The sequence below is a fragment of the Rhipicephalus microplus genome, chromosome 8 (genome assembly GCF_043290135.1).
Source record: "Rhipicephalus microplus isolate Deutch F79 chromosome 8, USDA_Rmic, whole genome shotgun sequence".
In the NCBI taxonomy this organism is placed as follows: Eukaryota; Metazoa; Arthropoda; class Arachnida; order Ixodida; family Ixodidae; genus Rhipicephalus; species Rhipicephalus microplus.
This window is the reverse complement of record NC_134707.1, coordinates 64,457,279-64,578,074: the sequence shown is the minus strand read 5'-3', so window position 1 is coordinate 64,578,074 and position 120,796 is coordinate 64,457,279. Positions and strand designations below refer to the sequence as shown.

At 46.1% G+C, this 120,796-nt stretch overlaps 2 protein-coding genes across 2 annotated transcripts; one reads left to right on the top strand and one right to left on the bottom strand.

Annotated features, from left to right (window-relative positions):
* Nucleotides 1-291: 291 nt before the first annotated feature.
* LOC142768271 (prominin-1-like) lies at nt 292-35,279 on the bottom strand. The gene is made up of 10 exons (XM_075870227.1): nt 35,165-35,279; nt 24,288-24,363; nt 15,812-15,901; nt 13,341-13,412; nt 12,271-12,337; nt 10,875-10,954; nt 10,147-10,229; nt 2,670-2,822; nt 1,218-1,359; nt 292-393 (listed from the first exon to the last, which is right to left on the bottom strand). Exons 5-10 carry the CDS (start codon nt 12,308-12,310, stop codon nt 292-294), a joined length of 600 nt encoding a protein of 199 aa, XP_075726342.1. The 5' UTR covers nt 12,311-12,337; nt 13,341-13,412; nt 15,812-15,901; nt 24,288-24,363; nt 35,165-35,279.
* Nucleotides 35,280-50,253: 14,974 nt separating this feature from the next.
* On the top strand, nt 50,254-66,109 carry LOC119185161 (arylsulfatase B). The gene is made up of 10 exons (XM_075872036.1): nt 50,254-50,578; nt 52,140-52,299; nt 55,346-55,458; nt 56,705-56,815; nt 56,973-57,125; nt 58,189-58,315; nt 58,408-58,698; nt 62,455-62,833; nt 64,438-64,642; nt 65,902-66,109. Exons 1-10 carry the CDS (start codon nt 50,468-50,470, stop codon nt 66,034-66,036), a joined length of 1,785 nt encoding a protein of 594 aa, XP_075728151.1. The 5' UTR covers nt 50,254-50,467; the 3' UTR covers nt 66,037-66,109.
* Nucleotides 66,110-120,796: the final 54,687 nt, after the last annotated feature.

Below are 120,796 nucleotides of genomic sequence, written 5' to 3'. Positions count from 1 at the left end.
ACGGCCCCGAATCGCAAGTTTCATTGACGGTCAGAAAGGGGTACTTGACCGCGAAATCTTTGGTTCGGAAATTTAATTGCCGTGCCCTGAAAAAAGAAAAAAAAAGTTCGGCTTTGAGCCAACTCTGTGCAGCCCTTTCTTGACAGTCAGCCGTATCTGTTTTCCGTGTTCTGTGCATCATTCGTAGTGGATTCCCCTACGACTGCGACCGCTAGTTAGCCCGGAGTTTCGGCGCGCTTCTACAAATGCAAGTACGTGCTGAACGGAGAAAGGAAAGAAGTGTTTTTTTTTTTACACGATCACTTGTCCCGGCTTGTAAGTTGTGTTGTACAGTTCGTAGTCGCTGTTCTCGGTTGGATCCCATTTGCCCTTGACGTACAACGATGCTGTCACCTGCAAGTATGTAAGTAGTATGATCCAGATCGGGCTTTTAATTCAAGACAAACAAGCACAAAGCTAACAAATGTAACCACTATGCGGATGTGCTGCTTAGTTGTGTCATTATTTTGTTTGCATTATGCAATAGGGCAGAAATAGAGCTGTGTGCACACGTGTGTATTCCAAGTAATTTTCTTTGATTCAAAAATAATAGTTATGCATTGATATTTAAATTAGGCAGAAATACCAAGTGTTGCAAAGTGTGCACTGAATGTTCATCGTCTAAACCGCCAATTATGTGAAGCATGATGGGGTTTTCAAGCTGCCAATGAGTGGCATGCATTACCATACATGATTAATTTATTAATATGTTTGCTTTAACATCCCGAAACCACGCCATTATTATGAGAGAGGCCGTAGTGGACGGCTCTGGCAATTTCAAACATCAGGGGATATTTACCATGCACGTAAATCTGAGTACACTGGCCTAAACATTTCCGCATCTACCAAAAATGCAGCTGCCACAGTCGAGATCCGATTCCACGACCTTCGGGTTAGTAGTTGCGCCCCTACATAAGCCATATTGGTTGGTTGTATTATGCGGTTCAACCATAAAGGGGAAAATAGAAAAAACGCGACAATCCGCTGCGCAGTGGATTCTGCCCCTTCAAAAGAGTACATACAATTTATGACCGACTAACGACAGTATATAAAGCAAACTTAACAATAACGAGGTTACGTGATTCACGAGCTGCTAACGACATCGTAATAAAACGGAAGGGACAATCGAGAGGCGTCCATTTCGGAGAGATTTGAGTGCGCTGGCAACATGCACTCACGTTGTCCAGAATCTCGAAGCCCTGGGTGTCGCCGTTCTGGTACGGGTCGCAGAAGTACTTCGACGCGATGACTCCGCTCATCATGTACAAGATGGACGAGGGAACCATGATGGTCGTGAAGAGCCACATGAAGAATGACGCACTGCACGCGTATAGACCATCATTGGCAGGTGAAACTGTGTAGACCTACCAGGGGTGAAGGCAGAAAATTTTTTCGGGTACAAGTTAAGGGGGGAGGGGGTGTCCTTTAAATGGCAATTTATCGCTGTGTATGCCATGACAAAAAAAAAAACGTTGGGGGGGGGGGGGCATGGGCCTGGTTTACCACTCCCTGGCTATGACACTGAGGCCTACACTGCGCTACCGCTCTTTGCAATGGCATACAGCGATCACACGTCAAGACGAACGTTGTTGTGAACTTTAGCAGAGGCTTTTCTGGTTAAGGTCTTGGTAAAAGTAGAGAAAAAAAACTAAGGAAAATTTTATCAAGTCATCAACCACATTCACATTGTACAAACGTTTCGTGAAATTCTGTAAAGCCTACGTGCTATCACTTTAGTGCATACACAGGTGAAAATCAGCTGTTTTCAGTGGTACTCAAGTAACTTCATCATGTTTTTATGGTGCCAGTAGAGGATAGTGTGCCAATATATGCAATATTATTATTGATGCGGTAACTCATCAAACAGCTGAACCATTGAGTATTTATGTTCCATTTTGGTTTCTAGAATACCAATTGTTGAATATATGGCATAATGGGTGAGATTTGAAGGTACAAATCTTCTAACTAGGGGCCACATATATCGATTGAACACTGTAGGTATACAAATGTTTTTGAAATTTCGATGCCAGGGTAATTTTGGTGACGTGACGGGATGACGCCAGTCATTTTAGTTAATTAATAATCCGCAAAAAAAAATGTCCGGAGAAGGCGATTGCTAAGGCGGGTCACAAGTTACATCCCATACCGCCGGAGAGCCATTGTGTTTAGATAGACAAAGGAGTATACATCGGTGCCTGTACTTTTGTTGAATTTCAACACCGAAGCATTTTATCACGCCACCGGAGAGCCATTGTATTTAGATAAACATATGAGTATACATCAGTGTCTGTATGTTTGTTGAATTTTAACACCGGCGCATGTTTTCACAGTGATGCTTGAAGCAATGCGTAAAGCGACGTCACGACGAAATCCCAGCCTATTTTTTCGCAAGTGACCTTGCAGCCATTCACAAGTTATGACGAGAATGACATGCATTTGGCGAGTTCCTGACACTACCAGGCACGCGCAAGGCAACGTTGCTTTGAAGCACCTTATACATATTTTTTGTTCTGCAATACAATCGCAATGAGTTAAAGTCAGTCTTGCCACGGTTACGTCCATTTAACGCTTGACCTGCATTAGATTCCTAGTAGGGGAAAAATAACAGAAATGTAACTGAGACCACGTACACGACGAGAGTGATGCCACTCTGGTTGGAGACGAAGCCCCGCTTGTTGGGCGGTATCTCGGGGTCGTGTGCCCAGGTGCCTACGGCGAAGCTGAGCGTCACCACAACTTGCAGTATGAACGCGGCGATGCACACGTTGCTACCGAAGCCAAGACTGTGGGAAAAAGGAATGAGCGCAGAACATTCACATGGAAGTATTGGAAGTGTGGCCAACTGGAAGGATTAGTTTACTCGAAAGAAATACAGGCATTATCAATTAAAATTATAAAGCTACGTATATGCAGAGCCATGTGGGGTATAAGATTTCCTTATGGTTTCTCAGGAATCTGGAGGCTTACAAATTGGGTTAAACTTAAATGAAGGGCAACTCAGGGAGGAATCGAAAAAAGTTATAGATGTAACTTCAAGTGGCTAGAAGAGAGCAGAGTAGGTCGGCGAACATATGGGAGTTAAGGTCATTTTAGTCGAAATCAAGAAGAAATGTGCATGGGCATAGGCAAGATAACCGCTGGTCTTTACGAGAGACTGACTGGAGTCCAAAATAAGTTAAAAATTATGCACAGAGGGGAGGGGAAGAAGCAGTTAGATGGGCCAATGAGATTAAGAAGTTTGCGGGTGTAACGAGGCCTCGGCAAGCACAGCAACGGGCTCATTGGTGTAACATCGTGTAGATGCTTTTGCCTTGTAGCGGACTCAGTTGGGCTGGTAGTAAGGATTCTCGACTATGACATACATTGCGCAACGTACAATTCTTACTTCTGGCGTCATAATTTTAATTATGCTGCTATAACGGCGCGATGCTTGCAACTGAGATGACACTCGCAAACATCAAGGCGAACTCAATATCGTTTAGACAATGGTAGGGAACATCAGAAGGTATGCAGCCGTATTGGCTGATGCTTAGCCAACATGTAGAGCACCGCTAGGGGGTTGTATAGACCAGACGCGTCTCGCATGGGCTCCTGCTTTTCGTGCTTTTTTACCCGAAACAAGGCCAGTGACGAACCCAAGAGTCTCACAGCCTCAACCGCCAAGACACGAGGAATCGGCGGACACCAGCTTTTTTTGGGTGAGTGCATCCTGTCTCAAGATATAAGACTTAATTCCCGACTAGCGCGCGTCCAGTTTATTAAGCCTAACGCCAAGTTCGTTCCTGAGCAAAGCCGCGCGGCGCGTGCACAACGCGCTCAGGCGTTCCTCACGGCACGGCACGAGCGCTCGCGCTCACCGTGGCGAAAAGCTTAGAATAAGCAGAGACGCAGCCGCAACAAGCGAAATGCAAAGAAATGAGCAAGACGAAGAAAATACAATGCAAACTGACCCAGTGGAGGCAAACAAAACAACAGAAAATTCGTGGACCTATGACGCTGGCAGTGGCAGAACAATTGCAACGGAAAGCGCTTGGATCACGAGAAATAAGAAAGACAAGAAGGCTGTCGCCAATCGAAGGTCACTGGCCAACCAACCCACAGAGCAGCCACCTATCAATGAGCAGACGCTAAAGTCATCACCAACACAGCAACTACGCAGGCCCAAGATGCCACCTCTGCCGCTCGATGACTTCAAGATCGTCTACCACCCGCAAGCAGGTCTTGACCTCGCCAAATGGAACACCGTCGCTGTCACGCATGCCATCGGCAGAGTGAGTGGACTATCCCAGCAAGACTTTAACAACAAGGTACGCGGCGTACAAGTCCAGAGAATGGAAAACCTAATCATCGCAAGCACCACCGCCAAAGAAGACGCCAAGAAGCTGGTAAGCATCCAGAAAATACACCTTGGAGGAAATTTTTACACTGTGAACGGCAACATCAGAACACCGGACGATGTCTCCAGAGGCGTCATCAGTGGCTTAATACCCGGTACGAGCACCGCAGAACTCATGGCTGGAATTCGCGCACCAGCAAGATACACAGTTCTTCACGCCCGAATGCTAGGTCAATCGACCGCGGCAGTCGTCTTCTTTGAAGGACCGCACGTTCCCTACTACATAATTTTCCAGAGCGTAGACTTCCGCTGCAGACCATATCGTAAGTCAGTGCAGTATTGCCGAGCTTGTGGCAATACGGGTCACCGCCAGGACGTCTGTCCGAAACCTATCCCGGATTTCTGCTATAAATGTGGCAAGGCCGGAAAAACGCAGGAACATGAATGCGCACCCATCTGCAAGATCTGCGGGGAAGGACACGAAACAGCAAGTAAAGAATGCAAAAGGAGACTAAAGCCAAGTCCACCACCCTTCAACGTGAGACAACAGCGCCTCAACAGGCTTCAAGAAATAGACAATAACTGGAACGCCAGTGGAGAAGAGTTCCCTGAGGTTAGCATATCGGCCGCTACCTCTAACAGTAACAATGAGGGCCGCGTCTCCACGCGCAGCAGTTCCAAGTCAAAATTGCGTTCGAGTTCGCGTTCCCACTCTCGCACGCGTTCCGTCTCTGCGCGCAGTAGGTCCAAATCGATACTGCGTTCCAGTTTGCGCTCCCGCTCTCGCACGCGCTCGCGCTCCGTTAAACGTGCGAGCTACGCTGCCATGGCAAGTGGATCTAATGACCGCAGCAGCTTAACCTCCTCGAAGTCCGACACCTCATGCATACAGGGTCTCGAAGACAGACTGAAAAACCAGCAAGAAAAGCTCCAGAATCAGCACAGCCAACTGCAAAGCCAACAAAGTCTCATAAATAAACTGCTTCAAAGTCAAAAACGACAAGAGCTCATTGACAAACTACTTGAAAAGTGCACGCATCAGCAAGGACATTCGGACAATGCAGAACAATATCAAGAACAAGCAAACTCAAGCACGGAGCCGGCAACGACGCTGACCAAGGTAGGCGTCCAAGCCCTAGTGAACGCAAGGTGCACGATATTCGAAGAATCTTTCATGAATAACATGCACGCCACGATGGAAAAGATTGTCCAGTCTGCAATAGAAAAAACAGCCTCAATGTTTCAACACAAGATCACTACGCTTAATGCCAAAATTGATGGGATTGCTGCGCAAGTCAACAATTTCATCGCGCACGTGAAGAAAACTTACGTAACCATGGCACAGTTCGACAGCTTGAACAACCCACGCCAAATGACTCGGAAGAAGGCACGAGCGAACAGTCGCAATGCCTCTCGCTCAGTCTCGCCGAGTCGCGATGGCAGGCGTGACATCGAATTGTTTGAAGATGGCAGTCCCTAACCATAAGTATAAGAACCAGCATTCAACTTTACGCATATGGCAATGGAACTGTCGATCATACCGCCCTCGACACGCAAGCCTACAACAATTCATCAAGCTTAACCAACCAGACATCATTGCACTTCAGGAAACCAACACGCAGAACGTACGACTGCAAGGCTACACGACCTGCGCACAAACCCAACGAACTGCCGTGCTTGTCAAGAAAGCACTTTCAACGCAAAAACACGAAATCGAAGACACTCAAATAGAGCATACCCTAATAGAGATTCTGCCGGAACGAAAGACGCAGCAAAGTCTTTTCATAACCAATATATACAGCCCCCCACGAGACCAACTACCTGACTTCGATCACTTCATACGAGAAATCAGGACGCGCACGAAAGGCCACCAGATCATAATAATGGGAGACTTTAACGCCTCTCACACGGCATGGGGCTATCATATCACCACGAGGAAGGGTTCTAGGGTGCACGATACTGCTCAACATCACAGACTAACCCTGTGGAACGACCCTCTTCAAAAGACGAGAATCGGGAACAGCGTCTCCAGGGATACAAATCCAGATCTTACATTTACGGCGAACGTCACTAGGGCAGAGTGGAGTGTGCTACCGGAAACTTTAGGTAGTGATCATCACATCATCCAACTCTCCGTAGCGCACACTCGTAAACAGACCAAGACTGGAATAGCGCGGTTAACGGAATGGCAATCCTTTAGGAATGACCTCGACGTTGAAACCATCATAATCGACATTGAAGACTGGTTCAAGAATGTGCTCAAAATAGCCGAACGCTACACTAAAGACATACAGCTTGACGTCGATACACCCGCCGTCGATGCACATCTCCTCCACCTTTGGGAGGCTAGAAGAGGACTTCTAAAACGGTGGAAGCGGCAAAAACTAAACAGAAAGTTACGGAAACGCATTTCTCTCCTCACCGAGCAAGCTCAAGAATATGCGAACCGATTGGCCAGGCAGAACTGGCATGCTTTTTGTGACAAGCTGCAGGGGACTCTGAGCACCAAGAAAACCTGGCATCTGCTACGCACACTTCTAGCCACGCAACCCTCCAAAACAGCACAGAAGCAGCACCTTCAGAGACTTATTCGAAATTACGCCGGTACAGAAGAACACCTCCTAGAAGAATTACAAAAGAAGCTCTGTGGCGATGCACCCAATAAGGCTTCAATTCACACCAAAGAATACGCTGGCGCACCAAACACTGAACTCGACCGGCCCTTCAGCCTGGTGGAACTGTACACAGCCCTAACGAAGCTGACAAGAAATACCAGCCCCGGAATAGACAGGATTGTCAACAAGCACTTACGCAACCTACCGCACCAGGCCACCATGGCTCTTCTCCGTTATTACAACGACTGCTGGGATAAAGGAGAGCTACCTGCGGCATGGAAGCACTCGGAAATCACCATGATCCCTAAGCCTAACAAACCAGTCGGCATCGAGAACCTACGCCCGATTTCTCTCACCTCATGCGTGGGAAAGCTGTTCGAACACATGGTGCACGACCGCTTAACCCAGTACCTGGAAGATAGTGGACACCTACCGGACACCATGTTTGGCTTCAGGCAGCATCTTTCGACGCACGACGTGCTCTTACTACTCAAAGAAGACCTCCTTGATCACCTAACCCATCGAAGAAAGTACTCCATTCTCGGAGTTGACGTCAAGGCGGCCTTCGATAACGTCAGTCACGACGCGATCCTCAACAACCTCGAAGGCGTTGGCTGCGGCATTAGAACCTACACGTATGTCAGAAACTTCCTGACAGACCGTACAGCAACTGTGGGCATATGCAACATCCGCAGCAAAAGCTTCCAACTACCGAAAAAAGGAACGCCGCAGGGTTCGGTCATCTCGCCGTTACTTTTCAATGTGGCTATGATCAATCTGCCAAAAATTCTCGACAAAATACCTCATTTACGGCACGCGATCTACGCTGATGACATCACGCTCTGGACTAGGGCTTCGAACACTGGGAGACAAGAGACCTGCCTACAAACCGCCGTAGATGCCATCGAACGGTATCTCAGAGACTGCGGTTTCTGCTGTGCCCCCGAGAAATCCGAGCACCTCGTCCTCAAAGCGAGAACAAGAGGCAGACCCCCTCTATACGACGAGCCTGACCCTAGCGTAACGCTGAAAGGGACCTTAATTCCAAAAGTCGAGACCCTGCGAGTGCTTGGAGTTCACATCTACAAGGATGGATCGGGAGCTGCCACCATACCGAGACTCCAACGGACACTATCACAACTCACGCACCTCGTCAAGAGGATCGCGAATCAGCGAAACGGACTCAAAGAGCACGACACGCTACGTATAATGCAAACTCTGTTCACCAGCCGCATTACGTACGGCACGCCGTACCTAAATTTGAAAACCGCTAAAATTGAAAAAATTGATATCATGATAAGAAAGGCCACTAAAGTAGCCCTGGGACTTCCGCCAATGGCCTCTACCACACGTCTCCTAAAGATGGGCGTCCACAACACGTTGCAAGAGCTCATTGAAGCGCATAGGGATAGTCAGCTGGAGAGGCTCAAGCTGACGCCCACGGGGAGGTCGGTGCTCCGGCACCTCAACTACAGCGACACCTTCATCGCCGATGCAGACCGGAAAAAGCGCATCCCGCTGTACATTAGAGAGTCGCTGTCCATCGCACCTATTCCACGCAACATGCATCCTACTTTCCACAAAAGTAGACGCAAGGCTAGAGCTAACGCTATTCGACGAAAGTTCAAGCAAGACGCGGACGCTCGCTACACTGACGCAGCCAAGTATCCGCATAGAAACGCGTACGCTGTCAGCGTCGTCGACTCTCAAGGCCGAGAATTAGCGTCAGCCATGGTCAACGCACTCAATTCAGACGTTGCAGAAGAATCGGCAATAGCTCTAGCAACCACAACATGTACAGACGCCGCGGTGATTTTCACCGACTCACAAGCCGCCTGCAGGAATTTTGCTAAGGGCCGTATCTCAGCTAATGCCATCAATATTTTGAAACGGCGAAGCACTCCACTCCCATACACTTGTGTATTATGGGTGCCAGGACACGAGGGTCTGCAGGGAAATGAAGCGGCCCACGCCGCTGCCCGCGAGCACGTCAGCCGGGCTGCCCCCTGCTCACAGGACATTCGACCCGTCGTTGAAGAGACGGAAGTTGTTCGAAACACCTACTCGTCGTTACTCCAGCATTACAGGCTGGAGCGACGAGTATACCCTCCACCACACCCAAAACTGACAAAAGAGGAAAGCGTAATACTGAGACGCCTGCAAAGCAGCACATACACACATGGGGCCCTAATGCACCGTCTCTACCCAACGAGATATAGCTCTATGTGCCCGCTTTGCAACGTACCGGACACCCTGGCGCACTTGCCTCTTGCAAGCCAGTGTACTGCCAGACGTGATCTGCAACAACACACGACTGATAACGAAGCAGGACGGACGACCGAAGACCTAACCGAAACGTGGGAGGCGAAGCTCGCCCTCAAGGACCTGGAAGAGCAACAGCAACTCGTCTCCAGGGCCAAGAGGGCAGTAGAAGCCAGAGGGTTCCTGGACTAAGGAGCCCTCCCACCTCAGGGTGACACCGGGCTTTGCTCGGAGCACTGTTTCAAAATTAACGTTTACTTCTCTCTCTTAGCCAACATGTAGGCAGTCAATGCGCTGACAATCGCCACTGGATGGCAACCTGCGACACGTCACTTTGCTGTGCTCGCTATTTTACCAGCATGACCACCTGCAAGAGCCAGGGTCGATGGCGACGTGCCACTCCGCTATGCATAACGTACGTAACCAGTGTTTCTGCCGAGGTAACGTGGCCCCGAGATCTGGAGGTGCAGATGTGCTCTTTCCGAATCATTACCATAATAATCTCGAGGTGATGAATGCCAGTACTGTGAGAGATCGTGCGCAGATGGACAACATTTATTCGTTGCCGATTGCAATGAGCATGATCATTGCTGACGAGGGAAGCAGAGCTCGAACTATGACATTGGCACACACGGACACAGTACTCGCCCCGTCCTTTTCCTGTGTCCGTGTCTTCGTGCTCCAGTCTCCTCCTAAGTTTGCACGAACACGCCCAGCTACAATTATCGCTGGTAAATGGTATGGTTTAAAGCCTGCCTAGTGTGCCTTTCTCTTGCCTTGCCATTCCTGCCACGTTGTTTTATACGCTGAAATAGGTCCACGCAGTCTATTGCTAGAGATACATGACATAACCGGACACACAAGTTACTTCGGCTTTCAAGCGCTGCAACTCACCCTCTCTCGAAGATGTCGCCGTAAGGGTTGAGGAAGGAGAGGATGCCGTAGTCGGATATGGCGGGAAAGTCTTTCGAATTGACCTGGGGTAGAACATAGTTCATCTCTGTTGACATCCACGTGAATGCAGTAGCGTTTTGGCGTTGCATGTCACGCACGTTGCAAATGTTATGAGTGAAAATCATGTAACTGTGTGTCATATACAAGTGTGCTATATGTTGCACAATTTTTCTTACGAATGCTCTTCAAATATTTATGTAAATTTGTGGACCTCTATACTTAATCCTTTCTGTAATGGCCCTCAAGTGAGGGTTAACAGCATTACTAAATAAAGATGCGCCATTGTAAATGCAAAGCTTATTGCGTGGGGTGCACCTTGCTGTACAGGCTCCTAACTGAACTCGGCTCAGCGTGGCGGCGCAATGGCAGCGTTCCGTGGAGTGTCACGTCATCCTCCTCGGCAGCGCATCGAAACGAAGCAGCGCAGGTTCACTGGAGTGCAGCTGCGCCGCACCACGCTGTACTTGCCGTGCACTACAACCGAGCAAGAGTGGTGTGTTCCACTGTTGTAGCCGACGACGCAAGGTACGTCTCGTATATCTAGGTTATTTAGCGCATACGTGGCACATGGACTGCCACCCCGCTGAGCGCGGTCACTCTGAGCCGTGTTCTGCACAAGAGGGCATGGCGTACAGCTGGCTTAAAGGAGCAATGAATGGCATGCTTACTTCGGTGTATAATATGTCCAACTTCTGCCTGTTGGTATTCCAGATGGTGCCTGGGGTAAGCTCCCTGAAAGCGGCTCCGCCTGAAAACAGTTGCCGAGAATAGCGATACAACGACGATCAATCGGGGCTCAAGGTCTCCTTCGTGTCACGCCAAGAAAAAGAACAAGTTAGTCCCGCACGCTTTCTATGAAATTGCTAGGAAATCGATTCATGAAGTTTAGTGTTACGAGCAATAATGACTGAAAATCATGTTTCTCTTCCGAATACGTTCGATCGAGTACGCTCTTCTGGTTTTCCCATATTCAGGCGATGCCATTAAAATTATGTGCGCAGCTTGTATAAGGGGCGCAGTCCTGTAACGGACAGCGATGATAGTGTTTGATCTAGCTCATTTTGCTAATAACGCCAAGCATTTGCTAGAGGTGTTGAGTTTTTATTACTAAGTGTGGCTAGGCAGCACTATTCTTCGAATTTGGTCGGTTACCTACACTACGCACTTGTGTAGTTGTTCTGGCGGCAACAGATAACGTGATCAGTTGTAATGGGGCTAAGGCGTCGATCTAAAGCCTCTTGACGTTACGTTATGTCTAGTGCTTTTATTAACGCGAAGAGTTGTGATGTTTCCGGTCTGTTAATGTCAGATGACTGGGTCTCACATGTCGTTCGATGATTGGGGTGCACGCCCCGGCCGCAACCAATCACACTGAATTCCACCCCCGCCTTCTTTCAGCCGTGAGGCGAGTAGCTATCGACGGAGTAAATTGCGTAGTGTGAATTGAAGTTACGTGCGAGAGATAGCGAGTGTTGCAGCGGTAGGTGCGCCTAAGTGGTGGTAGGATGTGACGTCACACCAGCTGCACCTGTTTTCCATGGCATCGCTCAGCGGTGTCATCGCTAGAGGCAAGCGTGTTTTCGAATTGCGCAGACACCTTACACCATGCTTATACACCTCCGCTGTTAAAATAAAACAGATAGGCAATTGATGGTGCGGGTTCAAGTGAAAAGTAATGCTGGGTAAAAGTACAAGTTTATACAGGGCAAACTAACTCAAATAATTAGCGGAAACTAGTTCAACGCGTTCGTTAAAGCAGATTCTTTTTGTGAGCGGCTGGGATCATTGCGACACCTGGCGGCGCATATATCAACCCCGCGCATCGTGCTATGTGCCCTCTGAGAACCACTTTCGGAATATACGAGGGCATACGAGCACCGAGGTATGAGTGCCGTTTCCAGACACCAACCTAATGGCCTAGAGCCACCTCTAATTTTTTCTCACCTATCACATCTCTACCATTCTGAACCTACTCCACAAGATTGAAACTTTTAGAGAATACATAACATGCAAATTATCCCCATTAAAAAAATCAAACCCACAAGAGAACACCTGGCTACGCACCTCTGTTGTACTCTTCCACAGTCTTCTGAAGCTGAGGCATGACCTCGTGCTCTGCATCTGTCACGGCCTGCAGCATTCGAAGCAAATACTTGTACAGTGTTCATCGGCTGCGCTAATTTGGGCAACGCAGCATGGTAAATGACTAAGAATAATGCATTTGTGTGGTGCGTGTTGCGGTCGAAGGGTGATATACTAGTACATGAGCTCCGGATATAAAACGCCTCTATAAAGCTGGCGTAGCAAACGAAAGTGGACGATTTCAGTTCAGTTGATCAGCTTCGTGCATATATGTGACTTCTGCCTACGTGTTGAGTGACGTGGTGTTTAAGCATTCTGCCCTGCCACCATTACATGAAATCGAACCTGTCGCATAAGAGTTAAAGTCCCCAGAGGTTGTAGTTGCATGTGAGGGCTTGCTGCCATCATCTCTAATATACGGTATATCTGTGCGAATATCCACGTGAAACGTGCTATTAAGTCATGGAGCACATGTATTCAACGTGCCCGTCTTGTACTTCAAGTAGCTTGCTACTAACATTTTAGTTTAACGTATTAGGAAAGGTACACTAATTGAGCGTCAAGACGTTTAGTCTTGTAAATCCTTCCTAAATTGTATAGTTGATATAATGTTCTAAAGTGAGGCATTTGACACGTAGGCATAGGTAAACGGTGAAGGAAATTCCTAGCTAGACAAAAAATAGTATAGTTAGGCAGTGTTTCACAATAGGCTGGCCGTAAATTCAGTGGCTCGTATATTGCAAAACTAGGCAGACGTGACGAGCAGTGCACTGTATGGCCACCAAAAGTGCCGTTGTAGTTTTGCACTATCTAAGTGAGAAGGAGGCACTTGCTCAAACGCACTGCTCAAATAATAAGTGGCAGGAATACACCTTTTCACAGGAGAGGAAGAAACACCATCATGATGGTCTGGGCGCGGGAGTACAAAGGCTAAAGGCACAGCATCCACAGTGCGTTTTTGGGGGGTCACAATCTGCGCAGCCCGAAAAATGACTATGGTGGCGCCCAAGGAACCATTTTAGAAAAGGTCTATAGAGATTCCGGTATTATACCGTCAGAAGGTCGGCGCACGCAGTGGCGCAGGTGTCGAATTTAGTGCGTTCTCCCTGGGGCACGCTGTTGTCCTGCAAGGTTAAGAAAAATTATTTGTGGTAACGCTGTTCAGAGTTTTGCCTTTTTCGTTCACTCGATCCATCAATACATAGATAGATAGATAGATAGATAGATAGATAGATAGATAAATAGATAGATAGATAGATAGATAGATGGATAGATAGTTATATAGATAGATAAATGAATAGATATATATATAGATAGACAGATAGATAGATAGACAGATAGATAGATAGATAGATAGATAGATAGATAGATAGATAGATAAATGTAATGCGGGTCGTAAAAATACTTCTCCACCATGCTAAAAAATCAGGCGTATACTGATGTATCTTTTGGTACTTACATGCAGTATGTCTTGATGACGTACGTTCATTTTTTCTTCATGACGGCAATTACAAAAAAGCTCGAATTTAAGCAAAATAGTATCTTCGCGTTACTGCTAAATACTATAGTTGGGAGCGCTAAATGGATGACAGGTGTCGTTGCCCACTGTGTTTACTCGCGTGTTCTCGAAACGGTCTCATGCTGGCTATGTTCAAACAAATGGTGGCCAAAGTCGGCTATAGAGTTAGCTGACTATGTCTGAATGATCGTTGGCCCTAGATGCACAAATCTATGGGATTGTAATGACTGATAATCCTAGTTGGTCCCATCGTTGTCCGAGTGTGGCGAATTATTTCTGTGATGTTACAAACGTTTCTTGGTCATTGTGGCAACAATGTGTGCTTGTAGGAAGTGTTGGCCAGCGTTGGACTAAAGAGGGCTCCTTATGTTGACTTCCGAGAGCTGTTCACTTCACACCTTTGCTCGCGAAACACCAGGTACCAAAAGCAGGGTGCTGCGAGGTGCACGTCACCTCTGGACTCTCAGGATTGCGTACAAATTGGCAAGTTTGTTTTCCGTCGGGCTCCAGCGATGCTGTGGGGAGATAGAAATAGTTGCGGTCAAACTTTCGGGGAGGGGACACCTCCTCAATCTGAAGGGGGATGGGTGGGCAGGCAAATGGTATTTTTGTGCTATGTATGCTGTGGCGACAAAAAAAGTACGGGGGAGTGGCACGTGCCTGATGTAGCACCTTCAGACTACGCCACTGCCCTTAATAAACGACCCTGGCCCCTTTAGTAAGCGGTAGGAGAAAAAAAGTGCACGTCGATTTTGACGGCCATACTTACTTGAGCGGCGTCCTTGCAGACTGCATGGAAGGTAAATTAACGCGCATGTGAGACGAATACGTCGAGTGCTCCCTCTTCTTTGTACCACACGTCATTCTCTGTTCCGTATCGTTCGGGCCGGAGTTGTAAAGGCTCTCTCATACATTCTGTTTCCTTCCACCGAAGTTGAACTGCTTGGACTATAGTGGCTACGCGATAGCGTCGCTGAGGCTACCATCACTTGTAGAGCCGGCAAAGCTAGAAGCCGCGCTTTGTTCAGATCTGAAGCCGCGCTTTGTTCTGATCTGTTTGACATGATAGGTGAATGCTGAAATTGGCGCACGTTAGCATTTCGTGTATAATCATGTAACTGATGCATTCTACTTGGTATAGAGTGCATACTGTAGACCACCGAAAGACCGAGATCACGCGAGTGCATGCCAAAGAGAGCTGCTGGCAAATCGATTCATCAATTAATGAATCAACGAATTCAGGCAAGACGGCAGGCAGTTATCTAGCAGGCAGTTCGACAGCAGAAGGCACGAACGGCCATATCGGCTGATGCTTGCGTGGCCCATAATATTTTGTGGCCGACTTTACAAAGGTCACGTATGCATGCGAACTTCAATTTCATGCCACCGCTTAGAAGTAGGCAAGAAGTAAGTGATTCGCACTGATTTTTTTATCGAGGGTATTTTTTTCTATTTCTCGCTGTCCTAAAAGACACTTTCCTTTTCGTGGGTATAGCCGAGTATTACAAGCTCCTAGTTGTACACTCTTAAAAAAAGTTTGTAAAAAGCTTGTAACCTCGAGCAAGATGTCAGTAACAGCAGCTGTTACTAGCCTTCTTGGGCCATTATTAACTTTTTACGACCATTTTATTACCCACGTTAGCAAACGCTTGAAGGTTGCAACGAATACCACGTTTTGCGCACTGTTAGTAACTTTACGTCATGCACGTATATATTTAATGACCTCGTTAAACAAACCTTACAGGTTATTACTACGAGCGTCCAACAACCTATTTAGTAGCACGGGGATGCATTAGAGTTAATTGAGGCAATATATATAAGCTTACTACGGTTAGTAACATCTGTGACAAGTACTTAGTAAACCGAACTTAGTAAGTACTACAACATTTTTTAAGAGTGTAGAGATAGCTTTAAATATTATTAGCCATCAGGACCGCCTCAGCATGGCACGAAAGAACGCCTTCGAATGATTTCTTGAGGAATCGCTAAATTTATTGCACTTACAGCTGCCAAGATCGGTGACTTGCTGCTCCGATGGCAGACTAGATTTTTCTAGGATCAGGCCTACGTGCTTCTGGAGATTGCCTAAATAATCTGAAAAAAAAGAGAAGTAAGGATATTGTTTCCTTAATTACAGTTGAAACATTTAGACCTTGGTAGAACCTCATCACGCGTGTTTATTGCGAGTGACATTAGGTGCAGTGTCGCCTCGACGTAGAGGAACCCCACTTTATGTCAAATACTTCATTATTTCGAAACTATATCTGTGGCTCTGGTAGTATGCACGACTTTCATTGCAAAGTGCCTGGATCCAAATTATACTTGAACACTGCATTTTTTTATACATAGCTAAATTATAAGAATGGCAGTGGTGTTGCAAGAAAATCGGCTGCTGCAGACATCGACTAGGGCTGGTTATGGAAGCAAGAGCTTGTTACACTTGGTCATGCTTGTATCTGAAGCACAGCTTGTCAACTGAATGATATGGGTAGTCGAACGTGTCCTACTGCAAGCACTCAGTACCACCGTTTCGGGAGTTTCCGAGGCCACTACCCAAGTCTAAGGCTAAGCGTTCACTGCCTGGTTTAAAGCTCGGCATTGTCGTCCTTCTGCGTCCATCTCCCGACGTTTAACTCGTGGAACTTAGTTTCTCACTAGCTTAAACCTGCCACTTTCGCGCCTCTTACTGATATCGCCGCTTCAACTCATTAGCATGTTGAGCGACATCTGCAGAAGGGTCCGTCTTAACTTGACGCCTTCGCTACTGGCACCATGCCATCAACTTCGGTTAAATGAAACAGCATTCGTGGTAACTGTTTCCATCACGTGACCGTAGGCACCATTATAGTGAACTAGCAAAATTGGGGGACCGTTAAGCTTCGCCTACAAGACTTGAACGCGATAGTGAAATCCGGCCCCTAGTGCACCCTTCAACCGCTAAGTGCATACTTATTCATATGTGTTTTTACATACACACGCACGCACACAAACACGCACACAGTAGATTGGACCAGCGCGCGCTATCATCGCCGAATGGGCTCGTTTTCGTCGTGACACCTGTCGAACAAATTGCGTTAAAGGGGCTCTGAAACACTTTTTCAAGTAACCATGGAATTAATTTACTAGAAGAGCTTATTGCCTCACAAATTGAACGCCGCAAAAATTTTCAGAATCCGTCCAGTGCGAGTGGAGTTACAAAGGTTTGTCGCGTGCTGCAATTGCATTATCTTGTAGCGCCCTCGTTCGGGCGGCGCGCAAACCGGAGAGCGCGCGATGGCGACAGAAGAAAATAAAAAAGGCGCTAGGCCGTTACACGTGAAGCCACGGCTCACGTTCCGGGCTGGCATCGGTTATCGTTCAGGCGTGTCTCTCTTTCGCTCCTGTGGCATAAGCCTACAAGTGGTGACCCGGACGTAGACAATGACTGACTCGAATGCACCCGCTACCGAACAAGCCTCACGTCCGCAGGACGTCTCGGCCGTGCAACTGCGTCTCCCATCTTTCTGGCCACAGGACCCGCAAGTTTGGTTTCATCAGGTCGAGGCGCGATTCTCCCTGTACCGCATCGCCTCGGAAACGACACGCTACTACCACGTAGCCTCCGTCCTTCCTCCTGACGTTGCCAGCGAGCTCTCCGACGTCCTCTCCAACCCCTCGGACACTACGCCATATCACCACCTTAAAACCAAGGTGCTGGAACGATTCATGCCTTCGGAATGCGTCCGCCTACAGCAGCTCCTTGCAGAGGGGGACCTTGGCGACAGGCGCCCCTCCCAACTACTGCGCCGAATTCGACAGCTTCTTGGGAAACACGACGTCTCTGCCCACTCAGCGTTGCTTCGCGAGCTCTTCCTCCAACGCCTTTCTCAGCCAATCCGCCTCGTCCTCGCGGCGGCCGGCGACGTCAGTCTCGACCGCCTGGCGGAGCTTACCGATCAGGTTCATGAAGCGACCTCCCCATCTGTCAACGCTGTCTTACCACCAGCAGACACAGCGATTTCGCGCCTTGAGGCCCGCATCGACGAACTCGCCGCCTCCATTGCCGCACTCCGGAGCCCCCTGCAGGAGACTCGTTCGCCTCGCTCCTGTCGTCGACCTCTTCCACGCACACGAGATGCTCGGAGTCCCAGCCCTCCACCCCTCTGCTGGTACCACCGGCGTTTCCGACACCGAGCCACGAAGTGTACACCCCCATGTTCGTGGCAGGGAAACACCTGCCGGGATCACTGACGGCGGCGTGTGATCTCCCTTCTCGTCCCAGCCGCCTTTTCATGGTCACGGACCAGCTATCGGGCGCCAGGTTCCTTATAGATACGGGCGCGGAAATTAGCGTTGTGCCCCCGACTAAGGCTGATCGTTCAAAGTCACAGGGGCAAGTGCTTCGTGCTGCCAACGCCTCGTCTATAGCAACGTATGGGCTCCGATCTCTCACCCTCGACTTCGGCCTTCGCTGCATTTTCCGGTGGGTTTTCGTCATCGCAGACGTGGTTCAACCGATCATCGGCTCGGACTTCCTCTCATACTTCGATTTGGACGTCAGCGTACGGTGGCGCCGCCTCATAGATGGTAAGACTCGTCTCTCCATCTCGGGAGTCCTGTCCGACATCGCTACAATGGCCATCCGCATGCTGATACCTTCCTCACCGTTCAAAAAAATCTTGGCGAGTTTCCCGGAGTTAACTAAACCGTGCAACCTCACTCAGCCGCCTAAACATACGGTGACACACCACATCGTCACCCGGGGTCCACCGGCAGCCGCTCGACCACGCCGCCTGTTCGGAGACCGCCTAGCTATTGCCAAACGGGAGTTTGACCACATGCTGCAGCTCGGCATTATCCGCCCGTCGTCAAGCGCTTGGGCTTCCCCGCTGCATTTGGCGCCAAAGCGTGATCCTGGTGACTGGCGTCCTTGTGGGGACTATCGAGCGTTGAACGCCAAGACTGTCCACGACAGCTATCCTCTACCTCACATCCAGGATTTTACATCGCGCCTCGACGGCTGAACAATTTTCAGCAAAGTGGACCTTGTTAAGGCGTACCACCAGATTCCTGTCGAGCCCGCCGACATACCTAAGACCGCCATCACGACGCCCTTTGGGTTGTTTGAATACGTGCGGATGCCTTTTGGACTCCGCAATTCGGCTCAAACTTTCCAGCGGTTCATTTCTGAGGTCACACGGGGTCTTCCTACTGTGTTTGTGTACCTTGACGATGTCCTCATCGCCAGCCGCACACCTGAAGATCATGAGCACCATCTACGCGCTCTGTTCCAACGTCTTCAGCAATACGGCCTCGTTGTGAACGCCTCTAAGTGTACTTTCGGCGCATCTGAGCTCGAGTTCTTGGGCCATCACATATCATCCAAAGGAATACGCCCTCTCCGGTCCCACGTTAAAGCAATTCAGGATTATCCTCAGCCTACAACACTGCGCCAATTACGCCAATTCCTGGGGCTTGTGAATTTTTCCAGGCGCTTCATACCACACTGTGCCGAACTGCTACGACCGCTCACCGACCTCCTTCGGTCGACCGCTGGCCCGTCCTCCGCCATTCCTTGGTCGTCAGAGGCCCAGGCCGCCTTTGCTGCTGCTAAGCAAGCGGTCGCTAACGCCGTGCTTCTCATTCATCCACGCAGCAACGCCCCTACTCGGTTGATGGTGGACGCATCCAGCGTGGCTGTCGGAGCCGTCTTACAGCAGTGCATTAACTCCGAGTGGAGACCCTTGTCGGTTTACTCTCGGAAGCTACTTCCTGCTGATACCCGCTACAGCGTCTTTGGCCGGGAATTACTAGCCATCTACGCTGCAATACAGCACTTTCGGCATTTCCTGGAAGGATGCTCGTTTTACGTGCTGACTGACCATAAGCCACTGGCGTATGTTTTCCGCACTAACTCATCCAAGTACGTGCCCCGTGAACTCCGCCATCTGGCTTATATATCGGAGGTCACGACTGACATCCGCCACGTGAAAGGATGGTATAACTATCATTTAAAGCGCACGAAAAACAGACATAAAGAGAGGACAAGCGCTTAATTCTCCTCGGCACGTGAAAGGAGCTGACAACATCGCCGCAGATGCCCTTTCTCGTATAGCCGCGGTTGACTCTCCACCGCCAACCATCGACTGGGCCTCATTCTCCTCGGCACAGCAGGATGATAGAGAGCTTGCCGCTTTTCGGGAGAACCCCCGTTCTCTCCGACTACGCCTGGTGCCTCATCCATTATCATCTGAGCGCTTGCGGTGCGATGTCTCAGCTGACCTTCCCCGCCCTTTCGTTCCCGCTTCATTACGACGCACCGTTTTCCACTCCTTACACGACATCTGTCACCCTGGCATTCGGGCTACTCAACGTTTTCTCACCCAGCGCTATGTCTGGCCCGGAATCAACGGTGATGTGCGCGCTTGGACGCGCATGTGCCTGCTTTGCCAGATGACAAAGGTCTCCCGTCATACTAAGACGCCGCCCCAACCTTTCCTTCCACCCGGCCGTCGTTTCGACCATGTTCATCTAGACATTGTGGGCCCTCTACCAGTGTCTCAGGGGTACCGTTATATATTGACCATGGTCGATCGCTTCACACGCTGGCCAGAGGCTGTTCCAATTCTAGATATCACAGCCGAGACAGTCGCCCGCGTTTTCATTTCTACGTGGGTATCCCGTTTTGGCTGTCCTGGCACCGTGACAACAGACCGTGGACGTCAGTTTGAGTCCTCGCTGTTTACTTGCCTTAATCGCATCCTCGGAGCCAGACATTGCCATACCACCGCTTATCATGCCTGCGCCAACGGCATGGTGGAACGCCTTCACCGACAACTGAAGACCGCCTTGACTACCCGCCTCAATAGAGCCACCTGGGTTGATGCCTTGCCACTGGGTTCTTAGGTTTACGAGCTGTCATCCGGGCAGACCTGCAGTGCTCAACAGCAGAGCTGGTGTATGGCACTTCCCCACGGCTTCCGGGAGACTTCTTCACGTCAGCGAAGCTACCAGACCAGCCACAGAAATTCCTACAACGCCTCCTCGACTGCGTTCAAGACCTCCGGCCCACTCCACCCAGACCTTCCGAACACAAGACCATATTTGCCCTCCCTGATCTGGCCACTGCAACACATGTTTTCGTGCGCCACGACGCGGTCAGACCACCTTTGACACCAGCCTACGACGGACCATTCCGCGTCCTTCACCGCACCCCCAAAACTGCCACTCTACTTCAGAACGGCCGTGAAGAGACAGTCAGCTTGGAGCGACTCAAGCCGGCGTACCTGGAGACCGCCCTATAGAAAGCCTCTCATCTACGACTGATCTTCCGTTGGAATACCACAAACGGCATGTCACATTCCGACTTCCAGTCTACACGGGGGGCCCTGTAGCGCCCTCGTTCGGGCGGCGCGCAAACCGGAGAGCGCGCGATGGCGACAGAAGAAAATAAAGAAGGCGCTAGGCCGTGACACGTGAAGCCACGGCTCACGTTCCGGGCTGGCATCGGTTATCGTTCAGGCGTGTCTCTCTTTCGCTCCTGTGGCATAAGCCTACAATCTCTTCACTCGTCCCGACGAAAGCGCTGAAAGCTAAGCAGGGAGGGGTAGCAGGGCTACGAAACAGCGCCTCGTGACCTTGAGCACTTTTTTATTCTTCGAACGCGTACCTTTTTCAGTGTGATCGCGCGCGCACGAGTAGACAAGTAGCGACTTCCGGTGGTATCTCTCTAACTGGGTTTTTTGGTCACAGACGCACAGACGATTTTCGCTCACAACCGACCGGGCCGACGCCGGCGGCGGGCTTTCTGCGACACGAGCTCTTTAACGCTATCGCGTTAATATATTCTCATTCATTATAGGCACCATCCACTAAACAGAGGGAGCTGTGTTGCTTACACTGGTCCTTCTCAAATTTGCGGACGTTGGCCGTTAGGGGCACGCATAAAACGTACTCGCACATGCGGAATCCCTGTCACAGTATGCCCACTCACACAGGAAAGGAAGCGCGCGCATAGCGTTCCATTTGTTCCATTTGGTCTGAACCCGCCTCATTATCGCTGTCTTATTCTTAGGATTTGCGTTCTGGCACCGCAGTCAAACTCCGGTGCATGGTGCCTATGGCACAGCAGCAAAACTGAATCCCTCGCCCGCTTACCCGACGTGGTAGGAGGCACGTGATTATTCACGTTGACACGGCTGGCGGAGCAGCGTTTGTCATCCTAGCAGCGGTGGTGGCGGCGGGGCTGGTTTAGTCATGTGGTGTGCGTTCTTCGCTTCAGGGCCAAGTGAAGACACACTGCGAATCTCGCTCGACTAAGCCAGCAAAGGTTTTTGCCTTTGAAATTCACTGCGTCTGCTTACCGCCTAGCTCATGTAGCACGCGCTGCGCAATGGAGACCACCGCTCATAGACGAGTTTCAGGAAAAGCTAAGCCTAAAATATTAAGGTGAAGCGTCACAGCCGAACATTTACCGATTGTTGTTTCGATTGGGTTTTGAGCAGGTTCATCACTCCAGTTCTCTCAAGCCTTCAGAAGTCTGCTTCTTGAGCACCCAAGCGGCACCATAATGGCTTCACCATCGGCAAGATTTTGGGTGCATGGAACCGCGCATACAAGTTAATGCATCGAATCGGCTCAATTGATTAAGACACGGATGTGACTCACCGTCTGTGATGTTAAGCACATAACTACCGTTTTGTCGACGGCATGAGTGACATTTCTTTCCTTCTCTTTAACTTTTATATCCCTTACCCCCTCCCAGTGCAAGGTAGCCTACCAGGCTCAGCCATGGTTAACCTTACTGCCTTTCTTTCATCCTTATTCTTTCTCTCTCTCTCTCTCTTCAAGCCAAGCGAAGTCAGAGCGGTTGTAAAGTACGAAGACTAGGGAAATCTATGTCATACCCATAATTTCCATACTCGCTGGAGCGCTATGCATTGCAGCTCCCATAGACACTAAGCGCCATAGTTTCCTCTAGTGTATATTTAGAAAACTCATTGCGACTAATGCCCGTTTTAGCGTCACATGGCAGCTTAGAGCCATGGAACGCAAAGAGCACACCTGGCGTGACGTCAGGCATTGTCCTTGCGATGGAGGCCGCTGAGCCATGGCCTCCGAAATAGCGCGCCCGCCATGTCGAAGGCCATGGCCGATCATAGCGACAGCTGGAGACGCAGCGCGTAGCCTTCCATGGCAGTTTGAAGCCAGCGTCGCAGAGAGAGAGAGAGAGAGAAAGAGAGAGAGAGAACATAAGGTAGAAAGAAAGAGGAAGCAAGCATCGCGACGACGTACAACGCCACCTAAAAAATGAATTTTCTGTGGAGCTAAAAGGGATTTTTCTAGGTGACATGGCCACATACCGTACCACTTAATGGAGGTCAGTGTACCGCACCACTTGATCAAGCCGTTTATGAGCGGTAGCTAAGCCACGCCCACCGATGGAGACATCGCTTGCAACCTCCACTCTACGGTACCTAGCCTGGCTTTGCTCGATCGAGCTAAGATAGCAATGGGGCACCCCAAGAAAGTTCGTACCCTACAGAAGATAGCCGTGGATCTCGCAGCTAGATGTGTCGGTCACGAGAAGTACGAGCGGCGTGGTGCCTCGCCTTCACTACGCCAAGCTGACGTATAGTGCAAACGTCAGAAATTTTTTTATTTTTTTTTCTAAATTTGCGGGATAGCTGCGACTGACGCCGGTGGCTGTGGTGGAAAACTACGTCACCAAATCAGGCTATCGATGCGAGTTCATAACGGCTTGCGCTGTAAAAAGCGTGCTTTAAGTTAAGCGAGAACTGACACAAAAGTTTAGCCGCGGAGGTATATTGTGCGATATCGATTCCAGTGAACGCGCGTAGACTCCGTACCAATACGCTATGTGGGGCCAGTTGCTGCATTGATACTTCAAAAACATGGCGCAAGCTAAAAAGTGGAACAAAGAAGAGACAGAAAGAGCGTCAAGGATTAACGCTCCTTCTGTCTCTTCAGCTCGACATTCGGGTACTTTCGAGCTATTTCATGCAGCTTTGTTTCATTGGCCCAATTACTCACTGTAAAATTGTATGAAGTAAGTGAACTAAACTCAACATATTCATATGCATCAGACCATTAGGTAAAGTAGGTTTCGAACATTTAATAAAATGACACGCTGATCAAAAAGCACTTTCTTTAGGAAGTAAGAGAGACACTTCCGTAGGAAATTGCTTCAATGCAATTATAGATTGCCTAATTGAAATGCATTTAAAATTCTCTAGTGAACACTATCGACAATTGGATATTTGCATATGGCCCCAATACTAGCCTTTTGCTAAGGGCCCATGCAACACGTCCAATCATTTGTATTTATTTCACGCCAACAAGCTTCAAATTCAAACTTCAATTAGTTTTCAAGAGAAATACACTAATACGGCGTCAGTACAATTTCATCGCATATTTGCATATACATTGCGGCATGTTGGATAAAAATGTTTCTAAAGCTTTAGCTCATACTGAGTAGTACCTTTTTGTGCGTTATTAACGAGGTCGGCGATCTGCTTCCTGGCTTCACGAGCCGTTTCTATGGAGTTCCTCAAATCCTGATCATGTAAAAAAGAAAGAAAAAATGATGAGAAACATCACTCAGTAGTTTTGTACTGATTTCATTGCATAACTCACTTACATTGAAGTACTACTTTCTCAATGAATGTACAGGTGATAACGAATGATCATAGTTTCGCAGAATATGCGCATTAATGTATACACTGCATGTACGTCAAACAAACAAACCAAGTATGGTGAAATTAAAAACGCGACCCCAAATAGCGCAAAAGGATAACAAGTGCATGTAGAAGACAAAATATTGAAAACGGCAAAAAAGAAAAAAGAATGCACATATTAAAATGAATTTTTTTTGCATTGATCACACAAAAGTATACAAGAGATGCTTTTAGAGGAGTGATGTACCGTAAGTGTTATATACAACTGTACTTCGCCCCAGTGCGTTATATCTTCTATTGTTATACTGTAAACTTGAGTAATAACACATCAAGTGTAAGGATATACGCACCTTTAGAAGTTTTCATAATTTTTCACAAAACTGTTCTAATAACGCGTTTATACGCCGCCCGTCGGGCTCCACGACTCAAGCGCAATGTTGATTTCACATAATTGGTCAATGAATCGTGTTGCATGCTAATATTACTATAGCAATTGCACGGACACTGCAGTTGAATTCTTGCCGTCAGCGTTGCCGTGAGGTTCCGTATAAAGCCAAAGGGTGGTAACACTGCACCACGCATCGTATGTTCTAGGTACATGGTTGCCACTAACTTTGAAGCGAAATTCCCCAAGCGAGAAATGAAAAGTCGCCCAAAGTCGCTATTTTCTTCAACTTTCGCCAAAATTTCGCCACTCTAGATATGCGTGGCATTCCTAGTAATAAAAATTGCTAATTACAAACAGCCCCGTGGAGCACACTAGCATTAATTACCCCCACATTATACTGAAGCTTCTATTGCCAGTCACATCACCCACTTTATCACGATAGTGCTTAGTGGGCTTGAAGTCACACCACCCACTTCACCATTGGAGCACTGAGAAACGGTATACGCATTCACCAGCAGCGTCCCTGAATGTCAGCGCTTAATAACGAAAGTTTGTGACGGTTTAAGTTGTAACGAATACAGGGCGAACCAGTCCCAACAAAAGAAGAACGGCGTGCGTAGCCTTCCTGAAAATTTAAGCAATTTATTTGCAATAAAATCATGCGTGCAATTTTCGAACGAGTTAATTACAAAACACAGCAAATAAATAAAAAAGTTCTGCGTAACCATCGCAATGCCCGCACCACGCTCTGGTCACGCTGACGTTACACATTCGCTTGAGTGCAGCTTGAGGGCACTTCTTGGGCAGCCCTAAAAGGTATGTTACTAACAAACTTACAACTCTAACAACAGATCTAACAACTCTAACAACTCTACATACCAGATTAGGGGGTACTACATCAGTGAAAAAGCCGACACGCTATTCAAGACAGTTGGAGCTGTGGTCAGAACACGCGGCCTAACCCTCACCCAGCCACTTCAGAAGTGAAACGTTAAAGAAGCTCAAAGTGCTTGAAAAAAAAAACAACAATAACAAAAAAATTGGCCCCGTATCTGCATGGTATACTGCAAATGTCGTCGAAAGACGATAGTCTTGCGTCTGGAGAGAGTTAACAGAGCATTCATCTGATGTTCTGCGCAAGAAAATTGGTGAATGGTATTCTGCAAACACTGCGTTAGAGTACATCGAGCATGTAGCAGAGGCGAACGAGCGCATCAAGTCACGTCACACGTGAGACATGATTTATCTGTGGCAGTTATCTTGGAAAACGAAGCGCGCGGCTCTGAGACAGGCGTGCTCGCCCGTCTCAAAGGTGATAAGGTGAAGAACGCAAGGCGACGGGTAGGTGCCACCACCGTGTCGTCTTAGCAAAGCGTTGGAAACACTTGCCTTTTCGTGCAAGCGTTGCATGGCCAGCGCAGCGTGGTAAACGCTACGGTCCTTAGAATTATGTATGCCTTTTCTAGTAAAAGGCGCACATACAGAATATATACGTGTTGTTATGGTGCCTCAGATACGCGCAATAATTGGTTTTTAATTGACAACCGCACAAGTACGAACGCGGAATCTTGAGCAACATTTATCATGTACAAGTAGCTGAAAACTTCCCTGGCCCAATGCTCCTCTCCCATTTTTCCCAACGCTCTTCAAATTATATCTTGCTGCTGGCTTCCCTGCACTGAAACGATGTCCATCCCATGTCTTCCTGCACCCCCTGATTTGGGGTAGTCCAGTGTGCTCCCAAAACAAGTTTACCTATGCCACGTTTTTTTAATTTCCGATCTTGCTTGAAACTCTGATTTTATACACAAGAACGCATTGCCGAACGTCAAACCCGGGACCATGACACCTTTCCAAATCCCTCTCACAACGTCATACATATAGTAATTCCACAGTGCCCTATTTTTCATTACAGCAGCATTCCTGTTACCCTTAGTCATTACGTATCTTTCGTGCTCCCTTAGGTATTTAGCCCCGTGATTTATCCATACGCCAAAATATTTGTGTTCATCCACTATTGCTAGCGGGGCTTTCTGTATGTTATGCTCACTGCCTTCGGTATCATTAAAAATCATGATTGCCCATTTTCCTCGCTGAAATGCAAATTTAACTTATCTCCTTCATTACCGCAGATGTCTATAAATGTCTGCAGATCTCCTTGTCAGCTAATAATACAATATCATCCGCATACATCAACGCTAGCAATGACTGTTCAACGTGTTTTCCTTGCTTGGCAAAAAAGAGGGTGAAGCCGAGTTGACTACCCTCTAATTTGGCTTCTATTCCCTGTAGATACAGCACAAGTAACGAAGGTGACAAGGGACATCCCTTTCGAAGCCCGCGTTGTGTTTCTATAGGTTAAGATACCTGTTCTACTTATTTGATAACTACTTTGTTACTTTTATAGATACGCTTTAGAAGATTAGTTATTCCATCTTGCACATCTAGTGTGTCCAGTATTCCCCCCAAGTCTTCTTGAATCACACTTTCGTAATCTCCTTTGATATCTAGAAATGCCAGCCACTGGGACTTGTGTTCTTCTTCCGCTATTTCAATACACTGCATCAATGAAAACAGGTTATCCTGCAACCTTATTCGTTTACGGAAATTATTTTCTAGTTCTCCCAGCACCCTCTCATTCTCCACTCACGTTTGTAGTCTTCCCTTCAATATCTGCATCAGCAGCCTGTAAAGTACTCATTGTTATAGGATGGTAGTTGTTTATATCAGCTTTGTCCCTCTTTCCTTTATAGATCATGCTCATCATGCTTAGCTACAACCCATTGGAGCTTCACCATCCATTATTGCTTTGCTCGCTGCCTCTCTTAATGTTTGCTTAGAGTTTGCTCCTAATTTCTTTATTAGCATAGTTGAGAGGTCGTCAAGGCCTGTTGATGCGCTATTAGGAACCTTTTTCTCTGCCCCTTCCCTTTATCGTTCTCCCAGTGGAGCCACTGTGCTGATTGGTCCATCTTCATCTGGTACGGTGCATGCAGCGCTTTCTTGGTATTTAAACTGTTCTGTAATCTTTGTTTTTATATATCACATTGTCTTCCAGACGTGGCGTAAGGTATGCGCGCACTCTGGTTGTAATGTCGAGAAACAAAAGCTTTTATCAAACGCAGAACCAGCAGAAGGTAGCAGCAACGTGTCGTTTTAGCAAAGCGTATAGAGAACGCCCGCTTTTTCGTACATAACGTTGCATTGTCAGCACAGCGTAAGGATGACTGCGGTTTTTATAATTACGTATATATGTATTTTCTATTAAATAAACACACTTCTCGATACTCACGTATTGATGATGTGCCTTATATATGCGTAATCGTATATCTATAGCTTTTTAATCGACAGTGTTCACACATATGAACGCAGCCACCGGATGACGATGGCTGGGCGTTGAGCAAAGGCTTAAACTTCTGCCGGGTGGCTGGATAAGGCGACAGATAGACAAACAGAAAGACAGGCCAAAATTTCTGCTTTGAAGTATGCCCAGATCGTCTACCGTCTTGAAAAGTAACTGTGGCCTTTGCTACTCCGCGCTCTCCCGCGTGATTGGATTAGGTGCTGCTTAAACAACCACAGGTGGTAAACATTTCCGGAGCCCTCCACTACGCGGCCTCTTTCGTAATCATATCGTGGTTTTTGGACGTTAAGCCCCAGACACTCGGAAGCTTTCGAATAGGTGCAGCTAAAGTGGTTGCTCGGGCGTGTTGATACGACACAGTGAAAAAACAAGCAGAGCGATAAACGTGAGACCAGACGAAGAAGTACACATAGAGAGCGCTGTATGTGTACTTCTTCGTCTGGTCTCGTGCTGTATGTGTACTTCTTCGTCTGGTCTCTCGTTTTTCACTCCGTTTGTCTTTCACTATTTAGAATAGAGCCTGCGGCACTTCGAACACCCCCTATTCTCTAGATCACTCCGTACTTTGTCTCTCCACTGCAGTTCAGGATTCTCAAAGCTATGTTGTGTAAGCAAGACCCATGCTTACGCGTGAAAACTTAGTTCGGGATAGAATTGCCACGCTATATGCAAGGTTCAGATATTCATCCTTGTTTAGCATCCGCTGGTGCAAGTCATGAACTGATATGTTCATCTGTATCGCTTGCCGTCACCAAGTCAGCTTTTGGACTGCGAAGTATCCGTAAACATGCTCATTTTTGGTGTTGCCCTCTTAGAGGCCAAGTGGCTTTGATCTGGTAGTGACAATGCTACGTTAACGGTAAATCTGTTGGTCCCGTCGAAAGTGTATATTGAGATGAATATTTATGACTTGACCTTCAATAAAATTCACAATACCTCGAGTCTTCTTAGAAAGAACCAGCAATACAGACGCTCACCTAGAGTAGTATCTGACCCGTAAAAGTTGCCACATGGCACTCGTCGGCAGTGCGGAAAGAGCGCTCACTTTCCATGGCCGCACGCCGATGGTTTTTCTTCTCTCTACTATACTCGCAGACAACTTTTATTGGCAATGAACTGAAAACTACAGGGGCGGAGCTTCTGCACATGCACCACTACGTGAAGTAGTCCAGAATGACACGTGTTTCGTACAACTGTGGAAAATGATGGCTGTGCGTGACCAACAGCGTTTCATATCGACGCAGATGCTGCTTGGCGTACGAGGTACACTTGAAAGGCGCGGCTTTCTCACGCGTTCAGAAACTCGAACCGACAACGAGAAAATAAACCAAATGCAAATATCTTACTGCTTTGAGCTGCGTCCTGTGTCAAAAAGATGCAAGCAAGAAATGAAGGCAGTATATTTCATGCTTATGGCAAAATAAGGGCACAGTTGTGGGACTACAATTATTAGCGGTAGGATGCGTCCAATTCGGCTCGGTAGCCTCCGATGCATTGCCGAGAAAAAGTTGTCCGCGACCATAAAATTCGTTTCGAGCACATGCTTTCACTGCTGATAGATAATTTCGACTGATGCATTTTTAGGAGCGAAGCTGCTTACGCCGTGGGCTGTTCGTCTCGTGTTTGTAGTAGTAGCATTTTTCTAGTTTAGTCCTTAATATATCCGCTGGATGGCGATAATTGTATATGATAAATATATGATGAAAAGATGCGAGATGGCGGTACTTGGAGTGTTCACTACATCAACGGGCGGCCAGACAAACGGACGGACGGATGAATGGACGGATGGACAGACATACGGACGGACGTGCGGATGATCGCACGAATGCACGGTTGCGTGGACGGATTCATGGACTGATGGTCGCGTGGAAGGGAGCACGGACGGACGCTTCGCCCCACTCATCATCATTCACTCCGTGGATGTGCTGTGATTTTTTTAAAGCCCCCATGGTCCCTATCTAGGAGCCTTTGTCCGGATAAATTCGATGTTTCATATTCCGGAAAACTCGTCACATCATTGAAGAAGTGAATAATGGCTCGTGCTTCTATAAGCTCAAAATTGAGGTGGACAACACGGAAGCAGCCGCGCTTAACGCAAATAGCCAAACAGTTATTTATATCGGCGAGCTTTAACAGCACCGCAACACAGGGGACTAAAGTATCTGCGTCGTAACAAGGTTTATACTTGTGTACATGAATGTAGAAACCAGTGATAGAGTGTGGAACACGAAAAAAGAATAAAGTTTCTCTCTTTACAAAAGCGCGGCTTCTATATTTCATCTCTGTTGCACGGCTCACTGCTCTCCCGTAGTAAAGTCCGTTTTAGCGGGACGGCTCAGTGCTCTCCCATAGTTGAGTACGAAGTACTCGAAATCGTTAACATTTTTTTCTAAAACGCATCGTTGTGTACAGATTTTTATGTCAACAAGGCCTCATCACTTAGGAGACCCACTGGAAAGCCTAGTGCGCTCCCTTAGCAGAGTACCAAGTACTATATATCGTTCACCGCTTTTTCTAAACACATCTGTAGACGTCCAAGGCATACAAAGTTTGTGGTGCGAATACCATTATCCAAACGGCCAGGAGAGCTAAAAGTCGTAGGCGGCTAGATAGATAGATAGATAGATAGATAGATAGATAGATAGATAGATAGATAGATAGATAGATAGATAGATAGATAGATAGATAGATATAGATAGATAGATAGATAGATAATTTGTCTTTATTTAATTTTAATTTTCAGTGCATAGTGATACGTACGAGCACGTTTCTGAAGGCATAACCACGTTCGGCCAGTCGTGCGACGTGCCACTTCTTGTAAGCCAATTCGAAAGCAGATTTTTTTGTGCGAATTAGACATAACCAAGAATGAATTCCGAGTAAGGAGATATTTAAGTACAACCTAATTGTGATGAGTTACCGCAACACACATAAATTTAACAATTCTCATGTTACTCCTAAAGCAATCAAATATTGAATTAACGTTGTATTCATTTGACATATTTACAGAGCGTTCTATATAGATGGCGTCGGAAACGGTTAAGGCTCGATCGTATTTCTTTGGCGTTTTGGAGTAGGAACTAAATTTCTGGTAAGCAGATATAGTAGTAGATAGTGGTCCTCGGTCGGGAGGGATATAGGCGTACTCCCACTTACATCTGGGGTTAGCGTAATGACGTAGAGTAGTGGTTGACAAAAGGTACGAACAAAGTTATTTCTAGTTCTAGATAGTAGCAAAAGGCAATAAGTTCGTACAAAAGCAATGGCGTGTTAGCATCACTCACCGCATAGCGTCAACTAGAACTGACAGACCCCGACGTCTGTCTTCGCATGTTGTCGGGAACACCACTCTTAGAACAACACACATATACAATGATATATCATGCGCGTACCATTACTAGTTTTTTATATGCCCTATTTGTCTCGTTGCTCACTTTTTGCACAGTTTTTTCCTATTAAGTTGTCTTTTTCAATACTTTTGTGAAACGTTGATGCAAGAAAAGGAACCAAAAGCGGGGCATGATAAATAAGAGACAAAGCATGGGAACCGCAAGTGATAGTAATAACGGAAGTGAAGTCTTGTCAGGTGCGTTTCTCTCAGCGCTAACGGCGTTCCTCGTAACGGCCCTGCGCGTCCTCACAGTACTTTATCCGAGAGAGATTTGTGTCCGAAAAACATGCGTTTGACTACAGCAAAGACGCGGGAGCCGTGCATTGGCACTCGTGGCGTCATTTATGACTCTTGAAAAAATGTAGGCAGGGTGGTAGACTGTGCCAGAGGAACACATGTCTGATCACAACAGGCTTGGTCACTATCGGTAGCCGACCCATTTCAAAGGGCACGTCCATATGTGTGTGCAGAGTTCACCTACAGGGACGGTTCATCTCAGTGTTCTCGCCCACTCTATTTGTCAATGTATAAAGCTATATTTGCCCCCCTCTTCCGAGTTGCAGCGCCCCTTCCTATTATATCAGTGTATAGGGCTGAAATGTTGCCCTCCCCCCTCCTTAGGTGACTAAGGAGGCAAACACCGCCATGCCTCCCTCGCTTGTACACGCGTATAGGCACCCGACAGTGGACCAGAGGGCGCGACGAACCTCTTTGAGCTAAGGCCCCTGTATTTACAGGGGCCTTAGCCCCTGTAAATACAGGGGCCTTCCTTTGTAAATATAGGGGCCTTACTTACTGTAAATACAGGGGCCTTACTTTGGGCCACTTCAGCATTGTTGGTACTGACCACCAGGGATACTAAGAAAACGGAACGCTCGCTGAACACAGTGACACGCTAAAGTGTCAGTGCCCTTTTTGGCCCGTTTCTAAAGAACGCTTCCAGGGCGCTTACATAATTTATTATTTATTTATTTATTTATTTACAGGTACCTCAAAGACCCCAATGAGTGGGGTTTTACATGAGGGGTGTTTAAGCACGAAAATTACACAACTGATCAACAAACATAGAAAAAAGAAAACAAAAACTGCACGAGCGTATCACGAATGGGTATCAAGCACGCTCTGTTAATAAAAAGCATACAATGCCAACCAACGAAGCATACAACCGAAGCATAAAAAGCATACAATGCCAACCAGCGAAGCAGATAACACCACTAAGGATAATCGCATACATGACACAAAAATAATCAGTACATAAATTTTTCAACGGCAGCTTTGAACTGAGTCGGGTTTGTTTTGGTGACGACACTTTCAGGAAGGCTGTTCCATTCGATGGCTGTCAGAACAGGAAATGAATTTAGATAGGCGGTCGTGCGTGCACGAGGTGGGTATACTGCTTTTGGGTGGTTGAGGCGGTTCGATTGGTGGTGAGCAGTTTTTATGTGGAGGCTTTCGCATGATAACGAGTTGTAGAATTTGTGGAAGAGGCAAAATCGTGCTACTGTACGTCGTGTTTTGAGACTTGGCAATTTAGCTTTACGTTTAAGAAGTGTTACGCTTGTGTGGTATGAATAATCGGAGAAGATGAATCTGGCCGCACGGTTCTGAACGGATTCAAGGATGGTACTTGAGTTAGCTTGTGGTAAGTCCCAGACTGCACATGCGAATTCCAGCTTTGGGCGAACAAGCGTTTCGTAGGCCAATAATTTAACTGTGGTCGGAGCCAGGTTAATGTTACGTCGGAGGAAGCCCAGCGCGCGATTCGCGTCACTGGTAATGCGATTTATGTGGGATGACCATGTAAGGTCATGAGAAATAAGAAGACCTAGATATTTAGTGGACAAGACAGGAAATATAGCGGAGCCACTTAAGAAATATTTGTACGTGGAATAGGAGTGACGCCTGTGGAATGACATGATGGATGTTTTGTGAACGTTTAGCACCATGAGCCATTTGTTGCACCATTCGTCTATCTTCCTTAGGTCTTGCTGGAGTGCTGCGTTATCACTGGGATCGATAATGGGGCGATAAATGACGCAGTCGTCCGCGAACAACCGAATGCTTGAAGAAATATTGTCTGGTAGGTCGTTGATGTATATGAGAAAAAGTAAGGGCCCGAGGACCGTCCCTTGAGGAACACCTGATAGGACAGGAGATAAGGATGAAGAGCTGTTGTTAGCGTAGACAAACTGCTGTCGGTTAGTTAAAAAATTTGAAAGCCATGCAAATACATGTTCATCAAGGTTTAAATGCGAAAGTTTAGATAGCAAACGCTTGTGGGGAACTTTGTCGAAGGCCTTCTCGAAATCTATGAAAATAGCATCGACGGGGACGTTAATGTCTAATTTAGAATTAATGTCACTTAGGAAGAGTGCCAATTGAGTGTCGCAGGAGAGACCTTTTTGGAAGCCATGTTGATTGGGATGAAAGAACTTTGCGGATTTCAGAAAGCTAGCTATGTGCGTGTAAATGATATGTTCCATTATTTTAGAGCAAACACATGTAAGAGAGATTGGGCGAAACGCGTTATCTGAGGCTTTCTTGGGGACAGGTACCACTTTTCCTATTTTCCAATCTTGGGGAACAAAACCTGTTGAGAGGGACTGCTGGAAGATATGGCTAAGAATGATGCTAGAGAGGTGTTTGGTGTTTTTAAGAATTTTTGCATTTATGCCGTCAACGCCTGAGGCCGAAGATAGCTTCAGGGAGTCAATGACGTTTGAGATGCCGTGTGGTTGGAATGTAATGCTGGGCATGATGGAGTGCAATTTAGTGGAAAGGGACACAGGGCCGTCGTCTGGCTCGCGGGTGAATACTGAGCAGAATGTGGAGTTAAGGGACTCGGCAACTTTGCAGTCAGGAATAGCAGTTCCTGAGGAGTCAAGCAAGGAAACTGTAGGGTTTACGTGTTTGGGGTTAATGGTCCTCCAGAACTGCTTAGGGTTAGTGCGAATCATAGCTGGCAGTGTCGACGAGAAGAAGGTGCGTTTGGATTTAGACAGGAGTGAATCGAACTTTTTTGATGTTGCTCGATATTTATCCCATGTGCGTGGGTCGGTGGATGTTTTTGCCGCTCTAAATTGCCTATTTCTTTTTCTTTTGAGCCGTTTTAAAGTAACGCTGAACCATGGGGATGCGATCCGCTCTGTTATCGTTTTTGTTGCGATCCGCTCTGTTATCGTTATAATCAGCCTTGACTGCTTGTCCACAACTAAAAAATGAAATTATATGCATGTGCAAGTTCGGTTTTGCTGCGTCTACTCACTAGGCTACGCATTGGAAGACTCGGTTTTGCTGCGCCTAACCGCTAGGTTGTGTGTTCTGGCGCTACCATCAGATCTCGTAAACTGCATTGCCGGCTGCCTATGGGCATGTCAACAAAGATCATTATTACAGTCTCGGCCTGGGCAATCTATGAATCAGTTCGCTCTGACGTCCGTTCCATCAGTTGCTGGGCTGTTCTGACAGGTGCGTTTGAGGTTCCGTCGTATGCACTCGTATAGCGTTTAAGCATATGCATCTAGCGGTATGTACTTACGCCCACGCCGTTGAGTATACTGGATTTCATGAAATTGTGACCTTCGTGCATCACGCGGACGCTGTTCTCGTGCGCCACTTGAAGCCGATCCGAGCTGCCGTAGAGCCAGGCCAGGGACAAGCTGCGTTCAGCGAGTGGAGAAGAAAAGCTTTGACAATTTACTCGCTCTATTTTTTGTGTGACTGAGTTGATGAAGGCAACTTGCGTTTTACTAAGGCATATGACCTATACCATATGCTGGTTAGTGCTGGTTATTTGCGGGTTGATAAGGCATAACAAACAGAATTTGGTCAAAGTCTGCCATCATGTCCCATTACAAAAGTCCCATCATGTCCCATTACGAGGAAATCGCACTGCTTTTGATGAATAAACCGCACACCTGAGTCAAGCTAGTGTCGGTTACAACTTAGAAGTCAGCGGCATTTCCTCCTCAAAGGAGGATGCCCGTAAGCCTTGCAGCAAAGGGCGTTTACTCTAGACTGACGCCATGAGTCGGACGACCGTTGGTCCTGTCTGCTGAGAACGTTGTTAAAAGGGAGAGCTGGATTTACTTTTTAGTCGCTGAGGTGATCGGCTGCTGCGCTTCAGTTGTCTGAGCGGGACCTCCCCTGACTACAGGTCACTACGCTTGCGGTGCCGTGAGCTCCCTCAAAGATGAGGGTATATTCGCTAGACTTTTTTTGACAATTTCCTATGCACGTATTTGCTACGGTCGAAACAAATCTTGCCAGTTATTTCGCGAGGCACTTTTTTTAGTCAATTTTGTGGCTAATCTCAGATTTGAAAAAAGGCCTTATAATTGAGAACGCACCATTTCTTGTGCACCGACGGGTAAAAAAATTCATAAAAGCAAGCTGGGCGTGCAAAAATGCCTTCAATAGCTCTGCATGACAGTAAACTTTCACTTGAAGTGACCTTCATATGATAGCTTAAAAATGGACAGGTGTAATTTTTCCAACTGTTTCTACGTGCGCAGAAATGTCTTCATCGATGGATGGAGGTTGCATATGGGTGTTGGTGACAGCTGATATATGTGCGTCCTTACAGATACAGTTAGTCGCGAGTCAGTGCTGACTTGGGCTCGTTCATGCTTTGTGTAATGCTGCACCCATGTGCTTTCGACTTTATTGCATGTACCAACTCGCTGTAACGTATATTCTTGTCACTTCTGCATAGGCCGACAACTAAAGTGAAGCTCACTCAAAATACATATTATGCATAGGACTTACTCGCAGTCAAGTTTAACAAAAGGTTCCTCAGCCCGACACACTTTGACTCCATGTCACCGAAATCCGTATTCCTCGCACGGATTCCGTCTGAGACTCACGGTTTGATCTGAGCCTCACAGTACGTCTGCGTGAGTCAGCTCGTGATTGTGGTTGCCAATCCATGCCATTATGTAGAAGCCACTTGGCGGGATCTTTAGGGCAACATTCAGTACATATTCGCTAATACTTCTAATCGATGACTGCATGGAATATAAGAGCTCCACTGTGGTGCCTATAAGGTGGCAAAATGAAAAAAAAAGAACTCCATGTCTACGTGCTTCCCTGCGAATGACGTAGAATAATTATAGTGCTATGTCTGTAGAGAGGGAATAAAACGGATATTTGGCGTTCTGCACGAGATGACCTGCGAGTGCTGTGTGACATATAGTGTCATCTAGCAGTAATGTGGGAAAAAACTTGAGCTTTTTTTTTGTACGGAGAGCTACTGGTAGGTGGCAGCACCGTGTCGTTTTAGCGAAGCGTAGAAACACCCGCTTTTTGTGCATAGCGTCAGAACAGCTTATAAATAATACGGTCTTTTAGAATTGTGTATCTATGGATTTCGTAAATGAAAGAGAAACACACTACCTAATAACTGCATAATGTTGTTGTGCCTCAAATATGCATAATGTATGCTTTATGATTGACCAATCAAAGTGGGCGATTGGGCCAGTTGGTGATACGTGATCGAAGCATCCAGTTGGTGATAGGCTAGTTGTTGATACATGATCTAAGAAACCCGAAAACTGCGCGAGCAAACCATCGATTGCCCTCCTAGATAAAGAGCTTTATTATCTGACAAATGGCGCATATGTGAGATGAATCAGATATTTTGCCTCATGCTTCGGGTGTATAAAGGTTATCGCTTGTTCAAAGGCTAACTTTGCTTTCTTTTGTTCTGGTTGTCATATATAAATCCAGTGCGAGGTAAATAAGTCTTCAGTTGATAGTCTGCGCCTGTACTTTTTTTCCCGTCCGTTTTTTTTTCCGCGTAGTATACCAAGATAGTATGATGGACAACATTCAGAAGCATGAACGTAGCTACCAAATCGAGATGGCTGGGTGTCGAGCATGGGTTCAAACCTTCACTGGATGATTTAATCGTCGGAGAGACACACCAACAGACAGAAGGACATACAGACCAAAATGTTCGTGCATTACAAGAAGGACTGTCGTCTTCTAAATGAAACACGACGCGCGTACGCTCACATGTTGAGGCCAGTGAGCAGCGTCATGGTGGCTGTGTGCAGGCGGAGCGCGAGCATGTAGTAGCCGGTGATGTTCTGCACCTTGCGGCCGCCGAACGCCCCCACCATGCGCATCAGGACGAAGAACAGGCCGCAGAACACCGAGCCCAGGAAGAATCCGACGCCGATGGTCACGATGAAGGCCAGCAACGGCTCGTCCGTGAACAGCTGCGTACGTCAGCCGGATTTGAGACGATTAATTTCTCCTGTTTCGCCCTTTTTGCTGAGGCTGTACCAACCAGGCAGTGGTGGTTACGAAATGAAATACACCAGGACACACCGAATCGCGGTCATGGTGAGGAGGCTGTTACATAGAGCCTGCTTATAGATAGATAGATAGATAGATAGATAGATAGATAGATAGATAGATAGATAGATGGATAGATAGATAGATAGATGAATAGATAGATGGATAGATGGATAGATAGATAGATAGATGGATAGATAGATAGATAGATAGATAGATGGATAGATAGATAGTTAGATGGATAGATAGATAGATAGATGAATGGATAGATAGATAGATAGATAGATAGGTATGTATGTATGTATGTATTTATGTATGTATGTATGTATGTATGTATGTATGTATGTATGTATGTATGTATGTATGTATGTATGTATGTATGTATGTAGGTAGGTAGGTAGGTAGGTAGGCAGGCAGGCAGGCAGGCAGGCAGGCAGGTAGGTAGGTAGGTATGTAGGTAGGTAGGTAGGTATTTAGGTAGGTAGGTAGGTAGGTAGGTAGGTATTTAGGTAGGTAGGTAGGTAGGTAGGTATTTAGGTAGGTAGGTAGGTAGGTAGGTAGGTAGGTAGGTAGGTAGGTATGTAGGTAGGTAGGTAGGCGGGTAGGTGGGTAGGTAGGTAGGTAGGTAGGTAGGTAGGTAGGTAGGTAGGTAAAATCACGACACATAGTAGTGGGCTACTCCTAAATGTTTTGCAATGCGATGTTCTAAGGTTATTCCAAAACATGGAGCAATTTTTATTCAAAAGAGTCATGAGGCACACCTTTTGACTTGGTGAAAAACACTAGCTGCAGAAAGCAGAAATAACTATGAAAAGCTCGGCTACACTTTGTATTCATTGGACACAAGGAGAGTTTAAAAGGGGAGCGATGATTTGCCAAATTTCCATTATATCTATCCCACTCTTTTTCTACAGAGACCTGTGCTTACGTGCTTGAGAGCCACGGGTGGCATCTCCATGCTGTCTGACCACAGGTCGGATGGTGTTGACGAGTAGCGAAAAGCCACAGCACTCCGCGGCTTCTTACCACGGAGTGTCGCCGCCAGCTAGAGCCGAGCTTCATAGTCTGCTAACATTACACAGTAGCCACATTAATGCGCACACGAATCGCAATACGGGAGATTGATCGCGTTCCGCCTCGCTCGCTCAAGGTCATTATGCGTTCTGACGTAAGTTCTTTCCTTAGGGCCGTGCCTCCCTGGATAGATTGCAAGATGTCCGTCGGGAGAGGAGAAGAAAGAAAAGTGCTTGAAGCATGCGAGAAATTTTTGTAACTGCAATAATTCTTTGAGAATTCGAAATATTTTGGCGGCAATCGATTCGTGAGGTAATAAGAACACCTATACTGAGGTAATTCAATGATTACTTTGAAAAGTTACTCACATCTCCTCCGAAATGCTCTCATGAAATTTTAAAATTACAATTCTAGACGAAATACTTACGGCGGCCATGTAGTCGAAGTAATCCGTTTCCAATCCATCCTCCCCCTTGACCTCGACAATCTTTTTGATGAATTCTGTTTGTAGACATACAAATATACGCGGTTGTTCGCATTGCTCTTGCACAACAACACTGACCTTAGCCGACATGTGTCGGAAGTGAGATGACGTTTAATGCAGCTCAAAACTGTTCGATAATGCAATGACGTTACATGCTCAGTTAAGATGTGCTAATCAACGTGGGCGCTGCCAAACCTGCCAATTTTGGACCACGATTTTTGTTGTTTATACGTGATACGGTAAGTAATAACAGCACATTTCCGTAATAAACCAGCCGATAAAAGTTGATACTAGTCTCGATATGCTCCTACTATCAATTAAATTAAAATAATTTTAATGATGTACACGTTGTGTTTAAATGAATGTAATGAAGATGTGTCACGATTGAAACTTAGACGATTCTGTTGCTCGAGAATCTGATTTAGGTTTGAGTTCATCAGCAGTTCAGGGCGAGCTATTGGCTATACTAAATGCCTGGTGTCAAACCTTCCCCGGACGTTGGTCACCGAGCGAAATCTGAAGGTTTAAATGGTGCAAGTTGCACGAAAAGAAAGAACGCAAACGGCATGACGGGTGCCATGTTCTCTTCTGTCTTATTTGTCCACTCGATTCCTTTAGATATGTTCTATCACCAACTGGCTCAAATCTAGATAATACCACACAAACGGTGACAGACGTGCACTTTAACACAGATTCCTCGCACCAAACTCGCTTTTGGTGTAGCGTTCCAAGATACCTCACACCGAACGTGCTTTAAGACCCATTCTATGTTTGTGAAAACAGGTAGGCCAATGTCGACATTAAGGGTAAAATATAGCGACGTTTGCACGTAACTTCCGCCATAAGCGCTGAGGGCTGCGATGTGCGCCAACAAACAAAATTAAGTTGTGAGACGCGACTCACATCCAACCGCGACGCAGCTCGTCGACATACCGTTTTTGTTTCTCGTTGCTTGACTGAGAACACCACATGCACCATTGAGAACCTAGCAGAAACTGCGGTAGACAGAGCGTCTTCTGCCTACCAAGACAGCGCCACCGATTACCGTGACATAAGTCCGGTGGAATCCAAGACACGGAAACGATGCTGACGTCAGTGGCAGTACTGGTAGCACCCTCTCGCGTTGCTAACTCGATGTATTGAATTTGCAGAAGCCGAAACTCAACCACTCAGCATATTAGAGCGCATCAACCGCGTGGTTCTCTATCGCCGTATTATGGTGGAGTCTTCAGTGTCAGCCTATAAAAACGCTTGACACGCTCGGCAGGCGCGCACAAGCCGGAACTTTGCATCGACGAGAGATTGCAATCAGAACCGCTGGGGTCTCGGCGATATTGCGGTAAGTTGAACTTGAAAGCTCATTGATGCTTCAGACGCTTCGCGAAATTTCGTTCTCCCAATTATATGGTGTATTATACATAATTAAACAGGCTAAATTTGCGCTGATAGTGTCACCGATGCATTGTTGTACCTGTCATAGAAGTGCGCACAAAGAAAACCTAATGCGGATGCCAAGTGCGTCCTCTCAATTTTGCTCACTCTAACCTTTGCTGCTATTCTTTAAAGTACAGATATATGGTCATCATATGCCTACGCAGGGTTCCTTGGAGCAGAGGGGGGGGGGGGATGGTTCGTCGCAGCGTCCCCCTCTCTATTACGCCAATGTGTGAGGCTTAGTTTCCGCCCCCTTCTCTTAGGTGACTAGGAGGAAAGCAGCCTGTGCCCTACACTCAATGTCACGGGTTCGAATCCCGGCTACGGTGGCCGCATTTTCGATGGAGGCGAAAATGCTTGAATTCCGTGCGCTTATATTTAGAGCCCCTTGAAGATTCTCAGGTAGTCGAAATTTCCGGAGCCCTCCACTACATACGGTGTATCTCACTATCATGTGGTGGTTTTAGGACGTTAAATCCCAACAGTTAAAATCAAAGAGCGTCAACTCTCAAATGACTTTACTTGAAAAAAAAGAGTTCCTAATCATGTACATGCTGGCATTTGCGCAGCTACAATTGAGCAGAACAGTGGTAACAAATGCCATGATTGTGATATCACGATATAAAAACATAAAAGAATGCGCTTCTGCTTTATGCAGGGTGACAAAGGTGTCACTAATGCACATATGTCGTTTCACATTGATAAAATGCGCCTCCAAATGTTTACGTGCCACAGTATTCTTGCGTCCCTACATGTATGTGAATATTTCTAAGGTCCGTTATCTTAAAAATAAGATCAGTGCACACTCACTAAGCACTGCGAGTTCTACATGGGTGGGCCGCACCTTACAAACATTTGAATTCATGTAGGGATGTAAGAATACTGTGGCACGTAAACGAGATTTGTGCATAAGTGACACGTATGTCACCCTTTATGAACTTCACAAGAGGAATCTTTTCATTTTTGATATCGTGATGTCTTAAGCTCGAAATTGTTCGCTATTGGCCCTACGCACAGGTCTGCATGTATATAAAAAAGAGCCTTTTTCAAATAAATTCATTTGCAAGTTGACGCTTCATTCTGCCTCCGTTTTTCGTCTACATGGTATGCGTCCTTAACCTTTTCTCAGCTTGAACCGACTGGTCCAACAACACAATCTAGTAAGTTTTGTAGTCTCATCCTTCTGTATACGTGGGTATTTCTCAACGATATTAGTATTGAACGTTGCCTTTAGGAAAATTTTAAAATTTGATTGTGTGAGAGATTGTGTGAAGTGTGAGAGCTCGTTTCGGTTTTCAGCACCTTGCAACATCGCCACTAGTACGACGCAGACAGACGCACCTGTGGCGTTCCCCAGGAAGAGCGAATATAGTATACGTCGCAGGAGATACTTGGGGCACACACAATTCCACGATCGCTACCCACTGAGTACTGTGGTTCCCTGCCCCTATTGCTTTGTTGTCGAGCTGCTCTCTAGGTGGCCGTGGCTGCTTACGCCAGGGGGTGCTTTTCTTTTTTAAAGGACACGCTCATAGCAGGATTAACTCCTAGGCGACTAGGCGATCACCCACATTGTTTTTTTTTTTTTTGGAAGCACGAACGAGACCGAGATTTCAAAACTGCTCTTTTAACGTTCACGAAGCTTGGAAACACGCGGTCTCAAGTCTGCCACCCGTGGGGTCCTTGTTTTTTATAATTCTAGACGGATGTTTCAAGATGGTGGTAAATCAGTCACAGTTAGTGGAGCTAACATTAATTGATGTAGTACGTTATAGAATTTACGAATAAATTTCGGAATTACCAGACACAAGGCTATAAATTACAGCAAAAATGGCACTAGCAAAAATTTTGCGGTCAGCGATGGTTTACAGGGACTGGAATAACACTGTTGAGCGAGCCACTTGGCAACTATTCATGTCAAAAAGACAGGTCATGCAAACACAGACACAAAAGCGATTACCAGACGCCATTTCTGACGTTATGACTCACAATTGGCATCAGACCACAAAGCGCGTTTTTTTTTGGTACCCTGACCTCTCGCTTGTGTTTGGGTTTGCGCACCCTGTCTTTTTCACGGCTTGAAGTGCCAGTGAACAGGTTCTGACTTATTTACATCTCCCAGACAAGCTCGTGCATCTTCCCTACGCATGACCAACCTCCTTCCACGTGCAGTGACGTCAAGTCTGCGATCGGGGTTGTGACGCAGCACGCAGCTCATCCATTGGTCTAAACCAGGTCTCAACAAACGATAATGAAGTGAACGTCGCCGATCATCGAGTTGACGTCACTGCGCGTGGAAGGAGGTTGGTCAGGCGTAGTGAAAATGCGCGAGCTTGTTTGGGAGGTGTGAAAAACGTCAAAGCCTGTTGCTGGCCCTTCAACACGTTATGCTCGCACTGTTGCAACACAGAAGTGGCGGGCCTTGCGCCTCACGCTCGTCCTTGGCGCAGCAGGTGACGACGGTGATGGTGAATTGCACCATGTCCAGGAAGGCCTGCAGGTAGAGTGACGGCTTCTGAGCCTCCTCGGAGGGCTGCCGGTTGGCCTCCAGGATGGCCCACTCCACGGGGTGAAGGCGATCGTCGTACCGGTGGGTCATGGCGACGCGCACGAGTTGTACAGAATTGTACGCAGGGCCTCCTTTGGTCTCCTTGAAGCTGGAACGACCCATGCGGCGCATGCAGTTCTTCTTCTACTGCTTCTGAGATGCTCTCGTGTCATCTTGCTGCTGCTGATGATGACGTTTCTGGGTAATTGGCAGCTACCCACTCAGGGTGATTGGCCATGGGTTGGGTGGATCTTATAAGTTAGATTTTTTTAGGCTATCAGAGGTTACACTGTCTATTTTTATGAGGACTTATTTATGTTGAATCACATTTGTGGTTTCCGTTGTGCTAGATTTTTGCCACGCAGACTGCTTGGGTTCAATTTCTGCTGGGACCCTGACATTTATTCTTTGCATTTGTTGGGTCAACGCTGCTGATGTCAGGTTTTTCTTAACGCTCACGCGTTAATACGGCCCCTGTGTGTTCACGTCGTTTCTGGTTAGATTCTAATGGCGTAATCGGTTAGGTGTTTTCGAGCTCTCCGGAGCGCTTTGAAAAGTGGCTGCGCCTTCGGTTGATAGAATTCGAGCGCTCGGACTATCTTCGGTTGGTTCTTTCAGAGCATCAACGTCTGACGACTCCGAATGCTCCCAACCGCTCTGACTACGCAGTGAGAGCATGGCGTGATCTGACCGGGAAGGCGGATAACGTGAGTGAGAGTGAGTGAGAACAACTTTATTGTGGTCCAGCGCAGACGCTGAGGTTGCCACGCGTCACCCGGCTACTCCCACGTGGTGACCGGTGGGAGCCAGCCAACCACGTGGCATGGCAGGTGAACGAGGTGAGGAGCGAGAGCGTGCACTTCGGAGGGGTATCGCTGGGTGCGTAATACTTCGTGCACGGGTGTTGCTAATAGCGTTTTTGCGCGTGCGTGGTGCGAATTCACATCCACAAAGCCATAAGCGCAGTTGTCAATAAGGAGGCGGCTAGTGAAAGCGGAGGAAACGTCGTTAGAGCAGCCCGCAGACAGCCTCGTGATTTGCCTTAAGTATATCAGCTCGGACAAGGACAATATCCACATTTACGTGCTGAGCTCAGAAGGCTTTCGCTATATGCATACATGTCGAAGAGAGAGATAGAAAGAATGTAACAGAGGTCAGACATGTCAGAGATGTACACTAAACTGATCGGCACCATTTGTTGACTCGGCGAAGCAATGTTTACCCGGCAGCTTCCAGCGCTGTTCTGCACGGTGGCGCTACAGGCGCGCTGCTCTGAGCGCTCTGAGATCGCCGATGTATTCGGGGGGTACACTGCCTCTCGCGCTCCGATTGCGAGCTGCTTCGGCATCTCGCGACTCTGAGCCAGAGGACTAGAGCGGCCAAACGAATATGCCATAAGTGTCAATCACCTGTGGCGCATGCGTGCATACCATTGGCATACACTAGCCCGTGGGTATGTGCCACTGTCTGGCGGGAAGTGTTTAACGACGTACGCGACTGGATTGTGACATTAGACAGTTATATATTACGGTTAACGTGATAGCGGAGGTTAAGGGAATGACGTTACCGTGCAGAAAACGTTCGTTGTGGACAACGTCCTATAGTTTAGCGGGATAGCGTTTACGTGGTTTATGTGCCCCAGTTGGGACGGTGGCACTACCTATCGTATGGTAATAAGTTAAAGACAGTGAAAAGGAAAAGAAAATGAGAATGTTTGCCTATGCCACCGCGCGAAGCACTATTACAAGTTTATTTTACTACTAATAAAAGCAAATAAATGCGAACCACGCACCAAACGCGAGAAAAATTGTGTTGCTGGGTTGTTTACATCCATCTTGTAGTTAGGCTTAGACGCGTTTGAAGTAGGAAGGTATCTCAAAAATTACGCATCCAAATCCAATATTTGCGGCCAAGAACGGCTGTCTAGATGAATTCCATGTTTCATGTCTGAATAACTTTGACTGGACGACATAAAGTGGGAAATCACTCCTCCATGTAAATGCTCAAGATTGAGGCACCCAAAATGAAAGCGTGCAATCTTAATGCATTTTAAGTGTGAATAAGTTTATAAGCGACCCCAAACCATCCACCGCCGTCGGCGGCGTCCGCAGTCTTCTCTCTATCTTTAAAAGAAAGAGGACTTGGCGGGCCGCAGCGCGACGCTCTACCGAATAAGCCACGGACGCGATGCTGATACCGGTGTCAGTAACGCGCCTTATATCTTTAACGCCGCTGCGCGCGTCCCCCTCCCCCTTCGCTCACTCCTCCGCTCTCCTCGCTCGCTGCAGCTGCGCGCGCACCCCTCTCTCTCGCGCGCCCGCCTTCTCTCTCAGTCTCCCTTCGAGAGCTAGTCGTGCGATGGATGTCCCGGAGGGAACGCTACCATAAACAACGAATGCAGTACAACCGAATGCCAGCACTGCACCCGTCGTTGGAGGTGACGGTACCGCGGTGGTTTCGCCGACGTTGGAAGACAAGGCGGCGCTGCGAAGGGCTCGTGAGACCGAACGTAAGCGGGCGAAGCGTGCAGCGGATGCCGAACTGCGTGCTCGCGAGGCCGAGTGCAAGCGGGCGAAGCGTGCAGCGGATGCCGAACTGCGGGCTCGCGAGGCCGAGGACAAGCGGGCGAAGCGTGCAGAGGATGCCGAACTTCGCGCTCGCGAGGCCGAGGACAAGTGGGCGAAGCGTGCAGCGGATGGTGAACTGCGCGCTCGCGAGGCCGAGATGAGGCGTCAGCATCGAGCCGCGAACGCGGCCCAAGAAGCGGAACGACAACGCAAGCGTCAGGCGGAGAAGGGCGATAAAGGCCGGCGTCAAGACGCCGCTCGCAATCGTCAACGGTGATTGGACGTTCCCGAAGCCATTCCAGCCAGTGAACGTGCCGCGCGGGAGAGGGTGCGAGCCCTGGACTTTGCTCGTCCGGACGCGCGTTTCAAACGCGACTTTGTGGATCGCAGCTTCGGTCACAGCTGTGCCATGTGTGACCGGCTGTGGTTCGATAACGTCCTCTCGCATGCCGTGTGTACTTCGTCGCTCAGAGACGACTCGCCGTACGCCTCCGTCTACACCAGTGCCTACTCCGGCGATGCCGTCCTGGTTGTGACCGTCTACCTGGCCCCGAACCTCTCGAGAGATGACGTCTTGGAGCAGATGGATGCGGCGATGGAGAGTGAGTCGGTGCGCGCGCGTCCCTCGGTTCCGATTGTGGTGGTGGGTGACTTTAACGTGGACGCTAGAAAGGACAATGGCTGGTTGGTTGACCACATGCTGAACAATTACTCGATGACGTGTCTGTCTCTAAAGTTTCCGACCACGATCGACGGTGGCTTCATAGACTTGGCGTTCAGTAGGAACTGTACGGTCCGCTCCGTCTTGCCGGATCCGCTCACCGTACATTTCTCGGATCACAAAGCGCTGGTACTAACCGTGAGCTACAACGATAACACGAATAGGTGCTAATCTGTTGTGTAGTTTGTGTGTGTGTGTGTGACGCGCTCGCGATGTGTGCATTTAATGCATCGTACAAAAATCATGAAGTGTAAATAAATAATACTTCGTATATAATGTATCTGTGTACAAATGCTTCATGACAAACAACACTTAAATTCAATAATTACACTTTAATCATCATCATCAGTAATAAAACTCCCAAGCATTTCCCCGAGGGTGAACATGATTAAGTGCGAATGCACGGGGTGATGCTATGAGGGGGAGTAGTGTTAAAATCTGTTGGCATTCGCCAGTGAGTTAAGGTAAACTCCCCCGTGTGATCAAATTGCGATTCCCAGGAACCATTACACCATAAAGGCACCATAGTGTGATTAATAAATAAAATAGTGCGAATTAATAAATACCCCTCATAGCATCACCCCGTGCAGTCGCACTTAACCATGTTCATTCTCGGGGAAATGCTTGGGAATTTTTCTATACACTTTTTCTATAAACACGAGATTCATGGTGGTTTTCGGGGACAAAGTGTGCGAACATTCGTGTCCAACGGCCGATTTTCGCGCGGGCGTTTTTCGGCTCTTTTAATGGTTGCAGGGCTGTTCAGCCATTGTCGAAACCGATGCGAGGCTGTAGCTGGGAATCGCCGCCGGCGTGCTTTGTGGCCGATACTGGGTCGAATGAGACGAAGGAGCCTCGCGTTTTTCTCTGAGGAGCTTTTTTAATGCGAAGCGTTTCTTAGCGAACTTCGGCGCCTTTGAGCGTATCTATCTATCTATATATCTAGCCGCTTACGACTTTTAGCTCTCCTGGCCGTTTCAATAATGGTATCGATACCAAATTTGGTATGTCATAACATGACTGTATGACGAGCTTAAGTGAATATTCATAACATGAAAATCATGACATATATGTCATGAATATCGTGGTTTACATTTCATGGTCTTGCTGCTCTTGCGGTGCTTTTGTTCACATGACATGTTGCAAAACTGGCATGGTATGACATGACTGCATAGAGAACATAAGTGACAAACCCTAACGTGGAAATCATGAGGAGCGTGTCATGATTTTCATGTTATGACTAGTCATGACTACACGCCACGCTCATGGTGCGCTCGCAGCCGTATCGCTAGCTTCACATCTACCAAATTTGGCATTACGGGACGCGAATGAATGACGAAGGTATATGATTCATGCAAACATGATAATCATCAGTGCAGGTGCGTGTTATTGCAGGTGCGATTGTGGTGCAGGTGCAGGTGCGATTGTGGTGGTGGGTGACTTTAGCCCGGCGTCCCTCCTTCACGAAGAGAGGCAGACTCAGGGCTGTCGGGGTAGAGCTGGGTAACGTCATGAGCGCGAAGTGCAGCATGTTGCTTTTCGCGCTGGTTGCCGCCGGGCCGCGCCGGTTGCCGCCGGGCCGCGCCGACGGACGCTAGTCGCGCCGGTCACGCCTGGCGTCCGTTTTGCTAGCGCAGCGTCACTGCGCCCAGCGTTGGCGCCTGTCAACGTTAGGTCGGAGTGTATTGGGTCCTTCGTGATGCACTCGTGGCCATTTCGATAGCTTCACATATACCAAATTTTGTGTTACGTGATGTCAATAAATGACGAAGGGATATGACTGGTGCAAGCGTGTTAATCATGACACGCGTGCCGTGTAAGAACATGATAACATAGCACGCTCATGAGGCACTCGCGGCCGTTTCACTAGCTTTACGTATACCGAATTTGATATCACTTGACGTGAATAGACGAAGAATGCAAATGGCAGGTTCAAACATGATATTCATGACATGGCATTCATGTAGGGCATAATTTACCTTCGCCTCGTAACGTCGTGCTGATTTTAAAGTGACATACAAACTTCCTCATTCGTGAGTCGACTATCATCAATTCCCAATGTACGTGGGATCTGCCAATCTTTTTTCCCTCGGGGAGCACGAGTTTCTGCGGGATTGGTCGTGCCCTTTCGTCACCGTTGAACACGAAAGGGTACAACTCATTTTCCGACCGACGTGGTTCTAATTAGCTACCGTTGAGTCGTTATTAATGATTTCATTTGTAACCAATTGTATTTCATTTCATCTATTGTATCGTTATGCCATTCATTGTATCATGATATCACATTGAGTTCTTGTGTATATGTATGCCAACATTGCCATGTATATTAGGGCAATGATGTCTTCATTGCACTGTAGTGATGTTTGTCTTGGTACGTTGATGTGCCAAAGTGTATGCGCCCTTACTACTGAAATGTTATGGGCTCTTTGTTCGCTTTACATAGCCTAAATGAACTTTTTCTAAACACTTTCGCGGTAATGTTGCATTGTGTTTGGGACAACATATTGATGCCCTGCAGTAGAGTCCATCGCACTTTAAGTGGTCTAACATTAGCTCTGAACACATCTCGCGGTGCGTAGATGGCCACAAGCGTTGAGACTGGGCAACTTAAGACGTATACTAGAACGTGTTTTGGCGCTAGTTAAGGATGCAAATATTAAGGATGCAGTCCACATAGGCAGAAAAAAAAAGAAAGGCGGTAAGATAGGTCGTCAGCTTGCAACTAACTTTATTTGAAAAAGCTCTCTTTTATATGGGTGATGGCATGTGCATACTGCATGGTAGGGATTGCACAGGAATGCATATTTGTTTTCCTTTATTTACTTTTATTTCTTACGTTATTTTGAATGAAGCAAACGAGTCCTTAATAATTCTCTTTTCGTCCGCGATACTCTTGTATGACACAATTAAATGTCAGAACTGGCAAATAGTGTTGAAGAGCAAATAATATCTGTAGTAAACTTAGATCAGTGCCTCCAAACAGAAAATTTCGCGGAACTCAGTAAAGAAAGATAACGCACCGACAGTGATCGCGTTCCCACAGGCTGGTTCCGCGTACTATCCGCGTCAAGTGAAACTTGGGCATCGTCAAGCGTTCACGATGATATAGTGCGAGCCGTTCCACTCATCACTATGAACAGGCATGCATATACGCGCAGAGATGCCGAACGGGATGCACGGGCCTGTCAATGATGATAGTGGGAACTATACCATCGCGAAGTCCTGCCACTGTTTAGGCTTCATTTGTCCTGAATAGTACGCACAACTCACTCTAGCATATACACGAGAACTGTTTTTCGATATACGATACTGTTTTTCGCGGTGACTATCGGAGCGCAGACCTCTTCGGTGATTCCCATAGTCGAGAAGAGCACGTGTGTTTGATAAGAGCACAAAATGAAATAAACAAAGACAGCAAAGAAAGCGTGGGATCTGTCTTATCTCTTTAAGCTCTCGAGTTATATCGGTGTCAGGCATATCCTTCTCGAGTAACCGCGACCGAGACAATGATGAGATCATCCCACGTCTCTCCACTTGCACTCTGACGACCCATTCCCGGTGCATAAGCATACGCGCCTGCACTCCCTTCTGCATAAAGCATTACAACGCCTTCAAAGCGCTTCCTTTTGTTTGTTTTAGCGAAGCGACGGGAAAGATCAGACTTGAGCAATGCGTTGCTCGAGCGGATTACGAGTGCTTTCGACGGCGGTGTAGCGTCGCTTGCATGACAGTTTCGCAAGCATTCCGAGATCTTCCTGTCGTCGCTCGTCAAGATGATGGGTGGGACGACGCTTCTGTGTGTGTTGGCTGGAGTTGTGTGGGTCTTAAGCCCAATGGATTGCGCGGCGAGACCAAACATCATCGTCATAGTGGCCGACGATTTGGTTTGTACACCCTCTTCTTGTTGATAGCTTACGGCAGACCCTCCGCGGTACTTTGTAGACAAACGTGTCATCCTGCTGAGCTGAAGGGCGTGGGTTTGTTCTCCAGAAACGGTAGATGCGTTTAGATGGTGATTAAATGTAGTAAAAGTCATTTCTGTATCGCCTTGAAGTCCAATACAGAGCACTCTGATCGACTCTTTCTGTCTGCCTGAGGTCGGCGGGCGTGTGCTTTTGTAGTATAGTGTAGGCCCGATAACGTGCAAGCATCATGAAAGAATGCAACATTTTCCTGGAAATTCGCTTCATTTCACAAACATTTCCCTCTTACATACAGATATAAATTATTGGCTGGTGTATGGTGTCTGAAATATAAATTTTATTTAACACCTTTATTTAATGACCCTCGTATTCTGTCATTTACGGCACTTAGAAGTGATGAGGTTACTTGTCTAGTTCACAAGATGCTGCACACAAACTGTTCTCTACTTAACACCATACTCAACTTTCTGCGGGAAAATGCAGGCAGGTGAATCTCCTGACGTTAACATATTCCTTTCGGCAACAATGTTTACGGCGGACGATTGCTTGAATTTTACGGAGGCGTTAACTGGAACCCGACAAAAACTACGCAAACTTCAACGTTATTTACAAATGCTGTTTGGAGTCTTTTCAATTGTAACACATTTACTTTCTCAGGATTGTATATCATTAAAGCTTTCATATCTGTAAAACGTCTCATTTAACGAAAAGTCATGTGCGTTGCTAACATCTACATACTTTCTTTGTTGAACCAGTCAGTAGCCACGTGGACTACGAGTGCAAGTACTTTGTACGCGTTCTCGGTAATTACGTCTTAATGAGACACATTTTTATTTGTTTTGACTGAGGCGTGCAAAAAGAGCTATATATGGATGCTCGATATCAATGGAACAAGAAAGCAGGCTCAACACGAAAACTTGCTTGCGCATGCCTAGGTATGTGTATAACCACTCTTTAGTCTTGCACATGTGGTAGCCCATACGGAAAGTTCACTGTTCCGGCGTTTCTTTATGGCAAGGAATGCTTAGGAGCCTCGTATATCGATAACACTAAAAGCGCATGATTCATACTCGCTTGATTGAACGTCCATAAACAAATTCAATGCCTGAACTGTCGTCTCTCCTCTTGACCCACACGTGTGTAGGATTTCCAGGTGGTGCTACCATACTGTGCGTGCGCAGGTAAATTGCTCCGCGTACTTCGTTTGTTTTTTGCAGTATGCCCTATTTGTAAACAGTCTGCGTGTGTGTCGCATTGTTCGCTTCTTTTCTGTTCCATTTTCGCTCACCTCGCCACACTTTATGATGAATCTTTGTCAAGAGCTCAAGTTCTGTCGTTCTAAGGCATGTATAGAGTAGCATAAATATACAAAATTCTTGGTCAATTCCTGTAGTACACGAGTCTACTCTCATAGAGCACACATTACACGTCATTGCTTGAGTGAATATATCCTCATACGTATACTCATACAGATCGTCTGATGTCTGTTCCGCCTCTTGGTGTTCACAACTGACAACTGCAGGGTTGGGGTGACGTCAGCTTTCATGGATCCCAACAAATCCGCACGCCCAATATCGACGCCCTGGCTGCGGACGGCATCGTGCTCGACAACCATTATGTGTCGCCCCTGTGCACACCATCCAGGGCGACGCTCCTCTCCGGCAGGCACCCAATTCACACGGGTGCGTATAGAGTTACCAACTCTTCAATGAAGAGAGTCGGGATGATGACGGGGAATCGGTCTTGCACTAACATAGAGGTTCTGCACAATTCGTTTGCTTGTGAAATCTTGAAGACATATCCATTGTTTCCATCTTCCATCTGCAAGACATATCATTGCTTCTTCAAGACATATCTGTGGCGTATCCATTGTATATCTCCGGAACCATTGAAGTGGTGCTTCAGCTGGCTACGTGATGTTTGCAACACTTCCTCTTGCTTCAGAATGTACTCGTGAAAGTTGCCGCATTTCACGCGAAAGCTGAAATAAGGTGGCGAAAGCATCTCTCAACCACCGCGAGTCACTGAAACATTGTCCCCTGCGTGTTATTCGTGCGAAGTTCGTGTTCCATAGCTGGAAGCGCGCTTCCATTCGTTGAAATAAAAATTTTTAACTGGACGGTCCAGAAAAAATCCGGGACATACCCCGAAAGGCACTCCGTGGGATTCGGGATGCTGCATGAAAAGCCGGGACAGTCCCACGAAATAAAGAATCGTTAGAAGCCCTAAGTATGGTGCGTAGTCTCAAGGAGAAAACTTCTTTATTGGAGTGCTCACGGCAGTTGTTCACACATGCATGGTGCTGAACAACCACAGGTACGGATAACACGGTCATCCAGACTTATTCTAGCGTTCACTGTGACATAGCCTAGAGCTACAAAGTGGGTGAGCAGGAGTTGATTTATCGGTGCATTAAGTGAACACAGGCAATGCACAGAACGAAAACATATAGGACACACATTCAACGCCATGCGCTCAATGACGTGCGTTCTGTATTTGTTTGTTTTTTTTTTTTTGCTTTGCGAAGTGCTTGTGTAGACTAAGTGCGCGTTTAAAGATGAAATGTGACGTCGAAATTGTGGTTCAGTATGGCAGAGACGTTGCGGGTTCTGTGGAAAACACAGCTTACACAAAATGAAAATACCACTAGAACTTTAAGCTTGAATGTTGCCTTTAGATTCAACTATGCAATGCCACTGTCATTCTTTAATAGAAACTCAATGATGCCCCCTGTGCACGCGGTACATGCTGTTGCGCATGCGCGATAATTTGTTGTCATTATTTACCGTCTACTTTTCTGTTTTCTTTTTATGTGCTCCTGTCATTTAGTGCAGGACAGCAAATCATGCGCTTCGTAACTGATTGCTGGTTGTGCGTAACCAGAAAATTCTCCGTTCGGGGGGGGGGAATGGGTTAGTTATATGGGCGTGTATATGTATAGGGAAGTATAACTGAAAATTTCGGGGGGTAGTGTCACTCCTCCAGCCCTCCCCGTGGCTACTCCTCTGGTTGTGTGGTATTTGAATCTAAGAGAGAGGCATTCTTAGTTGAGCTAGTGAAAGAATCGCTGTGCACTGTATACGGGTTCACACATACTTTGGCCACATGTTTCAAGTGACTTTGTCTAGTTTGAAGTTGGTTCTTTTATTCTAAATATACGTTTATAAACGCAAAAATCACACACGAGCAGGAAAGAAATGCAAATAAACGCAGTTATGGTTAAGCAGAGATGATATCCTGCTGGCTGCCCTGCATTTGAGAATGGAGAAGACGTAGGAATTAAAAGAACAAAAGAAAAACCAGAAGAGCTCATTAATGTACTGCAAAATCATTAGGACCGTAGTAATCTGGTGCGCGAGCGGAAAGTTATTAGCTTGTGCTGGTCATAAAAACTTGGAATTCATTATTAAATTTGAGCAATAAATCACTATAATTCCCCGCAAGGTTGCTTTGAGCCATAAGTACGATTGTGAGGCGAGTCACTGCAACAAGTATCGTTGCTATGGCAACTCGTACATGTTAGTGCCAGAACTTCTATAGTAACTTTTCAGAAACAGCTGTCAGATAAATATCTGAAATGCCAGTGGTCGCCATGCCAAAGCCACGATAGAACATCGCACCTTGTCAAAGATATTATCTACCGCAAAAATGCAGTGCAGACCAACACAATATTAAAAAAAGTTTTCTGAATCTCCTCAACAGTACATGATTAAAGTGAAACTTTTACAAAGAGTGGATCAAGTCAGAATGATGAAGCATTCAGACCCCAATATTCCGGTGTTTCGAGGCAAGAGCTTAGTTATGACAAAAGAACATAAGAGCTGATATTTCTTGTTGAATATACTGTATCGGCATTCCATCGTTGGACTGTTAGAACACAATATACGGTTTTACTCTGTCTTGCTGTTCTTGCACTGCTTTCGTACAATATAAATGTTTGCAACGTCAACAAAATTGTGACCATTTGTATCCTCACATAGACATTCTCCTGATGACCTGCTTAGGAGTTCTTACTGCAAATAAAGTCTATGGTACTCAACGATGACTTTGTATATTAGGTTGTACACATGCGGCTTACTTGTGGTATACCAAGCTTACAAGAAAGCAGATGAGTTTACTTAAACTGCCCAAATATATTACCAGGTCGCGGGATCGAATCCCGACTGCGGCGGCTACATTTCCGATGGAGGCCGGAATGCTGTAGGCCCGTGTGCTCCGATTTGGGTGCACGTTAAAGAGCCCCAGGTGTTCGAAATTTCCGGAGCCCTGCACTACGGCGTCTTTCATAATAATATGGTTGTTTTGGGACGTTAAATCCCAAATATCAATCCATCAATCAAATATATTACCAGAAATTGTGACCATATGTGCGCATGATGTAATTTTATGAGATTTCACAGAACAAGAGAGCGATATGCAGGTCAATCGGACCATACTTCATAATTTTTAAGGGAGATATAAGCGATTGATGAAACACCAAAAAGCCATACCCACTATACTTGTATAAATAATGGCGTTCGAAAGAGAAAAACTTGCCAGGAGAAAGTTTTGAAGAACGAATACATTATATTCGAGCTTTTTGATGCAGATAGTGCTTTTACTCGATAAAGCCTAAATGCACGTCATTACTAATGATTATGTTAACAAAACGGTCAAGTCATGTATAAGTGGTTTGACTAAATCAGCAATTAAAGTAAGAGTGAATGACGTGCCTCATCTTGTTTTCAGGGCTGCAGCACAATGTAATCTATTCAGCGATGCCATACGCTTTCCCTCTCCATTTTAAGCTGATGCCCGAATATTTCAAAGCACTGGGATATGAATCGCACGCTGTGGGAAAGGTAAGCTATATGCTTTTCAGAGCTTCACTTGGTCGTTAAACGTGTTGGCAGAGACAGCGAACACTGATGCGGCTCACGGAGACTCCAGACACTGTTATCTTACCATCTGGTGATGTTGAATAGAGTGAGTGTTCCAATAAGTTTTGAGTTAGTACTGAGTTATTGTCTACTGAGTTGCTCTACAAAGCACTGACAAAAGCTTCCTCATAAAAGTAGCCATGGCGTGCTATTTTTATTCCTTAATAGATGGAGACGATGCACTAAGAGATACCTAACAAGAACAATAAACAAACGTAACGCTAAAGCCCGAGAGAGTGAAAATGATTCCGCCAATCTTGCGTTCAGAAAAGTGTCACAAAACGTCTATTATATTGTCACGGGGTCGTGACGCAGGTGAAGGGAGCAGGCTGGGTGTTCAGGTTAAACTGCTTATTGAGTCGAACTTGTGGCCACGTGAAAAAAAAAGTCACACTACAGCAGGGCACTGGCACTGATAGCGGCGAGCACAGCGTCGGCCGTCGATCAACTGACAAGTGGCGAAACGCGTCGGTATTTGTACATGTGCCATCAAATATTCCAGCTTTAACAAAGGTCTTCGCGCATGCTCTGGAATAATCTCGAGTGTTCGCGTCTTGCGCGCAACCTGAAACAGATTGATCTACATTAACCGTGAGCCTTCTAGAACAATGAGGCGCAGCTTTGCGCTGAGCATTCCAAACAGGATTTGTGGGTGAAAACCAAATACCTGTGACAGACGGGAAAAAGTAAAGTACTTTGTAGTAAACCCCTTTCTTCCCAAAAGGGACCATTTGCAGATAAGAGTTGTGCCCAAGACACACGGCGCGAGACACAGCAACTGCCGCCGGCAACGCAGTGGTAGCGACTTCACGCGGGCGTTTGAAAGTATATGCCTTCCCGGGCCGACAAGTATATGCGGGATCCGCTTTACCAAAAAAGGATCTTTGAAAGGAGTTCTTTGTCGTGTGTCACTGCGCCCGTATACGCCTTTCCAGAAGACGTCCCCTTATCTAAAGGACTTTAGGGTGCCCGTGTCTCACGGGTATAAATGATAAACGCGCGTGGCAATATTATAGGCGTTCAAGTAAGTTATCCAGCATTACGTGTACGTGCCAGGCTAAACCTCTAGTCACGGTGACGTAGGATACGCATGTACTGCACGTACTCCGACAACGCTTTGTCGATTCGGGAAATGTGACAGATTTCTTTCTCTCTGTGTCTGACTAAGTGGCATTTAGGTCACATGACTAGGAACCACACACCGACACGCCGGGGCTTCGATTCCTTCTACGGCTACTACAGCGGTCACCATGGCTACACGGATCACTCAGCCTTCGAGGTAACCAGGTATTTGTAAGAACAACCCTAGCCTATCTGTAATCTAGTTTTTGTGAGATTGTATGTGAAGGTGAATACAGAGTCCACCTTAAATATAAGAGACACGTTCACTGCACGCTCTTTTTTATATACCGGTATCCTTACTGGGCTCCTCTTAGGAGTACATGGACGATCCGAAGGATCAATGGACAGGCTGGGGATTGGACCTTTGGCACAATCTCGAAGCTGATAGATCCAAGTCGGGGAATTACACCACGCAACTGTTCACGGAGAAGGCGATTGAAATACTGAAGAATCGGGACCGTAGTAAGGTAAGAATCGTGCTGAACGAAAACTGTGAGATGCGACTGTGACATATTTTTTGCGTCGCCGCCTGTGTATGACACATTGTGATACTTAACCGAATAACTGTTATAGTGTCGCGTATATGCACAATTGATTGACTCATTGAAAACGCCCGGCTTAGTTTTTGTTTTCGTTGAGATAGAAGTAGTTTTCAGTGGGCACGAGGAACAAATATAATTCAGTAATGAGCAGCCCTCATTCTTTCTTCAATATTTCGGGAGTATTTTATTTCGTTTAAGTAAGCAACATGATGCTGTTCCTACCTTGCACTTAACCGGAAACAGCGGCATCGTAACACGATCTGAACTGTTAAGCTACCTCGTATGAACTTAGCTTGCAATATCGTGGCACATAAGAAAAAAGGAAAAAGATGACACAGAAGTCAAGAAAAGTAGGCGGTCGTATATACCTCGTGTGTATTTAATTCTCGTTCTTTGGCAAGAAACAACCGCAGACCCCGCCGACGGTTTTTGAAACTCGAAGACATGTATGGCTATTTGCCTTTCAACAATAAGGTTCATCAATGAAGTTGTGTAGCTCAGTAAGCGCTGACCTGCCTACTTCATCTTGTCGAAGTAATATGGGGCTAAATATTTTTTCTAAATCATTTGATAAAACAGTAGTTTGTGAGAAGATGGTGCTTGGCTAGAAAAAGAAAGATAGGATTGTTTTTTTTTGGCAACATTTTCCAAGCGACAGTTTCAAAACACTCAAGTCGTGTTCTTTTTCAAGAACAGTTTTTCCCCTAGAGTTACTGAAATGTGGAATGACTTACCCGGTAGTATTCGTGAAATATCGTTGTCGGAATTTGTAGACGCACTGTTATAATAAATCATTTTTTTTGTCAACCTTGTAATCAGTGTATTTTGTTCATGTAAATGTACCCCACTCCTGCAATAGCCCTGTATTGGGCTGCAGTATTTAAAAATAAATAAATAAATAAATAAATAAATATCACATGTGCATGTGCAGGTAGAACTGATTTAGGCTTTCTTTATTCTTCTGGACTTGCAATCACTTGTCTTGCAGCCATTATTTTTGTATCTCGCTCACCTGGCCGTTCACGTGGGGAACTTCTATGCACTCTTCGAGGCACCGGACAGATATATCGAGCTTAACAGACACATCGAGAACAACAAGAGACGACATTTTGCCGGTTAGTGCGTGGGACCAAACTTTTTGTCACTTCCGGTTGAATCAACCTTCTTGCCGCTGGAGTGAGAAATCAATAGTTTCTCCTCTGTGCAGCAATGTTGTCTGCGCTGGACGATTCCATTGGCCAGTTGGTGGAAGCCCTCAACGCCACGGACGCGATTCAGGACACCATCATTGCTCTGACGACGGACAACGGCGCGGCAACGGGGGGCATTGACAGCAGCGCCGGATCCAATTGGCCCCTTCGTGGTACGAAGGCAAACCACTGGGAAGGAGGAGTGCGGGGAATAGCTCTCCTCTGGAGCCCCATGATACGTCAGCCCAGGGTGTCTCGCCAGCTGATGCATGTATCTGATTGGCTGCCCACGCTCTACTCCGCAGCTGGTAAGGTAAAGATGGTTTCAAAATTGCAAGCGTTGTACGCCCCCCCCCCCCCAAAAAAAAAAAATTCGGTCACTTCATTTACGAGCTTCTAACGCCGAAACTGACAGCACGTTTTCAAGTTTTTTCCAAGGGTAAGGAAATTCTCTCTGTAGTTTTTCAGATAAAAAAAAAGTGTGCGAAGTTCAAGAAATCTATTCCAAATTTTTGTGTAGCTCAAAAGAACATTTGTTTGAATATATTTTGCCAAATAAGGGAAGAAAAGTGTAGAAAATGAGCGGGCTGTTTACTAAAGCCCTTCAGGCAGAGATGCCATCAAGGGCCTGTGTTTGCATACAATGAAAGAGTACGTCATAGTTGAGTACCAAGTACTCGAAATCGTAAAACATTTTTTCTAAGCACTACCAGTATGCTTTTCTGCGGAGGTTTTCTTTTTCACGGGACGGCTTTTTGCTCTCCCATAGTAGAGTACCAAGTACTCTAAATTGTGAAAGACTTTTTTCTAAAAGAAATCTAGCTGTCGACCTGCGCCCCTATGGTAGTCGCTGTTGATGAATATACACATATGGGCTATATACAATACAGAGATGTCAGCAGTGTTGTCACGCAAGCTGAACGACAAACGCAAAAAAATACACAACAAAGATGGTGGTTACAGTCATACGCCTTGTGAATGTCCGCTGGATTTATTCGGTAGTGTCTAAGAAGTGATACCCTCGATAGATGGTCGCCTTGTTTTGTTCATTCGTTCAGTGGGTCTTGTCTAGGCACACTTCATGCCTCAGGGTAGCGTGCGATGGTCAGCAGCCACTTTGTGAAGATGTCACGTGCCGCATGCGAAGATCACGTGGTAAAACGAATGTTTTATATTCGCCACCGTGGCTACACGTGGAGCTGGCCAACACTGCCAGCCAATGTGCCTCGATGCTGCTCCTTTCCCACCGATCCGCGCTGTATGGCGACATCCGGTGTTGGTTCGTCCTATATAGTGACACGCCCATTCCTTCGGTCACGCCTCACACGCGTGTCGATACGAGCTAGAATACAGCGCAGATGTCGCCGCAATGCTCTCAGTGGCAGGGGACGAGTAGCATGAAGTCATAACTGAACATACGAATATGGAAACTTAAAATTAACTACAGTGTAAGTATAGAAGCGAAGAAACAAGGATAGAAACAAGGATAGCGTGGAAACTTGCCCAAGCTTCCACGCTTCGTAGCATAAAGCACTACTCGCAGGGACTACGTGTACAGATATTTTGAAAGACTTGCACGGGCAGGCGCCTTCCGTCCTTCCTCTGTTGGTGGTGAACCGGTCACGCGTTTGGACGTTTGCGAGTTAGCATCTCAATCGACGATAACAGAACCTTTTTTTTTCGTTCAGTTTGATTCATTTCAGTTTATTACGTAATAACTACGCTATACTTGAAGTAAACAGTTGATTTATGAATTACTTTTTGTGTTGTTCGGGCTATTATTTATTATTGTCTTTAACACGTTTGCCGTTGTTCTGTCGCTACCACTGAACTTATGTATGGGAGGGTTGATATTAGGCCTTTATTCACAAACCAACCTCAGCCTTACCTCGAGTTTTCCTTATCGATTATAAGCCTTTATTGCCCTTGATGAACAAAGTAGGTGAGCAGCTATGAACCAATCGTACCCTCTTATCTTTCTCGTGCCCTTATAATGCATGTAGAGAGTACAGAAACTTGAAGGAAACGTGAGGTAAGGCGTAGGTTTGTTGGTGAATGCAGGCCTTAGTCAGCCAGCGACTATCAGCTTTTAGTCCGGTCAACTTAAGCATTGTATGTCTAATTTGAATAAACGAAACTACCAGAGAGTAGTACGCAATAAAAAAAAAAAAGGTGTTTCACCTTGACCACTGGGAGGGCGGAGGGGTGAAGCATGATGCGGGCGCCGGTGTTTCTCACGGACAGATATTTATTCTTTACTGCTTTGCTGCCACCGGTCTGTTAATGCATGTTCAATTTGTAGGAACGTTTCAATGTAATGCGTTTCAAGTAGAGAACTTCAGCGTAGAGTCGCACGTTTGTGAAAAGTTTGAGCGCCTCTTTGAATTTTGTCGGGGATTCTAACGCCGGTGTTAAGGTATATACTTCATGCGGTAACGACGAGCCTTTTCTACATTTGACGCACAGTATGTAGAACACTGTTCGAATCACCAGGGAGTACTGGGTATAACTACATTTGAAGGCGCCCTTCGGAATCTGTACGCACTGAAATTTAACTTCCTGCAAACTTCTCCGTGAGGCACTATTTGTTGGAAAAACTCGCAGCATATCCACGGAGTGAATGATTAATGGGGCGAAGGGTCCATCAGTCCGTCCGTCCGTTCGTCTGTGCGTCCGTATTTCCGTGCGACAGTCCGTGCGTCCGTCCATGCGCACGTCTGCCTGTCTGTCTGTACGCCCGTCCGTCCGTCCATCTGTCTGTCTGTCTGTCTGTCTGTCTGTCTGTCTGTCTGTCTGTCTGTCTGTCTGTCTGTCCGTCTGTCCGTCTGTCCGTCTGTCTGTCTGTCTGTCTGTCTGTCTGTCTGTCTGTCTGTCCATCTAGTGAATACTTCAAGTACCACAATCTCGCATTTTTGCATTGCATATCCTTCTTGCACAAGTACCGCCATCCAGCGGACATTCCAAGGACTTAACGAGAGGTGGTTACCACCTACTACTACTACTACATACAAAGAGACACGCGACCCACGACTTAAGGAGCTTCGCCCCTAAAAAATATCAACGAGGAAGAAGATAATAAACTGTTCTGTCTTCGATTAACAGGCTTCACGAGCAACACGTGGAGTGGGGCTGCAGTTTATTTTAAATAAATTTTTTACGCAATGGGAGACTTGATTTCCCTAAGTGGTCCCGAGTTTTGGCACCAATTGTAGGAAATCGAACCTCCAGTCACGTAGAAAAAAATTCACAGCCTATCCATGGAGTGAACGGGGATGAGTGGGGCGAAGCGTCCGTCCATCTGTCCGTCTGTCTGCCTGTCTGTCTGTCCGTTCGTCTGTCTATTGGTCAGTCAACTATACGGAATCATCTACTGAATGAAAAACACTATAACGCCATCTAGTGGTATTATTTCCAAGAGCATATATACACCAGGCCATCTAGAGGTCAATTCTCAAAACTAACTAGAAGTGTCTACTACTACTACAGAGGAGGGAACGACCGACACCTTAGAGAGCTTCACCCCAGAAATGATTTTCGTATAATAATCCGCATCCTGATTCCGTGGGTTGCTGCTGCAGCGCGTGATGATAATGTTGATGATGATGTTGCCTCCACTATTGCTCTTGCCCACTAAGGGCGATTCGCCAAGAATTGAGCGCGTGAATCGAAGGTAGAACAGTTTCTCATCTTCTTCCTCGTTGATATTTTCTAACACAGTATTCATTATATGCACAGTAGGGACCGGTAGCAAGTGGTGGCAATTATGTTATCTTCATGACGTATACCCATTTATGACGGACCGTGACGATGACATTACACGCCGACAAGCCAAGATGTTAAAGTGCTTCGCCCCTAAGAGAAATAAAGCCGCGCACGCCTTCCTTGACATGCTTGTCTGTTGAATTCGCTTGGTTGTGCCTCACAAAGGAGCGTGCCCCTCAAAAAGTCTCCCCTCATTTTCCACATTTTTATATATTTTATGGCTGTATTCGTAGAAGAGCCTTGCTGTGGTTAGATTGAACTTGTTTTCCTTTATCACCTCCCCTGACGGCTGTGACGTCAAGGCGGCAACGTGAAGGACCTGGGCGACATCGATGGCGTCGACATGTGGCGTAGCCTCGTAACGGGCCTCGGCTCTCCGAGGTCCGAGGTTCTGCACAACATCGACCCCATATGGAACATGTCCGCCCTACGCGTCGGCCGCTACAAGTACCTCAACGGGACTTACGGCGATGGCCGCTACGACGGCTGGTACGAACCACTGCAAGAAAGAGGCTTCGAGTTTGGACTCTACGGGGTGGACAACACGTCGGGAGACAAGTACGGCCTCCGCCACCTCCACGACGACGGAGACGCCACACCTATGACTGCTGTGGACTACTACAAGGCGTGGCAGCAGGAACCTCCCAGTTATCGTGATTCCTCATCGAGTGCGGCAAGAAGGTACGTGGCGCTTGTTCTTGCGTGAGATAGGCTTACGTTCATTACGTGTTGTTGGAAAAGTAACGTGACGAAAAAAAATCAGTAAGGAGAATAAGGTTGCATAGATATTTTTAACATAATGGTATGACTTAACTTGACGTTTTTAGCACAGGATACAAGAGGGGAGGGGCAGGGGAGAGTGCAAGTCTCCGGATCATATAAGGAGGACGTCAAGTATATTCCATACGTTTGCTCGGTAGGACCATCTGGGTAATTTTTTCAATATGTAGTTGACCGAGGAACCCCACTGCTATTTTCTCGCTCAACCAGAGACAACGATTCGTCTTGTTCTTATTTAGGGACGGCATACTGCTCTGCCATAGTTGAGTACCAAGTACTCAAAATAGTTAAAATTTTTTTCTAAACACCTCATGTGTGATGCCCACGGGGCTGCTTTGTGCTTTCCCATAGTAGAGTACCTATAGTACTCGAAATTGTTAACCACTTATTTCTAAACACACATTGTTACCTATATTGCCGGGAAGCTGACGGCCAAAGTCAGGCCGCTGTGAGAAGCACTACCTCACTTCCTTCTCGTTTGTGCATTTATCGTGCAATTTGTTTTTATTCGGGCGAAAAAAGGGCAGACATTCTGCCACGAAACTTGCCCGCCCCATCCGCTGGATTGACCATGCTTGGCATGCCTATGTTCATCAGTTTTCTTCACTGCTTTTATTGAACTTCTCTTGTAAATTCCAAGCTGTAACTTTGTCTGCTGTCCGTAATCTCACAATAAACATTCATATCTGAATTTTCTCAGTATAACGTGTGCCGGTGTCTTCGACAGTACTCTCCATCGCTCGGATGTGCAAATGCCGAGTGCTGAAGTGTACAAACTTAAAGTGAGGCGAACTCAGCGGGAACGTGTCCTCCATTTCAGTGAAACTACCGTGCACTTCTACGGCCCAAAGTGTTGATGATGAGTGCCTAGAAAAATTAACGATAAAAGTGAACGCGACGCCCGTAAAATTTCAGTAGTATCGTGGAATAAACACACGCGAAATTCACGCTTGGTATGTAGCTACACTTAAGCATGTGGCTACACTTCTACAGTGTCGGCTACTGAAATCCGAGATGAGTGAGCAGCGTAAATTGTTAGCGAAAGATTGCACAAATGCGATCGAATCTCATTAGCTTCCATAAACTACCCACTTTGTTCTACCTAAACATTGTTGTCAGCAATGTACAATCGATATTGCCAGCCTCAAATAGAGGACAGGAGGCGTATCACTTGGCATGACGTATTCTGTCTGCGTTTCTCTCTCTCTCTCTCTCTCTCTCTCTCTCTCTGTGTGTGTGTGTGTGTTACGATGTTAGAATCAGAAAAAAGTGAACAACAAAATGACGACTCCGTCACAAAGGTCATTATAGTTATGTTCTGGCTGTAATGATTTGCAGGGTTTTGTTTGTGCATGATCCCATATTTTAGAGCATTGCTTCGAAGTGCCTTCTTGTCTAGTCAACTTTCTCAGTCTCAAATGGTTCTCTATTCGAGTTTAAGTTTGGTGCTTTCAGTCTACGCAATGGGAAGCGTACAGTGCTTGCGAACATTTTTGTCCCATTAGCAACACCCTCCTGGATCGGACGTGCTTGGTGGCGCGGACAATTCTGTCCATCGGCCGCGCCTTGCCGAAGCACAGTCCCTGGGAAGTGATGACGGAGTGTGGTCAGCCCAGGAAGAGTGAATGCAAGCCGCTCGAAAAGCCTTGCCTCTTCGACATCGAGCGAGACCCCTGCGAGATTGACAACATAGCCGATGATTACCCGCACGTGAGTAATTGGTTTAAACGCGATAGCGTGAAAAAGCTCGTTTCGAAGAAATTCGAAAGTTGTTGGCTTCGGCGTCGGGCTTTGATGGCGCGGAAAAAGCAACATTTCTCATAAATGCGAAGTCGAGGTAGATGCAAATAGGATGTGATATTGGAAGTTTCCGTACTTTGGCTTTTGTCGCAGCGAGCTCTAGGTCCCCACCGCAAGGAGGCTTGTGATTGGCAAGGCGAAACAAACGTCTCCCGATTGCACTATCGCTACTCCATGTTGTCCCAGTTTCCGAGAAATGCGGGTGCGCTGTTTGGTCGCACCGTATTTTGAAGGCATTGCTATGCTGTGGCGCAACTTTTTTTTTGTACACAAGAAAAAGAAATTGTCGTAACACGAACAAGGAAGTTCAGAAGGAGGTTATTCGCTGTCGGTATTTCCATTTTATGAGATTTTTCTGGACATACTTATTGTAAGCTGATCGCTTTCGCTTGTAATATACCGAACATTGCGCATGGCGTACACACACAGCTTCTAACAGTTTTCGGGCTAAACGTGATTTTTTAAGTGGGTGTATTAGGTAGGCTTCGAAATTTACACACTATATATATAAGACATATCTTGTATAAAAAGATGTTTCGAATGTTTACACATATACTGAAATGTACGTTTAGTACATAGGACGACACAACTAAATATCTGTAGATTGAGTATACTTGCAGAACTTCAGCGAACATCAAATCTAGACGCATCTTAGAAGTTCATTGATGACAGCATATTAGCATGGTATGCTGTGTTTGTATATTGTAAAATATATTGGTCTGTACTTCAAAACAGTTCAATTCATTATCGTTGTTAACCGTCAATCGGCTCACAATTAATGAGCCTAGCTGGCGTAAAAACTAAAAAAAATAGATTCTTGTGTTCGCACGAAAAGGTACGCAATTCGGTTAAGCGGTAGTAGTAAGTACTCATCTATTGCTTTAAGCACATGAATTTGTCGTGTCCATATGCCACACGTTTTTCACTTGTTTCAAGACACCAAAAACACAACAAGTAAGAAAACATTTCACAACGTTTTAAGTAACGAGGATGGTTATAGCGCGAGAACAGAGCGATGACGCAGAGACAAGAAGGACACGCGTCGTTCTGTTCTCGCGCTTTAACTATCGTCTTGTTATACCAACTAGCCCAACCTGCCACACTTCTAAGTCTTGAGTAACTTTGATTACCCATCATGCCCTATGACCTGTTTGTTCTTTTTTTGTCAGGTATTACGAAGCTTGGAAAACCGGCTGCAACAGCACAAGAAAACAATGGTCCCACCACTGAACAAGCCACCTACAAAGAGATCGGATCCGAGATATTTCGATTTCACCTGGGCACCTTATATGGACACTGTGTGATTAACTTTTCTGGTTTCTATGGAGTGTTGCTTCGTGTGAATCATTTTGCTCAGTAAATCAAATTATCCCTCGATGGGTTTGTCTGTCTCATGGAGGCTTGACTATAAGTTCTGTGCGTCGTCCTCAAGGACTGCTTTTATATATTTTATGACATTCTAGAGACATTTTATTTATCCTCAGATAAAAGAAAAGGGAGCAAAGAAACCGGCGCATTCCCTAGGGCTAGACGCACTCTGTAAGCATTGGCTTACTTCTTCACTTTCGGCTATGCCAATATCTTGAATACACTCATAATGATGTCTTGATAACGACCAATGTAACACATAAATGTCTTCTGTGTAGGTATGATTTTTTCAGAAATAAAATTCTCTTAAACACATGTGAGGCCCACAGGATGGAGCATTTTGGGGTGCAGTTCCACGAAACGATCTAGAGCTGACACTTGGGACCATAAGCATCTCGAGATGCTTCTATGGTATTTCCTTCAAAGGGACTTCATAGAGAAATATGCTATATAAACATTGGCCACTGGAGCCTTTTTGCGGCCCTGCAAGAAAGAGTCTGAGCAACCGCTACATGGCGTACCGATCCTCACATTTACTCCTTTGTTAAAAATATTTATTAGCTTCCACAGGAGGACAATAAATATCCAAGTTTGGCATCAATTTTTAGCAAAGAAGAAATTTTATTAATTTGTGCAAGTTTTCATATCAATTCTACATCATGTCCCGGGACTTCGCAAATCTCCGATAGTAAGTGATTCTTTTCTAACAGTAGTAACAATTAGGTCTTTAACAGCAGCCACTTTTTCACCTATTCAGAAAAGCTCCTCAGTTTGATTTGCCACAAGGCAACGCGGTGAACACACTACTCAGGGCGATGCGTTTGAAACTAATTTGGGCTGCCTTGAAGGCTTTGGTTGTAGTTCAGCTCCAAGTGAAGGTGACAGAAGAAATACTCATGCGTCAACAGTAAATGAAATCACACTGTCTTAAAACAAAATTTTCTATCTTGCCGTAAGACAAGAACAATGTTCATTTTTTTCCTTTACAACTTTTATGCACCCGGTGGCGTCGCGATTGCGATGACCGAACGACACTTTGCAAAAACTGAAAACGCGTGTTGCGCTCAGGTAACGTTAAGCGTTTGAACGGAACAAGAATTGGAGCACAAAATCGGTCAGCCAAAAGCTATTAGAAGATAGAAGAAAGCACCACCAAATACGTCCACATGCATGCAGAACTGAATGACTCTATATGAGGGGTTTATATCTACATCTCAATGTCTGTGAGTGATTTTAATTGAAAATAAAAGTGAGCCCCGTAACTGTCTCTTAGGAGGAGGACACCTCAACAGTAGCTGCCGATGGGCGGGGGTAAAGGAGGGATAAAAAGAATAGGATTAAATGGTAAATACATAGAAAGAGGAAGAAGAGAGCGAGGCGCAGGGACAGCGAACGACAGAAAACGACGGAAGTAGAGAGGAGATAGGAAAGATGGACATGGTCGCAGGAGTCCGAGGGCGGGGCACCACTCAGCGAGAGCTCTTGTCGGCGGCAGGAGATGGCGTAGGCGAGCCAGTCGGCCAGGGCTGCGCTGTCGTTGGAGATCGCGGGGGCACAACCGGTCGCCACGAAATCAAGGGAGCGAGTCCCATCTCAATCTCTGTCAAGGTCAGTGATCGAGTCGCAATAGTTCGAGCTGCCGGAGCACAAGGGTGGCAAGCGTGGCGTGACGTTCCATCGGAGCCTCGCACTTGGGGTATCACGTGCATAGGCGAATATAAGCAACCAATAGACGCTCGCCTGCCCCTCTTCGTGCCTATGCGCCATCTCCAGCGGCCGCCATAGAAACAACAGACGTTCAGGTGATGTGCTCTGGCAGGCTAGTTGATGCATAGCTGAAATACATCCCTAAACTGCGCGAAAAGACGCAGACAAAAGTAAAATAGCATTCTGAACACCACTGCCCTCGTGGTGTTCTAAATGTTTTCTCACTTGTGTGTCTTCGTCTTCAGGCGCAGTTTTTCTGCTAGCATCTGAGTGTACTCCCTGCTCCCCCTCCTTGCACAGCAAGGACAGAAAGCACGGAACTCGAGCGGCTAAGCATCGGGCTGCGAAATCTCAAGCGATGTGCATGTTGTCTGCTGAAGGACCAACCCAAACGGAGGCCATATTGGTTGTTTGTGATTATGGAGCGAAAGGCACATACTTTTGACTCGTGATAACCAGGTTTAAAAGGAGGTAAACGACAACAAATCACTTACTTTGTTTCATTTTTTCTTCTGAGTAACTCATCTAGTCTGGGTACGGCGCGAGATCGATGGAGACGGACGGGACACAGGCGAGCACTTCCGTTTTCCTTCTTCGCCGACCTCGCGCTGTACCCACAAATGCTGCATTACAAACTGGCCCACCTTTCAATACTATTGTAATTATTCTGTCTTTTTTCTTTAACAATGCTCCGGCTGGCCATTTTGATGAATTTTGGAACGCAAATTCGGGAGCACATGTGGTGTCTCGGTAATCGAAAAGGACAAGGTTCGAGAGGGCCTTAAGGTGTGTGCGGCCTACACACAGCATCTTCTTTGTATTGAAGGGTTACGAAAGATGTCGTCTGAGAGTTTATAATCTAGGAGAAGCAGTCGGTCGTGAACGTAGGTCAAAACAAAACATGCCGTTTCATTACCAGTACATATGCCCTTTCGATATGTTTAGAAAAATTTATTGTCACAAACGTCAGCAACTCTCAACAGAACATTTTCTTCTTAGACATACAATAACGATGATGACAAAACAGACGTCGTTTACATAAACATGAATATGAGATGACGTTGAAAGAACATGTGCATTCAATGGTTCACACAAACACAACCACAAAAAAATATTTCAAGGTAAACAAGATATGCTGGTTAGAAAAAGTGGTTAATGATTTAGAATACTCGGTACTCTACTAAGGGAGAGCTGGAAGCCGTCCCAAAAATGCGCATTTATGGAAAGCACATAGAGATGTCGCTAACGCATAACGTTCCAAGAAGTTTGGATGGTACTACGTAATATCCTGAAACATTCTCAATTGAGAACGTTTAGTACATCCCGGATTTTCACTGTGAGTAATTAGGCTCTAATGGTTCTGAAACTACATTTTTTTTGTTTTGCTCAGCGAGTGCCTGCTTCCCAGAAGACATCACGTTCCTTTATTTGAAGCTCGTAAAAAGTATGTCCCATTTGCGTGGTATCTCACTCGACGGCTGTACGCAGAAGCGATCAAAATAAGAAGAGAAATACTTTATCGTGACATTTTCACCCGTGCTGTCTATGAAAAGAGATCGGAGCGCTTCGTCCAACAGCCAGCATGCCAGCTGGTCCCCACGTGTGCACCGTCCCCGGACGGAGTGCCAAACTTTCATCAAAGTTAGCAGCCAACTGCCCATGGGCTACGTCTACAAGAATGCTTCTTTCTCGTTATTCGAGAGTGTTGCTTGTTGGTCAAGTTGGTACATACCTTAACTCGTAGAAAGCCAATGAAACTCCGAGACCCGCCGCGGTGGTCTATATTGTGGCTAAGGTACTCGGCTGCAGACGCGCAGGTCGTGGGACCAAACCGCGGCTGCGGCGACTGCATTATTGATGGAGACGGAAACGGCGTAGGCCCGTGTGCTCAGATTTGGGTGCACGCTAAAAAACCCCAGGTGGTCGAAATTTCCGAAGCCCTTCACTATGGCATCTCTCATAATCACATGGTGATTGTGGGGTGTTAAACCCCACAAATCAATCAATCAATCAGTCAATCAATCAATCGATCGATCGATTGATCAATTATCGATTTATTCAATTGGTCAATCAATCAGTCAATGTAACCAAATCCTGAAAAAAAACTGAAACAGCAACAGAGCCACCTTTGCGATCACTGTCTCTTCTTCTGCCCCTCGTTTTCTTCTCTTTTTTTGCTTTGTCGACGTATTAATGACATTCTTCGAGTTCTCGTTCTTCGTCGCAGTCACAGGCCGATTTTCTGCAGCTATAGCCCTTCGTGCGGTGATTATTGAGCATCATGCTCGTGGCAATTAACGGCAGCGTCAAACAACAAAGCAGCCCGTCTTTCTGGGCAAACGAAGCGCACAGGCCCACGCTACTCTGCGGCTGGAATTTCCTGGGCGACTGACGCTCTCTCCACTCTATATTTGACGTGCCAATAAGTCGTCAGTCATCTGCATTCAACACCAGAGCTGCGACACTGTTGCTCGACAGAGGTGACACCACCGGCGTTAACTGGAAACTCGCGTTGATAGATTAGCGGTGCGAGGAGTCTGTATTCTGGCTCCCGACCGAGAGGACTGTTTCTTGCTATGGCATCAGGGCGCTTCTTTCTTTCATGCGCCATCGTGTGTGACGATGTGATCTGATTGATGGGTGTTGTTTAATCGCTGTCGCAAACGTGGGCATGGCTGCGAAACTGGTGAGTTGAAATATTTTTTTTCAAGTTACCAGTTACCTCGCGCCGTCGGTGGACCAAGTAATGCTGCTTCACCCGTTCACCCATGTCAGTACGGTGCTAACGTTCCCTCGTGTGGCAGCTGCAGCTGTGATTGCTCTACTTGCAGCTGTGATTGCAGCTCTACTTGCAGCTGTGATAATGTGGATCGTTGGGTTATTTTGTAAAAAAGTATGACACAAACTGCTAACAGAATGTTTCGGTAGTCGTTCTCAAGCCTACTCTATTTCATCGCCTTTCAAAGGGAAGTGCTCAAGCAAGCTTGTTGGGACATTCGCGTAAGATATGGTGACCTACAATCAAGTCTGAAGACGACAGACTGGTAACGTGTTTGGATTTTTGCTCCAGAAACGCGTAAGATTGCGTTGCGATATTCATCTTCGTGTGGTAGCCTTCTCATTCCGTGTTCGTTATTTTATTTGCCCGTTTTCGCCTTCATTCGTGTGCAAAGGAGCGCAACTGTCGTTATTCACGACGCAAAGGACAGTCACCCACTAAAGTTTACGGGCCACGTGATCGCGTGGCCGAGAACCTTTTCGTGACATTTCCGCTACGTCCACGGTGATCAAAAGGAGCGCATCCCTCGAGACGCAACCCGACGTCAATCGATGGCCTGATTGTTTTCCGCGTTGTTTGCCGACGGTACGATTGCATTTCACGCTTTTCACTTTCGACGCGAAGCGCTTTATGGCAGCCGCTTTCTTCTCTCTTGGGAGCAGTCCACAGGCGTGAATGTTATCAGCCACAAATGGTTCTCTCAAATAACACTCATTCGACGCCACGCCATTTGAAGCACGCTGCACTATCTTTGATTATTTCATCATAGTAGAAGTTTGATGGTCGTAGCGCAGAAGAGCGCCCTGCGTGAAAGCTGTGACCTGACCATGGGCAGTACGACAATAAAAAAAAATTGAAATGCCAGTGAATGAAAATTACTCGTTTTCAGCCAAGCGTCAGGTCGACGGTAAATGACACACCGACATCTGACCAAGGAGGATTTAAGAAATGACTGGAGTGGAAATCACTGCGCAGAAGTGAAGCCGTTCCTCTGGCAAGGTGGTGGCTGTGGCGGCCATCTTACTAAGGGCATGATAAGTTTACACCGTTCAGCGATTTTAATCGAAGCATTTCCCTCGCAGGCCCAACGAGTTTGATGTGAGAACTTTTTCGGACCACATAGTGCTCCAAGTGCGTCTTAGTGTTACTAGTTTTCCTTCGTGAGCCTCTGATTGGAGGAAAAGTTCTTTGAATATTCAGTCATCCATACAAGTTTCTGTGTGTTATTTCGTCGGTAACAACCATCTTTTAATACAGAAGTAACATAACATTTACGCAACATATTAAAGTCACTTGATCTTTAAGTGGGCACTATCAGAAAAGAGCACGTTTCCGCCATCTTGGCAGTGGCAAAAGGTGGCTTCAATTCTTCTGGCAAGGCATTGCTGGAGCTTCCACTCCAGCAATTTTTCTTTAATCCTCCTTGCATCTGACACGGACCTGCAGTTTGGAACACACTCGCGGTGTGCTTATGCTTTTCGGGTTAATTATATCACACACTTATTAGTTTGCGTATTAGACCTCGTTTCTGATGCATGTGCGAGGTCTCAAGGCACGCCTTTTCTTTGTGCTTTCGATGTTTTTGTGTGCTTTACGTCCTTTAAATATACACAGACCAAACGCTGACCGATGCAAGGCGTGGTAATTTTTGTAAGCATGCGCGCCAAGAAATTCTATTATCGACTCTTGGATATATCGTGCACATCTAAGGCGTGTGCATGTTCGTATCACTTGACAATTATTGCTGTTTGCACGTATAAAGTCTCGATACGATCCCCCAAAATCGAAGAAAAGTAAAAGGATACCAGGGGTAGGGGGAGGAATTTAGATTTGCAACGAGTAGACGCAAAAAGTGTACAGATTCCCCTGCTTTCGTCACTATAGGAAACACAAAACTGCCCACCATCGTCGCTTGGTTGTGCATGGCCTTGCTTGGCAATGCATTGAACGCATATTGGGTTTCTGGCCAGGGCGATCGCTTTGGGATAAAAGTGAACTGCAAAATTATGTCTGAATTCAATTTTGGCGCTGTTCACATGCCCAAAGTGGTGAAAATATGCCGTGTGCCACAAAAGAGCGTTTCTCGGAATAATATCACGCGTTTCAGCGGAAACGTGTAAGTCGAGGAATTACTCTTCTTTACTGCGATATAGCGTTGAAGAGCTCGTTTCGCAGAAACAACTATGTCCGCGGCGGCATTGTTGGTTGTGAGCGAAAAAATATCATCTCGTGCGTGATCGTTAAATTGAGATGAATGAAAAACTTTATTGTTTTATGAAAAACTTTGTTGATAAATCGAGAAAGATGAAAAATAAAAAAACCCAAAATTCCGGTTTTCAGTGGGGATCGAACCCAGGTGCTTTTGGTGGCAAGTGCGTGTTTTACCACACAACCACGCGTCTGCTTAGAATAGTTCACCCCACAAATGAGTGGCGTATTGTAATCTTGCCAATCGATGTTCGTCAATGTTGTTCCACATTTGCAAAACAAAAACCGACTTTGCGCGTCTCCTAGACAAGAGGGCATATTAGCTTTGAACTTCCCATGATCGGCGTCATATGCTGGTTTGATGGTACTACGTTCGAAACATAACCGTGAATGGCTTTGTTTTCACGCGACAAATGTACAAAATTAGAAAATACATACGAACCACGGGAGTGCGTGCTGAACGTTTTTCTTTGACATCTGATCATGGGAATTTTTTCGACGTCCGTTCTGTCACCGAAATACATGACGGAAGTCTAGGTGGACTCCGTCATAAAGCACTTTCATGTTAAAGAAACATGAGGAATAAACTTTGTTTATCGAAACAGCCTATTATATTTATGTTTTCATAGTGTCAGACCGGGGCACACGGCTCCAAAGTGCTATGCCAAGATGAAAGCACAACTTCACGCGAAATGTCTTTAACAGGAGCGTAAAGTGAAACTATAGTACATGCGAAACAGTACACAGATAATGCGTCACGACGTGTGGAGGCATATCGTCTTATTGAGAGCTCCCATTGTGTAATCTATGTGTGAACATGCCCTCCTTAGGGCATGCTTACACATGGACAATCAAACTTTTTTCCTCAATCGTTTCGTTGTTATAGTAAAAACTTGTACATGTCACAACTGTTTTTATCACCGTTTTTAGTCTTCGCGGGAACGCACGTTTTTCTTCTTTTTTATCGTTGATGTAAGAGAAGGTGTTGGTTGGTCGTGCTTCTTCATAATAAATATGTTTATGCGAGCGCACTGAGAGGCTTGCCGTACTTCTTTGCGTGTATTCCTCTCTGCGCTCACCGTCTTAAACGTGTGATATTGAATGCTTCGATTGTGCACAAAGGCTGCTAACATGACACCAGGTACATTGCCGAGTTCTAACGTCGGTGCGTCCTGGGAGACTGCAGTGGTTGTGGCACTTGGTTCGGGTTTAACCTCTCCGTGCATGACGCGAACTGCTAGTCGGTAGAAATGGCCTTCAATGTTGGCACCAAGAAACCAGGAGTATTTGGCCAGGGTGAGATTCCGCGGCGATTCTTACGGGAGGGGCATTAATTTGTCCGGGTAAGAACGTTTCTTCCAAGGAGAAACGCAACGGCACGTCATCGCGTTGTCGAATGCACGACGCCTTTCTTAAAACGTATCTATTCGCAAAAGCAGATTCCATTAATCAAAGTGATGAATGCTGCGGTGGCAGCTCCACTTAGAATGGAAGTTTGAAATAACCGCTCTTGGCAAGGAAACAGGGTATATGGCGAGATCCTTTCAACATCGTGGAGATGGGCTGAATCTGAGATATTGGGAGGTGGCAGCGAGCTTCTTCTATCTATTCTACCCCTCTGCTCCTTGAGACGTAACTGCCTGTTAAGGAAAGAACGCCCTTTAGTTTCCGGCAATTTGACTTTACCGTGGTCTGTCTATATTCCGCAACGTTTTTGATACAGCACCAGTCTTCCGGGAAGTACATGGCTGAACGCAATCGCACAATCCTGAGAGCTTTGCGAAAAGTATTCACTTTCACACTAAGTTTTTTTTTGCACACCCAAAGATGCTTTGCAACGCTTTTGCTGATAAATTTTCAATGTCTTCTAAGTCAGAGTTTGCTGCCAAACAAATCATTCGCCACAGTTTAAGGTAGATTGCCAGCTCCTTGTTCCGCTCATTCATCCAGTAGAGTGCGCGGCGAGCTAGACAGGTGGATGACAAAGGACCAAGAAGCCAGTCGTACTCCTGTCACTTGAGCACGCTAAAACTCCTTTACGTAATCAGTGTTTTATTCTGTTGAAATACGTTTTCCTGAAGTGACGTTGCCTCGCAGACACACGGAATTGACGACCGCTTTTGAAAAAAAAAACTTGATATTCATAAAACATCACTGTGGTGGTTGTGCTGCCTATCTATTTTATAAACATTACAAATGTACTCCTACGGTGCAGCCGCCGCGTCCGGTTAACGTGAATTGTAGCTAAGCGCAATGCACTGAAGTTGATTTGTGTAGCATTGTCCAGCGCTATCATCTTCGCGAGTACAAGCGCGGCATATGAGCTTACCGCTCCTGTTTTTTCTGTTGCCTATGCCGCTGTTGGCATCATTACCTAATTGTAAGCAACTGCTGATGTAAAACATGTGCGACAGTTCAACACATGTCCAGACGTATAACATTTCCAGATATCTTCAGCGTAATTTCATAACGCCTCGTTTAATAAAACATTAGAACACCACCTATTCTCCGCACGCTTCGCATAAAAAAGTAATTCCCAAGGTACGTGAAACCCTTCGCAGGGGCGTCTGCGCATGCTAGCATTTGGTGATTGGCGTCACCATGGACCCGAGCCAACGGAGAATTTCGAAACCTCCCACGCTTAGCCGCGCATGGCTTAGCGGTATTTGAAGAAATCGGGATCCTGGTGGTGCAGCTACGCCGGGTGGGTGTCTACTAACTGCCGCTCAGTGGCGACAACGCACCCCTTAGCGCTAGCTCCACGTAAACTGTACTCCTGGGCTGACACACCCAAGGGAAATCAGCTGTGTTCTTTTCCTATCCCCTTTACCTTTTTCCTTCCTTTCTTCCTCACTTTCTAATCTCCGATTCCTTTCAAATAATTCCTCATTTTCATGGGCGGCTTCATTAATTCATGTATATGCCCCATCTCTTCTACATGAGGTATTAGGTTGTAGCGGCTTCATACGACTGAGATCTGCAGTCTTAAATATTCAGTGCTGGAGCGTCCCCTAGTTAGACGGCATAGTGTGTGGCTGTGACTGCTGCCGAAACACACACTATTACAAGAAAAACTTCTTCGTTATCTCACCTTCTTGTTTACTACACTAACTAGAAGGTGCGCACCGATGCAATTTTTCATTCATTGACCCGAACAACAAAAACGTTCCCAAAATGCCATGTCCTCTACAGCAAGAACACCACCAAAAAACTCGCCAGAGCTATTTGTCCGTTCAGTCTCAAAATTTCTGACTGAATCTAGGTAATCACAATGGCAAGTGATGACCGGCTTCTCGTAGTGCTAGCGGAACAACAGTATGAGAAATTAAGCAGTCTTGAATCACTTGAAAAAGTTGCCATTTCAATATCATCCCATACGTCCATGAACAGTTTACGCGGAGTCGTCTAAGAAGGAGACCACTATGACTTGTCTGAAGCCGAATCCTTAGATGTTTGGAAAAACCAAGACGTGGCTGACGTAAAAGAGATCATCATCTAAGCAGTAGGCAAGGAAATTCCAACCAAACATCTCATTCTCAGATTTGCAAGTAGTACTCTACTCCAGACTAAACGACTGGGCTCCTTAAAGAATATGCTCCTCAAGGGTGTGTAAGTTCACAGAGAGTGAATTACAAGTCATTCTACTGCAAGAACTCAAGAAACAATTCTTTTTTTCACTCTGTATAGGTCGTCGCTGTGGACCACGCAGGTTGTGTTATCTACTTCGCGTATATCAGGAACGCCACTGCCGCTAAATCTGGACAGGTAGCTATAGCTCTCGCTTTCTTTGACGATTCCGGGCAGCACATCTACGCAGACTCAAGAGCGGCGGTCCGAGCCTTTGCATCTGGATTGGTATCGGCTGAAGTAATTAGCATCTGTCACGAATGACGAAGCCCCGGCCGTTTTTTTTGAGTAAGCAGAAAGAACCGCAAGAAGGGGGACACGGGGTGGCACGAAAACACACTTCATTGCCTTGAATGATATGAATATCAAACACAAGGAAGCATATAAACAAGCAAAAACCTACGCACTAAATACTACGTGCCATCGCGGCCACGTCAAACGTATGTCTCTTTTTGCAGGTCAATACGCGTCTTTATTAACGCCCGAATCGAGGGTGACAACCATCGGTCAGGCGGCCGCACTATCGTCGCTCACCGCGTCCTGTCTCTCTCGTACTTGGTGCGGGCGCCGAACGTCGTTTTGCGCATGATGCAATGTGTTCGCCTGTTGTTCACTTGGCACACCGACTGCAGGCAGGCTTTCCTAGCACGCCTCAGTACACCCTGGTTCATACGCCATGGTAGGGCAGGCGGGCGGCGGCCAGCGCGGGCTCGTTGAAGGTTGGCGTCGCACGCGCCGACTAGTCCTGGCAGCTCACCGCTGTTATGCCTGCGAGTCCACAGCGAACGTCCATGCCTCTGAAAAAGGCAATCTCTGTCAAGGGCAGCCCGCGAGCCGCCTGACGCGATCAACAACTCAACGGCGTCATCACTCCACTGCGCCTTTCTGGCGCGCACGTGCAGTGAGTCATCTCAGCCGCGAGCCCGTCGAGTAAACAACCAGAGTCTTCCTGTCTGGCGGCTGACGCAATGCGCGGCGACGTCACTCGTCCTTGGGTGCAGCCACCTGCAGCGCAGCCTCTCCAGATTCGATGAGAAAGAAGGACGCGGCCCAGCGGCGACCTCATTGGAGGATTCTGACCTCGCGACCAGCGGCGCTTCTGGTTGGACATTTGGGTTGGACCCGGTGCATATAAAAAAAGCCCTGCGGCGCGTCGCGAGCAGTCGACCTGTTGGAGCGCAGATATGTGTGTCGCAGCAGTCCTATGTGAGAGCAGACATGTGTGTCGCAGTTGAGCTATGTGTTAGCAGACCCATTTGAGAGTAGAGCTATGTGTTAGAAGAGCTCGGCTCTTCGCGTCTCTGTCGGCCCCAGTGCCGAATTTGTAACGCCTCTGTATATATGCTGTACATAAACCTTGTTTAACTCACCGTCGTCTCGTCCGCTCGTCTATCAGCTCTGCGCAGAAGCAGTCGCGAGCTGAGAAACCTACGCTACCAAACGGCTGGTGACATTCCCGGTGGAATTCGAAGCAGTGGCGCCTTCGGGACCGTGTTGGTGTCGCCGTCTTTCGAAACAGTGGTTGCAGCGGTGAAATTTCGAGGCGCCCTTCGTAACGTTGTCGGTGGCAGCGATCGCAACAGTGGTTGGCAGCTGCGGGATCGACCAGCGTCAGCGACATCGATGCGGTGAGTGCCTGATGTTTTCCCCTCAGTTCACCAGACTACTCTAGCTCAGGTTATAGTAGTTTAGAGAAGGGCTGTGTGAAGCATTAGAGTGAGCTTTGATCGTTTCAAGCCAAGTTGAAGCGCTTTGAAACCAAAGTTAATGCGGAGGGTGTAAACACGGGAGTGTGAAAAATTGCTTGCGCGTCTTGCTAGTTGACTTATAGTGGGTACGGCAAGTAAATTGTTAACAGGGGCAAACAGCAAGAGGCTAGTTTGAACGATAGAGAACCTTAAAGTGAAGGAACTCATCGAAATTTGTGAGGAACTCGGCATTACTTTGGGCCGTGCGAAACGAAAGCAGGCGATCCTTGAGATCATGAAGGATGAAGGAGTGTCGGCTGAGGAAGTCGATGAGGCCTGGGTGGATATCAAAGCACGCCGCGAGGAGGCTGAAAGGCGAGAAGCTCACGAACGTGAAGAAGCTGAAAGGCGAGAAGTTCGTCAAGAAGCTGAAAGGCGAGAACGCTGCGAGGAGGCCGAGAGACAGGAGCGCCTCGAGTTGAAACGAATAGAATTGGCAATCTTACAGTGTTCGCAGGCGCCTAGCGTAGCTTCTCCGACGATTCAGGTCAGCGGTTATAGAATTCGGGACCAATTGCCACCGTTCGTAGTAGGCGAGGACATGACGAAGTATCTCGTCAAGTTTGAACACGTCTGTGAGCGAAATGCTTTGGAGTGGTCTCTTTGGGCGCAGAACCTGTTGGCTCTTCTTCCCGGAGAAGTGTCCGACGCGATAACTTGCTTGTCGAGGGAAGCGTTTGAGAGCTATGACGAGGTTAAGGAACTGCTCTTGAGACGTTATAAGTTGTCACCCGACGCTTTCAGGCAAAGGTTCCGGTATGCTAAAAAGGGGAATGAGTCACACGTTGACTTCGCGTTTCGTCTTAAAGCCGATTTAATTGAATGACTCAAGGGCGAAGGTGTTTATGACGACCGCGATTAAGTGGTGGAATGCGTTGCATTGGAGCAATGCTACCGCTGCATCGAGGAGGATGTCAAACTTTGGCTGCAGGACAAACTTGGTGAAGTACAGCTAAACAAGGAAGGAGAGTTAGCTGAGGAGTATTATACTCGCCGAAAGTTGCATAGCAGGGCAGTGCGCGTTGCAAAGGATGAAAGGAAAGAGGGCTTTTCAAGGAAACCTGATCAACGGAAACCCGCTCCGCACCGTAATTTCAAGAAGGACCCGTCTCTTACGAAGAACACTGTAGGGGAAGGGCAAACGGAAGCGGAGAAATCGAGTGAGGTTTCTAAACAACGCACTGATACCACACGGGCGTTTGAGTCACGGAAGCCACTAATCTGCTACAACTGCAAAAAGGATGGGCACATCGCGATAAACTGTCAGCAAAAGTTTGTAACTATCCTAGAATCGGAAAACAAACGGAAGCGGCTAAACTGCTACAACTGCAAAAAGGAAGGACACATCGCGATTAACTGTCAGGAAAAGTTTGCTTTCGCAACAATCCGAGAATCGGAAAAGAGCATGCGGTTGTTGGAGCCGTATCTCCAAGAAATCAGGGTGAATGGGAAAACGTGCCGAGCACTTAGAGACTCAGCGGCAACCATGGACGTTGTCCATCCTTCATTGGTGTCTCCGGATGACTTTACAGGAGAATGCGCGTGGATCAGGCAAGTCGCCGAGAAGCAGAGTGCTTGTTTACAAATCGCTACGGTTGTCATTGAAAGCCCGTTCGGTAAGCTTCGCACCGAAGCGGCTGTGTCTTCCGCGCTTTCCGATCGTTTTCCTTATCTTTTCTCCAACAACTCAGAGCAGCTTCTGAAAGAGCAGGGTAAATCGTTCTTCCCCAACTTGGCGTACATGGCCCTCACGCGATCGCAAGTGCGGAAGCTTTCGCAGGAGCTTGATCTTGTTCAATGCGGTGAACTCTCAAGTGACCTTGTCGGCGGGTCGACGGAACCTCAGAGAGGAAATTTTCCGCGTGAGTCATGTGAGCAGTCACGCGAGCGGCCCGTCGCCGAAGCAACCGGCGCGGTTTCCGTAGCAAGGGGAGACGACATGGCGCCATTGAGTCAGAGCGAAAGGGTCGCAACGCTCTCGCCTGTAGCGGAAAGTAGGAGTAAGCTGTCGAGGGTTGATCCAGAGACGCTCATTCGAGAGCAGCGTGAGGACCTCTCGATTAAAGCGCTAGTGGAAAGCCACAAAAACGCGGCACAAGTGCTGTCAAAGGAGCACTACGAGAAATCGGTGAAGAAGCGCGCTTTTGAAGTAGGAAGTCAGGTAATGCTGCTGCACCCGTCCAAAAGGAACAAGCTTGAGGTTCATTGGGAAGGGCGCGCCAAAGTATTATCGAAGCTTTCTGATACCAATTATGAAGTGAAATTAGGAAGGCGGCCGAACAAAATTTACCACAGTGACTTGAAACCATACGTTCAACGCCAAGCGGTCGTAAATTTGCTGTTTTGAATGCTTCAGAGGAAGAAGGAGCAGAAATTTCGACTTCTAGTAATATAATCGAAAGGGGATCGGAGGTAACCTTAGAGCAGTTGAACATAGAGCCTAGCTTAAGTGAAGTCCAGAAGGAGGACCCGAGAAAGATTGTTTTGGTGTTTGAAGACGTGTTTTCGGACTGTCACGGAAACACGACGGTGATCGAACACGATACCGAGCTAACTTGTGAGGAGCCAATCCCTAGCAAGCCGTATTGTTGTTCTCCTGTGGAACGTCGCAAGTATGAGCAGCTGTTGGTACCGCATAGGTATCGTTGCCTAAAAGTGAGCGGTTACTGAGATGGAGCGTGATACTCCGACAGCGCAACTTTGACGTTCGCTAAAAAAAAAAGGAAAGCTAAACGCTAATGCAGGTGCATTGAGCAGTACGTTCTAGCTAGTACCTTCTCAACCTTTCGGTTTCTCGCTGGCCATTCGGGGCAAAATTTTGACCTCATCACGACCTGAGCTGAGCGCTCTCGTCCAGAGTGAGCTAAAGGAGCCAACTTTATGTTGTATTCTAATTTGTTACGTTGTTGTACGTGTAAAAAAATTGAGCTCTCATTTCAAGAGTCTTGTGTCTCACATGTGCCTCTTGATGTAGAGGGAACGAAATTCCGAAAGACACGTAGCTAGGTATGCATTGTACTATACTTTATCTGGTGTTCTGTCGGGTGACCGAGGGCACTTGCTTGTGTCGTGTGTTGTCTGTTGTCGAACCGTTCTTGACAAGTTGCAGAACCATCCGCAAGTGCTGAAACCAAAGATCGTCAGAAGAGACGAGCGAAGCTGGTCGACAAGTTGTGGCGACAAGCCAGTGGAGCTGGGATCCATCCTCAAGAATGGAATGTGTTCCCGGAACGGAGTCTGGAGCTGCATTCTTCCCATGGCCCTGGAGGCGAACCTTGAGGGACCTAGCGAACGACCGCGCCTGACATCCGAGCCACGTGGAAGCAGCTCGTCTTTCCGGCGCATTGTCTGGCGGCGGGGGTGCTGTTATGCCCGCGAGTCCACAGCGAACGTCCATGCCTCTGAAAAAGGCAATCTGTGTCAAGGCCAGCCCGCGAGCCACCTGACGCGATCAACAACTCAACGGCGTCATCACGCTACGGCGCCTTTCTGGCGCGCACGTGCAGTGAGTCATCTCAGCCGCGAGCCCGTCGAGTAAACAACCGGCGTCTTTCTGTCTGGCGGCTGACGCAATGCGCGGCGACGTCACTCGTCCTTGGGTGCAGCCACCTGCAGCGCAGCCTCTCCAGATTTGATGAGAAAGAAGGACGCGGCCCAGCGGAGACCTCATTGGAGGATTCTGACCTCGCGACCAGCGGCGCTTCTGGTTGGACATTTGGGTTGGACCCGGTGCATATAAAAGAAGCCCTGCGGTGCGTCGCGAGCAGCCGACCTGTTGGAGCGCAGACATGTGTGTCGCAGCAGTCCTATGTGAGAGCAGACATGTGTGTCGCAGTTGAGCTATGTGTTAGCATACCCATTTGAGAGTAGAGCTATGTGTTAGAAGAGCTCGGCTCTTCGCCTCTCTGTCGGCCCCAGTGCCGAATTTGTAACGCCTCTGTATATATGCTGTACATAAACCTTGTTTAACTCACCGTCGTCTCGACCGCTTGTCTATCAGCTCTGCGCAGAAGCAGTCGCGAGCTGAGAAACCTACGCTACCAAACGGCTGGTGACCTTCCCGGTGGAATTCGAAGCAGTGGCGCCTTCGGGACCGTGTTGGCGTCGCCGTCTTTCAGAACAGTGGTTGCAGCGGTGAAATTTCGAGGCGCCCTTCGTAACGTCGTCGGAGGCGCGCGTCGCCACACCGCACAGGAGGCCGGCTAGATGACAGCATCTCTTCTTTTAAAGATGATAGTTTTTCTTGGGGACCTTTGACGCAAAAGTTTTGGTCTGTCTGTCTGCCTGTCTGCCTGCCTGCTTGCCTGTCTGCATGCCTGTCTGTCTGTCTGTCTATCTGTCTGTTTGTCTGTCTGTCTGTCTGTCTGTTTTTCTGTACATTTGTCTGTTTGTCCACTCTTGACGGTACCGGGTACTCTGAACGGATCCAGCCGATACCTCAAACGCGGACCCCTTCAGCAGCACCCACAAATGTTGCTCAAGACTCAGCGTTCATACTTGTGCGATTGTCAATTAGAAAAAAAAATTGGCAGCATACCCATGAAGTGAATGATGGAAAGTAGGGCGAAGCATTCGTCCGTCCATTCGTTCTTGCTTCCGTCCGTCCATGCGTCCGTCTGCGAGACCATCCATGCGTCCATCCGCCCGTCCATGCGTGCGTCTGTTCGCGCGTCCTTCCCTGCGTTCGTCCATGCATCCAGCCCTGCACACTAAACGAAAATGACCTGAAATAACCTCAAAAACTGGGTAAACCATTTGTCCACTAGCGCACTACCTCTCCTGGGTTTTTTTTTACCACCTACTATCGAGGTAAAACTTTACTCTCGTGCTAACTGAGTTTTTGAACGTAGGGAGAGTAGTAATTATTTACGCCAGTGAGGTTTTAAGCGAGTATAGAGAGAGTAAATTTTTACTGCCTTCACAGGGTTTTTGAGGTGATTTCTGGGAGTTATTTCTGGTGGTAAAAAATAAAAATTGACGGATGCATTCGCCCACAGACGACTAATTTATTGAATATCAGAATTGAACGAATTTATTAAACGGCAGAATTGGTGACACATAGATTTACATACAGACAAACACGCACACACAACAAATGCAAAATAATACACCACTCGAACAGACTGCACGCGTTGCTCAACTACACTTTGACAATCCGGTATATATAGGCACGACGTTTTGACCGGCTCTATAGGACCAGCAGGAGAGATCTTTTTTTGCATTGATTAACAACAACGGTTGAAGCTGCAAGCGTAAATTTAAGGTGGGCTGCAGGGAACTAAATGTCACACCGACCTTTTATTGTGAATCTACCCAATCTCACCTTTCTGAGTATCCAATAATTACATGGCACACCGGGCTCATGGCCCCACGCGTGTTAGCACTGCTAATCCACAAGTCCATAAAATATACATAAGTGCGCACAAACCATGGTGGCTCAATGATTTTCATTGAGCGACGGTGCACAAACACAGTAGCAGCACGTATTTATCACAACGGGCGTAGAGGAGCGGTGCACGCCTGCACACAAGCTTCTTATCGACGGCGTACTAGGTCTTTTCGAGGAGCACGGCTATCCGATGAAACACAGCTGGCGATCACAGAACACATATCCTGTGCGAAATTCGTCATCATTTCAGACACAAATGAACACGTGACCGCTATCTTACGGGGACGGGGCGGTGTATGCTTACCTCCAACGAAAGACCACCGTCCGGGTTTTCTTCGTGCTCACCGGCAGCCGCTTGCTGGTTCCGTCTGCCTCGTATCGGCTTCGCGCTACATGTTTCAGAACAGTTGGTGCATGAGGTGGGCGATTCGGGCAGCACATTACTCACGCAGACATCACCTACTGTGGAACAAAATATATGCGATGCTTCTTTCACCTGCCCCGGCGACACACTCCCACTGGTCACTGGCGGCCGCGGCTCGGTGCCGACGACAGAGTGAAGCATTTCGCTCATTGCTTCTCCAGTAGGCAAGCACGGATGACACCAGATTGATTTTGTTACCGCTGGCAGATATTAGTGATTCGGCTCGGAAGCGAGATATCCGCGACGTGCAGGTTCGGAGGCGCCCGGAAGCGCACTGTCGTTTGACGATGTAGGAAAGACGTGAGATCCATCAGCCTAACCAGACACACAGATACCGAGCTTCTTGCACCGTCTGTCTCCAAGGCACCACCGCCGAGCAAAAGCCAACAATTTGCAAAAATATGCAGGACAACATTCCACAGCAGGTTTTCTTTCTTTTTTTCTTCTTTTGAGATCCCCCTGTCTTTTTTTTTCTTTTTCCTTCACAGAATGCTGTTCTCGCTTGTGCTTATGTTGCCCCCAGTTCCAGTGAAAGTGCGCTGACTCGAGTTCAGTCCTAAGGCATGTCGATGGCAAAAAAATAAAAGAGATCTGTGGTCCTCGCGTACCCTTAGGATTCACTGAGAGCGTCACGATGGGGGTATGGGGCAAAAGCCACCAAAGCAGCTGCACCTCGCAGTCACGTGGTAATAAACTCTGAAACGCAGGTTAAAAATCACGTGATAGAAAACTCCCTACGTGGTAAAACTGGATTTTGACATCCTTTTACTACTTGCCTGAGAGGTGGTGGTAAAACTATGTCATGTACCATCTTTTACTCCTACACGAGGTAGTAATTTTAAACGCAAGAGAGTATTCAGAGGTCACGAGCCGCAAAAACCCCAAACTCGGATAGTTTTTGCTTACAGTGTGCGTCCGTTTATGCCTCCATCCATGCATGATCCATCCATCCTCCATCTATATCTGTGTCCGTTCGTCCATCTATTCAACACTCCAAGTACCACCATCTCGCATCTTTTCATCATATATTCCCCCTATAGAAGCACCACCATCCAGCGGACATTCCAAGGACTAAACGAGAGGTGGCACACGCACTCTCTTACGGCTTGCGCTTCGGGTCTACTTCCCACCTTTAACCACCTCGAGTTCATGGTTTATACTAGTTCACTGTATTCATGGCACTGCGGCCCAATGCTCGCTAAACTTTTCTAAAACCAAGGAGGTTACACCCAGCGAGTATAAAGTAGCGACCTTTTCCTGTCAGGTAGTGCTCAATGTACATGCCAATAGCTGCTAATGGGGATCGCAGCGTGCGCGTTACCTAAAGGCCGAATGCTCCTGTCTCTCATTCCCCCTTAGCAGCCATTAACATGTGCATTGAGCACTATCTTTTATTGTTCAACAACGCACAGAAGAAATCTCTCATCGGAGCCACCTTGGAGGTCAAAATCGTAAGGACCGCTATTTCGTGTATGTGCCACTAGTGGTTGCGTACTACGAGCTCTAGTGGACTCATGCTCTAGTGGACTCATTCATTGCTCTAGTGGACAAATGCTCTAGTAGACTCATTCATTTCTTGCGCTTAGTTTTCAAGGCGCAAGTTTTCACAAAATAAACTAGCTCTTGGTGTGTTTCCTCTTAAATCTGTTACAATATTTTCTTGAGTGAGTCTGAGTGAACTTAACTTTTCTAGCTGACCTATGGTGCTATGTGCTCATCTTGAGCATTACTATCAGCCTTAACTGTATTCACGTTTACACTGACGCCTCCTGTTACGTGTTCTAAAGCAGTGTCGTTCATACACCGTTTCAATATTTATTGATCAGAAGAGCAAATTACGTAGAGAGGTGGCTTAGCCTCCCCGCAGCCAACTCTTTCAGAGAATATCTTGACAAATATATCGTATCTTGTAATCTGTTTTAAGAAAAATACCGCACTGGTTTCCGAGCACTCGTAGTTTAAGGTAATTATTCAAAAACGGCCAAGAAGAGCACCAGTTACGGAACACCATGGTCGAAAAATCTAATTCAAGTCAACTCACTCGGACTCACTTAGGCTCAGGTCAAGTCGCGAGCCTCAGTCTGAGTGAGTTCGAATGAGTAATTTTTCCGTGAGAATGAGTCCGATCGATTCCGGCTCTGTAAAATTTTGTGGAACCCGAGTCTGAGTCGCCGAAGGACTGATTCCTCTGTACGAGACAGCTAAGTGATAGCTAAAATGGTTGCGAGTTGAGTTAATGCATCGATTTGCGGGATAGACAAGCCAAGTCAAAGTGCCATTGAATGCGATGCAACCCTCAGTTTCGAGAGACTCAGACGTAGGCCTAGCGACAGCAAGGACAGGCGAACCCGCAACTCGGACTCAAACAAATAGAAGACAGAAATCGATAGCGGCAGGCAAATGCTCAGCTCTGTTTCTTCGTACCCTTTTTACAGCGTGCAAATGGCAGGGACTTATATGATCTTAGAAGCACACTCCATTTCCTTCTGCCTTGTGAACACACAAAAGCTTGCACCAATGAACTTTTATATAGACGGACGCCATGAACTACGCCATTGACCCTGACTTCGGAGGACATAGGCGAGAGCATGGGTGGGACTATTTTTTTTTAGTGGCAGAGGCATTTGGCTGCGGCACTTCGGTCGTTTGTGAGGCTTCTCCAGACTTCTCAAGTAGTGTCGGACCGTAGTCCCATTCCTGTCCTTTTCCCCGAGAACGATAGCAGAATGGAACACTTTGCCACGCGACGTTACTAACTTAACTAATCAAAATGCTTTTTCAACAGCTATTCAAAAATGTGTATGATTGGAAGTGCTTGTCTTGTTCCTGTGTTCTAATGAACTAACGTGTTTCACGCGTTATCTTGCGTCCATGCCACTAACGCACACTGCTTTTTTTTCTCGCTTCCTAGTGAATGCGCTTAGTGCACTTTGTGTGTTTTGCATTAGACAAGCATTGCTGGTTTTATTGTATATTCACGTAGCTATTTGTACCGAGAAATACTGCTGCTTTGCGAATCGCGCGTGCTTGTGTGTCATGACAACCTGTAAGCTTACTGCATTATTGCTTCCCTGTGTACCGCGGACCGTGGTTCTGGTCGCATGTAAACTTTGTGTTCTAACTCTGCACTGTACCACTCTTGCCTTGGCTGCCAGATGGGGGCTGGCAGTCTTGAATAAATAAATAAATAAATAAATAAATAAATAAATAAATAAATAAATAAAATTTGTAAACAGTGGTAGGCGTCGTTTACATACTGAGGCCCTTGTAGCGACGTCGCGGCTCCGTCCAGCTCAAAACTCGCCACCACCCTCAACGGCGTCGTGACTGGCGGCACAGCGGTTGCGAATTCTGCGCACCGCAACGTCGCTACGAGCGCCTCGCTATGCAGACAGTGCCCACCGCTGTTTACAAGCACGGAATAGGTCTATAACTGTTTCTAATAGCAGTTTTTCAAACTAAGCAGCAGCGTAGTAGTGAATGATGAGTTGTGTACATTCGCACCGCAGCCTAAGTAAGAAGTTGTCGCGAGCCATACCTCTTTCACTGTTTGTCTCCACTCCTGCAAAAAGGAACGGGCAAGGGTAGAATCGACAGGCAGACGGAGTGCACCCGCTCAGCCGACATGTGCCCCGGAGTGGTTCTAAGAAAGCGGAAATAAAGAAAAAATCGCGTCGTCCCAACTGTGTCTCATGGAGGTCACCTCTATGAGAGAGACAATTACATCGAGACCGTTACGACAGTTACAACGCATGGGGGAGGGAGAATTTCGAGTGAAAGTAAGAGGAATGCAGTACGGAATTATTGGAATATGGAAGACGTATGATGCGGACTCCGCATCTTATGGAACGACGTATGATGCGGACTCCGCATCTTATGGAGAGACGCATGATGCGGACTCCGCATTTTATGAAAAGACGTATCATGCACAAAAACTGAAATGTGTGCATGTTACGTCCGAACCTAGTGCAAAGCAATATAAGGTGTAAATTGAATAGACGCCCACATCTTGAGTACATGCAATACTGTGTACAAATCACAATATTTCTTCAATATGCATGATGAGGGATTGAATCATCGGCATCTTTCTAATTGTCGTGTTGCGGAAGCAAAATTAGCTTTTAACTAAAATACCTTACAAAGCTACTCAATTAACATGCTAGCGATAATAAATGGTGGTTACATTGCAACACATTAATGCAGTGTTCTATGAAAGACTTAAAGAACTTATAAAGTTATTATTTGCAATAGAGAAGCATTAATATACACATCAGCCCTGCTACAATCAATATATTTTTTGTTTGTCTGTATGCTTCAGCATGAATAGCGATATTGCAGTGTTGATGGTACACAAATGAGGTGACTACATCGTAATTTCACAAGCTCCATTTAAGCCACAGGATGGTGACACAAAACACAATGTAACAGCAATTTTGGAATGAAATCTTTGAACATAAACAATAATCATAGCACTGTGAAAGTGTGGCGCAGTGTTTATCTCATGAATGCCTTCTGGAGATCGGCGAAATGCTGCTTGAGGCTCCGGCACCACTGTAGATTTGGAAGGTCACTGCCACAGAACTTATGCGGCCTTCATAGGCACCTAGAAATGTAAATAATTGGCACAAATAATGTCAGAGAAACATGTTAGCACCTTAGTTCACATGCACAACAACTATAACACAAAAAATGAAACTGAAAATGTAAGGCACACAATCCTTCATGTTATTCATATGTGAATAATAGAAGAAATAAGTGTATAAATTAGTTCTGCCACATTAAAGAAAACAGCATGCTTATCACAGTGAAAAAGACTACATTGTCACGATTTTCAATGGTAGAGATAATCTATTGATATGTCCTTATAGATTTATGATTTAAATGCTTTCTGCACAGTAAAACTTTAGGAACTATCAGTGAAAGCTCTCAATGTACATTTAATAGTGTGTGCATGTACATCTGCTGCCTTTATACTATACAGTTTGTGCACAAAATTGGCATCTCGAACAATTTTGAGAGGTAAACCTGTGCAAATTATGAAGGTTAAAATCACCATGAAAACAAAGCAGGATCAGGCAGGTGCCATTAAAAATCTGTGCAAGCCAGACAACTATAACCGAACTGCACAAAAATATGGGAGCAAGAGTAACAGAAAATCGGCTGCTGACCCGCAGGTCGAGGTATCGAATCTCGGCTGCATTTCCGATTGAGGCAGAAATGCTGTAGGCACGTGTGCTCAGATTTGGGTGCACGTTAAAGAACCCCAAGTAGTCGAAATATTCAGAGCTCTCCACTACGGCATCTCTCAAAATCATATAGTGGTTTTGGGACGTGAAACCCCACATACCAATCAAGAATAACAGAAATAAACTGCCTACAGAAAAGTTGGGTGCATGGTGCTATCTGTAAGTGCTTACACGTTACTACATACAGCATGCTCATTCCATTTTGAATACCGATATTGAAAATAACTGCTCTATTAGGAATGTAAAAGGTAAGGTAAAACTGAATGACTCTATAAAAAGTGACCCTATTATGACATCACGTTTTCTTATAACAAAATTGACTAAGACTGAAATATCATTATGCAAAAAATTCTTCAAAAGAACAATCAAGTTTGAAGTCATAATTTTTATAATGGCTACTATGACTATAACCAAGAAATCGACCTCAACAAAGCTAATGTTAGTTTCTAAGGCCTATGTTCACTAGACAATTAACTATACCACAAAAAGCACATCGTTCAGGCAAAGCACCATACAAAAAAGAAAGCAGACCTTTTTGTTATCACCTACACTACTTTTAAAATGGTATTTTTACTTCTACTTGCCGCTTTTTATCTAAGTAACTGGTGTGAAACAATTTAGCTGAAAATGCACTGTGCCTCTAAAACCTGTTGGTTGAACCTGAATTTTTAAATGGTGAAGCTTGCTCTAAATTAGGCTCCACAAGCCTTGGAACAGCGAGAGTGCATGACTTTTAGGACTACTTTGGTTACTTGTGTTTTGTTTTTGGGCCTAACCATTAAGACAAGGGCTTAATTGAATTGCTGCTAACAAACAAATGCTTTTGAAATTGCCCGAGCGTTAAAGGATGCAAAGGATGCTGAGACATTTGTTGTTTTTCCCACTGGGCTATTCTACACCAAACATCCAAACCATACTGCCTGGCGACCATCACAGATATATAGTTTTAAAAATGATGGTAATTTACTGTTTTGAAAATAGTGATTTGCAGAATTATTTTGAACAGAAAAAAAGTTGTGGTCACGTGGATAGCTTCAGAATTTCGCAGAATGTCGTGCGGGTGTTATTTGTGAGAAAAATTTAAAAGTACCGCTTTTTCTTGCCATATCAAATTTCATCTACATAATAAGTGAAGGTGCTTCTTTAAAGTATTTAAAGTCGAGTATCATTAGTGCAATTTATCCGCTACATAGGCTTTGAAGAATTCAGCCAAACTATTTATCGTTTGCATTTTTCGTATGGCAATACTGCACTTTGTATGAATATTTGAGCCACAAATACTCACTCCACAGAAGTTATATTGAACGAAAAAAAAATAAGGTCCAGATTACAAATATCACTATATAATCGTTTTTGTCCACATTGAGATGCAATTTGAACAACGTGTTTGTCTAATGGAAAATTACTTTTATGTGTAAGTTGAAAGCAAATAAACAGTTCTTGTTATATGGCAAGTGCTATCATTACAATTTTTGTTTCAATGAGGAAAATGATTTTTGAAGTCTCCTATTGAGGGCCATGGGGAACTTCGGAATGGAAGCTGTCGTATATCAAATGCAGAAAACAGCCATCATTAGGAAAATTCAAAAATAATTTATTCTTTAAAACAGAGTGTATTCATATAACTTGCCATATAAAGAGAACTACTTCCTTGCTTTTTATGTGGCAAAAAAATTGCACTAATATTACTGAGCTTCATGCAGTACGCACAATCACCTTTACTTAATGCCTAGGCCAAATTTGGTGTAGAATGGAATGAAAAAAACTTTATTTCGGTCCTGCAGGACGCGCTTAGCGCGTAGCGGGCGTCTCCCACGTAGGAACCGACAGGGAGTACCTGGCGGCCGCTTCGTGGGCCTGCTGGACGGCCCATTGCTGGTCGGCGAGAAGTGAGCTCCTGAGGGACCTCTCCCACTTGCTTGAGGTAGAGTCGGGAGAAGTTGTTCTACACTCCCAGAGCATGTGTTCGAGTGTCGCTGTGTGTCCACATGATGGGCATGTGTCGCTGGGGTATGCATCGGGATAACAAACGTGAAGCGTGGCAAGGTTTGGGTACGTGTGTGTCTGTAATAGGCGTAGGGTTAATGCCTGCGGTCGGTTAAGTTTCGGATGTGGGGGTGGAAAAATGCGGCGTTCCAAGTAAAAGTGCTTTGTAATTTCATTGTACGTAATTGGTGCATCCCGATTGGTATCCAACCCAGCAAGATGAGGTTGCCCTGTGGCAGTGCGGTCGGTAAGTGTGCGCGCTGCATCATGGGCGATCTCGTTGAGGTTGGATAGGGCACCCGGCACCTGGCCGAGATGGGCGGGGAACCAGACAGTATTTTTGAAATACTTCTTTTTACTTTCTACAAGCAACAACCAGACGACATCCTGGGCAGTCCAGAAGGCACCAAGGTGGCCTAATATATTGTTCTCTGCGATAGATTTTAGCATTTTGCTGTTTTAAATACAGTAAACGAGCACATTTTTTTTTCAAAACAAATTTAGGATGGTTGGCAAAATGGCTGAGATGTTTGATGTGGAATTGCCTCACTGCCAGTATTTATTCTTTGAAGCTCAAGCTATCACCTCTCTGTTACTGCCTTCCTCACATACAATGCCTGCACAGGAAAAAAAAAGAAAGGCAGGTCTGGCAAGGTTCACAAGGAAAGATGTTTTCATGTTGGATAAATTCATTACCATAAACAGCAGCAAAATAACATTCATTTTGAGTAGTCCATGACACAAGCTATATACCAGTATACTAAGAGCCAAGCGCAAACTTTTCATTTGATCATGTGTGGTGATAGACAGGAAGCGCTTATTGCAAGACTGATCAGCCTGTAATTAACTGAATGAAGTACAATGCGCTGTTCAATCCAACACCACATAGGCATCTTCGCTGCAACAAAGCCATGTGTCATTGATTCATGCACTAGATGGGACAATGCAAATGGAACAAAAAGATGAAAAAAGAAAACAAAGGAAAAAAGAAGAAAAGGGGGATGCAAAGTAGGAGCAGTGTAGCACACTACTTTTAGTTTGCATCCCCCTTTTCTTTTTCTTTTTCCTTCTTTTCTTTCTTTTACCTTTTTTTGCTTCTTTTACCCCGAACCTCGCACAGGAGAACACTTTGTATCATCGCAACCTAACTTGAAAGGAAGCAAGGGCTGCACTCTTCTGCGTTATAGTTTTTTTTAGACAAACATTTCCAACAGGCACACACGCCTACACGAAAAGATGATGTCATTACTAACCCCATATAAACTAACACGCCAAGCATGACATGGTGACTTCTAAAAAAATAGGTCCTCTTATCGCAACATCGGCCAGCCTGTCTGAGGCACTTCCACTGTTCATCCTGATTACCCGACTAGATGCTTCTATCTGTTGACTTGCATCTTCATTTTGGATAACACTAAGACGAGCTTACAATAATGAATACGCATGAACGTTTAGTGATGTAACATTCATCAGATTGAGCAACTGTGTCAAAAAAATTATTGATAGCTTGCTTCCTGGCTTTTTATACTAGCAGTGCTTGAAGTAGCCTGAAACTGCGTAATGTCTTCAATGCACATGAACCAGATTGACAACGTAGTGCACAACATGCTCAAAAATATTGCGAGAAACATGATAACGACAAAATGACCAGCCATCCAAATTTCTTGCTGTACATGTTTATAAAATGTTCATGTACACCCAAATGAGGTGCTTATCATACAAGCCGAAAAAACCTACAAGTAGGGCCTTGGGGTCTTCTGTAAGTAGACGTGTAGCATTTTTTCTGTGGAGGGCTTTACACCCATAAGTGAGGAGCAAAACTCCTGTACAATGAAGAATGTTGGCAGCTATCAGTTATAGAAAAAATAATGCAGCTAATCTTCCCCGACACATCTGTACATTTAGAGAGGTGACGAAGCTTCTGTCATTTGTGGCAGTAACTCCAACAGGACCAGCGCGAAAATTGGCACTACTTGGCTAGACAAATGTCCAAACATGCCTGCCCGACTCCCTCTAGCCATCTCGGCTGAATCTGACAAATGATTTCTTGACTGCTGGCTGGACAAAACAAAACCACTGACGCACTCACAATACACAGCGTGGAGTTCCTCTGGAGTGGTCAACTTCGTGTTCTGCGATGAAAGAGCAGCACAGGCATTCCTTGCAATGGTTTTTAATGCCACACAGTGACTTTGCTGTTCCTGTCGAAGAGAGCTTGGGGAGCTTGGAGGGTGCTTGCTCTTTTCTGGGGGCTGCTGCCGCTCCTCGTTTTCTGCTCAAGGTCAACCTGCACAAAGTTGTAGACGAGGTTTAAGAGTTGTATATAATGATATACAAATTTATGCTGAACACACATTTCCTCATGGCACACTGAGGAACTTCTTATAAAACTCAAGGCCTCGCATGTGAAAACATTTACAATCGATCTGAAGATGCACTTGACTCTAAAGGGGTAAGTTTGCTATGTAGTGTATATAAAGAAAGCTCATTCAGCACAACCACAACTACAGTTGCACACGAAAACAACATTAGCTGGTCGCTGTGGGCCGCTTTCATGGCATAGCTTAAGCTGACACTGATCGTCCAACGATACCAAAAATATGCAAAGATTGCCTGATCGATTTCAGGCAGTACTGAAGGGTAGGGCACGAATCTATCGTTCTAGTCATGAGCAGTGCACAAAATTCAACATCAGTACCAACCCATTCAGCTAAAAATTTTGATTAGGATTTCTTCATTAAAGAGACTGACAAGTTACCAGAATGTGTGATTGGAGGTGGAAATCAAAAAATGTGAATTAAACTGCATTCTTTTTGCAACTTGAGTGGCATTTCCTTTAAATATTGCACTTAAAAAGCCTAAAAATCAGTATGTCATGTAGCCTGTTTGTTTACTGCAAATTATTTGATGCTTTAACATGCAAAAAGATTAGTGGTCAAAGTTACAGCATATATCCATATTACCTGTGCCAACATTATTCTGTGCTGCCTACGCAGAGGAGTCAACCCTCAAAAAGCAGCACTGTCATCGTGGCAAACAGTGCGAAATATGTGCATTTCACACGCACATGAAATGCATGCTTTCGCAGCAAACTGCAATGCACAAACATATAAAGTTGTTATGCTGACCTCCCACTGTTTGCTGCCTGTGTTGTGTGACACTTCATAGCAGTCAGAGACCCGAAAATGCTTAAAATGTTTCCAGCACTTTCTGTGTTACCACTAGATGTACTCATGAAAGCCATGTCAAACAAAAAGAAACAAGCCCCGAAAATTCTGTACTTTCACTGCATGTTTATACGATCACACCAATAAGCTTTCTATTGCAGAAAAAAACAGCTACTGTAAAAATTGATATTCGGTCCCATTAACTGCTTTATGCTTTAAGCCATGTTATTATGTTAAACGGGTGTCCTGCTTTACACGATCTGGTCTGCATGAACTCTTGAATGTGGCACCATATAGGTTGAAAGACACACTGAGTTTGAGACAAACCTAGTTTCCAGTGGAGCATCCTTATGCACTATAACAACACATCTCAATCTAGTTAGTTGATCAGAACGAGGTGAAAACAGCTCGCACTGGAAAAGCATGGGCAGAAGGAATGACGCCTGCACCTTGTGCTCCCTGTACATTCTCGTTGAGGGTGCAGTTTTCACCTTACCCTTATGCAATTTCGCATTTATAACATTGTTCGCTGCATATTCTTTGTGGCATTAAAGTGTGCGATACCGTCGTGTGTAGCCTATGTAATTTATGAAAATAGAATTCAAGATAGCTCAATTCAAAAATAACAAAGTGCATCCAGCACCATGTCCTGTAGCCATTCTTTAGGCAAGTGGCAGAGTGATTTATTCTTCAAAACATATCTTACTTGTAATCACTAAAAGAGCTAACTCGTACACTGGCACAGTCTGTTTGCCTCTTCAGATTATAAGGTACCTTTTTTACACCAGAAAATCTGCAAGAAGAATAGAAGTGTTGTAATTGTGAAGAAAGAAAAGTAGAAGGAAAAAAGATAACCTGCCCTGGACAGGGACCGACCCTGCGAACTTCGAAAAACATGTCCGATGCTCGATCAACTGAGCTACCATGGCGGCTATCCCCCTTCTATTTTGTGCGGTATATATGTGTATTTAATCATGGAAGAGTCAGTCAGCGCTGCCTGTTACCATTATGGCCAGTGTGAGACACCTTTTTTTGCCTACTGGCAATCGCATTACGATTACTTCCAATATCCCTATACTTCTTTGGGAGCGTTATGCATCTGTTAGTTATCAGAAAATATGCTAGTCACAGGAGGTGGCAATGGTTCGCCCTCCCACCTAAATGCATGTACTTGAACACACGCGCAACTGATAAAAAAAAACAAGTCACACACCGCTAAGATTACTGAGTTTCACTGTTTCAGATTTATGAGTGAAGGAAAGAAGTATAAATTTAAAAGTTCGTTGTCTTTGTTGAACACATTATAATGAGAACTAGCAGACAATGATGCCAAACAAACTATAGGTGATGTTATCAAAAATAACTTTAACAAAATTGTGAAAAGAAAAGTGAACGAAAACGTAACTTGGCGGCAAGTTACTAATGGGTTGACATTTTTTGACAACTGAATTGACATTACTTTTTATAACATCCCTATATTTTCCTGGGTAATGCTGTCGGGTAATTCTTATTATTAGAATGTTGAGTAGGCTGACAAAGAAAGGATATGGCATTGATACTTCTTTTGAACACCTAATAGTTTGAAGACCTTAAAAGAGCGAAAGCTGCTTTGAGTAGACCAGAATATTTAGTTGGAGCGAAAAAAAACGTACACACATTTTAACCAGGCTTTCTAACACATTTTGAGACATAAAAGTGTATGCTGCCAGTAATGTTAAGTACCATTACTTTTGTCACGCTATGCACTGTAGCAGGTGTAATTAGAGTGGTGATAGTTAAGCATTAATCAAGCACACCACCAACTGCGTTCACATCTATGGTCGCGTATTTTAAAGATAAACCTGCTGTATAGTAAAAAAAAATTTAGAGCATTTATGATTTCATCCAAATCAAGTTTTACCGACTGGGTAAGCAAACCAGTTGCATAAAATCAAAAGGCATAAAGGGATTCATGTATTATAAGTATGTGAACAATTCCAGCAGTGCAGGGCAAAGTGACAACAGTTCTATTAAAAAACCCTCTCACTATAACATGCATAAAGAATATTTATAGTGCATGTAATATCGAGACTACTAGACTGTCTATTGACCTTTTCGAAGAAGGATATCTCCTTCACGTTCAAGGGGCAACCACTTATCCTTTTCCTCAGCTTTTCTGTGAATATTTCCTGAATTTCAGATATCATTGGGATTGATTTACAGTGAACAGATTTTGCTTATGCATTGAAACCTAGTTCTGTGTGTAACTGCAATAAAGGGTGCCAAACCACCTCCAAATATTTTTTTATCATTTCAAGCAAATGTGCAACGACTTCAGAATAATGTCCTGATCAACAATGAGAACTGCAGCAGCACAACTAGCTATGGGTGCCCAAAAAGTAGCTAGAAACAATACCTTTACCTCTTTGAGCCTTTTGGAAGTGTTCAGCCCCTCAGTGCTCACCTTACAACATTCTTTTAAATACATGTTTGTGTGGCCACTGTTCTTGCTCCTTGCACAGTGAGGAGGAGCACATGGCAAGAAGAGACAAGAAAGAAGCATAGCGAAAAAAGCGAAATAAGCGAGGACCTCTTTTGTATCGTCCAATGTGTGTAACATTACTATTGCGACAACATATAGAAAAATTATCACGGCTATGCATCCATTGCACAGTCATACACAGCTGCAACACCACGACTAAATTTCAACCCTGTGTTGGTTTAGGATCCCTTTATAGTAGCAAGCTAAAGATATCTGCATTTGTTCCACACATATTAGAATGCAGTGAAATGTGATATGATAATCTCATTTAGAATGCACGTCATATGGCTTCATTGTATATGTGGCCACAAGTAACTCTGGTTGCAAAGCAATATGACACAGCCTAAACAGACGTCACCGACCACTCCAATCTGAACTTGCCTTTGCTACTTGCCCATTATCATCACAGCAAAAAATGAACAATTGAATCTGCTACAGATATGTGCAAGCTTATGCTAAGGACCAAGTATGAAAGTTTTTTTGTCATTATTGAAATCAGTTATTTGTTCAAGAACACTTGCTGTCAAACACAAATACATTGCTGTCGAAGCATCAAGACTCAAATATAAAGCAAAGAAGTGTCTCTATAATTGATTGATTGATTGATTTGTGGGGTTTAACGTCCCAAAACCACCATATGAATATGAGAGACGCCGTAGTGGAGGGCTCCGGAATATTCGACCACCTGGGGTTCTTTAACGTGCACCCAAATCTGAGCACACGGGCCAAGTGTCTCTTTAAAAAAATAAATTACAGGCCACAAGGTGCAAGATAAATATTTGATATACATGGGATGTAAGGCACGCACAAGAGGTGCTGCCATATTATACTTTTCCCTGTGTTGAAACCTGCTTGCTTTACTCACCCAACACATCTGTAAAGATGCCATGAAAACACCAAGCAGCTGATGCAGCATGGTTGAACACATGTCCAGGGATTCCACCAATCATATTGTCTAAGCAGCCCTACAGCCTCCACAGTCCTGCAACCATTTGTAAGACAAATATAGTTCTACCCAAAGTTCTTGGTTTACAGACACACATGCAAGATGCAAAACCACTCTATAGGAAGTTTGCATGATAATGCACTGGGTAGCAAAACGGATGCCAATATCACGTAAGTATCCCGGCCTGCCACTTCTTTCTTTCCGTTCTTAAAAATTAATCAATTAATGATTAATAAATGTTCCCCCAATGTGAAGTGTACTGGCAGTCCGGTGAAGAATTGCAATGCATTTCAAACACAATCCAATTCATGGCAAGTAAGCATGCAATAGCGATTTGTCAGCTGTTCAAGAAAACAGCATTAAGTTTAGCTAAAAACCATGTTTTTATAAACACCATTCAATTTGATATAAAAGTTGTGAGCATTATGTGAAGGAACTCGAATTCATGTTTAATCAATGATTACTTATAATGTACTGATATGAATGCAACTAACTGAATATGAAACGATAATTTTGGCTTGAGCATTTCGAGTTATGAACACTATCGCACTGGCCAGCTGCATCTTGTCCAAAACAGCGGAGAGCTAGGCTTGTTTCTGTAGGTGAGCAGTAATGAACAGTGCAAAGTAACAACGAGAAACACCAGTAACAACAGTATGGGGCAAGCATAGACTGCCAACTGTATCATTTATTGCACAAAAGTTCGCCTGAATATCAGTCAGACAACTTGTGCAAATGAAGGTCCAGTTGGGCATGAACAAGTTACGAAATCAACAATGCCTGCTTTCACTAACAGGACCCTCATTCACATGAAGTATGCAGCGATAGGCCCCTACCAAGGTACGTCACAGCATGATGTCACTGGCACATGTAAAAGGTGTGGCTGAAAAAACACTCCCGCTGGTGGCTCAGCCCAGTACAGTCGTGCGGTGTTTGGGGCAAGTTTTAATTTTTCAAAGCTTACACTTCACGTTACAATGTCGACATTAGCTGTAGTATGTGTCAGCAAACATCCAGCTGTGTGGTAAACTGTGTGGTAAAATATTTGCCACGCTGTCTGTTTATCTTGAAGAAGTGAACACACGTGGTGGCCTGTGCGAGCAACAGCGGCATAGTCTTCAAAAATGTGCACTGTTGATTGCGGCATGTAGTGTGCATTGAAAGTTATTGAGAATATCGGTTCAACTGAGAATACTGAGTGTGGTGTGTGCAGTGTCAATAACAATGTGTCTTGTTTGCGAAGACTAGCACTCATGGCAGGGACCGGTCGATGAAAAAACTTGATTCGACATTTTAGTCAAGGTAAATATGCACTTGACGTGACCATCTGCGAGTGGGTACATCTCAGTGTTTGCGCTGTGTGCAGAAAAAAATTGCAAGGTCACCGGGCTGGAAGATACCATTTGCTGAAGCTGCATGTATGAATCGCCCCGACGAGTACGCAAGCTCAATAAAGATATAACTCGTTTTATCGAAGGCCTCATATTTCTTCATGTAATAAGCAGAGATTCTTGTTTCACATATACTCAGTACCTTTACCGCTCAATATTCATGAAGGGACAATGCAAACAAGTTTGTGTGTTAGGTCCTAAGGGAGCAATGTAAATATGCAAATAAGTTGTAGGTGTCAGATGCAGCGATGTAACTGCACAAAAGATTACGTATATATTAGGCTACAGGTTTAGAATCGCATACATCTCAGTGGTCTATCAGGAACGTCACAAACAACTTCCTTGCCAACCAGCCCTTGCACAGAGGGAGGGAATGGCTGGCACGGTGCTCGAAGTGACGTCACAGTATTTGCAAATATAGAGAGGTTTTTACTTAGGCAACATTTTGCACAATACATTTTTTATATGCAAGACTGTACTCGTCCCACATTGATCATACTGATGTCTTTTGTTCTTACTTTGTGCTGTGAATTACTAGGCATTTAGTCATCATGATCTTTAAAAGCTAATTTCAGTGTTCTCTTTCATATTGCTGACAACTGTGTCGTTGCATAAATTGGGCAAAAAAGGAACACAGAAAGGCTGTCACAATAAATACACCAACATGTGTATTCTCCTGCAAACAAAAGTCGGCACTGGTCCTGTCATTACCAGTCTTCCTTCTCTCTTTGCCTTGTTTGTGCTGAAACAGCCAAACACCTGATGAGTTAGATGAGAAATATTAACGCATCAAAACTATAAGTGCTTGCATCAGCAACAACACGACAGCGTGATAACCGCACCCCTGCCACACAGCAGCGAAACATATTTTGAACATGCTGGTAATGTATTATTTTATAAAAAGCAACTCTGGCAGATTACAAAGTCTCACATTGTGCATGCGAGTTTTCTTCAAAGTCAGGCGTACAATGTAGGTGCTGGCCGGTACATTATTAGTTACAAGCAAAGGTGTCTTGCAGGTACACATACAGATTGCACGAACACCTCTCTCTCTACACTAGGCACACACATTATATCTTTTAACAAGCATACGCCACTGTTTAGGGGTATAATAGCGCTCTACTGTGAACGTATGCTTATCAACCCACTTATACCCGTGCCACACGGGCAGAAAAAATGGCATTTACCCCCGAATGCCTTCAGATTTATTGCCATTCGCGCGGTGCCACACGGGCGAACAAAATGGCATTCATCCGAATGCAATTCGAATGCCATTCGCCACCAAATGCCTTCGCCAGAACTCAGTTGACTGAGAAATGCCTACTCTCGACGACACAGCTCGCGAAGTGCGATTTACCTGAAAGTATATAAAACAAATCATATTGAGCTAAAAATGAAATTTTCCGTCTTTTATTTGCACTAAAGTCTTAAAAAGATGCTTTGAACGTTATACGAAGAAAATAAAGTACTGATAATGAAACGCTTGTCAATTTTAGTGTCTATTTAGGCTGTGGATCTGACTAGTGTTGGCTTAGGTTGCTACGGTCGGCTGCAACGTTGTAAAACAAAGCAAGAAACTAAAACTTAGGACAGCGTAATACGCTTATTTCTACATTTGATGATTATCTGATGTGTATGAAGCTTGTAAATGCTTGTTAATTTTTTTATTGCTATTCACTCAATGCTCACTTAGAAGGTGCTGGGATCGACATCATCAAGTCAAATGTCATTCGCTTTGGACGTGTAGCAGCGCCGGCGAAACGAATGTCATTCGGGAATTGAAGGCCTTCGCCACCAAATGTCATTTTCTATGCCCGTGTGGCACGGGTATTAGGCGGTTGGCTTGGTGAATTGAGCCATGTTACAAATTGTATCGCCCGCGAACGTGAAGAAGATGCTGCTTTGCATCAAATGGCACCGCATGCTTCATTTAATCAACAACGTAGCAAGCGCCGTGTGCGTCCTCCTCACTACATTGCATTTATGAAAAAATCGATCCCAAAACGCATGCATTTTGCCGCAGTTGTCGTGAATTAGCTCCAGTAGGGCCGCGCCGATGCGCCATGGCTCTGCTGGGGTTAGCGTTGTCAAAGCGAATCGGCAACCGAACTCGCAAAAGCGCGTAAGGTTGCCGTTTCACGACGTATCGTTCGAGTGCGGCAACACACACTTGCACTGAGTGGCACACTCAGTCTACATAAAAAAGTGTCCCCCTTACCTTTAGTTTCTTTCACACTGTCCTGAGGGAAGCGACCACAGGCGTCAGCCGTCACCTCGGAGTCCTTCGAGCACCCGCACAACCCGCCGATTCCTTGGACGACTCGCACTTGATCCGCACTCGAACAACCGCGGGAATAGGGCGCAATCTTAGCACATCACACGAACGAGGAACGGCGCTTCCTCGCGTAAATTTAACATTTCCTGCTCTCGTGTGTAGCAGCGCGAACACGTGAGAGACGCATGCCCACGGAAACAAAGAAGACAAACAACATGTGGCTTTAGCTGTGAACGGATTTGATTTGGATATCTGTGTGAGAAAAAAAAACATCTGTCGCTGCTATAAACTGAAAAAGAAAATGTATGTTATCTCGCAAAATTACTTTAAAGTGATAAACTGTTATTCAAAAAACAAGTTACAACATATAAATTTTTTCGCAGGTCTTTGTTTTGTTTTTGTTCTAGCAGACGACAGCCTCCTACTGCTTCTACGACAGACGTAGTGTGGTTTTACGTTCGGTGCGTGTCGCCGACGCAAAGCTCTATAGTACTCATATCGGAGTTATCAAGTCTCAATGAATCATAGGATGACTACAAAGCAGTAACATTTTGACATAGTGCAGTACGCAATCTTTCAAGCTATGACATTTTTTTGCTCTCAAGCAAATCGAAGAGCAAGCCGGCTGGCGCAATCAGCTGATGTCGCCGCTACGCGAGGCATGGTCGTGCGCAATAGCGTCGCGCCCCGCGCTCGATGTATCATCAAGCGATAGAGCTACTAAGTGGAATACAGCTAGATGCGGGGATTAATGGCGTATCACTCTAATTCCCTGTGGTGGCCGACTCAATCGCAAGAGAGCCCCGGGAAACAACCTTCAACTGCTCAAGCTTGTGTGTGGGTGTAAAAATACTTGTTTTCATCCGCGACGGGGCGGCAATCTATAGTTGAAAGACATGCGAAAAGCATGTGACGTATATACAATCAAAAAACATATTCACACAGCGATAGATACGATCGCATATCGTACATAAATATGCCAACACATAGCGTGTAAGCAGCAAATTGATATACATAACTTAAACACTGTCACACTCTATGCGCGAATAGCTTAACAAGCTAATGCACTTAGTTCACGTACGCGAGCCGAACTAAGTGGCGCAGGTTCAATTCCCGCATAGTGTTATTTTTTTAGTTTTTTTTTCAATGTTTTTTATGTACTGCTATCTTTTCTAATGCGTAAGATACTGAAACAAAATAAAAGCAACATTTCGTTCAAGTACGTATGTGGGACTGTGTTTTTTGCGCAACAGTTATTAGTATTTTTATTTTCATTATTACATTTTTTTATTTATTTCATAATATAACAAAATTAAGGACTAAGGGGAACATTGGGTCTGCTTGGTTGTGAAGGGACTCGAGAAGTGAGAAAACTCAAACCAAAAAATTTATTTGAGAAAAAACTGAGCATTTCACAGCCGGACCAGCTTCTTCAAGGGTAGGCCCTATTTATGCGTGAGACTTGCTATATGACTCATCTCAAGCTGTGGCAGTTGAGGGAAGGCAATATTACCGAGAAGCAGTTCCGAAATATATTTTGTTTGATGTTTTTTTATTCCTCCAAAATAAGGGATGCACAATTGTGATCGAGCCAAACTAAGAATTGCGGCACGAAGTCATGAGACAGAAAATGAATAATGTTCACTGTTTGAAAAATTGCCTTTAATAAAAGGAAGAGTTATGGAGTGCTACGTAGCTTAACTCACAGTAGGAATTTTATATATACATATAGATAGTTTAAAATGGCCAATGTTGCACACACAGACATTGGTTAAATTTCTCTGCAGCACAGTTTAAGCATCTATGTAGACCTGAATCATCAAGAGAAGCTCATGCGTCCTCACTTTATTGCGCTTTACATAGCTTGTATGCATCCATGCAGCCATAATATATTTTAAAGCATTTGTTTCACCTATAATCGCATTATTCATGAAAGCTGGCCCATAAGTTGTGTCTTATGTAGCACTACAATTCAAGCGTAATCTGCATGGTGGTCTAAAACAATGCTTTTGAATATCTCAAAACGACCCAGTTCTATACACGACCATCCGAGCATCAATAATAAGCACCATTATGTGTCCGTACATATCAGTTGTGCTCTTATACTTAATTATTTTTCTGACCACTCCCTCTACCCGTACCTCGTTTCTGTCATGAAGCTGTGGCAAATTGTGTATAGCTGTATTTATATTGTAGGAGCACATTCTATCAATAAAAAATTATTTTTAGGCTACATGCAATTAGTTTTCATAGATTTTCATTTCTTTTGTCAGTGCTCAGGAGAGCTAAGCTCATGGTCGATATTTTAAAATGGCATTTCTCTTTGCCAATGATAATGAGAACAGTTTCATTAATATTGACAAGTTTATTCGCATTGAATTTAGTTCTCATTAATATTGTTTCTACCAAAAAACGACCCCCTTAAAGTTATGCTTTTTTTTGCTTGATTTGTTTTTCGTTTTGATTTGATTTGATTCCCATGTGCGTTATTCTTTTGTACTATATATGTCACTAAGCATTCATTTATAACTATATAGAGCTCGGATTTCCTGCTGAAAATGGCCCCGCCGTGGTGGTCTAGTGGCTAAGGTACTCGGCTGCTGACCCGCAGGGCGCGGGTTCAAATCCCGGCTGCGGCGGCTGCATTTCCGATGGAGGCGGAAATGTTGTAGGCCCGTGTGCTCAGATTTGGGTGCACGTTAAAGAACCCCAGGTGGTCTAAATTTCCGGAGCCCTCCACTACGGCGTCTCTCATAATCATATAGTGGTTTTGGGACATTAAACCCCACATATCAATCAATCAATCCTGCTGAAAATGTGACAACAAATGTAGATTTTCCACATTTTTGCAACAATACAAATGCCTTTCATACACTATTGCACATTGTCGTAAGCACCTCACAAAATCTGTATATTTCCGTAAGACCTTACGTTCCGCATTTTCCCTATGAAAGCTTCTGTACACTCCATACACTTTCCTTATCCTTCTATATCTTCTATATTGAACTCTCTGTATGCTCCACAAATTTCCTTATCTTTCCATATTTTCCATAATATGGAAAATATGGAAAGTGGAAAATATGGAAACTCACTCCATCCACGCCATAAAACTTCCTTATCCTTCCATATATCCCATAAAAAGCTTTCCATATATGCCATACATTTTCCTTATCTTTCCGTATACTCCATAAAAACCTTTCCGTATACGCCATACAATTTCCTTATCTTTCCATATACTCCATAAGAAGCTTTCCGTATATGCCATACAACTTCCGTATATTTCCATAAAACTCCTTAATTTTTCCGTATGTAGCATAAGGAAATGTTACGGAGTCCATATATTTTCCGTAAGATTTCATACGGAACGTTTCAGTAGGGCTGTTCTATGGATCAATAGCATAGCCCCGCCGCGGTGGCCTAGTGGATAAGGTATTGGCTGCTGACCCGCAGGTTGCGGGATAGAGACTCGGCTGCGGCGGCTGCATTTTCGATGGAGGCGAAAATGCTGTAGGCCTGTGTGCTGAGATTCGGGTGCATGGTAAAGAATGGCAGGTGGTCAAAATTGCCGGAGCCCTCCATTTTGGCGCCTCTCATAATGAGATGATAGTTTAGGGACGTGAAACCCCGCATAGCAATTATTCAATTGTTAGTATTGCTTATTTATACCTTATAGAAGGAGGTGGAGGGAAAGGAAAGACAGGGCAGTTAGTCATTTAAGACCAGCTCGCCACTGTGTGGTGGGAAAGGGCGTAAAGGGAGAAAAACGTGACACAAGATAGATGGTATAACATTATAGAAGGCTCTTATGTGTATCTATGTCGAAGAGTCAGGCGCATTTTGAAACATTTGCTGCGAGTAAGCTGCAACTCCTGATTAGTAATTGTCAGCTTTAAACCTTCACATTATTGATACTCTAAGCTATTCAGTTTGAACAAATTTACAGGCAACTGAAATGATTATGAAATGCCTGTGTTATAGAGCGGTGGTTCTGCTACAGATGTACTTTTTGCGAAAGTGCTTTTCTTTCTTTGCCGGACTACCTGAGATGAACTTCCTCTACGAAGACATACTCCTCGATATCAAGCAACTGCAGTGATTTAAGTGAGTGAGTGCAAGAATAAAAAAAAACATGTTCAATGAGACGGAGGAGGAGAGGCTGGAAGTTCGTATCTGCGTGGTCGTGAAGACATTCTAAAAAATAAATTACCTCAGTAAACCCCAGTTCTAAGAGTCCCCTTTCGTGCTTGAGTCATGCTCGAAACCCTTCACATTTTCGAAGGGATTGAGGACACGGCCTTTCATTTGACACAAAAGAAACTCCAGGACATTTAAGTGTCAATTTCAAGTCGAGTTCGCAGTTGTAGCGCCCAACAACAGCTGTTTACTTTAGAGAAATTGACGATGACTCATCATGAAGGACTCAACAGCACTGCGTAAACTGGTAGGACAGCGTATTTGCTCACATAGGCTGGGTTTTAGGTATGACACGCGAACGTACGTTGTGAATTGTGGGGAATTTCCTGTCTCTTCTAAATGTCGCGCACTACTGAACGCCTCTGCTTCAATGTGTTTTCGAGAAACATACCGCAAAAAAAATTCCCGCATATCAACGAAGTCAATGATGATGAAGAAGCTTGCTCCAAACGTTAAACCTGGTAAACCGTGAATCCTCTAGACATATGTTCAATCATCATCACTTAAAGACGTGACACAAAAGTTGTTGTGGTGTCATTGTATATATACGCTATATACACTATGTTTTCTTTTTGAAGGGCCATGGTGCCAGCCCGCAAGCATGATACCATCCGCTGTCTTGGACAGGCATTTTCCCTACGCAAATTTCGTATTGACGCCATTTGATGGTGGGGTGTACCAGTTCTATGTAGAGCGCGCGACTAGTTGTCTGTGTAGAGCACACATTGGGCTGTCGGCAGATGCGTCATTGTGAGCACTCAAGAAGCTGCAACGCGCGACGCCTGGAGCGGCGTCGAACATGGCATTCACACCACTTCCACCTCCAGCGTTTCGAACACGCCTCTCTTCCTTGCCCAGCACTCATAGCGAGGCGCAGTCATTGTAGTCCTCACCCGTTGTGTGGAGCCAGGATGAAGTCTCGACCACTGCAATCAGGCGAGCGGGCGTCGGCGTAGTGGTGGCGCGCCGTCTAGTGAGCGCTTTTGAAACGAAGAGCACAGCCGCGTCTCTCTTGGGAGCAATGAGCACTTGTGTACACACCGGTGCAACGACGAGAGACAAACCCTCAGCAAAAGGCACAAGCTTCTAAAAATCACTCTTCATCGATATGTAAGCTGCACATTACTCTTCAATGAGAATTTTTCAAGTCCGCTGAAACGATATTGAACGTGAATCCAACTACAATGCTTTATGTTATTAACTTGACTACATCCCACGAAGTCGCTTAGGGAGAGTCGCAGCATGATATGTTTGGAGAAGCAACGTGACGTAGTATTTGCACGACCGCTGGATAAAAAAGCCTTACTTTTTTATTCAGTGGTAGAAGTATTTAGCACAATATAGGCCTCTACTCTGTGTGTCATGGTCTACGCGTTGTGTAGTGAATAAAAGCTATTATTGCAAGGCGAATGAGCGACCACTCTATGAAAACACCCAGTATACTTCAGCAAGCCGTCGGCGCCGTCGTGCATTCATCAGCGAAACCATTGTTAATGCATTCATAGCTATTCGCTCCCATGACGTGAAACTTTTCTCAAAGCTGATGATTGATTATCAAAGCTAATGGGATAGATACACCGAAACAAACTGCAAGGTATGAAGCCGCGATTTGGCATTTCACCGTAAACATCAAGGCCTTGTCGCACAAAACTTAGACATCCCAGGCCACCGACAGGACATGCATAAATCACACTCATACCATTTGTCTGGTGGTGATCCATCTTTGTATGAAAGATGCGGTGAACACTAACCGGGCTTTAAATTTTAATCTACTGTAAAGGATTAGAGAAGCTTCGAAAACAACACTTTCCTTTACCCTACCGACAGCGAGTACCATTTCTCCAATCCTTCTTCATGGGTAGAGTCCACTTCCTGACGTCACTCGTGATTCGCATTTTGTGAAGACGTGTTCAGTTTTACTGTGATATCTTCAGGCAATCCGTAGCGCAACCTCCAAACGGAGGTCGCTGCTACGATGGCTACATTCAACAAAGCACCTGCCTCCCGGCCGTTGAATTCAATGACTTTGACAAGGAGCGCGTGCTGATGCCACATACGTCAGTGACAGTTTTATTATCGCGAACACTCGCCATTCGTTTTTTACTTTACACATTTCACGCCCCTCTAATAATAATAATAATAATAATAATAATAATAATAATAATAATAATAATAATAATAATAATAATAATAATAATAATAATATAGATATTAAATGATGATAATGGTAATAATAATGATAATAATAATAATAATAACTGTTGGGTTTAACGTCCCAACACCACCATATGATTATGAAAGATGCCGTATAGTGGAGGCCTCCAGAAATATCGACCACCTGGGGTAAATTAACGTGTACTTATATAAAAGCAAGTGGGCTTCAAACATCCTCGTCTCCATTGAAAATGTCACCATGGTGGCTGGGATTCAATTCCGCCACCTGCGGGTTTCATGTCACTCTCGGGATTTTAAGACTTATTATGTTTTACTCGCTTGAGCGCATGAAACTTTGAAGCCCTTATATAGCCACTTATCGTAATGATTCTGCACAACTCATGGTCGATGACCACGTCATATCCGCGGCGTCTCTTTGGCGAATATATTTTCATTGCGCCGCCGAACAATACACATTGTCTTCTTAATCATAAACTCATCGTTATGAATGTGTGGTAACTAATTGTTATTTAACTTCTAAATGCGAAGCATTTCTTATTGAACTTCGGCGTCTTTGAACGTATCTATCTATCTAGCCGCCTACGACTTCAAGCTCTCCAGGCCGTTTCGATAATGGTATCGATAAAAAACTTTGTATGGCATAACATGACTGTATAAAGAACATATTTGACTAATCATGACACGAAAATAATGACATGTATATCATGAATATCATGAGTTACATTTCCTGGTCCTGCAGCTCTTGCGGTGGTTTCGTTCACATGGCATGTCGCAAAACTGGCATGGTATGACATGATTGCATGGCGAACACAAGCTGCAGACCCTAACATGAAAATCATGACATGCGTGTCAAGTAAAAACATGACAACATGTCACGCTCATGATGCGCTCGCAGCCGTTTCGCTAGAGTCACATATACCAAATTTCGTATTACGGTACGTGAATGGTTGACGAAGGTATGTGACTGGTGCAAACATGATAATTATTAGATGCGTACGTGTCATGTAACTACATGACTACATGCCACGCTCATGATATGCCCGCGGCCGTTTTGCTATCTTCACGTATACCCAATTTGGTATTACGGGATGTGCATGGATGACGAAGGTCTGATACTGGTGCAACATAATAAACATGATATGCGTGTTATGTAACAACATGACTACATGCTACGCACATAATGCGCTCCCGGCTGTTTCGCTAGCTTCACATGTACCAAACTCGGTATTACGCGCCGCGAACGGACGACATAGGTAAATGACACATCCAAATATGGTGATCACGACATGCATGTCATGTAACAACATGACTGCATGCCACATTCATGATGCGCTCGTGGCCATTTCGCTAGCTTCACATATGCCAAACTTGGTATTACGTGACATCAGTGGATGACAAAGTTATGTGACTGGTGTAGATATGATAATCTTGAGATGCGTGTCATGTGAGAACATGACTACATGCCACAATCAAGGCACCAATACATCTCGACATGACGCAGTGCACGTGCTCGCCGGCGCTCATTTTGCTCGTCGTGCTAGCGTTGAAATGCTGCAGGCACCGGTCCTGCCACGACACATGCGCGTTTCAGCGCGTTCAGCGTTCCTCAATCACGAAAAGAGGGAGATGCAGTGTCGTCTGGGTAACGCATCGGTTCGAACTTTGCGCCGGTTGCCGTCTGGCTGCGCCGACCGACCCAATACATCTCGACATGACGCGGTGCACGTGCTCGCCGGCGCTCATTTTGTCTCGTCGTGCCAGCGTTGAAATGCTGCAGGCACCGGTCCTGCCAAGACAAGTGCGCGTTTCAGCGCGTTCAGCGTTCCTCAATCACGAAAAGAGGGAGACGCAGTGTCGTCTGGGTAACGCATCGGTTCGAACTTTGCGCCGGTTGCCGTCTGGCTGCGCCGATGATGATGATGAAAAACATTTATTATAAAAGAGAGAGGTACGGGGCCAAAGCATGACCCTGCTACATGGTCAGCGTCCTTAGTCCGGGACACCGCATGACGAGGCCCCTACTCGCGCCCGTCTCACCAAAGCCCGTTGAGACTCTAGTGATGAGCTGTCGAGGAGGGCAGTCTCCCATGCCTCTTGGGAAGGGGTAGGGGAAGGGGGTAGGTGGGGATTTTTCGGACATGCCCATACCATGTGGAAGATATCACACGTCTCCCCACAGTGTGGGCACCGCCCATCTGTGTTCGCATCGAAATGCTTTAGGATTGCAGGACAGAGTAGAGTACCTGTCTGCAGGCGCCTTAGAGTTCGCTCTTCCGCCTTACTCAGCCACTTTGCAGGAGCCGGGTAAAGGCGGTGAGTGTCACGATAATAGGTGAGAATTTCTTTGAACCGCAGCAGCGGTGTATTGGCCTCCGAGTCATAAGAGCCAAGGTGAGGAGCCCGGTGGGTAAGCGCTCGGGCGGCCGCGTCAGCGGCCTCATTACCTCGTAGGCCCTGATGGCCAGGAGCCCATACGATGCGTTTCGGGGCTGGATCAGCGAGAGCCCGTTTTAGAATTTGGCTGGCTAGGGGGAATATCTCTCCTACCAAGTAATGAGTACATGCTTTCCTGGAGTCCGTGATGATAACTTTCGAGTTGGGGTCCGCAGCAGCAAGCGCTGTCGCGACTTCCTCAGCGCGCTCTGGGTTTTGTGCTCGGAACGAGAGCCCATTGACATGCTTTTCCCGGTGAACTACAGAGGCCGTGTAAAATCCCGTGGGCGAAGGCCCTGCTATATCTACGTAGAATACACCAGGTCGGGAGCCGTGTTGCTTCTCAAGCGTCCGAGCCCGCGCCTGTCTTCTGCTTTCGTGCGTGTGCTTATCCATGTTACTGGGGAGTGGAGCGACCGAGACCATATGTCGCCACAGTTCCGGAATACGCTCCGCCTCCTCTGCAGTGCAAGTGTGCTGTATATGTAAGTGGTTTAGCAGGCGGCGCCCGGGAGCCGTCTGCACGAGCCGCGTATATTGATTCATAAGGTGGGCCTCCCGCAACTCCTGGTAGGAGTTGAGCACACCTAACGCCCTCAGTTTGGCGTTGGAAGTGGCCACCGGGAGATCCAGAGCTCGTTTAGTAGCCTTACGAATGATGGCATCTATTCTTTCGTCTTCTTGCTTGTTAGTGCGAAGGTATGGGACGGCGTAGAGGATTCGGCTAGTCATGAAGGCATGCGCGAGCCGAAGCGCGTCTCTGCCCCGCTGACCACCCCGCTTGTTGGAAACGCGGTGGATCATGCGCCCTACCTGTTCGCCTATTCTCTTGAGTTTCGCTATAGTGGAGTCCGGTCTGAGACTGTGGTGAATGAACAGGCCCAGAATTCGGAGCTCCTCCACCTCTCTGATGGGAACCCCAGACAGGGAGATGTGTATGGCTCACTTATCTCTTGGATTCGCTCTAACGTGCAGAAGCTCTGATTTGTTTGGAGCACATTGGAGTCCACAATCGTTGGCATACGCCTCGACTATGGATGCGGCCTGCTGAAGGCGTTCCTGCATTTCACCAAGGCTCCCTTCAGTGGTCCAGATTGTAATATCGTCGGCATATACTGCGTGTTGTGTGCCTTCCACCCTGGCCAATTCGCTTGGAAGGCGCATCATAGCAATGTTGAAAAGGAGTGGTGATAACACTGCTCAATGTGGGGTACCCCGTGTTCCCATAATGTACGGGCCATATTCCTCGTCCTCGATCCGAAGAAGTGCCTGGCGTTTAGAGAGAAAATCTCTGACATATGCAAAGGCCTTAGCCCCGCAATCAGTGGAGCTCAAGTTAGCCAGGATGCTGCTGTGTTTAACATTGTCGAAAGCCCCCTTCAGATCAAGGGCGAGGATGGCTTGATCATTGTGTTGCATACTTATGGGCTGTATGACGGCCCTATGGAGCTGGAGAAGGACGTCCTGTGCAGACATGTGTGGGCGAAACCCAAACATGGTGTCTGCTAAGAAGCCCTTGCCCTCAAGGTATGGGGAGAGGCGATCCCGTACCATCGTCTCCATAAGCTTGCCCGCGCACGAAGTCAGTGATATGGGCCTCAGATTTTCCGTATTCACGGCCTTGCCTGCTTTGGGGATAAAAGTCACAAGTGACGTTTTCCATTCGGAAGAAAGCGCACGGCCGTCCCAGATCTCGTTCATGTATTCCAATAAATGGAGGTAGGCAGTGTCAGGGAGGTTTGCCAACAGCTTTACTGTTATGCGGTCCAGCCCCGGAGCTGTACCCCTGCGCATTTTAGCTAAAGCCGCTTTAAGGTCATGCAACTCAAAACGGGCATCGAGTTGGTGGTTAGGCTTACCAGAGTACGTGTACGCCGGCCCAGGCGGGTCCTCCGTACGACAGAGATACCTATCGCACAGAGCATCCGCAAGCTGTGCCGGAGTGCCTTGGTACCCTTGCAGAGCTCGCCGGAGCTGCTTCTGCGCCTCCCCTCTCGTTTAAGAGGGGTCTATGAGACTGCGAAAGAGACGCCATGTCCCCTTCGAGCTCATCTGACGAGCTGCGGCGTCGCAGCGGGCTATCCAATTTGAATCTGAGAGTTGGGCAGCATACGCTGCAGCTTGTTCCGTGAGTTGGGCTATGCGGATACGTAATTTGCGATTAGTCTTCTGGCTGCGCCGACCGACCCAATACATCTCGACATGACGCGGTGCACGTGCTCGCCGGCGCTCATTTTGTCTCGTCGTGCCAGCGTTGAAATGCTGCAGGCACCGGTCCTGCCACGACACATGCGCGTTTCAGCGCGTTCAGCGTTCCTCAATCACGAAAAGAGGGAGACGCAGTGTCGTCTGGGTAACGCATCGGTTCGAACTTTGCGCCGGTTGCCGTCTGGCTGCGCCGACCGACCCAATACATCTCGACATGACGCGGTGCACGTGCTCGCCGGCGCTCATTTTGTCTCGTCGTGCCAGCGTTGAAATGCTGCAGGCACCGGTCCTGCCACGACACATGCGCGTTTCAGCGCGTTCAGCGTTCCTCAATCACGAAAAGAGGGAGACGCAGTGTCGTCTGGGTAACGCATCGGTTCGAACTTTGCGCCGGTTGCCGTCTGGCTGCGCCGACCGACGCTGGTCACGCCAGTCGTGACGGACTTTATACTATAGAGTGCTCGCGTTCTGCTAACGTAGCATCGCGGTGCCCAGCATGCGCGTGCGTGAACGCTACATTGGAGTATATCATTCGGCCCTTCATGATGCGCTCGCGGCCGTTTTCCTAGCTCCACATATACCAAATTTAGTGTTACGTGACTTCAATAGGTGGCGAAATATATGACTGGTGCAAACATGAGAATCCTGACACGCGTGTCATGTAACATTATGACAACATACCACACTAATAGCGTGCTCGCGTCCGTATCGCCAGCGCCACATATACCAAATTTGGTATCACGTGACGCGAATGGATGACGAAGGTAAATGACGCATCCAAACATGATAATCATGACACGAAAGTCATGTACGGCATCATTTACCTCCACCTCGTAACGTTAAGCTGATTTTAAAGTGAGATATCAACCTTTCTTATTCGTGCTTCGCATATCATCGATTCCCACTGTATGTGGGATCTGCAAATTTTTCTGTCTTGATTTATTGCATAGGATAATGTGATTACTTGTAGGATACTCGCCTGGCAAGCAGAGAGCCCCGAGTTCAAGCTCATTAGGGCTTGTGTATTTTTTTCATTTGTTATTCTAGGTCTATCGGTTATTTTTTCTCTTGTATTACAACACCGATGGAGCCCCGCCGCGGTGGTCTAGTGGCTCAGGTACTCGGCTGCTGACCCGCAGGTCGCGGGCTCAAATCCCGGCTGCGGCAGCTGCATTTCTGATAAAGGCGGATGTGTTGTAGGCCCGCGTGCTCAGATTTGGGTGCACGTTAAAGAACCCCAGGTGGTCGCCCCGCCGCGGTGGTCTAGTGGCTAAGGTACTCAGCTGCAGACCCGCAGGTAGTGGGTTCGATTTCCGGCTGCAGCCGCTGCATTTCTGATGGAGGCGGAAATGTTGTAGGCCCGTGTACTCAGATTTGGGTGCACGTTAAAGAACCCCGGGTGGTCAAAATTTCCGGAGCCCTCCACTACAGCGTCTCTCAATCATATGGTGATTATAGGAGGTTAAATCCCACATATCAATCAGCTTCGCCTTGTGCAGTTCACCTGTACTTTGCGACCGCCTGGAAAGTGGCCGCCATTGCCATCGGCCTCCCGTACGCTTGCTCATCGAGTGCTCGCCTGTCTTCGCCGCCGCGATGAGCTCCGTGCTGACGATATTGGGGTGAGACCTCGTCGCTGTGTTGGGAGCCGTCGAAAACACGTTGTGCGTTCTCGTAAAGAGCTTGGTTGTAGCATGTCACGCGCTGTAAGTGCACCAGCACGGGCTGGCGGAGCTTTCGCTAGCGTCGGAGCTCACTGAAAATTGGTCGCCATTACAGTTGGCTTTCCCGTCAGTCGGTCGCAAGCAGCTCGGCGCCATACGTTGGCCGCGGCGGCGGACTCGCGTTTGCGCGCTGCACTCGCTCGAGTTTCCGGAAAAGGGCTGTATTACCGTCGATTTCTTCGGCACTAGCTACAAACCAGCTCGGCGCTGTTCGTGGCGGCGGCCAAGCGTACGCTCGCTTTCGTGTTCGAAGTACGCTGGCAGCAGACACTCCGCGTGCAGCGCCGCGTTTGGTCTCGCGTTCGCTTGCTCGAGCTGAACGATGTCGCTTGCTTAGGACTCGCTGACTTGTTAGCTGCACGGTGATTCGCGGAATTGTGGCTGCGGCCGCTGCTCCTAAGCCGTTGCGCTACGGGGATCGAAATGAGTCTTTGACGATGTGTGACATCACGGTGAAATTATTAGAATGCCATATCTCACGTACGTTTTCATTTCACCTTGCACGTATTTCTCATATTCATTTGTATTCATCCTCTGTCACGTGTGACTCACAATTTTACACACTTATTGTGCATCGGTGGGTACAGCGTCTGCGATGCCTGTCATCCATCTCTCTCGTCAGAGCAGTTTCAGAAGGACTGTGCTAGATGTGAAGGTGAAGTTGTTTTTGTATCATATTTTAACGCTTGCTTTTATATTAATGTGCTGGTACATGTAATATGCGTGCATATTCATCTTCGGTCATGCATGTCTAACTATTTTTACTATATTATTGTACGTGCAGTCGTGGGACAACAACAGGCAGAAGGCTGCGTGTGCTGGCGTCTGCAATGCCTGTCATCTGTCGCTTCCGTCGGAGGAGCTCCGCAAGAAGTCAACAAGATGTGCCAACGAGACTGGACTTCTACAATTCACCATGAATTCACTTAGCAAAATGAAAGAACGTCATGTGTATGTAGAAAAATAAAAGTTTTCGATGTCGCACTTTTGCCTTTCGTTGTTGCCGTGACTGCAAAGGCAGTTACACATAGGTGGCTAAGTACTTTTTCGCTTGTTTTTTTTTTGTGCAATTTTTGCTCGCTGCGCAAAAAAAAAACAGGCGAAACAAGTATTGGGCCTGGCGGAAAATAAACAAAAAACAATGTTTGAACTCCGGACAAAAAGTTCATTCAAGTGTAGTATTTGAGTAGATCAACTGATCGTCCGGCAAGGTGCAACTGTGAAAACTAACGGTTGCCCGGTAAGGTGTGAGTGTGGGGATTAACAGTTGTTCTTTAAGGCGCAAATGTGGGGACTAAATTTCAGTCGTTTGAGGTGAATTTTTGAACGAGGTGAACGTTTGAGGTTACTCACTAAGGTGTAAATATGAGGACTAAATGTTAGTTCCTTGGGCATGTCTGTGGGGACTAACTGTTAGACCTGGTGCCGTTAGTCCTTAAAAGGATTAATGGTTGTGGTAGCCCCCTTCATCCTCAAAAGGACGAACCACACACCCTTTTAACACCCTTTTGCCTTAGAGTGCGGTCTGACGTTTGCAATGCGGCCTTGTGCATGAGAACAGAAGTTCAAGCACGATTAGAAACTAAGCAACATGGAATACGTAGGCTTGCCTTAGGAGCTCACGGGAATACACTAAGTCAGGGAGTACAAGTTGATATGGAATGGACATCATTTGAGGGCAAGAAAGCTATCAGCAAGATAAAATTTGAGTAACGATTGAGAGACATGGGATAAGAGCATTGGACTATGAAGCTATTCAGCTACTTGTACATGAAGAATGTCGATACAAAATGGAGGAAGTGAACCAGAAAATTGACTGGTAAATACTTAGAAAACAACAGGGGGCCAAACCAAAAAGAATAATCGGTTAAGAAGAAGGTGAAGGAAGCTGAGACCGATATGGGGAGAATCGGCATGATTAAGAAGTTCGCACTACAGATCTGTCAAACTTTTAAGCAGGAAATTTTCAAAAAAGGATGTATGATAATACTCAGGGTAGTTCTCTACTGTTTGAGGCCAGGATGGGAGTATAGCGAACCAAGACATATCGGGCCAAATACGAAGGGGTAGACACAATATGCAGTGCGTGTGAAGAGGAAGAAGAAACTGCTGAACACTTGATAATGTTCAGTAAAGGGCTTCACCGTATAGTTCAGGATGATGGCGCAGAGTTTTTCAAAGCACTGGGGTTTAGGGGCAGGGAGGGCAAATTAGACGTTAAGCGGGTAGAATAAGCTAGAAGGAGGTTATCTGATTGGTGGCCAAAAGTGTGGCAGCTTGGGGTAGTTGGTATGACGATAGTTATAGTGCGAGCATAGAACGACGACACAGAGACAAGAAGGACACGATGGACGCGATCGTCATGGTGGCCATAGTCAAGGCACGAGTGAAAATAAACCCTTCACTGCCAAGTACGAGTCCTCAACCGCACTATTTAAAGGAAAAAAATTAATCTAGTGTTTGGTTCACTAAGTACTACGGCTTGGTGGCGTTAGCCACCGCCCGATCTAAAGGGTACAGCCATATCAATCCATCCATTCATTCATCCAGCTGACACCGTGGCATACAGCAGAGCGCATAGGATTCTAGCGTGCGCCTGTTTTTTTTGTCACTTACTAGCAAGAATTTCCGCCAGAATATTCTGACGGAATTGAAGGAAAGTAATTTTTTGTTTCTGAATTCATTCAGGTCCCATTTACGAAGAAAAGCATGGCAACTGCGGTATTTTCCTGATAGGTGATTGTAAGGAGGTAACAAGTCTTCCATGGCAATAACACTTTTGTTTAATTATAGTCCATTTTAGCTCTGTGCTAACCACCTAGATATGAGAATTATAGAGGCATTATAGCATCCCTTCTTTCTAGAGACTTGTATCGGAGAAAACAAAGTAAGGTACGCGAGCAGTAATTGTGCCGGGATATTGTAGAAGGCTTCGATTAGCCGACCTGCATTCACTCCACACGTTTTCGCAGTGAAAGTGTCTGAGTTGTCATCGTCACCTGAACTTTATGTTTTGGTAGCACAATAGCAATAATAGTGCTCCTAACTGCATCCAAATGAAAGATCGAATATGTAACACAACGGGGTCTTTCTAATGAAAACCAAGTATTCGCCGTAGTAGACTACTAATGGAACAAAAAGTGCAAGCTGTCACTGCTATGTAACACCGCGGAGTTTCATACCAGGCACATCAAACTCTGAACACCTGTTGCGTACTTCTTGAACAAGCAAAGCATTTTGCTGTTCGTTATTACATTGCCACGCGTATTCATTGAACACCGCGAAATTCACAGGGTGAATGGGTGACCATAAGTGACTAAAGCGTGCCTGTAGCCAGCCCGTGGTTGTCGCAGAACCAGTGATGCTCAGTCTAGACCTAGTCTAGACTCGTGGCGACCACCTGCACCCTTCTCCTTCTATCCTGCCTCTGCGGCTAGACGGGAGGATTCTTTAAACGGCATTTTAATGAAAATAAGAGCTGGTTTCATAAAAGGAAAAAAAAAAGCCGCCCTTTTAATCGAGCGTAACCCATAAGCCTGAAGCGCGGAGTTCTTCTGCCTTCGCTTGTTGATTGGGCTGTCATTTTTTTTTCGCCTGTGCCTACCCTACTATACAGCCGGCAAACTTCGAAGTACAGTAAGTTTTGAGGCCCCCGCAGATCCAGATCTCTTGCAGAGGCATCGCAATTATAAGCGCTCTAATATGGGTGGCGCAAATATACAGCAAACAAGTCGATTTGAAAATATATACGCCGAAGCATTTACTTTGCTTCTCGTACACCTTCGCCCGACATTTTCAAACGAACGCAAAGTCATATAAAAGCCAGAAACCATTATTTTCTCGCCGCATAGAAGCTTCGCCAACAGCGGGACAGCCTTTTCGACTGAAAGGAAGAGCGCCGCGGTGCGGAGAAAGTAGCGGGCCACGCCCACCTTTGAGAACACGCATTCTCCATGCGATTGGGATGGCCGGATAAAAACCCGCCACGCGCCCGCCATCTCGGAGGCCATGCTCAACTGCGACGCGGGCAAACGCTTTGCAAATAAAACGCAACCCGAGTCCGGCTGTAAGCATGTTCCGCGCTGTTCCTTTGATGTAATTTTGTGCTGATTTCGTGTGAAATATCGAGGAGACAATCCGGAATGTCTACAGCACGTGCATTGCAGACCGCGGAAGCAAGTTCATCAGGCACGTATTATCCGACTGATAGAAACGCGAACAGCGGAGAGCGTTAACTGCAGTGTGCTGGGCTGTGACAAGGCAGAATTTGGGCTTTAAGCCGGCGTCAACGTAGCGCTAGACTCTGGCTCTAACTTACGCTCATGCACCGCATGTGTATCGATTGTCAGTCCTGCGACTGAGTGTGCATGCGTGTGCTGCCTAATGTGCCGTGTTTATGCATCTTCCCTCTCTATTTTCTATCTTTCATCTCCCCCATCCTCCTCCCATGCGCAGGGTAGCAAATTGGCTGCCTATAGGCTGGTTAACTTTCCTGTCGTTTTTTTCCCTCCTATTTTCTTTCCTTCCTGCGGGGATTAGGAACACACACGAGGTGCAAGAGGGCCATCCAGAACAAGATATTGAATTGCTGTGACGCCGGCCAAAAGCACATGTAGATTCGCCTAGGGACAGTCAAGGCATGCCGCAGTTCGACTGAGGCAAAAGCCACGATTTCCACGTTTCTTTGCAGTTCACGTCTCTTTGCATCGCGATAGTAGGCCGTTACAGTTAGTATGCCGTTACAGTTACAGTAGTGGATACGCACTGTCTCCCAGTATATAATTGTCTCCGCATTCCATTGTTGCTCATGTGAAAAAGGGGCTCTCTCTCAAGACACGGGCGTCGTGAACCGAACCAGGAATTCCAATAAACACGTTTAAAAACCTATTCCTGTCATCACAGATCCCTTGAAGAACAATCGAAGGCCACTTCTTACGATTGAGATACGACTGTGTAGATTCACTTGGGGTAACAATCTTCATTTGCGACCCGTTGGTGCAGCCGATAATGTTCCTTCGGCCCTTGCTTTGCTTTTTGCGAGAAAGCCGTTTTTGATGCGGGTCACTTCCGCTCTAGAGAGCCAGCAAATGACATCGGCGCTAATAGCGTGTAAGAAGTGAACGACCCGTGCCAGACATGCATGAACAGACGACTCGGTCACGTCAAACTTGTCTCCTATGGCGTACATGGATCTTTGTGATATGTACACAAGCGTTATAAGGCACGTTTTTTCGGCACTAGTTTGTTGACAGCCATGCCCGGCGCTTGGCTAGAAGGCCGAAGCTTAGTATTTGGCACCGAACCAGTCAAACGTCTCTCTGGATAATCTGAAGAGCCACTTGAACTCATGTTCATGGTAGTTGCTGATAAAGCTCTCATAACCAGGAACACGGCTGGTGTCCTCACGCGCCAATGCGCACGCAACCAAGATATAAAAATCGTCGTACTATTCGTCGCAGTCGCTGCAAAGGTCTCCCCTGTCGGAATCGTCGTCGCTGCTTGAGTCGAGCAGTTCCATGGCAGTCACGAGAAGAGCCATCACGGCTGCGTTTTGAGAAACGGTAGCTGCGAGACCGGGCAAGAGGCAGAGGTGGCTGTTTTAGGCCTACACTTCTTGCACTCACGTCTTCATTTTGACTGTAGTCGTCGCACTCTTGTGTCGGCTAGTGTGGAGGCTGCACCTGCACTTGTTGATCTGGTGCTGCGCGCCGCCAGCACCGCTTCGCACCGCTGTGGCACTTTTTTTCAGAACTAGTGCAGCCAGTGCAAGACAAAACGGAGAGACCTACAGTTTTTCTGCAAGGGACGCCAACACACTCGTCACTACAGATCTCGTGTGCCGTCACGACAACTGCCGTTGCTTCTCCTATTCTGAAACGTCAGTGTTGCTGCGCCAGCAATAGGTCTATATCGTAAGAGTGGGCATTCAGCTACCCTCATAAAAGTAAATTAAAATATATTGTAAGTGTTTGTTTTGTTCGACCCTTTATGTGGAGAGTCTTTGAATACAGAGAAAACCCACAACAGGCTTGGGATAGCCTTGAAATTTGGTGACACCACCTTTTTACTTAAATGAGGCGTTGGCTAGAGTGTGGTTGTCAGCGTTCTGTTCTGCACCTCATTCGATAAGGGCTACAGTGCGTGCCTCAAAAATACAGACTGTCTACTAGGTGCCCGATGTCATGCTACAATTTTGGCATACAGCAAAGTGTAACCTGTGAAAACACAGGGCAGTCCGGCAGCAGAAGGCTCGTAATTAGGCATGTCTTCGTGTTGTTCAGCGAGCTAAAGTAAGGTCGTGTAGATAAAGGTGTTCGCTAATATTCGCACATAGGTAGTTTATGCGAGGTGGCTCGCCTATTTTATGATGTGAGTAATTTTGTGATGCTGTAGGCTAAACGCTATCAAAATTAAAAAAAAATAATTTCAATGTCAGTTCAAAATGCCCCCAAGCATGACATCTAGCACGCCGACATCTAGCAGTTAGCCTTCATGAATATGCGACCACCGTAATCGCAATTCAATTCTGTGACATTTGTGTCCATCGG

Bases quoted from the DNA above. Each gene is read 5' to 3' on its own strand.
- LOC142768271 (XM_075870227.1), bottom strand. From the start codon at position 12,310: ATGCCTCAGCTTCAGAAGACTGTGGAAGAGTACAACAGAG. The intron at 10,955-12,270 runs GTGCGTAGCCAG...AACTGTTTTCAG, and splicing joins TGTGGAAGAGTACAACAGAG to GCGGAGCCGCTTTCAGGGAG. The intron at 394-1,217 runs GTGAGTGCATGT...ACATACTTGCAG, and splicing joins GCTTCGAGATTCTGGACAAC to GTGACAGCATCGTTGTACGT.
- LOC119185161 (XM_075872036.1), top strand. From the start codon at position 50,468: ATGATGGGTGGGACGACGCTTCTGTGTGTGTTGGCTGGAGTTGTGTGG. The intron at 56,816-56,972 runs GTAACCAGGTAT...GGCTCCTCTTAG, and splicing joins CGGATCACTCAGCCTTCGAG to GAGTACATGGACGATCCGAA. The intron at 58,699-62,454 runs GTAAGGTAAAGA...TGTGACGTCAAG, and splicing joins CACGCTCTACTCCGCAGCTG to GCGGCAACGTGAAGGACCTG.